The 123,862-nt window shown below is 48.6% G+C and overlaps 14 protein-coding genes and 1 long non-coding RNA gene across 29 annotated transcripts; 6 read left to right on the forward strand and 9 right to left on the reverse strand.

Annotated features, from left to right (window-relative positions):
- Positions 1-2,855: 2,855 nt before the first annotated feature.
- NR1I3 (nuclear receptor subfamily 1 group I member 3) lies at positions 2,856-7,564 on the forward strand. The gene is made up of 8 exons (XM_047784086.1): positions 2,856-2,992; positions 3,464-3,594; positions 5,038-5,207; positions 5,407-5,546; positions 5,786-5,931; positions 6,015-6,143; positions 6,329-6,449; positions 7,307-7,564. Exons 1-8 carry the CDS (start codon positions 2,886-2,888, stop codon positions 7,434-7,436), a joined length of 1,074 nt encoding a protein of 357 aa, XP_047640042.1. The 5' UTR covers positions 2,856-2,885; the 3' UTR covers positions 7,437-7,564.
- Positions 6,512-15,004, reverse strand: TOMM40L (translocase of outer mitochondrial membrane 40 like). Of its 3 annotated transcripts, XM_047784083.1 has the most exons (11): positions 14,758-14,999; positions 11,044-11,170; positions 10,574-10,824; positions 10,215-10,282; positions 9,828-9,920; positions 9,459-9,560; positions 9,205-9,310; positions 8,902-9,024; positions 8,721-8,797; positions 8,436-8,538; positions 6,512-8,297 (listed from the first exon to the last, which is right to left on the reverse strand). In XM_047784083.1, the coding sequence occupies exons 3-11, from the start codon at positions 10,686-10,688 to the stop codon at positions 8,158-8,160; spliced, it is 927 nt and encodes a 308-aa protein (XP_047640039.1). In that variant the 5' UTR covers positions 10,689-10,824; positions 11,044-11,170; positions 14,758-14,999; the 3' UTR covers positions 6,512-8,157. The 3 variants fall into 3 exon arrangements, with proteins under 3 accessions (XP_047640039.1, XP_047640040.1, XP_047640038.1); XM_047784084.1 differs by lacking the exon at positions 10,215-10,282 and having other exon boundaries at positions 10,574-10,724; positions 14,758-15,004; XM_047784082.1 differs by lacking the exons at positions 10,215-10,282; positions 11,044-11,170; positions 14,758-14,999 and adding an exon at positions 10,971-11,037.
- On the forward strand, positions 13,500-14,985 carry APOA2 (apolipoprotein A2). The gene is made up of 3 exons (XM_047784085.1): positions 13,500-13,569; positions 13,858-13,990; positions 14,751-14,985. Exons 1-3 carry the CDS (start codon positions 13,518-13,520, stop codon positions 14,866-14,868), a joined length of 303 nt encoding a protein of 100 aa, XP_047640041.1. The 5' UTR covers positions 13,500-13,517; the 3' UTR covers positions 14,869-14,985.
- Positions 15,005-18,254: 3,250 nt separating the features above from the next.
- Positions 18,255-22,234, reverse strand: FCER1G (Fc epsilon receptor Ig). The gene is made up of 5 exons (XM_047784088.1): positions 22,063-22,234; positions 19,447-19,538; positions 19,249-19,284; positions 18,775-18,795; positions 18,255-18,613 (listed from the first exon to the last, which is right to left on the reverse strand). Exons 1-5 carry the CDS (start codon positions 22,109-22,111, stop codon positions 18,551-18,553), a joined length of 261 nt encoding a protein of 86 aa, XP_047640044.1. The 5' UTR covers positions 22,112-22,234; the 3' UTR covers positions 18,255-18,550.
- Positions 22,235-22,746: 512 nt separating this feature from the next.
- NDUFS2 (NADH:ubiquinone oxidoreductase core subunit S2) lies at positions 22,747-33,340 on the reverse strand. Its single transcript, XM_047784087.1, has 14 exons — positions 33,021-33,340; positions 32,122-32,228; positions 28,861-29,051; positions 26,942-27,062; positions 26,643-26,755; positions 26,320-26,394; positions 26,064-26,141; positions 25,847-25,932; positions 25,526-25,645; positions 24,270-24,399; positions 23,624-23,719; positions 23,364-23,447; positions 23,175-23,232; positions 22,747-22,976 (listed from the first exon to the last, which is right to left on the reverse strand). The coding sequence occupies exons 1-14, from the start codon at positions 33,113-33,115 to the stop codon at positions 22,939-22,941; spliced, it is 1,392 nt and encodes a 463-aa protein (XP_047640043.1). The 5' UTR covers positions 33,116-33,340; the 3' UTR covers positions 22,747-22,938.
- A 3,177-nt stretch (positions 33,341-36,517) lies between these two features.
- On the forward strand, positions 36,518-45,330 carry ADAMTS4 (ADAM metallopeptidase with thrombospondin type 1 motif 4). The gene is made up of 9 exons (XM_047784090.1): positions 36,518-37,595; positions 38,714-39,037; positions 39,287-39,419; positions 39,979-40,149; positions 41,466-41,752; positions 41,859-42,045; positions 42,293-42,468; positions 43,408-43,583; positions 44,089-45,330. The coding sequence occupies exons 1-9, from the start codon at positions 36,858-36,860 to the stop codon at positions 44,513-44,515; spliced, it is 2,619 nt and encodes an 872-aa protein (XP_047640046.1). The 5' UTR covers positions 36,518-36,857; the 3' UTR covers positions 44,516-45,330.
- An 8,047-nt stretch (positions 45,331-53,377) lies between these two features.
- Positions 53,378-55,288, reverse strand: LOC125129430 (uncharacterized). Its single transcript, XR_007135474.1, has 2 exons — positions 55,149-55,288; positions 53,378-54,157 (listed from the first exon to the last, which is right to left on the reverse strand). It is a non-coding gene; the product is annotated as an uncharacterized LOC125129430 (long non-coding RNA).
- On the forward strand, positions 55,252-60,324 carry B4GALT3 (beta-1,4-galactosyltransferase 3). The gene is made up of 7 exons (XM_047784097.1): positions 55,252-55,391; positions 55,745-56,019; positions 56,568-56,803; positions 57,681-57,871; positions 57,986-58,108; positions 59,296-59,400; positions 59,535-60,324. Exons 2-7 carry the CDS (start codon positions 55,758-55,760, stop codon positions 59,806-59,808), a joined length of 1,191 nt encoding a protein of 396 aa, XP_047640053.1. The 5' UTR covers positions 55,252-55,391; positions 55,745-55,757; the 3' UTR covers positions 59,809-60,324.
- Positions 60,325-60,420: 96 nt separating this feature from the next.
- Positions 60,421-64,847, reverse strand: PPOX (protoporphyrinogen oxidase). 5 transcript variants are annotated; one of them, XM_047784093.1, is made up of 13 exons: positions 64,279-64,847; positions 63,743-63,837; positions 63,476-63,610; positions 63,225-63,340; positions 62,904-63,036; positions 62,485-62,629; positions 62,185-62,375; positions 61,648-61,708; positions 61,345-61,463; positions 61,157-61,267; positions 60,907-61,056; positions 60,719-60,761; positions 60,421-60,639 (listed from the first exon to the last, which is right to left on the reverse strand). In XM_047784093.1, exons 2-13 carry the CDS (start codon positions 63,827-63,829, stop codon positions 60,497-60,499), a joined length of 1,434 nt encoding a protein of 477 aa, XP_047640049.1. In that variant the 5' UTR covers positions 63,830-63,837; positions 64,279-64,847; the 3' UTR covers positions 60,421-60,496. The 5 variants fall into 5 exon arrangements, with proteins under 5 accessions (XP_047640049.1, XP_047640050.1, XP_047640048.1 ...); XM_047784094.1 differs by lacking the exon at positions 64,279-64,847 and adding an exon at positions 64,137-64,262; XM_047784092.1 differs by lacking the exon at positions 64,279-64,847 and adding an exon at positions 64,006-64,262.
- A 160-nt stretch (positions 64,848-65,007) lies between these two features.
- USP21 (ubiquitin specific peptidase 21) lies at positions 65,008-71,163 on the reverse strand. The gene is made up of 13 exons (XM_047784091.1): positions 70,963-71,163; positions 69,520-70,140; positions 68,664-68,723; positions 68,399-68,519; positions 68,078-68,189; positions 67,736-67,891; positions 67,169-67,233; positions 66,814-66,917; positions 66,547-66,633; positions 66,173-66,251; positions 65,836-65,943; positions 65,616-65,730; positions 65,008-65,383 (listed from the first exon to the last, which is right to left on the reverse strand). The coding sequence occupies exons 2-13, from the start codon at positions 70,117-70,119 to the stop codon at positions 65,293-65,295; spliced, it is 1,698 nt and encodes a 565-aa protein (XP_047640047.1). The 5' UTR covers positions 70,120-70,140; positions 70,963-71,163; the 3' UTR covers positions 65,008-65,292.
- A 1,064-nt stretch (positions 71,164-72,227) lies between these two features.
- On the reverse strand, positions 72,228-86,765 carry UFC1 (ubiquitin-fold modifier conjugating enzyme 1). Of its 3 annotated transcripts, XM_047784109.1 has the most exons (8): positions 86,544-86,765; positions 78,467-78,563; positions 77,197-77,319; positions 73,879-73,946; positions 73,571-73,634; positions 73,209-73,285; positions 72,870-72,960; positions 72,228-72,663 (listed from the first exon to the last, which is right to left on the reverse strand). In XM_047784109.1, exons 3-8 carry the CDS (start codon positions 77,317-77,319, stop codon positions 72,583-72,585), a joined length of 504 nt encoding a protein of 167 aa, XP_047640065.1. In that variant the 5' UTR covers positions 78,467-78,563; positions 86,544-86,765; the 3' UTR covers positions 72,228-72,582. The 3 variants fall into 3 exon arrangements, with proteins under 3 accessions (XP_047640065.1, XP_047640064.1, XP_047640066.1); XM_047784108.1 differs by lacking the exon at positions 78,467-78,563 and having other exon boundaries at positions 86,544-86,761; XM_047784110.1 differs by lacking the exons at positions 78,467-78,563; positions 86,544-86,765 and adding an exon at positions 77,481-77,502.
- A 425-nt stretch (positions 86,766-87,190) lies between these two features.
- DEDD (death effector domain containing) lies at positions 87,191-99,207 on the forward strand. 4 transcript variants are annotated; one of them, XM_047784104.1, is made up of 6 exons: positions 87,191-87,314; positions 89,065-89,097; positions 95,882-96,270; positions 96,471-96,578; positions 96,890-97,036; positions 97,631-99,207. In XM_047784104.1, exons 3-6 carry the CDS (start codon positions 95,946-95,948, stop codon positions 98,005-98,007), a joined length of 957 nt encoding a protein of 318 aa, XP_047640060.1. In that variant the 5' UTR covers positions 87,191-87,314; positions 89,065-89,097; positions 95,882-95,945; the 3' UTR covers positions 98,008-99,207. The 4 variants fall into 4 exon arrangements, with proteins under 4 accessions (XP_047640060.1, XP_047640059.1, XP_047640062.1 ...); XM_047784105.1 differs by lacking the exon at positions 87,191-87,314 and adding an exon at positions 87,418-87,474; XM_047784103.1 differs by lacking the exon at positions 89,065-89,097 and having other exon boundaries at positions 87,192-87,314.
- On the reverse strand, positions 99,112-102,263 carry NIT1 (nitrilase 1). Of its 4 annotated transcripts, none has more exons than XM_047784101.1 (7): positions 102,160-102,263; positions 101,492-101,590; positions 100,981-101,235; positions 100,768-100,871; positions 100,414-100,547; positions 100,119-100,244; positions 99,112-99,653 (listed from the first exon to the last, which is right to left on the reverse strand). In XM_047784101.1, exons 3-7 carry the CDS (start codon positions 101,223-101,225, stop codon positions 99,387-99,389), a joined length of 876 nt encoding a protein of 291 aa, XP_047640057.1. In that variant the 5' UTR covers positions 101,226-101,235; positions 101,492-101,590; positions 102,160-102,263; the 3' UTR covers positions 99,112-99,386. The 4 variants fall into 4 exon arrangements, with proteins under 4 accessions (XP_047640057.1, XP_047640055.1, XP_047640058.1 ...); XM_047784099.1 differs by having other exon boundaries at positions 102,191-102,249; XM_047784102.1 differs by having other exon boundaries at positions 102,026-102,184.
- A 39-nt stretch (positions 102,264-102,302) lies between these two features.
- Positions 102,303-117,871, forward strand: PFDN2 (prefoldin subunit 2). The gene is made up of 4 exons (XM_047784111.1): positions 102,303-102,425; positions 116,341-116,429; positions 116,544-116,667; positions 117,568-117,871. The coding sequence occupies exons 1-4, from the start codon at positions 102,351-102,353 to the stop codon at positions 117,742-117,744; spliced, it is 465 nt and encodes a 154-aa protein (XP_047640067.1). The 5' UTR covers positions 102,303-102,350; the 3' UTR covers positions 117,745-117,871.
- A 198-nt stretch (positions 117,872-118,069) lies between these two features.
- KLHDC9 (kelch domain containing 9) lies at positions 118,070-120,272 on the reverse strand. The gene is made up of 4 exons (XM_047784107.1): positions 119,640-120,272; positions 119,177-119,336; positions 118,889-119,087; positions 118,070-118,352 (listed from the first exon to the last, which is right to left on the reverse strand). The coding sequence occupies exons 1-4, from the start codon at positions 120,158-120,160 to the stop codon at positions 118,186-118,188; spliced, it is 1,047 nt and encodes a 348-aa protein (XP_047640063.1). The 5' UTR covers positions 120,161-120,272; the 3' UTR covers positions 118,070-118,185.
- Between the last annotated feature and the right edge of the window lie 3,590 nt (positions 120,273-123,862).

Genomic DNA, 123,862 nt, shown 5'->3' on the forward strand with positions numbered 1-123,862 from the left:
TAACCCACTAAGCAAGGGCAGGGACAAACCCACAACCTCGTGGTTCCTAGTTGGATTTGTTAACCACTGAGCCATGACGGGAACACCTGCAGTTGGGTTTTTAACTCAACCTTAGAGCAATATTAATTATAATTTAACTATTAGCTGAAGAAGTAGATGACATGACAGGAAAAAAGAAAAGAAAAATATTTATTCTAGTGAGAGAACACTGTGTAAGTGTGAGAAAGCTAGCACCCAGGGAGATGTGCAGTGAGAAAGACCTTTCAAATGGAAAGACTGAGATTTGGACCTTATTCCACTGTGTGAGGAATCAGATTTATCCAACATAGATTTTATCCAACATATTACCCATCCCTAAAATATCCAAATAGTTTTTGAAATTACTTCCTCTGGGAGTTCCCATTGTGGCGCAGTGGTTAACGAATCCGACTAGGAACCATGAGGTTGCGGGTCCGATCCCTGCCCTTGCTCAGTGGGTTAACGATCCGGTGTTGCCATGAGCTGTGGTGTAGGTCGCAGATGCGGCTCGGATCCCACGTTGCTGTGGCTCTGGCGTAGGCCGGCGGCTACAGCTCCAATTCGACCCCTAGCCTAGGAAACTCCATATGCCGCGGGAGCGGCCCAAGAAATAGCAAAAAGACAAAAGACAAAAAAAAAAGAAATTACTTTTTCTGTTCACAGATATTAGGAGAGACATTCTTCAATGTCTGTGGAGCACCAGACAACCCCAGTGAAGACTTCTACTTCTGATTCTTAAACTTATACATTAGAAGTCCTTCATCTTGGCTCCATACAGGACCAGGCACATAATTTGCAGGGCCCACTGTAAAATGAAAATGCAGAACCCCTTGTTCAAAAATCAAATCACTAAGAATTTCAGGACGGCAGCATTAAACCAAGCCTGAGACCCCTCTGACCACAAAGCCTGTGTGACTGCCCAGAGCACACCCCCATGAATCCAGCCCTGGTGCAGCAGCCCCCAGATCAATCCCAAATTCCTCTAATTTATTAGAGGTCCATTCTTTTTTGTTTTGTTTTCTGCTTTTTAGGGCTGCGAATGTGGCATATGGAGGTTCCCAGGCTAGGGGTCGAATCAGAGCTACAGCTGCCAGCCTATGCCATAGCCAACACTGGATCCAAGCCCCATCTGCAATCTACACCACAGCTCATGGCAACCCTGGATTCTTAACCCAATGAGTGAGGCCAGGGATTGAACCTGCATCCTCATGGATGCTAGTGAGATTCACTAGCCGCTGAGCCTCGACAGGAACTCCCTAGAGGTCCATTCTTATTTAATCCTCAACCCTCCCTCGTTGGAAAGTGGGACCTCTTCTCTTTTTTTTTCTTTTTCTTTTTCCTGGATGAATAATGCTTTCTTTTCTATTTTTCTCTACAAACATTTAGAATTTATTTTTGGGGAGTTCCCGTCATGGCTCAGCAGAAATGAATCCAACCAGGAACCATGAGGTTGTGGGTTCCATCCCTGGCCTCACTCAGTGGGTTAAGGATCCGGCGTTGCGGTGAGCTGTGGGGTAGGTCGAAGATGTGGCTCAGGCCTGGTGTTGCTGTGGCTGTGGCATACACTGGCAGCTGTATCTCTGATTGGACCCCTAGCCTGGGAACCTCCATATGCCACAGGTGCAGCCCTAAAAAGCCAAAACAAACAAACAAAAAGTATTTTGGAGGGGAGATTGCAAATTTTATTTATTTTTTAAAATAATTTTTATTATAGTTGATTTACAATGTTCTGTCAGTTTCTGCTGTACAGCAAAGTGACCCAGTTATACATTTATATACATTCTTTTTTCACATTATCCTTCATCATGTTCCATTGAAAGTGATTAGATATAGTTCCCTGTGCTATACTCTTCTAGCTCTTTGCATAAGACCTTAATTAGATCCCAGTCTCTCTCTCTCTGTCTCCCTCTCTCGTCTTTTTAGGGCCACACCTGCGGCATATGAAGGTTCCCAGGCTAGGGGTCAAATAGGAGCTATAGCTGCCGGCCTACACCACAGCCACAGCCATAGCAATGCCAGATCTGAGCCGAGTCTGGGACCTACACCTCAGCTCATGGCAACGAAGGATCTTTAACCCACTGAGCAAGGCCAGGAGTCGAACCCACATCCTCAAAGATACTAGTTAGGTTTGTTACCTCTAGGCACCATGGGAATTCCCTAGACCACAGTCTCTTTTGAAGAACTTTCCTTTGGGAGGCCTGTACACTTATTATGCCTATTCTTTTACTGTTGACATACTGTGTGTGAAAAAGCTCTCTCACCCTCTCTCCTCCCAGCTTGTCCAGAATCCATGCACAGAGGAGGCTGCAGACCTAGCCTGAAGCTCGGCAGTAGGGTTCTGATAAGCAGAGCTTCTAATAAGTCACGAGGTCCTGGCTTATCAGGTTCCCTCCCCAGGTGCCAGCCACCAGCACTGTGGGCATGCTGGGAACACCTCCCACCCAAGCCTTTGCCCTGGGTCCAGAGTCTGAGTCCTATCTAGGCACTCACTGAAAACAGCTGAAGGCCACAGAGGTAGAAGTTCCTTGTTTTCCAGGTACTAAAGGCTATAATCCCTAACTTTAAATACTAAATGCTCCTAAGATCAAAGGGAAAACAGGGTTACAGTGGGAGTACGTGGAGAGGAATCTAGCACCAGATTCTGTGGCCTGCAGGTGACGTGCTGCCTAAGAGGAACAGGTAGGAAATCTTTGGGGGCCCAGAGACTAATACCAATTAGGTGCAGATAACACAGGGGGTCAGGCCCAGAGCAGGTTTGGGAAGAGGATCTGTAGAAGCAGGAGAAGAAGGTCAAGGGTGGCCCAGAGCTGACTGCTAACTCCTATCACATTCAGGGGCCTGTGACCACCATCCCAACACCTGAAGCCATGGCCAGCGGGGAAGATGAGCCAAGGAACTGTGCTGTGTGCGGGGACCGAGCCACAGGCTATCACTTCCATGCCTTGACTTGTGAGGGCTGCAAGGGCTTCTTCAGGTGAGAACTTCCTCACCAACATAAACAGCCTCCCAAACTGCCTGCCAGGCAGCCTTCATGCCTTGGCATCTGCCTGAACTTGTCCAGCTGCCTCGCTCCTGCAACCTGGAGCCTAACTACCCTAGGGCTAGCAAGCTACCCATTGCCAACTGCAACACTGTATATAAAGGTAACAAAATAACAGAGGGAAGGCCAAGTGCTGGTTCTATGGATGCAACCCCTTAGTCATGTGTACTCTCTCTACAAAGCACCAGCTAGTACAGCATCAGCCAGGCTTTCCTGAATGACTCTGTGCCCCCCGTGGAAATGCTTGAGATGCACTGTATCCTCTCCACTCCTAGGGACCCTGGGGCACAGCTCAGATTAGCCCATGTCACCACCGATTCTTTTAGACCATGTCATTTCAGCCCTTCACATACCCAACCTTACTTGCTGCCTTCTCCGACCCTCACAACGTCTCTGTCCTCACAGGCGAACAGTCAACAAAAGCACCAGTCTCACCTGTCCCTTTGCTGGAAGCTGTAAGGTCAATAAGGCCCAGAGGCGCCACTGCCCAGCCTGCAGGTTGCAGAAGTGCCTAGATGCTGGCATGAAGAAAGACAGTGAGTTGTTCCCTTACCATCTCGAGGAACCTCTATGTCTCTCCACTGGCTATGCTTTGCCCTTGTTCCTGTAGTGTCTTCTCCACACAGTGGGCAGAGTAAGCTTTTTGAAATAAGTCAATATCACCATTCTGCTCAAAACCTCCAAGGGTTCCTCATCTCTCTTATGGTCCATGATCTCACGGTCTAGCTCCTCCAAATCACCTCTCAGACTTTACTTCCTACCCTTCGCCCTGCTCAGTGCATCCCAGCTACACTGACTTCAATGCCGCTCTCAGACACTCCAAGCATACGCTCCTTGGCACTGTTGTAACTTACACTTGTACTTACTGTCACCTCTACCCGAGTGCTCTTCCGCTAGATATTTATCAGGCTTGCTTTTTCTCTTCTGTCTCTCAAGTGCCTGTCACTTAGTAGGTTCTTGATAATTGTTGAATTATTTAATGTTTCTTCTCTGGGCCAGATAATTAGGCTCTGCCCCCAAAAGATAATGCAACTTGTAATCAACTCAAGTGACCATAGTCAACTTGCCCGAGTCCACTCAGCTGAAAAGGTGTAGTCAGGATTCACCAGATCCTTGCTTTCTCCACAACATCACATTATTTTTCTTCTTTTCTTTTATTTATAGTGATTTTTTTTCTTTTTTTCTTTTTCTTTTCTTTTTTTTTTTTTTTTTGCTTTTTATGGCCACACCTGAGGCATATGGAAGTTCCCAGGCTTGGGATTGAATTAGAGCTGCAGCTGCTGGCCTACACCACAGCCACAGCAACGCCAGATCCTTAACCCACTGAGCGAGGCCAGGGATTGAACCTGCATCCTCAGGGCTACCAGTCAGGTTTGCAACCCACTGAGTCACAGTGGGAACTCCCTATATTACTTTTCAATATGAAGCAGTGGAAAGGAAACCGTGGCAGTCAAAACATCTTTAATTCAGTTTATATCAATAAGTATTCTGTGACTCTGGACCTGTCCCTGAAATGTCAGCCTGTTTACATTTCTGAAAAATATGGATAATAACACCTGCCCTCTCTACTCATAGGCAGGCTGGTTTCATTCAGTGAGATTTAACCTCAGAACCTCTGAAATTATAAGGTGTACCTTACGCAAACATAAGGTGATGTTTTTGGTATCAAGAGCCCTCCCACTTCAGTGTTCCCCCAGAAGCCAAACATCTCCTTACACTTTACTCTCTACCCTTCCTTTCCTTCCCACAGTGCACCATTTCCTGCTGCAGTACCTCACAGGTTGGGGAAAGCGGACAGGAGCTCCCTACCACCTGGAGGCTCTGGGACTTCAAGCAGGCCTCAGGAGCCCTCAGGAACTCTCCTCCCTCCCCGTGTCCTTCATTGTGCAGAGCATCCGAGGGCCCTGGACTATGGGATGACAGAAAAAGGTGCTCTCTGCTGGTCTCAATAACTTTGTCACATCTCTCCCTGGGCACAGTGATCCTATCAGCAGAAGTCCTGGCATTGCGGCGATCAAGACAGGTTCAGCGCCGGGCACAGCAAGCATCACTGCAGCTGAGTAAGGAGCAGAAGACGTTAGTCCAAATACTCCTGGGGGCCCATACCCGCCATATGGGCACTATGTTTGATCAGTTTGTGCAGTTCAGGGTAAGCACTTACAGGATTCCAGCTGGGCTGTGACCTAAGGGAGAGGGCTTCGTGCCATGCACCAATCAGAGGACAGGACTTCTCCAGAACCCCAGCTGAGGCAGACTCCTCAGCCCAGAACCCTACCAATATAAAGCTGAAGAGACCTAAAGGAGATCCACAGGTCCCAGGTCTCTCACTCAGGCTCTGATCTCTGCAGCCTCCAGCTCATCTGTTCATCCATCACCAGCACTTGCCTCCCCTGGTGCCTGAACTGTCTCTGCTCATGCATTTTGCGGACATCAACACTTTCATGATACAGCAAATTATCAAGTTCACCAAGGATCTGCCCCTCTTCCGGTATGTGACCTCCTCTTACTTTTCAGGATGAACACACTCCAGTAAATTTTAACCCATCCCACCCCACCCCCTCACACACCCATGAAGTCACTACCCAAACGAACCCATCCATCCCTCAGCCCTTCCAAGCACCAGGTCTTGAATTCCCAACTTTAAGTGTCTCAATCAGAATCGGGAGTTCCTCTCCCTCTCTGAAGTTCTGGCTAGAGTCTGAAGTGCTGGCTTCCTGCTCCCCGTAGGTCCCTGCCCATGGAGGACCAGATCTCCCTTCTCAAGGGAGCAGCTGTAGAAATCTGTCAAATCGTACTCAATACCACTTTCTGTCTGCAAACACAAAAATTCCTCTGTGGGCCTCTTCGCTACACAATAGAAGATGGAGCACATGGTGAGATGGTGCTACAACAGTAGAGGGCAGGCATCCCTTTGGTATGGTATGTGACGAGGTGACCTGAAGGCTCCTAAGCCTATTATCTCCCACAGTGGGGTTCCAGGAAGAGTTTTTGGAGTTGCTCTTTGGCTTCCATAAGACACTTCGGCGACTGCAGCTCCAGGAGCCTGAGTATGTGCTCATGGCTGCTGTGGCCCTCTTCTCTCCTGGTGAGCATCCCTCAAAGCCCAGAAGCTTTGGTTCCACCACCTCTGCCCAAGCTCCCAGCTTTCTGAATCCATCCATCCAGGACGTTTAGTCTTCAAACTTGTGGAATGGGTCTATCCCAGCCTTGCCCCCCGCCCCCCAGAGCACTAGGCAAGCTACCTGAAACTCCCCACCTTGTCCTCTCCAACTCCCTATCTGGCAGACCGGCCTGGGGTAACCCAGTGGAAGGAGATTGATCAGTTGCAAGAGGAGATGGCACTGACTCTGCAGAGCTACATCAAAGGGCAGCAGCCAAGTCTCCGGGACAGGTACAGTGGGACTAGGGGCGTGGAGGCTCCACCAAGACAGGAAGGGGTTAAGGGGACACAACTCAGGACGAGTGCTTTTATTGTCCTTTCTTTTGGGAAACCAAGGCCCCCACCCCCTTGGGGGGGAGGTTTGTAGACCCCCAATATCCAAATTGCTCCTACTTCTATTTCATCTCACTTTTTCCAGATTTTTTTATTCAGTAGAGATGCAAAGTAGTAGCTCACAGGCTCTGAATAATAGCATTCCTGAGATTGATGACATCCATCACCTCACCAGTCCAGACTAAAGCAGCTTTTCGAGAGTCTTATTCACTCTCTTTCCTTGGCCCTTCCCCTCCTCTCCATTGGTCCAATTCCTTTCATTCTTCATTCCCCTTGAAGTTAGGGTCATTCAGTTTCAGGGCCAAAGCCAGTCTCTGGTTCAACGGTCCATGATCTATCCAGGCTCTGAGGTACGCTCCACTTCTGTCCTTGCTTATTTCTCAATGAGCCAGTTTGGCCAGAAGAGGGATGCAGTATACAATAGAACACACTCATCTTCTAGAACCTGCTCTAGGCCAGACCCTCAGATTCCATACAGTTGAAGATCTGGCCAAGTCTGGGGCTTTTTCCACACTTGACCCTCAGCGCTTTGGGTTCAAGGAAAATGGCATGGTGAGAGAAGTCTATGTCAGATAGTGGCTCCTTTGGGAACCTTTGGAACTTTTGATGCATTTGTCATACCACAGCATATTTTCCCTAGTGTTCAGACCTAGCTTTACTGACAGGCAGTTCAGGGGATCAGGGCCTCAGGAAAAGACTCTCGGCTGCCTTATTTCCCTCCTCTTTCCCTGGTGACCCCAGTACTTCTTCCAAAGGTTTCTCTATGCAAAGCTGCTGGGCCTATTGGCTGAGCTCCGAAGCATTAACAAAGAATACTGGTACCAAATCCAGAACATCCAGGGACTGTCCACCATGATGCCGCTGCTCCAGGAGATCTGCAGCTGAGGCCCGGTTTGCCTCCTTCCCCAGCCCACCTGCACACGATGGACTGTGTACGGCATCCAGGGGAAAGTGCTGGGAGCCGTCAAAAGGGAGCCCACTGGTTGCAATGAAAGATTAAAGCAATAACTGCCTCTTCATGCGGTAACGGGGAGAATAAGGGGTGGCCGTGGGGATAAAGTTGTTCTCTGGAAGCACGGAAGATGGGGAAAGAGGAAGCCTCAGGGCTAAGAGGTAAAGAAGCTCCTTCTGGGAATAGGTGGCCCTACTTTCTGAGGTCAAAGATTTAGCCCTTCAGCCCTTCTTTCCCAGCCTTGGGAAACCCCGGAATGGAAAACAGGATGGGGAGCTAATCCCATGCAGATTTTTCTGCTCTGAAGAGGAAGAGGCTAGGAGCTTTAATCCTTAGGGAAATGAAGGAGGAGGGAGTGAGGGGAGAAAAATTCAGCCAGACATACCCCTTAATCCTTCTCCCTTAGTTCAGAGCCACAAGAGCATGGGAAGATGACACTGGGGCTGATGGCAGAGTGGGAGCCTGAAGCCACTGCCTCAGCAGCTGCTCCTGTGGCAGCTCCAGTTCTGAGGAGGGCATGGTCCTGTCCCCACTCTGCTCCTGGGACCTAGAGGTCACCCAGCAAGGTGAGCTCTGGAGACGGGCCTAGTCTCTGGCCCTAGGGCACCTGACTCAGAGGTTCCAGCTGCTGTAGGGGCTGGCTCTGGGACAACCTCAGCCCACAGTGATGCTGAAGCCACAATGGAATCTGTTGCGCCAGTGATTAAGGAAGGCTCCGAGGGCTAGGGTGACGGGCAGGGGGGGCATCTTCTTCTCCAGCACAGCACCCACACACCAGTTACTATCCACCAAGCCTGTTGGGAAAGAGAATATACACTAGGTTATTTAATAGGTCTTGGAGAAAGGGATCTGCTGAAGTGAGGCAGAGTTTCCATCCAACTGCCGACCCCCAGTCCCTTAGCACCCCTGGATGTCATCTGAATAACCCTTACCTCTAAACACCATGTTGGCCTGGGGCAAAGTCAGGTGGTAACCAAAGGAGAAGGTTGTGTCTTGTAGCCTTGTGTTTGCCTCAAACTCTACTCCAACTTGAACCTGAGAACCACAGGCAAGGAGGGGAGAGGAATCTGTCTGAGTGAAGACTAGAGGAGTCCTGACAGGGCATCAGCAAGAATGAAGGCACTCATGAAATGCTTGTGCAGTGTGGGCAGGATGAACAGAAGGTCAGCAGGTCCAGAGGGACTTGCTGGGGTGGGAGATGGGATCAGTAGACTCACCTGTTCATTTGCCCTGTGGTAATAACTTGCATGGGCCCCACCTGATCCCACGTTCAATGTAGCTACCCAGTGTCCAGCTGTAAAAACCAAGGTACAAGAGAAAAGGAGCATTACTGTAGTAGAACACAGGCCAGGAACCCCAGCCGAGTCCTCCCCATCACTATTCCTCCTCACCCCATACCCGAGTACTTCCCAGCCAGTGTCAAGATGGCCCCTTCTTCTCCTGGCCTCCGGTGATAAACTAGCTCTCCTCCCAGCACCAGCCGATGAGTGAGGCTCTGCAGGAAGTGAGCGACCATGATCACTGTGGGGAGACATGGAGTCAGTCATAGAGGAAAGCCTACTCCCTCACCTCCAGCAGCCCCCACCCCAGCCTGCCCAAGAAGTTTCTTTACTAATCCCTGAATCAACAACGAAGAGGCACAGCCAACATTATTAGCAAATGGGCAGCCAAGACAAAAAGAACCCTGTGCCAATTCCTCACCCGATTCCCCAATCAGGTCAGGATTTCCTAAGGTCAGAGTGGCTGTGTAGTCATCTCCCCGATACTCGCCATCAAACTGCCATGTCAGGAACTTGGCCTGCTGAGTCTGGGTAGGGAGAGCAAGAAGTAAAATCGCCCTCCCTCTTTATAATCACTCGTGCTGCTTCTCCTCCCCCTGGAGCCCCCAGAGCAGGACACTCCTGGAGGAGAAGGAGGAAATGCTTCAGTGGATGGAAGCAGGAACCATGGGTCACCTGGAAGACAGCCTTGGCTCGGAGCCGCTCTGCCAAGAGAAGCAGGACCTGGGCGTTGAGGCTGCCACTGCTGTCCATATCCCCTACCACAGTGGGGAACACCTGTTGAAAAGTGTCCACAGTTAGGAATGAACTGGGTGGCACCAACTCCGACTAAAGCCAAATGTAGGATTTCTTTAACAGTGCCCAGCGCCCCCTAGTGGAGCCACAGAGACATCACAGAAATGTTTTCCTACCCTCTCCCATTCAGGAGAAACACAGAGGAGGTGCCCTACCTATTCTTCCCCAGAACACACACATTTCCTCCTCCTCTACACCTGGGTCCCAACTGGGCTTTTCGGGGATAACCCAGGTGTGTGGAGCCCTCACCTCAGTGGGGCTAAGTTGCCAGTCCCCTGCATAGGCCGCATGGAGGTGATAGCCGGGCAAACCCAGAGCACTCATATGCACAGTGTGAGCCACCTGAAGAAAGAAAAGTCAATGGAAGAGAGAACATTCCTGCTCCATTTCAATCCCCCATCCCACCCTTCATCTTCTCCCCATCCAGCGGGTCTTTTAAGAAACCCATACATTCCAACATATGCAGTGGGTCATCAGATTAAAAGCAACAAGTCCCACAGGCAAAGGAAGTAGAGCCCCCATATCCTCCCTCTTTTGTCCCATATAGCCTGCCTAAAACTGGGGTACAAAGGAAAGAAGAGGGTCCAGGGACAGGAAGGGAGGAGTAGTAAGGAGGGGCCAGAGAAGTGGGAGCACCTGGAAATGGCTGCTCAGAACCTTGTTGACAACGAGCTTCACTCCCTCCATCTGTGCTGGGAATACATCTGAAGGGAGTGGAGGGGAGGGAGGGAAGGGAAGGAATAAGCACAGACAAGGAACCTCCAACCCACGAAGTAGTCTCCCCTTTCAATCCCATAGAAAGTGATTTGGAGGAATTGACCTCCTTTCAAGTGCTGCAACAGGAAATGCTCCCCTCCATTGGGGCATCTGATCCTCCCTGAGGCTGCATACCCCAGCTGTGACATCCTCTTTTCTGCTCCCATCACTGGACACCCAGCATTTCCCTCCCCTTCTCTGCCTCTTCAACCTGAGGCATCCAAATGCCAAGTTCTCACCTTTGCATAGCCGGTGCAACTCATCGAAGCTCCCAGGGTTGGGGAGAGGTTCCTCTCGACGGGGGCTCCGGCGGGGCAAAGCGCCCATCGGTGCCAGGCCCAATGTGTTCCCCATTTCAGTCCAGAGGAGAGGGGAGGGGCCGGGGTTCGCCTGGGAAAGGACGCTATTGCTCCCGCTACCCACCACGGGCCCCACCCCCCATTATCTGGCTCCCTAATCCCAGAAACTTCCACATGGTCCGACGCTAGACCTGGAACAAGAAGAGTAGGTGGGAGAAGGCACTGGTGGGGAGTTTGAACCCCAAGCACACTCACATCCCATTTTTAATTCCTCACCCCACCTGTCACCCCTGTACCCTCCCCCCGCTCTAATTCTTGCCTCCACCACAGAGCTCACCCAGTTTCCTAGTCTTCCTACTCTTCATTCCCAGGCCCCAAGGCGAGGCTTGCGGTGGAGCAATAACCCTTACCGTCTCAGACCTTCATGCTGCCCCTTTCCCCCCGACACACCCCGGTCATCTTGATGGGGGCAGCCATCTTGAGTGATGGCATAACTGCGGCTTCACGCTGCATTCCCAGCGTGGTCATGGGCGCCATCTTGGAACCGGGCGAAAAAAAAAAAAAAGATTTCCTAACCCTCCCTATACTGGGCTCCGCCCAATCTATTAAAAAAAAAAAACAAAACTGCCTGGCTGCTGACCATAAGCCAATGGGAGAAGAGGAAACAAAGGAAAGACAGACCTCACATTCAGAAAGCTCCAACCCCGGCACTGCAGAGACAGGCGGAGCTTGATTGGTGGCTTCTTAGACTTACTCAAGTAGATGGCCTTAGATCGCCCTGCCTCTCCAAGGTCGGAAAGAACCTCTGAGCATGCAAGACACTAGAGGGAGCATCTTGGAGCTTGAGCCACTGAAGATCCCTGCACCATCTAACCTGAAGACACGTTTTGTGAAGTATGGCTGGGGGAACCAGTGTGAAAACTTTTTTGAACATTGCTTCATGTAACTCCCAGGCGCCCCCACTACATACACCCCCAGAACCCCTGGGGACTCTTCCTCAAAGTCCTTCATAGCGCACAGTACACCTTCAGATGACTTCGAGTCACAAATACAGCTCTCCCTAGGAAAATGGACCCACACTTCCCTCCCTGGAGGTCCACGCCTCTCAAAGTTCACCTCTCGGTAGAATGGAAATGGCTGTGAGAGTTTGGGGTAGAGGAGCATGGGATGCAGCCTTAGCTCTGTTCCCTGAAAGAACTGGCCCTCCCCTGAGTCCCTAGGCAGAGCCGGCAAATAAAATTTGGCATGTGGACTCCTGCCCTCAAATGCACTCCACTCCAAAGCCAGGGACAAGTCAATGGAGTGCCCTTCAAGTACTAACTGCTCAGAGTTCCCGTAGTGGCTCAGTGGTTAACGAATCCGACTAGGAACTGTGAGGTTGCCGGTTCAATCCCTGGCCTTGCTCAGTGGGTTAAGGATCTGGTGTTGCTGTGAGCTGTGGTGTAGGTTGCAGAAGCAGCAGGGGTCCCACATTGCTGTGGATCCCACGTTGCTACGGCTCTGGTGTAGGCCGGTGGCTACAGCTCTGATTAGACCCCTAGCCTGGGAGCTTCCACATGCCGCAGGAGCGGCCCTAGAAAAGGCAAAAAGAAAAAAAAAAGTTCTGAGTGCTCCACAGGAGAATAGTTGAAAGTGGAATAAAATCTCTTGGGCTCCTGTTGCCTCCCTCACTATCTCTTACATTACCACTCCCATCTCTCAGGAATGTTCTACATACACGTCTGAGGGCAAAAGGCTGAAAGATACAAATGCTTCTGATATCTGTTGAGCTGATTTCACCCAAAAGCCATAGGCCTGGGGAATGCACCTCTGCCCTCCCTCACAATCAGTCCAGGGATTAGGGCCGGGGACCTTGGTCAGGATACTATGGCCCCTGCTGGCTCATACTGACTGACCACCGCCTAGAACTGATAAGGGGATCCAATGCCCAGAGACCTTCAACCTTTATCCTTGGTAGAAGCCTCTCATTCACTTTTCCTCCAGAACACGCCAATTCAGGGGCAGGGAAGAGGCTGCTTTCTGAATTTGTTTTATTGGGGGTGGGCTGTGCTCTCTGATCAGCTCTCAGGAAGGTCATTCTGGGCTCTGTTTTCTCCCCTTCTCATTCATTACACATTAACTCAAAAAGGGACAGAGTCAATCATACCTGCCCTCTGAACCTAACCCTTCTTCCCCTAACCTACATTCCCCTCACTCCTGCCCCTGATTTCATGTCCTTTCTTCTGTTCCCCAATAACCTCTCCGCCAAGTTGCAGTGAAGGGAGGTAGGCTTGGGAGATGATATCTACCCATGAAGGGACAAAGATGGCAAGGGCTATGGGCTTGATATGTCAGAGTTTTCTAGGAAAAAACAAAAACAAAAGCAAAAACAGAAATCCTGCTTCCTAAAGCATTCAAATCCAAGGACTATTGGCCCCAGGCCCCAGAGGCATGAATCTTGAATAGACCTAAAGTGTATCCCTTTGACACCCACTTTGGCCTCCACTCCTGCCTCCCACCCCTTCATCCTGAGTCCCCCATGTTCTTATCCTCTCCTCCCCCATGTTTCCAATTTGTTTACTCCAATATAGTTCTTGCCTCACTGGGCCCCTCCAAAGTCCTTGTTACCTGAGAGGGGGGTGGGGAAGCAGACAGATATATAGCTCCTCCCCAGCCAGGCCAGGCACATTCGGCAAGGACAGCGACACTGACAGGTACCGTAAGGGAGCAAGAGGTGTGGGCAGCATCCAAAGAGGACCGGGATTTAATTGTGGAAAGGGAGGGAATCAGGTTGGTGTGGACATCTAGGCAAGGTGGTCCCTGGGGAGGGGCTGAAGTCAATTCAGCTTCATGATCCTCCCCTGTGCCCAACTGTTCGCAGGCCACTTTTCCCACCATTAACACCATGAAGCTGCTTGCCATAGCTGTGCTGCTCTTCACTATCTGTAGCCTTGAAGGTGAGTGTGCTATGGAGAGGGATCCCAAGGAGGAAAAAAACTGCTTGGGTCCTAGCTGTCCATCTGTCTGTGAGCCTATGCCCAGGTCAGACAACTGAAGCGCTTACAAGGAAAATCATGCCCTCTCTAAAGCCCATAAAGCCCATCCAAAGACCTGGAGCTAGATACCTGTTTGGGGAGGGGGCTGAGAGCTGGGGCTGAATACTGGCAGAGACGTGGGCCTCATAGTTGGGGACCCAGCTGACAAGACGTGTGTTTGTGTGTGTGCGTATTTCTATGTACACGCAGGGGCTTTGGTTCGGAGACAGGCAGAGGAGCCGTGTCTGCAGAGCCTGGTCTCTCAGTACCTCCAGACCGTGACTGACTATGGCAAGGACCTGATAGAGAAGGCCAAGGGCTCAGAACTTCAAACTCAGGCCAAGTAAGTCTCAGCAAAAGGGGTTCAAGGACCAGGGACTGGGGAGAGAAAGAGGGGAAGCTCCAAGGTCCCACAGAAGATTGAGCTCAGGGATGGGGGTTAGGGAGGATGAGGTTTAAATTAGAAAGAAAATTCCAGAGTTCTCATTGTGGCACAGTGGAAACAAATCCAACTAGGAACCATCAGGTTGTAGGTTTGATCTCTAGCCTTGCTCAGTGCGCTAAGGATCCAGCGTTGCCTTGAGCTGTGGTATAGTTCACATTCTTGGCTCGGATCTGGTGTAGCCCGGTGGCTTCAACTCTGATTAGACCCCTAGCCTGGGAACCTCCATATGCCTTGGGTGCAGCCCTAAAAGGACAAAAGAGAAAGAAAGAAAGAAAGAAAGAAAGAAAGAAAGAAAGAAAGAAAGAAAGAAAGAAAGAAAGAAAGAAAGAAAGAAAGAAAGAAAGAGGGAGGGAGGGAGGGAGGAGGGAGGGAAGGAAGGAAGGAAGGAAGGAAGGAAAGAAAGGAAGGGAAAGAAAATTCCCTCATCTCCCCCTAAATCCAATGGACCTTTTGGACAGAGAGGGGCAGCATGAACTGGGCTTTGAATTTCCATCTCTAGAGTCTGTTCCTCTGCCTGGTAGAGGGCTTGCCTCTCCTCCTAAGAGCTTTGCCATGCCAGGAGAGACCAGGCACTAGAATTTGGTCACTTGGGTCTCACCCCCCACCAAGAAGGCCCCTGCCAGTCCCTCACACTAACTCTAATGTCTCACATATCCAGGACTTACTTTGAGAAGACACAGGAGCAGCTGACACCCTTGGTCAAGAAGGCTGGAACTGATATCTTTAACTTCTTGAGCAGTTTCATTGGCCTCAAAACTCAGCCTACTGCCCAGTGAGGTGTCCAGACCACTGTCTTCCATCCCCAGCTGGCTCCTGGAACATCCGCTGGAAAGACCTAGAGCTCCTCTCCCTACCCACTCCTTGTTTTCTACAATAAATATTGAAAGAGTCAAGTTGTGGGCCTGGAATGTTTGAGAGACTAGGAAAACTGGGGGTAGTGCGGAGGAATAGGAGGAAGAATAAAAAGAAATCTTCTTTTTTTTTTTTTTTTTGTCTTTTTAGGGTGGCATCTGCAGCATATGGAGGTTTCCAGGTCCCCAGCTCAGATCAGACCTGTAGCTGCCAGCCTATGCCACAGCCACAGCAATACCACATCTGAGCCAAGTCTATGACCTACACTACAGCTCAGGGCAAGACTGGATCCTTAACCCACTGAGCAAGGCAAGGGATCTAACCTGCATCCTCATAGATGCTAGTCAAATTCATTTCTGCTGAGCCATCACGGGAACTCCAAGAGAAATCTGCTTCTAACAGGAGAGGGATTTTGTTGCAAAGGGGTGGAGAAAAGGTTGAAGAGATAAATGCTGGAAATGACAGGGTGAGGGTGCTTGTGAATCTTCTTCAAACCCAAGAAATCTTCCTACAGGCCTGGGAAAGGCCCTGCAGGAGAGATTAAAGAGCCTTGGACATGGAAAGGCATGAAAGATTCATGAACTAAATCCCTAGATGCCTGGAGGTCATGGGAAATGAGGGCACCCTTCAGAATTTCCTCTATCACACTATGAAGAGGAGAAAGCATCCCCAAAATGAGCCCAGAGGTGTCACCCAAGGCCCCTCCCTTCCCTTCTGAGCCAGGGGAGCACAGTGCTTCCCTCACGTCCTGCAGTAAAAGGCCTGGGTTCACTTCTATCCCTGAAGGTGCTCTAATTCTTCCATTTGAAATTTCTCAGCTAGACCCCCTGCCTGGGAAACACACATTCTCAGCCTCTTTCCCTCTATTATCTGGGTGCAGTTCACAGAACCGGCCTGTTCTGGTAGTCATCTTAGAACCTGGAACTAGTAGACATAATAGCCAGTTAAAGGCCTGACAGGAGTTCCCATCATGGCTCAGCAGAAATGAATCTGACTAGTATTCATGAGAATGTGGGTTCCATCCCTGGCCTCACCCAATGGGTTGGGGAACCGGCATTGCCATGAGCTGAGGTATAGGCCGAGGACACTGCTTGTAACAGGCGTTGCTGTGGCTATAATATAGGCCAGCAGCTGCAGTTCTGATTCGACTCCTAGCCTGGAAACTTCCATATGCTGCAGGTGTGGCCCTAAAAAGCAAAAAATGAAAAATAAATAAATAAAAGGCCTGACAGATCGCCAATTTGGTAGACATGAGAGACTTGGGAAATTCTGGTAGCTGTGATACCTGGATTGAATCAAAATAGAATGGGAGGAGTTCTCGTTGTGGCGCAGCGGAAACGAATCGACTAGGAACCATGAGGTTGCGGGATCGATCCCTGGCCTTGCTCAGTGGGTTAAGGATCTGGCATTGCTGTGAGTTGTGGTGTAGGTCACAGACATGGCTTGGATCTGGCGTTGCTGTGGCTATGGTGTAGGCCGGCAGCAACAGCTCTGATTAGACCCCTAGCCTGGGAACCTCTATATGCTGTGAGTACAGCCCTAAAAAGACAAAATAAAAGTAAAAAAATAAAAAATAGGAGTTCCCGACATGGCGCAGTGGTTAATGAATCCGACTAGGAACCATGAGGTTGCGGGTTCAGTCCCTGCCCTTGCTCAGTGGTGTAGGTTGCAGAAACGGCTCAGATCCCGCATTGCTGTGGCTCCGGCGTAGGCCAGTGGCTACAGCTCCGATTGGACTCCTAGCCTGGGAACTCCATATGCCATGGGAGTGGCCCAAGAAATATCAAAAAGACAAAAAAAAAAATCGTAAAATAAAATAAAAAATAGAATGAGAATCAGTCTGGATTGATGCAGGAGACTCTCAATCCCCAAATGGGAAAATGGACATTTTCCAATAAAAGCTCATTTCCACTTAACCTTTAAAATAGTTACATCCCTTCCCTGACTCATACCTCATAACTCATCGGAAATCGCCTTTTCCCTAGAATCAGAGATGACTCCAATTTCTTCTGTATATTAATCAATCTCTTCAGCCTGGCCTTCAAGACCCTTACCACTTAGATTATTTTCTTCCCCTTTCTTTCTTGGTATCTTTTTTTTATTTCTCATGTGGCAAAACGTGCAGGGACAGAGGTGATCTTGGGCAGGTTAATTAACTTCAAAGAGCCTGAATTTCCTCACCGGCTTAGTTAGTGGATCAAGTGGTACAACAGGCTGGAAAATACACTAAAAAGTACAAGTCACCATGCAGTGCCAATTTTTGCCCAGTATGGGGGGATGCTAGGGGTAAGCCTGGAGACTCTTGGCACATTCAGACAGGGCTGCTGGATCAGAGATATGACGGGCGGCATCAGATGGGATTCAAATACGTCCAAGGAATTGTGCCTAGAAACAGGACAGACACAGACAAGGGCGGTTCCTTCACCCCCCACCCATGCACTCAGAGGAGCTGGCCTCCCATCTGGACCTGATTTGTTCCCTTTGCCTTACTTACCTCCAGCTCTGACCTGGCCCTCTGAGGTCCCTCTTGCCCCAGAATCCACTGAAAACACTGTTCCCATAAGTCTTTCCATTAGGAGCGTTATGCAAGTTTTTGTCAAAACATCCTTTCCACAAGTTTGGCTTTTCAGCTATGCTAATGCCCATATGCACGTATGTTGTGTAAGCTGTGCTCACGCTGCTCCATAAGCCCACTCTGATCTAGACTGGTGACTATTTTGTTGCTGCCAGAAACCCAACCTTGTTTTAGCTTGTCAGACAGGCATCCAAGCTGGGTGTGGAAATCATTCCTTGGGTTTGAATGTCTCTAAATGTGGCTAGATTCTCAACACATCACTCCCTGCATCACCTCCATGCTAGAGAACTTGTTCTCAACCTTCTCCCAGTCAGTTAGCATTCATTCTTCAATCAAGCAAGACAGCCCTGAAGTATTAGACTATGAGTTCTGGAAGGTCAGGAACTGAGTTTGTCTTACTCAAAATATCTTCAGTATCCAGCCTAGGCTAGTAGAAGCTGAAAAAAATGTATTTTTTTTTTTTTTTTTAAGGGCCATACCCAGGGCATATGGAAGTTCCCAAGCTAGGGATCTGAGCCGTAGCTGATGGCCTACGCCACAGCTACAGTAACGCCAGATCTGAGCCATGTCTGAGAACTACAGCACAGCTCATGGCAATGCTGGATCCTTAACCCACTGAGCGAGGCCAGGGATCAAACCTGCGTTTTCACGGATACTAACTAGTTGGGTTCATTACCGCTGAGCCACAACAAGAACTCCTGAATAAAGATAGGTTGAATGAATGAATGAACAGAGTCCAGTCTGTGGCGGCTTTATTGATGGTAGTCCCTTCCCATTGTTTAGAGGGAGTTGGGGATGGGGAAGATTTAGAAGGTTCCATAAGGGGGTGAGACAAGAATACAAACATTAATGAAGAGCATCTGAGGACTTTGACAGGGAGGAGGAACCACTGGTGCCTATTAATGGGGGCATAGCATCATTACAGGGACAGGGTCAGCTGGCATTAGTGGCAGGGAGGCATATGTGGTGCCAAACACGGGGACTAAGAGGAAAGTGGAAGAAGGAAGTGACAAAGGGCATCTGTTCTAAATTTACTGTGGTGGTTTCTCATGCTTCAGGGTCTCATAAGTCTCCTGGTTCCGGGTGCTTAGGCCCTGGAGGTAGAGGTCACGATAGTCAGGAATTTGGGCCCATCACAGGTCCTCCTATCCACCCCCACAGGCCCTACCCCTGCCAGAGGTCACTCAAAAGGCCACCATCTTCTGCTGACTTCCAGGGACTAGAGGTGGGGGGATGAGGAGACAAGTTCACTTACCGTGTAAATGCCGTCTGATTTCTGCAGAGACAGAAATGGCAAGGTATTAGAGACCCACACCTCCTCCAGGGCCCCTCAGCATCTTCTTCCCCATGCAGGGAGGTATCTGGCCAGGAGTGGCTAGCCCCCTTGGGCTAGAGGGCACTCACATGGATACTCTGGAGCATGGATGCACATTTGCTCACATGGCCACAAACACTTGTATACACACAACATACAACTCGCTCACATATTCACTGTCACTCTTCACTAGACTCTGCCTCGTCACCTGCTGAATGTTTTACTTGTGACTTGGCTAGGTGGCAGAGTGGATAGGATGAGGTAGGAGGGGGATTCTGAAGCTTATACAGGCCAGCACCAGAGTCACATGCCCGCCCACACCAGACCCCCCCAGATGGCTCAGACTTCAAGGCTAAAGTTCCAGAAGGGCTCAGAGTCTGAAAAATTGACACCCAGTTGAGGAAGGGTCCATACCTCATAGCTGTCTATAGCTGCCTTTCGCACCTGGAGCTGGAGTAGGGAAAGGTCATTAGCAAAGATGAGGTTAGTGGTCCATCCACCCTCCCTCCCAACTTTGTAGGGGAAACCTGTTATTTCCTCTCCTTGAGGCCATGCTGCCACCACCTTCCCACTTCTCCTTTCAGCCCTCACCCCACCCTGCCCCAACCTTACCTTGAGTCGACAGTAGAGGAGGGTGAGGACAATGCCATATAGAAAGAGGATCGCATCCAGGATATAGCAGAGCTGAGGTTCTCCCAGGGCCGCTGAGGGGATAGAGGGTACTCATGGGGTCAGGGGCAGCAGGGAAGATCTGGTGCTTAGAGGAGAGAAGGAAAGGGCTCTCGGAGGTAGGACGGGACCTGGAGGGGAACCCTCCACGGGAAGAAACTTCATCTTCCTCTCTGGAGTCCTATTTCTGTCACTTCTCCCTCAGCCTAAGATAGTAGGGGTAGGACAGGACATATGAAGGGTTCTGTTGGAATGGTACTTAGAGGTATTGAGAGTTGACCTCCTCCTCAGCCCCCGACTCTCTCTTTTCAGCACAGTGGGTTCCTCAGGCACAATTGAGTACTCCATTGCCCTCAAGGGACCCATTTAAGTTCACTGGGCTAAGACCAAAACCTCAACCCGGGGAGGGGGGAACAGTGACAAATTTCAGCAAAGAAACCACAGGGGTGTCTCTGCTAAGTCCTGTGACCTGTGGCTGAGGGCTGGACAGGAAGGATGTGAGCTAAGAAAGGGGGGAAGGCAATCGCTCTATTATTGGTCATCTAGTTTTTGCCACATTACTTTCTATCCCCTCATAAGACACTTAAATATGTAAAAATAAGGTGCCTACTTTCCTTGGCCTTATGTATACTGACGGCTCTGCACACAAGGCCGAGTGAGCGAGCTTAGCCCAGGCTCAAGGGAATGAGCCCAAGCTACATGGATTCCAGCTCTGTGTACTCTGCCCTTTTACTTACTCACTGTGGGCCACTGAGAGAGGAAGTTTTGTGCAACTAAAAAAAACCCAATGAAGTCTGGCTTCCAGCCTCTATCTGCTCCGACGCCTATCAGAAGTTCTCACAGGAATGTGGTATCAGTATAGCAGATTTTATTCCGTGACGTTCTTTCACACACGTTATTACCTAAATCTCAAAACAACCCTGTGAGGGAAACATCACCTCCATTTTGTAGATGACAAAACCGAGGCTCAGAAAAGCTAAGTAACTCCTTTGGGCCGCAGAGTTAAGTGACAGAGCTGGAAATCAAATCCAGGTTTTCTGCTTTCAGAGTCTGTACCCTCTCTTTCATGCCTCAGAGGCCCTGCTCTCTCATCTCATGGCAGCGGGCTGGCCGCTCACTTAGTCCTTCCCTCCACCTTCACCGCTGGGCTGGTGGAAGTCCATCCCAGTCAGTCTCTTTTCATTTCCTCACTTTCCCTTAAGTTTCACTAATTCTTCCTCCCTAGACCCCAGCTGCAACTATCCCTCTTCAAAACACAGACACAACAACGTAAATCAACGGTACTTTGATAAATTTTTTTGAGTCAAACAGAAAAAAAAAAAAAAATTGAAGTTTAAAAACAAAAACAAAAAACACATACACACAGACAACCCAGAGAGTAAGAAGTGAGAGTTCAGAGAATGACTGGAGCCTCAGAGCTGCAGAGAACTTCCATTTCTGCCTCAAGTTCTCAGCCGATGCTCAGCTCTCTAGAACTGGGCATTATGCTGCCCACCCACCCTCTTACCAGCTGTTGACAAAATGGTGTCTTTGTGATGACCCATAGAAATAGCAATCACAAAAAAAAGAAAGAAACAACAGTCACTTTTGACTATTCTTGCCCCGCTCAACACAAGGACAGGGCCCTGCCTTCCTAAAGGGGGCTTTGTAAAAATTACTTAACTGGAGTTCCCGTCGTGGCGCAGTGATTAACGAATCTGACTAGGAACCATGAGGTTGTGGGTTCGATCGCTGGCCTCGCTCAGTGGGTTAAGGATCCAGTGTTGCTGTGAGCTGTGGTGTAGGTTGCAGACGTGGCTCGGATCCCGCGTTGCTGTGGCTCTGGCATAGGCCAGCGGCTACAGCTCCTATTCAACCCCCAGCCTGGGAACCTCCATATGCCTCGGGAGCCGCCCAAGAAATGGCAAAAAGACAAAAAAAAAAAAAAAAAAAGAAAGAAAAGAAAAATTACTTAACCAGCTGGAGATCAGCTCCCAATGGACAGACCAAAGACACCCCACAGAAAATGCTAATCATGGGAAATGGAGTTTTCCTCCAGACCAACTTTTCTTTTCTTTTTTTGTCTTTTTCTAGGGCCACACCCATGGCATATGGAGGTTCTCAGGCTAGGGGTCCAATCGGAGCTGTAGCCGCCGGCCTACGCCACAGCCACAGCAACGTGCGATCTGAGCCACATCTGCGACCTATACCACAGCTCATGGCAACGCTGGATCCTTAACCCACTGAGGGAGGCCAGGGATCGAACCCGCAACCTCATGGTTCCCAGTCAGATTCATTAATCACTGAGCCACAATGGGAACTCCCCAGACCAGCTTTTCATGTCATACAACCACTCCCCTCCTCTGCCAAACTGAAGCCTTAGGCTTATATCAGTCCTGAAAGAAAAAGGGACAAGAAAGGAGAGAGAACAACGATTCCAATTTCAGTTCCCTCAGGGTCTCTGTGCCCGTCTTCCCAGTGCCAGCCTTCCTCTATATGTCCCTGCCTCGGCCCTCAGACTCAAGCCCTTGATTCCCACCCCCAGAGCTCAGCTCACTCTCCCTCACCAAACCCTCTCACCTGCTTGTTCAACCAAAAGGAGTAAGAGCAAGACCACTGCTGGAATCATCTTGGGCAGGGACTGAGGGGCCGAGAGCCAGGAATCGCACACACTGACAGCACTCTGCAGCTGTGCTCTGTGAGTGGTTCCCTGACCACAGAGTTCCCCCCTTCCTGCCACGCCTTCCTCCGAGCTCTGGCCCCTTCCCCTTCCTGCATTAGAGATCGGGCGGCTCCCGGAAGGGCCAGCCAAGAGAGCTAGATCTGGGCTCTTATGCCTCTGTCCTTCAGCGACCAAGCCCCTGCTACCACAGAAAGGGACTCCCGTGATCAGGAAAGGCTATCTAAACCCGCCATCTCACTCCAGCCCTGCGCAGAGATAGAGCTGTAACCAACTGCCCCTCGAGATTCCCTAAGGCCCCGTGATAGTCCCTTTCTCCCCCACCTGAAACTCTGTACCCTGTCCTGACCCAAGGAATTTACCAATTAGTGTGGGGAGCACGGCTTAGGCAGTGAGGAAGTGAGGGGAAAAGAGGAAATGGGGAATGGAGAAGTGGAAAAGACAAGAGTCAGAAAAGGGGGTGGAGATAAACAGGAAAAACTGCTAAGCACTGAGTCTAATGGAGAAATGGAGGGTTAACAAACACTCATAAATTTCCCATCAAAGTCAAAGACAATAAGATACTAAGAAAGACAGAGCAGAAGTTTGGGCATGGGGCCAGAAGATGGCTAATTTATTATAATTTCTCCTTTTCCAGTACATGCACAGAAAGCCTAATAGCTAAGCATTTATGTACATGGATACACACATACATACACAGTCCCATCCACTTCCAACGACAGACAAGCTCCGCAGATGGAGTGTGTAGGTGGGGAGAGCCAATGCTGCTCCCCTGCTCACCGATCTACTTCTCCAAACACAATATCTTGGGTACCTGAGGGGTCAGGGGAGGAGGAAAAAAAAGTGATGTTACCAAGGATCTAGAACTCATTACTGTGCCCAGGACACTGAGGATTTGAGTCTATGCCCATAGTCTTAGCAATGCTGTACAGGAAGCATTCAGTTCCTGCCCCCAGTCGGAGTCCCAAACTCCTTTGCCCAGAACGCCTCTACTACACAACAGGCCTTGTACCTATGATGGCAACGACGTCCGCCAACATGTGTCCCTTAGACATCTTGTCCAAACCAGCCTAGAAAGATTTAAGACAGCAATAACGTTAGGCAAGATTAGCAGGGTGGGAGGAGAAAGAACGAAAGGTCATAAAAATCTCAACCAAGGTCATTTAATTACTGGATTCATATCGTTGGGACTGGTTCTTACCAAGTGAGCAAAACCAGGAGCTTTGATCTTGCATCGATAAGGGCGGCTGCTGCCATCAGACACCAGGTACACCCCAAACTCTCCCTGTCCAAGGAAGAAGGTTGGTTGCCTCCATTAACAGGAAGAACATTTTTCTCTGCCAACAAAACCTCTATTCACCCTCATGTCCTCTCTCTCAAAGATGAACAAGCATTTATTTGAACATCTACCTTCGGTCACCTACTCCACGTACTGTCTTTTCCTTCCCCTCTTCTCCTCACCTTAGGAGCCTCAATGGCAGTGTATGTGGCCCCTGGAGGTACTTGGTAGCCCTCAGTATACAACTTAAAGTGATGAATCAGTGACTCCATAGAAGTCTGGAAAGAAGAAAAAGGGAGCATCAATAAACCAGATTCAAACTACAGCAGGGAGTTCCTGTCATGGCTCAGCGGAAACGAATCCAACTAGGAACCATGAGGTTGCAGGTTTGATCTCTGCCCTCGCTCAGTGGGTTAAGGATCCAGCGTTACCATGAGCTGTGGTGTAGGCTGCAGACGAGGCTTGGATCCAGTCTTGCTGTGGCTGTGGCTGTGGCCGGCAGCTGTGGCTCCGAACAGACCCCTAGCCTGGGAACCTTCATATGCCACGGGTGTGGCCCTAAAAAGCTAACAAACAGACAAACAAAGAAACTGTACAGCAGGTCTTCCCACACCGAAAATCATCTCTACCTCCCATGGAAACAAAATTCTCAAATATAAGTCAGAGAGCAGAGAAGATATGAAAAGAGAGAAGGCTATGGGAGGTTAAGAATCTTATACAGTGAATTCTTTAAAAAAGAAAAACTGCAAAGTAGGACTTAATCCAAAGATATCTTCCCCAGATGCTGCCCTCTTTGCAAAACCTCTTTTCTCCCTTCCTATAGCCAACCTTCATCTCTGCGCGTTTAGGTGGAGACACTTTGGCATCATCAACCTTGATCTCCCCGGGAGGCATCTTGTTCAGACACTGTGAGATGATTCGAAGGGACTGGCGCATTTCCTCCACCCGACACAGGTACCTGATGTAGATAAGACAGACTCAGAGCAAGGGAAGAGCAGTAAGGAGTCCCCTTGTGGCTCAGCAGGTTAAGGATCTGGTGTTGTCATTGCTGTGGCTCAGGTCGCTGCCATGGTGTAGGTGTGATCCCTGGCTGGGAAACTTCCACGTGCCACTGAGGAGGCCAAAAAGAAAAAGGGGAAAAAAAGAGAAGAGCAGTAAGAGGATCAGATATAAGGCTGGGAGGATGCCTTTGGCTGAACTCAATAGTGCCAGGTAACTTTCCTTGTTCTCTTCTCCTGTTACATGTCTGCTTGGCCTGATCACCCACATAAAACCTAGTGTTCTAATTCTAGTACTAGGCCCTTCCCCAAATCTCCTAGTTTTCTCAAACCATGTCCTGTAGTATTTCCCTCTTGAATTATCCTCTCAAACATCTTTTGGAGTATAGAACAGAAGAGTCAAAATGACTCAAAAAGAAAACAGCTTCAGGATTCCCGTTGTGGAGCAGCAGAAACGAATCCAAATAGTATCCAGGAGCACGCAGGTTCGATCCCTGGCCTCACTCAGTGGGTTCAGGATCCCATGCTGCTGTGAGCTGTGGTGTAGGTTGCAGACTTGGCTTGGATCCTGTGTTGCTGTGGCTGTAGCAGAGGCCAGCAGCTGCAGCTCCAATTCCTAGCATGGGAACTTCCATATGCTATAGGTGTGGCCCTAAAAAGCAAACCAAAAAAAAAAAAAAAAAAGAGGGAAGAAGAAGGAAGAAAACAGTTGCAAATTTTACTTGGGGTCAGTAAGGAGGAATGGAATTTTAAGCTTAGAATCTAGTGGAAAAGAGCACTGGATCAGGAGGATTTGAGTCTCAAGCATTACTAATAGAGTAATTCCAAGCTAATCTTTAACTCTTATGCTTCAGCTCTCTCAGCTACAAGATGCAGTCAAAACTAGTTCCATCTAAGACATAAGGAAAATGTAAGGGTAAAATAAGATGTTGCATATGTGACAGTGCTTTGAAAAGCAACCTAGTTTAACACACACGAGAGCCCCAATAGATACTGGAAAATATGAGAAAGAAGAAAGTAGACAAGAGAAAAGTTAGATAGGGGAGACTAACTGGACAACGAGCTAAGAAAGGATCTGGGCCTCACCTATCATAGCAGTCACCTCGAGAGCCAATAGGAACATCAAACTCCACCTGGTCATAAACGTCATAGGGCTGGGTCTTCCGCAGGTCCCACTGGATGCCTGAACCCCGGAGCATCACCCCACTGTAGAGTATAATGGGACCAAGAGTCACTTTCCACAAACCAAGAGAGGAGCATGCTCTCTTCCTTAGTCTCCCCTCCCTCCCTCCCTCACACTCTGGGCATGGGATACAAACTTGGCATGGCAAGGAAGGCCACACCAGAAGCCAAGGTGTTAAGCTGGAATCCACCCATCCCTAAGGACAGAAGTCTTATTCCTCCCACCTAAAACCATAGTTAAGTGCGTCTTCCGCTGTGACAACCCCAATGTCGACTGTCCGATTTCGCCAGATCCTATTGTTGGTCAGCATCTGTTGATCAAGAAAGCTGGTGTGTGAACACTCTTCAAAACACTTTTCAAACACTTCTCTCTTTCTTCACAACTGGGGAATAAAACCCTTCTTGGAGGAAAAGAGGGAGTTTTCCCACTCCCTGCCCTTACCTCCTCCAACTCATCAATCCGAAAAGAGAAGTTCTTAGAAAACTCATAAATGTCATCCAGAAGCCCAAGGGGTAGGTCCTAGAAGACAAATGGAGGATGGATAGTGAGTTCAGCTCAGCCTCCACCAAGGAGAGCCAACTCAGCCTCCCCTCAGGGCTTCAGGGTCAGCATTTTCATTGGCCAGGGCTGCCCTCCAGTGGCCATAGAGGATATAGGCATTGGCTGGAAGCTAAGGGAGGCAGGGGAGCCTGCTCACCTGGTGCACGCCTCCTGGACGGATGTAAGCAGCATGCATGCGAGCTCCGGACACTCGCTCATAGAACTCGAACATCTAGATGGGAAACACTGAGAATCAGTGACAAAGTCCTGGGCCCCTAAGTCCAACAACATGGTGGTCTACTCCCCCACCCCTCGCCTTCTTATGCCCAACCAACCGCTCATGACACAGGACTCCTTAAGAATATAAGCCAGGTTAAGTATACCTTCTCCCCATAAGTGTTCTCCCTATGTTCTCCTTTTACTCTTTCCCTCATACCTTCTCTATCTCCTTTACCTCCTTCCCTTTCCTCCTTCTCATACCTTCTCCCTTTCTTCAAACATCCAGAAGAAAGGTGTCATGGCCCCGATATCCAGGGCATGTGTGGTCACAGCCATGATGTGGTTCAAAAGTCGTGTGATTTCTCCAAAGAGCACTGCAGCAGGTGAAGACAAGAAGAGAAGGATATGGGAGCCAAGGATCCAGGCTGACAGAGTCATTCTGGGCAGAGCCTAAGGTCTGTTTACTAAGCTCAGGTTCAAAGCTCCTAAGACGGGGGCAGTTGGGAGAGGCACTGCGCTGTACTCACAGTAGGCCACGAGAAGAAGAGGATGGGGCATACCTCGGATCCACTGTGCCCGAGGAGGAGGCTGGATGTTGAGCAACTTCTCCACCGCCAGTGAATAGGCCTGTTCGTTACACATCATGGACACATAGTCTAGCCGGTCAAAGTATGGAAGGGCCTGGGCAGAGAAAGGACTCTGGATCACATCTAACAGACTCAGGAACCCTCAGTCTGGCTGCAAGAAGAACTGTTCTCAGTGGGCATCAGAGATCAGAGCTGCATAAGCCTTCCCAGACTCAGGAGCCTTAGCAAGGATGAAACAATGTAGGGGTAAGGGTGGGGGAACCCTGATTTGTCACATCTGCCAATTTCCATGGTGAAAATACTCCCACCAGTTTCTGTTTTAAACTACCAACATTACATAACTCAACACAGAACTGAGCAGAGTAGTACACCATTATACAGTATATCCCCTATACAGATATGATAAAAGTAAATAATACCTCAAAAGCATAGCAAAGAAAAATGTAGTAAAATAATGAAGCCATGGATTTTAATTTTTAATATATAAAATTTTAAAATATCTGGTTTTTAATATGTATTACATTGCAAGCTAATGCAATTTAAGAGCGGCTGTGTTTCACAACTGGCTCACAAAATTCCTGAAAATTTAACAGTCTGTCTTGACAGCCAGTATGAGCTGTCTCCAGCACACCCAATGCCAACTAAGCCTTCTGGGCCAAGCGACGCCCCTGTCAAAGAACGCCTCTCTGAGATATTGATGGAGAAAAGTAATCAGTCCTAGGAGGATATTAAGAAATAGCACCAAGACGGATGGGGTTTGTTTCTGTGGGAACAGTCAGGTAGAAACAGTTCTTCCCCGGAATACCAAGAAAGCTAAGTCCCAGCTGTCTGCTGAAGCAGCTTCGGCTTCCAGGAAGGAGGTGGGGCTAAGATGCCTCTATTTGGGACAGCCAGTTCTTGTCCTGATGTCACTGTGACGTGGGATAATGCTACGATGGTTAACTCCAGGGACTCCAAGAGTCACCACCATCGCCTGGAATCTCTGGGGAAATCACATTCTAGTCACTGGGTTCTAAGTCCTAAGCCCATCATCCTCTGTTATCAAGACCTTTCTTCATGACAGTAAGAAAAAAACTCCAGATCCAATTTCTGCAAATCTGACCCTTACTACTTGGGTCAAGGAGTTCTCCCAATAACGGCAAACTCTGTCACGAACTCCCTCCCGGTCATTCTGACTCACTGAGTATTTCGAAAACAACCTTAGACAGCTGGAAGATACCAGAATCAGTTCTTAATCCTAAGGAGCTGACGTTTCCCCCACTTTCCCTGACCCCAGGGACATCAGCTTTGACGTGCTAGTATGATATAAGAGCAGGGAAACTGAGGCACTAGAGTAAGGGTAAAAGGGCCAGCCAAAAGTCAGCCAGAGAAAAGCTGGGAGTGTAGCTGTGGATCCAAAACATTTCTTTTTTTCTTTCTTTCTTTTTTGTTGCTATCTTAGGGCTGCAGTGACGGCATTTGGAGGTTCCCAGGCTAGGGGTCCAATCAGAGCTGTAGCCGCCAGCCTACACCACAGCCACAGCAACTCGGGATGCAAGCCGTATCTTCGACCTATACCACAGCTCATGGCAACGTCAGATCCGTAACCCACTAAGCAAGGCCAGGGATCGAACCTGTATCCTCATGGATCCTAGTCAGGTTTGTTAACCCCTGAGCCATGAAGGGAACACCTTCAAAGCATTTTGTTGGATAAACCAAACCTGGATGACTTAAGTCAAGCATCCCTTGCCACATCCCTTCATCCTCCCAACCAAAACTATCGTTATAACCTTGGTTTATACAACTCCCCCTCAACACCCTCCTCCCCTGAGGTTTTGGGTCAGCAAATTGGCAAAGTCCCAGGCTAAAGTATCCCCAGGTCCTGTCGATAGGCCCTTGTTCACCCTCCACACCTGCAGATAGGTCTTGTATTCAATGAGCTTCTCAGTGCCTCGGTGCAGCAGCCCAATGTGAGGATCGCACTTCCGCACCATCTCCCCACTCAGTTCCATCACTAGCCGCAGGACTCCATGGGCTGCTGGGTGCTGGGGCCCAAAGTTCAGGGTCAGGTTCGACACCAATGTGTCCTTTGGAGGGTCCACATCTGAGAGAAGTGGGAAATAGTTGGGCCAATAGTAATTCCCTTGAGATCCCCCAAGAGACAACAAGAAGTCAGCATTTCCATATAAACATTCCATCTCACCATTCCATACTCTGACAATTTCCTAATCTTTTTTTTTTTTTTTTTTAATTTTAAGGACTGCACTGTGGCATAAAGAAGTTCCCAGGGTAGGGGTTGAATCAGAGCTGCAGCTGAGGCCTACACCACAGCCATAGCAACACCAAATCTGAGCCTCATCTGTGAACTACACCGCAGCTTGCAGCAATGCCAGATCCTTAACCCACTAAACAAGGCCAGAGATCAAACTCATATCATCATGGCTACTAGTCAGGCTCTTAACACACTGAGCCAAAAGGGGAAATCCCCAATTCCTTAATCTTTAACATAACCAGGAAGAAGACCATTAGATGGGAAAAAGGGGAGGGAGATCTAAACTTTCTTTTTTTCTTTTTCTTTTCTTTTCTTTCTTTCTTTCTTTCTTTTTTTTTTTTTTTTTTTGCTTTTTAGGGCCGCATTGGCAGCATATGGAGATTCCCACGCTAGGGGTTGAATCAGAGCTACAGCTGCCGGCCTGCACCGCAGCCACAGCAACACCAGATCCACAGTTCACGGGGATACCAGATACTTAACCCACTGAGCAAGGCCAGGGAACAAACCCTCATCCTCAAGGATCCTAGTCAGGCTCATTAACCACTGAGCCACAACGGGAACTCCGGATCTAAACTTTCTGATGAGAGAAACCAGCAATCTCACCCTCTCCATGTCTCCCAAAATACTTTTAAATATATATACATATATATCAGTCCCTAATATATGCACTACTCTAAGCATTTATTTTAATTAATTTTCTCAAAAACCATATGAGTAGTTGATTCTATCATTATCCTCGTCTTACTAGAGAACTTGAGGCCAGAAAGGATACATGAATTCTCACAGAGTTAGTTAGGTGGCAGAGCCATAATTTAACTTGGCCTGGTCAGCTCCAGACTCCACACCCTTAACCACTAAAATACACTGCTCTCCAGATCTATTTGATGAATGACCAACTGATCAGAAAATGTATACTTAATTCTTACTGTTGCTCAATGACAGTTTTTACCCTTAAGAGGCTTACAATTTAATTTGGGAAATAAGCACATGTGAGAACTAGCAAAACATGAAATTTACAAGTTGCCAAGTAAGTTTAACCCTTAAGTACTTAAAGGAAGGAAAGAACACTGTGAAAACCTCATGGACACAAGATCTGAGTTGTTAAATACAGGGAATGATTCAGACAGGCAGAGAGAAGAGGCATCCCAGGCTATGGAATGAACACAGGTCAAATCTTAGAAACAAGGAAGTAAGTATCTGTGGAACTCTTATCTGCCAAGAGACAGATTAGTGTTGGCAGGCAGTAGGGGGTAGTGGTTCAATTATCAGTATTTTTATTAACGACACTTACGGAAGACTTAGCAACAGGCCCGTCACTACACTAAGTGGTTTATGTTACTAGCATCTCATTCAATCCTTACAATAATGCTATATAGTAGGTGCCTTATTCATTGGTAAATGGACTCTCAAACCAGAGTCTACCTTTGCAACCAAAATTCTCCTCCACAATCTTTGGAGTCAGACCTGTGTACAAATCCACTTATGTCACTGATCACGTTTTAATCTCCCTACACCATCATTTCCTCAAAATTGGGATAATGTTTGTATCACTCTCATAGAGTTGTTGTAAAGACTAAATAAACAAAAACACTTAGCATATGGTAACTACTAAGCTGTTGTTACAGTTAAATTTTTGAAAGGTAACTGGAAGTGCCTTTGAAGGTTTTTGAACAAAAGAATGAATGCCATGGTAAAATGATGCTTGGGGAAGATGAAGGCAATGACATTGTATAGGATAGTTGGAGGGAGACAAGATCAGTGGCAGGAACACAGCAAAGAGACTCCTAAAATAATCACAGTCTAATACAAAACAAATCTGAACAAGAAAGAAAGGGAGATAACCAGATGTATAATGTTATTAAAGAATTTGCAAAAAAAAAAAAGAATTTGCATGGTTTGGTGACTTACTGGACATAGATATAGAGGGCAAAAGAGAAGAAAGAGCCAAAGATAGATGATTAAAAAGTTTCAATCCTGAAGGATTAGGAGAATGGGGGAGTCACTGATCAAAATTTTAAATCAGGAGTTCCCGTCGTCGTGGCGCAGTGGTTAACGAATCCGACTAGGAACCATGAGGTTGCGGGTTCGGTCCCTGCCCTTGCTCAGTGGGTTAACGATCCGGCGTTGCCGTGAGCTGTGGTGTAGGTTGCAGACGCGGCTCGGATCCTGCGTTGCTGTGGCTCTGGCGTAGGCCGGAGGCTACAGCTCCAATGAGACCCCTAGCCTGGGAACCTCCATATGCCGCAGGAGCGGCCCAAGAAATAGCAAAAAGACCCCCCCCAAAAAAAAATTTTTTAAATCACAGGAGTTCCTGTTGTGGCTCAGAGTGTTAAAAACCCAACATGGTGTCCATGAGGATGCAGGTTCAATCCCTGGCCTCCCTCCTTGGGTTAAGGATCCAGCATTGCCACAAGCTGCTGAAACCCGCAGCATAGGTCGCAGATGCATCTTGGATCCTGTGTTGCTGTGGCTGCAGCTGACTCGAACCCTAGCCCAGGAACTTCCATATAAGGAAAAAAAAAATCATGAGGAAGAGCTAGTTTTGATGGGGAAAAATGTATTGTATTCCGTCGGGTTCCATTTGGGTGCCAGTGGGAAAGTCACCTTGTCTAGAGGGAGGTGTCTAGGGGAGACTGAACCTCTGGAAAAAGGTGAAGCTAAAGATACAGATTTGGTAGGAACCTTCAGGGGTTTGATGGGACCTATTTGTTCTTTTCTCCTGAAATGTCATATTTGACAAATAACTTCTATTATCACTATTACCATGTTTGCTGAGTTGCGAGGTTAAAGAAGTAAAAAGGACTGGGGCTAAAATTTGCCTAAAACAGAGCTCAAAAGCACTTACGCGTCAGCTTGGGGACAGAGAGGGGTATAGGTTGAGACTGTGGCTCTGGGCACTTACCATTCCAAGGTGGAGGTTTCCAGTGGGCTGTTTCCTTAGTGGGGTACATGACAGCTCCCCCAAACTGCTCTGCCCATTCCACATCTGGCTGCCATTGCCGAGCCCCTCTGGGGAGGTAATAACAGATCCTAGACAAAGGGCCTGACAGGTGCTTGGTTCCTCTGTTCCCATCACTTTCAAGTGGGCCCAGGGAAGGGTGTCTTGGATTCTTCAATGCCAAGTCACTGGCAAAGAGTTATGTAGCTTTGGCAGAGCAAGCTGGAACTCCAGAGATTCCACTCTTACTAAAAACTTATTCCCAGAATCACTTCACCCATCATCCCTGTGCATGCAAAGTTAGGGTTCCCAGCTCCTTTAAATTCTGGCCATATTCATATTCCCATCCTGGTAAATACGGTGTTTATTCAAGGTCAATCAAAGAGTAGGAATAGAAAGGGGGGTTGGGCATGCTGGCTCCTTGGCTCTGTTCAAGTATGGTGAGAGTGATGCACTGGTGCCAACCCGCGGTTCTTGGTTTATGCTACTCCTTTAAGACCATCAGAGGTGCTTTCCTCTTCTTCCACAGCGCCTAAGGAGCCTTCTTACCAGTTGCAGCCCACCCCTGATGGGGTCTGCGAAAAGCAGTAGCACAAAAAGGGGAGAGTGACATTATCACTAACGCTGAAGGGCAGAGTCTCCCTCCAACTGATTTCACCCCTAGCAGACGGAGCTCAAGACTCTCTTTCCTCCCTCTGACAGAACAGGTGCCGCTGGATCCTGGAGCCCGAGAGAGCAGGCCTGGGCGAAGGGTCACGGGCCTGGGTCATTCTTTCCTAAGGGGTCACAGGGTCCGCGGAGTCCCCAGACTCGGGGAACCCTAGCCCTAGGGACGGCGTATCGAGGGCTTCCCTTGGTCTCACCTGCTAGGCTGAATCGGCAGTCGGGCCCCAGCCCCGGGCCGCAGCACTTGGGCCGCGACGCCCCGGAGGCTGCACAGTGCTCTGAGCGCCGCCATCTTGCCCCGCCACAGACTGCGGGAAGGAGAACCGGGCGGAAGTGCTTCGCGCGCGCCTCCTTGTGGGCTTCTCGCCCATTCGCACAACGCAGCGGCCCTCTTGGAAGCTGGCGGGGTCGCAGGACAGCCAACCTGAGGACATCCGGGTTCTGCACCTGGGCTTCATTTTCGCCTAAATATCCATGGCTGAGGACGATGCTTTCCACCTCTCCTGACTGGCCCTTCTAAGTTCCAGCCGCGGGCTATAGCTCCCTCTATGCTCCTTCGCCAATCTGTCTGCGCGCCTCGGAAAGTGCCCTGCTTCCCTCCCGGGGCTGGGCACACACTCTCTTCCCCTCTCCCCTCCTGGGCTGCCTAGCTGCTGTAGCCCTACCCTTCTGGGGTTGCTCCAGGCTTTGCCAATTCCCTCCCTAGCCCCGAATCCAAAGGACTCGGAGCAGAAAAAGCCAGCCAATTTCCAGATGGCCTAAATGGGTTAGGGGAAAGGGGCTCCAGTAGGGCTGGGCGGGTCTGAGAGCTCTGGCCAAACCAAAATGAAAAAAGAGTAGGACGCCAAGGCCACTAGCATTGGAATGGGCTGCTGGAGTGTGTAGGAGCCACCTCACCCCAGCTGAGGAGGGGAGGTCCCTTATGGGTGATCCTGACATCTGCAGGGCTTCCAGAAGCTCCAGAATTACAGACCCAGGAAGTGCCCTTAGCGATGCCTCATACCTGACTTCTATCCCAGTCAGACTCTTTTACCTCACATCTTTCTGACTCAGTCTCAGTCCTGGCCAAGAGCATAGAAAAGTAGTACCACCAGCAGTCTGATCCCAATTCTATGTGGAAGAGACAAAGAAGAGTTTTCCAACTTTGGAGCAGGTTCCTGTTCTTTCTGCTTCCAAAGCCAGCTCCGACTGGGCCACCCATTGAGTTCTGCACATCCCTCCCACTTGGGGCCTGGAAAGAGGCCTTCCCGAGATCTCCCCGAGACAGCGTCCCTGGGCCACAGCCCACCAGCAGTGCAGCAGTGTAGCAGGGTGAGGCAGACAGGCCAGGAGAATGGCAGAGACAGGGAATTCTTAGCTACACGGAAAGGGGAAAGCCAGACTTCCAGCCTGGGAGTTGACCTAATGGGAACTGTACCAAAGGGTGGGGCCATATCCCTGGCTGTGAGAACTGACTGGGACCTGGGCAGACTGGCAGACCCCATAGAGCCAGGCAGAGGCTCTGCGTCTCTGCCTCCCTCATTCCCCACCCTCTCCCTGGGCCTTCTTTCCCTGTATAGCTGAAACAATGAATGTGGTGATCGTGAGAGAGGACAATGTGGGGGACTGCATTTATTTGCCCTAATCCAGCCTAGAAGTCAGGGTAGACTCTGGGCTGCTCGGCCCTGGGGGCAACTGGAGTTGGAACTAGGGTGAGGGATCCTGGCGGGGTGGGGGGGAGCTGCCTAGGACACTGCATCTTTTGTGCCTGTTCCCTGCTGCCAATACCCCCCACACACACTGCTGCTATGACTCTAAGGCCCTTTGTCTCTCACTGCTTAGTCACCCCCTTTGTCCTCATTTCAGATCGGGGGGGGGGGGGTGGTGGAAAGGGGCAGTAAGAGTCCTCTGGTGATAGCTCCTCTTGCCCCTGCCCCTTCTGGTCTCCCATCCTTTGTCTGACTCCTACAGCACCAACCCCCTCCACTGAGGACCAAGGTCAGGGCACATAGCAGGTCAAGAAGTGGATCTGGCAGTCAGAAAGGGGTGGGTGATACAGGAATTGATGGGCACCAGGGCAGGTATTAGAGACTTGAACAGGAAGGGAGTAGATAAGGAAGTATTCTGGCGGATGTGATGTGGTAGACAGGAGGTGACAAGGCAGAGAGTGAATAGAGGAATGGGGGCAGGGGCAGGTGGTCCACCTCTGGGAAAGGAAAGTGCTGAGTATACTCTCCTTCCTGGGGATATCCTGGGGAAAGGAGTGGCCATAGCATGGGGTGAGCGGAAATTGCCCCTACTTCTGAACCCTTTGCTTCCTTGCCTTGAGAGTCCAGCCCCAAGACTTCTTTGCTGAGTTCTCTCTAGTCCAGAACCGACAGAATCAATTTACTTCCTTTCCTTAACATCACCTCTTCCTCCTCAAGCACTCTCTCCATCCCAGGCATGGGGTTCCTATTTCTCTCAGTACCGTAAAATTCCTGTGTACACAGTGCTGCATCCACCCTCTCCCTGTCCCATGGGGAATGAGAAGTAAAAGATTACTAGATATTCCAGGAACCACTGGGTTCTTAGGACAAGGTGGGGCCCAAAGGGGGAACCAAGTGGGGATTCCCTCTGATGGATTGGCACAGGGTACATCTGGGTTCCTGAGAGAGCAAGTCTTTCCTGTGCTGGGGGTTGGCTGACTTGAGGCTGAGGGAGGGCTTAGGGCAGTTGGGAGTGGGTAGGAGCAGGGCCAAGAGCCTGGGGGAAGCTACTGGGAGCTGGGCCAGAGAAATGGGGAGTCAGGAAGTGGGGAGGGGGAGCCCTGGGGGGAATGAAGGCGGAATGGCTGTTTGGGCTTGGGAGGGGGCGGGGAGGGGAGTGGTAACTCAGGAAGGGGGAGCCTGAGGGAGAGAAGAAACATTAGAGAAGAGGAGGTGCCACCCTGGATCTTCCTTCTATAAAAGGAAAAGTTGTTAACCCCTCCCGCCTTGTTCTCTGCTGGCTCTATGTGTCCATTCTAAACAGACTCATTCTGGGAGTTCCCTTCGTGGCTCAGTGGTTAACGAACCCGACTAGGATCCATGAGGATGCGGGTTCGAACACTGACATCTCTCAGAGTGTTAGAGATCTGGCTGTAGGTCTGATTCGACCCCTTAGCCTGGGAACTTCCATAGGACGGCTCTAAAAGAAAAAAGAAAAAAAAAAAAAAGACTCATTCTACCTTCTGGGCAGTTCACTCCCTGATCACTGTCTCCTTGCTCACCCTTCTCCCTGCCTCTGTCCTGTCCTCTTGATGCTTCCTCGTTCCCCACCTTCTATCCCTGGCAGCTCACTCAGTTCCCTCAGCCTTGGAAACCAGCCTCTAGGGGCAGAGGGCATCATGAGGGATCCTTGAGAAAAGGGAGGCTGTGGGAGGCAGTGGGAGCAAGAATTCTCCTGGGACCATGATCCTTTCTTTGCGTGTTGGCCAGGCCCTTTCCCTGACTTCCTACCCCTCCTGGGGCTCTGTCCCACCAAAGAGAGACAGCCGAGAGACTGTGGGGTTTGGGAAAAGGCTATGTCATCAGCTGGCCCAGTGCCCATGATCCATCCGGCTGGGTAAGTTCCACTTTTTAAAAAAAAAAAAAAAACTAGGATATTTGGGAAGCAATGAGACACAGGACTCCTGGCTGAATGGCTTATAGCTCAGCCAATCAATCGTAGCGGCTCGGGATGCTTAAAAGAGCTGGCGCGGAGAGAGGCTGGGAAGAACCCACAGGGAGATTCACAGACACATAGACACGGGAGAGAGAGGAGGAGAGAGACAGAGACAAAGGCACGGCGGAAGGAGGCAGAGAGAGGGCAGGCACAGAAGCGAAGCCAGACCGAGTCTGAGAGAGTGCAGAGGCAGAGACTAGAGAAGCTGCAGAAACAGGCAGGGAGAGACAAAGATCCCGGAGAGGAGAGTGTGGGAGGAGAGTTTGGAGGAACCAGACCACCAGGCACCTCTCCTAAGCCTAAGGGCCAAGTTTTCTCCATCTTCTCCGAAGGTCCCCAGCCCCTCTGAAAACTCTGCCACTGACCTTGGCATGAGTCCGAGCCCCCAGGCTGCAGAGAGAAGCTTTCCAAAGCCGGGGCGGGGAGGACTTGGTGCCCAGACGGCCTCAGTCCCTCCCAGCTGCAGCACCAGTGCCATGTCCCGGACGGACTCGCATCCCGGGAGGGGCTTGGCGGGGTGCTGGCTGTGGGGAAGCCAGCCCCGCCTGCTGCTCCCCACTGTGCCCATCTCCAGGCTGCTGCGGCTGCTTCTGCTACTTCTGGCCTCCCTCCTGCCCTCAGCCTGGCCGGCCAGCCCCCTCCCCCGGGAGGAGGAGATCGTGTTTCCAGAGAAGCTCAATGGCAGCGTCTTTCCTGGTTTGGGCGCCCCTGCCAGGTTGTTGTACCGCTTGCCAGCCTTTGGGGAGGTGCTACTACTAGAACTGGAGCAGGACCCCGGCGTGCGGGTCGAGGGGCTGACGGTGCAATACCTGGGCCAGGCGCCTGAGCTGCTGGGCGGGGCAGAGCCGGGTACCTACCTCACCGGCACCATCAACGGAGATCCGGAGTCTGTGGCATCTCTTCACTGGGACGGGGGATCTCTGTTAGGGGTGCTGCAGTATCGGGGGACCGAACTCCACATCCAGCCCCTGGAAGGAGGCACCCCTAACTCTGCCGGGGGGCCTGGCGCTCACATTCTACGCCGGAAGAGTCCTGCCAGCGGCCAGGGTCCCATGTGCAACGTCAAGGCTCCTTCTGGGAACCTCAGCTCCAGCCCCCGAAGGGCCAAGGTAGGCAGCCCTGGAGTCTGTGTCCTGCAGTGTCCTCCTGCCATGTCTGTCCTACTGACCCCTATTCACTTTCTCTCCACCCCCTTCCACTTCTGGCCATACTGCTGCTTCCCTCCCTTCTGCCTGCCTCTTCTTTTTCCACTAGCCTCCTTTCCTGGGAAGATTTTGGATTTTCCCTGCCCTAACCCTTCTGGCCAGACTGCCGCTGATCCCAAGGGGTGGGGTTCCCAGAGGTAGGTCAGAAACTCTATGGTGGGAATGACTGCTCCCTCTCCCCACCCCGCCCCTGCCTGGCCATGGCATCCTACTGGCACAGTCCCCAACAATGAGGCCCGCCTAACAGCTCCTTGGCCTTGACTCTTTTCTGGGCCCCAAATTTGATTTTCGCCCGCACCATAAGCTAAAGGAGTGAGGGTTGAAGCCCAAGGGATTGGTCTCTGGCTTCTGACACTGCCTTCAAAGTTGTTCTGGCAAACTGCAAACTAGGGCAAAAGTGGACATGGGAGAAAAGGCATCCTGAACCCCCTCCTGGTCAGTCCCCTTCCTACACCGTGGACTGGCTGCAAGGCTGCCCGAGGCTCCATCCTTTCCTCCCTCCCACCCCCAGTCTCCCCCCTTCTTCCCTTCCTTCCTCCCTCCCTCTCTAGCTTTAATCCAGACCAGACGCTCCCTCCACACCCGCCACGCTGAGATCTGGCCCTGGCCCTAGCTGCTGACTGAATTGTTCCTCCAACCACACAGGGCAGACACGTTGCAGCCCAGCCCTCTAGCCCCAGTCCTGCAGGCCCCAGCCACACTCAGGCCTGGGGGACCCCAAAGTCCCTCCCAGAGGCAGTCCCAGCTGCTTTTCACCTCTGGGGCCCACACGGCCCTGGGACGTGGCATCCCTGTCCCCTCCCCTTCTCAGAACCCACAGATGCTTTCTCAGAGTTACCAGCAAAGCTCTGGGATTTGGAGTGGAGGGGAAGGCCCAACTAAGACCCATCAGTAATCCCATGGGATATGTGTGGCCCAGCTGGCTCTGCTGAGTTCCAGACCCAGGAAGTAAGGGAGGGGAGAAGTGATCCATGGGTCTGGGAGGCTACTTCAGAATCCTCCTCCCCTTTTTTCCTCTCCAGCGCTTTGCTTCACTGAGTAGATTTGTGGAGACCCTGGTGGTGGCAGATGACAAGATGGTGGCATTTCACGGGGCAGGGCTAAAGCGCTACCTGCTGACAGTTATGGCAGCAGCGGCCAAGGCCTTCAAGCATCCAAGCATCCGCAACCCTGTCAACCTGGTGGTGACTCGGCTAGTGATTCTGGGCCCAGGTGAGGAAGGGCCCCAAGTAGGGCCCAGTGCCGCCCAGACCCTGCGCAGCTTCTGTGCCTGGCAGCGAGGACTCAACACCCCCAAGGACTCGGACCCTGAGCACTTTGACACAGCCATTCTGTTTACTCGTCAGGTGAGGCCTCACTCAGCACCTCAGGCCATGCACTACACCGCTCTGGGAAGCACCACTGCATAGACTGTGATGCCAGTGGTGCTCCCGAAATTGTTCAACATGGTACCTGGCCCCGGCCACACTGCCAGTACTGTCTGGGCCCTGACAGTGCTGGCTATGCAGTGCCCAGGTCCCCACTAATCTGGATCTCAGCCCAGTGGACCTTGGTGTCTTGGTTCCTCATGTATTGTCTATGATCCCTCTCCACAGGACCTGTGTGGGGTCTCTACTTGTGACACTCTGGGCATGGCTGACGTGGGTACTGTATGTGACCCAGCTCGGAGCTGTGCTATCGTGGAGGATGATGGGCTCCAATCAGCCTTCACTGCTGCTCATGAACTGGGTAAGGTGGGCATGGTGGGGTCATGGGGCGCCTGTGATGGGTGAAAGAGGTGTCAGGGTGTGAGGTGAGAGGGCAGTGAGCTCACCAGGGTGCAAATGGAAGTCACGAGGCATTTGTTTCCTTCTCCCCAGGCCAAAGCTGGGGCCATTGATTACCCTTTTCTGCTCTGGATGCAGATAAACGTTTAGATTTTTCTATTAAATGAGATAGTGTTTGGGAATCTACTGTGAACTCTGTGTGTTTGGAGGGGACTGGCACGATATTGAAGGAGATTATTCACAAGAGTCAGTGGTAGAAGATAGAATCAGGATTGGGAGCCTTGGCTCTAAGGAAAAGTGGGCAGGGAGGGGCCCTGAGTGTCTTACAGGGGGAGGGGAGACAGAGCAATGGGGACTTTGTATTGAGGAGCTCTCAGAGCGCCAGAAAAGGGTTGGGGGGCAGAGTGGCTAGGGAATAGATCTGACCATCCATAGCTGAACTAGATTCATGATGGCTCCGCAGCCCCTTGAGGGCATAGGGATTGGACCCTTAGATCCTAACAGGGACTCTGCTCCCACAGGCCATGTCTTCAACATGCTCCATGACAACTCAAAGCCCTGTGTTGGTCTGAATGGGCCTGGGGGCACCTCTCGCCATGTCATGGCTCCTGTAATGGCTCATGTGGATCCTGAAGAGCCCTGGTCCCCCTGCAGTGCCCGCTTCATCACTGACTTCCTGGACAATGGCTATGGTAAGCAGATGGCACTCCCCTTACCCTGTGCAGGGCTCAGTTCCTGCTCCCATAGTACTTTCTCTTCTGCTGCATTCTGCATGGGCCAAATTTACTCCCTCCAGTGTGCCTCCTCTGCAGTGTGGGACAGGGTGAGAAATGCTACTGTCTTTGTGTGGTTCCGACTTTCTCTCAGAATAAATAGCACAGCTCCAGGAGGCAAGTTTTGGCTCAACAGGATTAGAACTGACTTCTAAGGGCCAGAACTGTCCAACACTGGAATGGGCTAGCTGTGAAGGAGGTGACTGTCTTGTCACCTGGGCTGTGCAGGCCCAGCAGATGACTACCACTGGGCAGGGTTGTTGATGAGAAGCTGACTCAAGAATTCTGTAGTTGGTTAGAATAGGTAGGAAGATCTAGTGCTTTGAGTTCCTATCCTGATCGTGTTCTTCAGATATGTGTAGGTGTTTGTGAGTAAGCTGCTTCCTTTCTGTGTAGCTGATCTATAAAATAGGCAGTATTTTATAGTAACATTAACCACCTCACAGGTGTTGGTCATGATTAAAAGAGATACAATTGGTCAAGCATTTAGTCCGTGCTCATCACAATATAAGCTTCCAGGAGTTCCTCCTGTGGCACAACAGGTTATGCACCCGACTAATAGCCATGAGGATACAGGTTCCATCCCTGGCCTCACTCAGTGTGTTAAAGATCCGGCATTGTCGTGAGCTGTGGTGAAGGTCACAGACTGTCTCAAATCTGGCCGTGGCTGTGGCTATGGCACAGGCCAGCAGCTGCAGCTCCAATTCAACCCCTAGTCTGGGAACTTCATATGCTACAGGTGCAGCCCTAAAAAGACAAACAAAACAACAACAACAAAAAAAAACTAATAAATTGTAGCTGTTATTTTATTTATTTGTTTGTTTATTTGTTTGTTTTGTTTTGTTTTTGTCCTTTATTTTAGGGCCAAACCCGAGGCATATGGAGGTTCCCAGGCTAGGGGTCAAATCGGAGAGGCAGCTGCCAGCCTACACCACAGCCACAGCAACGCCAGATCCCAGCCGCTTCTGTGACCTACAACCACAACTCCCAGCAACGCAGATCTCCAACTCACTGGGCAAGGCCAAGGATCAAACCCCCATCCTCATGGATGCTAGTCAGATTTGTTTCCACTGAGCCATGACAGGAACTACCAGTAGCTGCTATATAAAGTTTCTTCAAGTCCTATGCTTTGGAATTTAGAATCTAGGAGGCCCTGGGAGCCCAAGCTTTCAGCTGATGATCAGCTGGCACCTTTTCAACCTATTGCTGACTTCATACCCCTACTTCCTTCCCAGGGCACTGTCTCTTAGACAAGCCAGAGGCTCCCCTGCATCTGCCTGTGACTTTCCCTGGCAAGGACTATGATGCTGACCGCCAGTGCCAGCTGACCTTTGGGCCTGACTCACGTCATTGTCCACAGCTGCCGCCACCCTGTGCTGCCCTCTGGTGCTCTGGCCATCTCAATGGCCACGCCATGTGCCAGACCAAGCATTCACCCTGGGCCGATGGTACCCCCTGTGGGCCCTCACAGGCCTGTATGGGTGGTCGCTGCCTCCATGTGGACCAGCTCCAGGATTTCAATGTGAGATCCCAGGGCAGGGATGGGGAAGAGGGCCTGGGGGACTGGGGACTGGCCCTGAGCCCAAGAAAGTATATTTATCCCACTTTTCCGTTCTGTCCTTCTACAGATCCCACAGGCTGGTGGCTGGGGTCCCTGGGGGTCATGGGGTGACTGCTCTCGGAGCTGTGGGGGTGGTGTCCAGTTCTCTTCCCGGGACTGCACTCGGCCCATCCCCCGGAATGGTGGCAAGTACTGTGAGGGCCGCCGCACCCGCTTCCGTTCCTGCAACACTCAAGACTGCCCAACTGGCTCAGGTGAGGAGTGGGAGCCCTTGGGATGGATCAGTAGAATAGAAAGGATTGTCCCTTGAGTTCAGAGACCAAGGAGGGTTGAGTTTCCCTGCTGTTGAGAGAAGCGACTTTACCCTCAGGAAAGTGACAGGCCAAGTCTGTGAGGGAGAGAGAGGCCTGGCCATCTGGAGGTCTGAGAGGCTAGCTGGAGGGGCTGGTGGGGCAGCGTAAAGAGAGAGGGCCTCTCTGACTGTTCATTTTAACCCTACAGCATTGACCTTCCGTGAAGAGCAGTGTGCTGCCTACAACCACCGCACCGATCTCTTCAAGAACTTCCCGGGGCCCATGGACTGGGTGCCTCGCTACACGGGTGTGGCCCCCCGGGACCAGTGCAAACTCACTTGCCAGGCCCGGGCACTCGGCTACTATTATGTGCTGGAGCCACGGGTGAGGACCAGGATGCCCCCCCCAGGCCCTGTCTAGGCTCACATGCTCCCCAATAGGCCCTTTCCTCTCTGATGGCAAAGTTCCAAAACAGCACCATGGCTGGCATTCCCACAGCCATGCCCAGGGGTCCATTCAGACAGCTCTGTCCATAGTTATTTGGGAAACCAGCCCTGGGCTCCGGATAAGTTGCCAATGAGGCAACAACTCTAGCCTGTCCCATTTCCCTTGTTTTCTTTTCTTCTCTCCCCATCTTCCAGTACTCCGTTTTGTGAGAATGGAAGCACACACAGTCTTTGGGCATATCTTTTGACCCCCTTCCCAGGGGCTCCTCTGTCAAATTACAGAAGTGGCCTCACTGAGCTCATGGCTGGCCAGTCCCTCACTGAATAGGCCTCTGGAATCTGTGATGTCCCTGCACACCACTGCCCCACTGCCATCTCTGTGACAGGGCCCTAGGTTGAGGCTGAAGAAGGAAGAACAAGCCTAGCAGTCTGTTCTCCCTGCCCCCATTCTGGGGAGAATTCCTAAAGGTTGGCTGCCCTCTAGCGTCCATCTTGGTCAGTGCTACCAAGTATTACAAAGGTTTAGGGCTTGGTATCCGGAACTGAGAGCTGCTTGGCAGCTGTGTAACCTTTGGGCAAGCTCCCGACCTTTCTAAACCTTAGTGTTCCATCGCTATAGACCTCAAATAATGGTTATGAGACTTATATAGCACTTAACACAGTGCCTAATTCATAGTGAGTGCTCTGAAAATGATGGCTTGATTATCATGATTATCATCCTTTATAGTGGCTGGGGTTCCCACCACACTCCATCCATATCCCCTCCCTCGCCCAACTTTCCCGGCATCCCCTCCCTGCTGGGTTATGGGCCTTGTTTGGCTTACCAGTTCCTTTTGACTCAGGAAGATCATTTCATCACTCCTTTTCTTCTCCTCAGGTGGTTGATGGGACTCCCTGTTCCCCAGACAGCTCCTCAGTCTGTGTCCAGGGCCGCTGTATCCATGCTGGCTGTGACCGCGTCATTGGCTCCAAAAAGAAGTTTGACAAGTGCATGGTGTGCGGTGGGGATGGTTCTAGCTGCAGCAAGCAGTCTGGCTCCTTTAAAAAATTCAGGTTCATTCACTATTTTTTTTTCCTCCTCCCACCCTCCTGGACACTATTCTGGGCCCTGGGGATACAGAGGTGAACTCAACGCTGTTTCTCCTCTCAAAGAGCTTACTTACAGTCAAGTGGAGGAGACAGACAAGTAAGCAGTTACAGCAGTGTCCCTTTTCAGAGGTATCAGCCTGGGCTGCTGTGAGAGTCCCTGTGGGCATCAGGGAAGGCTTCCCTAGGAAGTGACCTCCTTCCTGGAGGAAGAGTAGGATTTGGACAGGTACCAATGAGGCAGGGCTTAGAAGGGCGCCCCAATAAAGGGGCAGGAGTGTAAATTAGGTCCAGAGAGAAGAGGAAGAAGGACACATTTACATGCAGCTCAGAGCCAGGCTGGACAACTCACATAGGTCCGGGGAGGCAAGCATTTGCATACACGTACACACATGCAATTATGCAAACACAGCTCAGAAAGGCTGAGAGGATTCAGGAAGATGCTGAGTTCTCCTCCACTCCTTCCACACAGGTACGGATACAACGATGTGGTCACCATCCCGGCGGGGGCTACCCACATCCTAGTGCGCCAGCAGGGGACCCAGGGTCCCCGGAGCCTCTACCTGGCCCTGAAGCTCCCAGATGGCTCCTACGCCCTCAATGGTGAATACACACTGATCCCCTCCGCCACAGACGTCGTACTGCCGGGGGCAGTCAGCCTGCGCTACAGCGGGGCCACGGCAGCCTCTGAGACGCTGTCAGGTCACGGGCCCCTGGCGCAGCCCTTAACGCTGCAGGTCCTAGTGGCTGGCAACCCCCAGAACACACGCCTCCGATACAGCTTCTTCGTGCCCCGACCAGCTCCTTCAACACCACGTTCCACTCCCCAGGACTGGCTACAGCGCAAGGCACAGATTCTGGAGATCCTTCGGCGGCGCTCCTGGGCGGGCAGGAAATAACCTCATCATCCCGGCTGCCCTTTCTGGGCACCCGGGCCTCGGACTTAGCAGAGGGAGAATGAGGGGCTCTGCGGCTCCCTCAGGCCAAGATGCAATGGCGAGGGGCTGGGAGGGCGAGTTCTGCCCCTCCTCTCTGCCTTAATGTGCAGGCTGGCCCTGCCCTGGTTTCCTGCCCTGGATGGCAGTGATGGGTGGTGGATGGAAGGGGCTGGGAGGCAGTCCCCTACCTAAACTGCCCCCTCTGCCCTGCGGGTCACAGGAGGGAGGGGGAAGGCAGGGTGGGTCCCGGTTGTATTTATTTGGTATTTATTCACTTTTATTTAGCACCAGGGAAGGGGATAAGGGCTAGGGTCCTGGAGTACCTGTCTCCCTGCTCTCATAGCCCTCACCCTGGCTAGAAATCCAGGGTGGTGGTGATAGTGTGTGTTTGTGTGTGAGAAAATGTGTGTGTATGTGTGTGTGTGTGTGTGTGTGTGTGTGTGTGTGTGTGTGTGTGTGTGTGTGTGTGTGAGGTTCATCCTGCCCGGCTTTCCTCTCCCTAAATTTTATCTTTTGGGAAAGAAAGAGTCAAGGGTAGGATGGGCCTTCAGGGAGTAAGGGATTATCATATTTTTTAAAATATAAATTCTGCTATTTATGTGCTCCTTTTGGAGTCGGACTGATGTGGGTTGCACCCTGGCTCCACATCTCTGAACATTAGTTTCCTCATTTGACAATAATAATACCTCCCTTGGAACTTTGTTGTAACGATTAAATAATGTAAATAAAGAACTAGCAATAATGCCTAGCACTTGGTAAGTGCTCAACAAATGTCAGCTGCTATCAGTTATTGTTCTGTCTACCTCCACTGTCCATGGAGGCTGCAGTGCACTTGAAGGTGAAGATCTGCATCAGTGGTGCTTTCCTCTACCCCCAGGCTCCATTCCTTTGGTTGGCAGAATCCTAGTCTGGATTCCGAAGGACTATCAGAGACAGGACAATTCTTTCTCTGATCTCTGGAGGCTCCCAACCTCATGGAGACATAATAAACATGTGGCTACAAGAACAACTGACAAGCACACGAAGGTTAAAGATAATAAGAACAGGATTTCCCATCGTGGTGCAGCAGAAATGAATCTGACTAGGAACCATGAGGTTGTGGGTTCGATCCCTGGCCTCACTCAGTGGGTTAAGGATCTGGCATGCGGTGGCTATGACGTAGGCCAGCGGCTACAGCTCTCATTAGACACCCAGGCTGGGAACCTCCATATGCCGTGGGTACGGCCCTAAAAAGACAAAAAAAATAATAATAAGAAGAACAGCCACATCAATATAAACAAGTGCTTAGTAATGAGAGTGCTAGTTGCAGGGGTTCAGGGAGAACTGTTACAAAAAGAGCATGGGGGTGGGAGTTGATGGGCTTGAATCTGAGTTGGGGTTCAGCATCTTACTAGCTGTTAGTGTTTGGTAAGTCATCAATGCTGAGCCTTAGGTGGCTTGTGTGTAAGAAGGCTAAAAACACCTGTTCACAGGGTTGTTCTGAATAAATGTTACAATATTTTCAAAATAGTGAAGGATGCACCCATGTGAGAGATTACCTTTATGACTACAGAGTGACTGGTGCGAGATCCCCAGAATCAACCAGTGTAAACCCAGTAGACTTCTCTGAAGATAAGAAGTTAGAATGGAATTTATCTTTTTTTTTTTTTTTTTTTTTGCTATTTCTTTGGGCCGCTCTCGGGGCATATGGAGGTTCCCAGGCTAGGGGTCAAATCGGAGCTGTAGCCACTGGCCTACGCCAGAGCCACAGCAACGCGGGATCCGAGCCGCGTCTGCAACCTACACCACAGCTCACGGCAACGCCGGATCGTTAACCCACTGAGCAAGGGCAGGGATCGAACCCCCAACCTCATGGCTCCTAGTCGGATTCGTTAACCTCTGCGCCACGATGGGAACTCCTAGAATGGAATTTAATAAGAGGAGTAGGAGTAGGGGATAGTCAGGAAGACAAAAAGAAGGCATGGAGAAGGAGCTGAGATGAGAGGGAGGCCAGTTGTTCAGTGGTGGCAGAGTATCTGAAGGGCAGTAGGGTACTAGAAACAGTTCTGCTTTTCCTTCTGAGCAGGTGGGTGACTTTGCTTAAGAAAGAACTTGGGCACTCCTGTGTTGTTATGGAGGGAATATGGTTGGAAAAGGGTGACAGGTGGACCCTGTTAGAATTTGGAGTCTTGGAGTTCCCATCTTGGCTCAGTGGTTAACGAATCCCACTAGGAACCATGAGGTTAAGGGTTCGATCCGTGGTCTTGCTCAGTGGTTTAAGGATCTGATCTGGCGTTGTTGTGGCTGTGGCGTAGGCCGGCAGCTACAGCTCCGATTAGACCCCTAGTCTGGGAAACTCCATATGCTATGGGCAGCCCTAAAAATACATTTAAAAAAAAAAGAGGATTTGGAGTCTTGAGTGGCAGGAACAGTACTGTTAGGGATTGGGAAAGGGCTGAATGTGGAGGTGAGGGAGGAATTATTGGCAAAGATGACCCTAAGATGGAAATAGAAGAGGGAGAAATGGCAGAATTAGGGTGTTTCACTCTGCCACAGTAGCCTCTAGCTGGGTTCCCAAACACTGCTTGGCATATAGTGCTGGGACTAGGGGGTTAAAGCAAACCATAGAGGTTGCAGCCATGGTGGTTGTCTGCATTATGCTCCCTAGGGCTGGGCTTTGCTGCCCATGTTCTGTATCAGGCAGTACCTTACACAGTGCCCTGGAGTGGTGTACCACAGTGCCTTGGTGGTGTAACACCAAGCATGGCACTTACTCCTTTGGCAGCACTGGGAACAGGGCAGCCTCTTACTCTGCTCAGCCTCTTCTCTTCCGTATGCATGGCCCCTACTGCTGTACTTGGGCTCTGGCCCTTCCTCTTGTTCTCCTGCTAAGCAGGCTGGAAGAAGGAGAAACAGAAAAGGGGGACAAGACCAGAGTGATCTTCAGCTGTTTCATCTAATTAGCAAAATTGGACCATCAATAACGTGTTTGTAAACCTTAATGCTATGAGTTATTGGTACAATAAACAAAGTTCTGTGCTAAGTCGATGTGAGGTAAAACACAAGTAAGATATAACTAAAGATGCTCACTGCAATCTGGGGGAAGCTTTTGTACTATACCTCCAATACAAAGAGAAAGAATGGAGTTCCCGTCATGGCACAGCAGAAACAAATCCGACTAGGAGCCATGAGGTTGCAGGTTCCATCCCTGGCCTTGCTCAAGTGGGTTGCAGATCCGGTGTTGCCTGAGCTGTGGTGTAGGTCGCAGACTCAGCTCAGATCTGGCATTGCTGTGGCTGTGGCATAGGCTGGCAGCTGTAGCTCTGATTGGACCCCTAGCCTTGGAACCTCCATATGCCACAGGTGCAGCCCTAAAAAGACAAAAGACAAAAAAATAAAATTAAAAAAAAAAAACACAGAGAAAGAATGGATGGTACAAAGAATGGTATGATAAAGGCAAACTGAACTGCAGAGACAGATATCTGAGTCTAATAGGTTATGAGGGTTAAGGAAGGTGAGTCTTGGGCTAGGCCATGAAGAACAGGTAGTCGCAATAGCCCTTCTTACATTTCTTCAGTGCTCATGGTAATTCACACTTTGTAAGTCACTTTCTTTCTTTTCTTTTCTTTCTTTCTTTTTTTTTTTGTCTCTTTAGGGCCACACCCACGGCATATGGAGGTTCCCAGGCTAGGGGTCTAGTCGGAGCCATAGCTGCCGGCCTACACCAGAGCTACAGCCATGCCAGATCCAAGCTGCGTTTGCAACCTACACCACAGCTCACAGCAATGCTGGGTCCTCAACCCACTGAGCGAGACCAGGGATTGAACCCACAACCTCATGGTTCCCAGTCAGATTCGTTAACCACTGAACCATGATGGGAACTCCTGTAAGTCACTTTCATATGTATTATTTTAAGAGAAACCCCTTACTTACTGAGTAGGGTCCTGACTGCCATGAAGTTTTTCCTATAAAGGTACTGAGATTTGAGGCCACAGTGTGGTAGGTGGGTGTGTGATGGTGTATGGTGAAAGAGGAGAGAAAGCTACTCCTCACAGAGAAGTAATGGGCAACTTGGAGTTCCCTGGTGGCTCAGTGGGTTAAGGATCCAGCATTGTCACTGTGCTGTGGCTCAGGTCACTGCTATTACACGGGTTCCATCCCTGGCCCAGGAATTTATGCATGCCCTAGGCATGGCCCAAGGGGTGGGGGAGTGATGAGCAAGGCCTCACCCCTTTCTGGAAGTTCCTGCCCATACCACCCCTCTCAGACCTGACCTATAGACCACCTACTATATGATGTCAAGGGTCCAACAATTCTTGCTATAGATGTGAGGGGTGCATACCTCCCCCTAAGAGCCCAAAGGTGCTCCGAATCCTCAGTCTGCTGCTTATTGCCTTCATGGGCCTGAGCTGGGGTGTAAGTAAATAAGCAGGAGGAGAAACAGGAATGATAGGAAGGAAGAAGGCACAGAGACAATTCAAGTGTCTGGTCCTTAAGGGGAAAAGAAAGAATGATGATGAGCTGAAGAAAAAAGAGCTGGTGACTGCTGAGGGCCAGATACCTGCAGAAGTTCAAGCAGAGATGGGCAATCATTTTATGGGATGACAAGTGTGCCTGTATGTTTGAGGTGGGGGAGGAGGTTGAAGCAATAACTGTGAATTGCGCCAATTTCTCTAAGATCTTTCTGTTCCTGAGATTCTCTGCTTCTGTGGAGAGAGCAGAGGAAATCTGGGCATTTATTCAACCACTACTTTTGTTGAGGGGAGGGGGAGAGCCAGGCTTTCTGGGGGTGCTGTGGAATGAGCTACTCATTTACACTTCTACTCTATCTCTAGCCCCAGTTCTTTATCATCCATATAGTATTACAGATTTTGTTTTCTAAAATACCAGATTGAGGAGTTCCCATAATGGCGCAGTGGAAACAAATCTGCCTAGGAACGATGAGGTTGTAGGTTCGATCCCTGGCCTTGCTCAAGTGGGTTGCAGATCCGGTGTTGCCTGAGCTGTGGTGTAGTTCGCAGATGCGGCTCTGATCTGATGTTGCTGTGGTTGTGGCGTAGGCTGGCAGCTATAGCTCCGATTAGACCCCTAGCGTGGGAACCTCCACATGCCACAGGTGTAGCCCTAGAAGGACAAAAGACATAATAAAATATAAAATAAAATAAAATACCAGATTGACAGTAAGTGGCAAAACCAGCATCTCACTGGTCAGGCTTGTGGGGGAGGAAGGAGGAAGAAAGTGGAATTTAATGTGTCAACATTTTATTAGCTAAGAGGATCCTTCTGAACCAATTGCCTTCCTCATTATTGACTGTTGCTAGGGGGAAGCCAAAATCTTTGGCAGCAAGAGTAACCTGCTGGGAGTTCCCGGCGTGGCTCAGCGAAAATGAATCTGACTAGTACCCATGAGGATGCAGGTTTGATTCCTGGCCTTGCTCAGTGGGTTAAGGATCCACCATTGACATGAGCTGTGTTGTAGATCTCAGACTCGGCTCAGATCTGGCATTGCTGTGGCTGTGGCACCTCCATAAGCTGGGGGTGTGGCCCTAAAAAGAAAAAGAGTAACCAGCTGATAGTGGGAGAGAGGTGGGAGGGAAACCACCAGTTCTAAAAATGCTCAGAGAGAGGTAGGTGAGGGGGACGGGGAGCTTCAACACTGAACAACTTCCTCAGACAGAACCTTACATGGGGACAGACCCAGAGTACTTAAGTAGCTTTAGGAAGGAAAGGGAGGGGTGGAAGTAGATTTAAGGCATCCCTCACAATCTCTGAACAACCAGGAACAGGCCCTACAAACCCTGGAATAAACTGCTACACAAACAGTGACGCACATTGACACACACATGTCCAACTCCATAGAGATACGTTAGCACATTCGCTTCATGATGTAGATGCAAATTAGCATTGAGAAGCTGAACATATGAGAATTGGGGCCTGAAAATGGGTCAGAGGACATATTTTAATTGACCTAATTTCCCAATGAAAATGAATTGTTCATCCTGTTTATTTGTCCACTAAATAAGCCATTTGGTTATCAACTGGAATCAAATCATGCGCTCACAGCATCTGGAAAGGACACAGATTTCTGGAGCCAGACTGAATCTAAGCTTTGCAAGAGCCAAGATGCAATGACACAGATTTTTGGAGTCAGACTGAATCTAACTAAGCCAAGATGCAATTAAATTACTTGATCTCTGTGAGCCTCAGTTTCTTTATCTGTAAAATGGGTATATTACTTATGGAGAGGTTGTCAGAACTTAAGAATATAATGATGTAAATGCTTGGCCTTGTGTCTGGCTTATAGTAAGTCTCAATAATACATGCTGCTTCTTTTCCTCTCAAACCTCTTCCTTTCTCTGTCCACTTTCCACTCCTGTTTTAGCATGAGAAAATAACTATACCAAGGAACTTTCTAGGTGATATGTATGATGGGCTATTTTGTAGAATTTGTACTGAAATTTCTAGGTTCTATTCAGAGGATAATAAAAGGGAAGACATGGCCCCTGTCCTCAGAGAGTTCACAATCTGGTGTCTGAGACAGTCAAGTAAGACGAAAATTCCAGACCTGTATGATAGGTGTAAGGATAGAGAAGGGGCATAGAATACGGGGTCACAGAGTTGTTACTGGAGGAAGTGTCTGCCTCCTCTTCTAGGAGTGAGCTGTAAGGGCTCCTGGAGAGTAGGGTAGAGGTGGAAGAAGAAAGAATTTCTGCTTGCCAGGGCAGCTCCGTGACTGTTCTCTGTTATGCAAAATCAAAGTAAAGTGAAGTAAAGTGAACAGACTTGAAGCTGATGGATAATACTGAAAGGAGCTGAGTAAAGTTGGAAGGGGTAGTTTTGGGGAGAAACTACCATCTTGGTGGAAAATGTTGACTGGGAGAAGATTTTAAAGCTATTGAGCTGTTCATTAAAATGTGCTCCTGCTCTACTCTCTCCTCCCCGCTGCCTCCCATATTTCCTTGAGAAACTAAGAAGAGATTTAAATTAGTTCAAATTAGTTTTTATGGCTGGATTGGGTTTCTTCTATTACATTGCGTGTCATGACTGGGCCTCCAGGGCCCCCAGGATTTATTCATAATATAGAAAGACAGGATGTTGTGGTGGAAACCAGCACATTTAGAATTTAAGGTTTCAGAAATGCAGCAGTTCTTGGTGATGACTAAAGCCCAGGGTGTGGCCAGGGTGATAGGAGTGGAGATAAAGTTTCTTGAAATCCGTGAGCTTACAAATGAACATAGGGGAGTTATCAGAAGATAGTAGACAGAGACAAAGGGATGGAAGGTGAAGGTCAGTTTTACAAGAATGGAACACCATGGAGGAGCAGAGGTTCAGAGGAAAGATCTTCTAGGAGAACCACATTTCTTTTTCTTTTCTTTTCTGTTCTTTTGTTTTTTTTTTGTTTTTTGTTTTTTTTTTTTTGCTTTTTAGGGCCGCACCCACAGCAAACGGAGGTTCCCAGGTTCCCAGCTGCTGGCCTATGCCAGAGCCACAGCAACACCAGAACTGAGCCCAGTCTGCGACCTACACCACGGCTCATGGCGATGTCGCAAAGCCGGTTCCTTAACCCACTGAGCAAGGCCAGGGATCGAATCTGCAGCCTCATGGTTCCTAGTTGGATTTGTCTCTGCTGTGCCATGACAGGAAATCCATCCACATTTCAATTATCTGTATAAGTCTGTCTTTTCCACTACACCGTGAGATCCTTAATAATGATAATAATAATAATAATAATAATAAATCAAGGCTTTTCTTGGCTCCTACTCTGTGCTCAAAATTCAGTTGAATTGAGTATCTGCTGTCTGCTGGCCCTTTTCCCCCAGTTTTCACTAATTATCACAAAAACCCTTAAGATGGGTTCACTGTACAGATCAAACCCAGGGAGTGTACTGCTCAACATCACAAAGCCAGTGGGTTCAAAGCTGCCATTGTACTCAAACCCAGTATTATCTGCTTTTGAGTCTCCACAATATCTCAAACTCATTAAGTCCAAAGTTTAATTTGTCATCACTACCATTTCCTCTGAATGTGCCTCTTCTAAGTTTTGCTTCTCATTAAATGTTGTCACTATCTACTCAGTGGTCCACATTAGATTTTTGGGAGTCATCTTGGAACATCTTTAGAACATCCTAAAGTTCTCATTCTAGCACTCTCTGTTTAGAGGGCTTTAATGCCAACCTCTTACCCTCAGGATAAAACCCAGTCTCTTTTAATATGGTTTATGAAGTCTTTCATTATCCAGCACCTATTTACCTCTTCAGTCTCGTGGCTCATCATTCCCCTCACTCCATTCTTTAGTCTTACCGATTCATTTTTTAATTTTCCCAGCTCCCTAATTTCTTTCTCATTTCCAGACTTTTGCACTATGGTTTCCTCTATCTAGAACACTATTCATCTGTCAAAAGAAAGTTTTCAGAAAAGGGTAAAATTATGGCTTTCCCCTGTTAAAGAAAAAATTATTCTGACACTTGTTAAAATGGTAAGGAGAACTTTATTCAGGACTCTTGCAATAGGTGCCAAGACTATCTCAATCAAAGAGAGACTGAATTCAACTCCAATACATTAAGGGCAAGTGGATATTTATAGCCAAGGAGCAGAATGAATCAGTGGATGGAAAAATACATCAAGGGTAGGGAGATTCTTACTAAACCCACTTAGAATTCTTGCTAAAGGCAGGTCAGGATGATCACAAAGTCAAGGGTGAGGAGATTCTTGCTAAACTGACTTAGTAAGATTCTTGCTACAAATGGCTATAGGCCTAAGGATGAGGTCTGTTGGAAAAGAGGGCTCAGAGGAGCCTAAGTTTGATCAGGGAGAGAGCTTTTCAATCCACATGTAAAAACGAACACCTGTTAAAGATTTTATTTAACTCATGAGGAAACTAGCAGATGTTATAACTGCTGCAAATGAACCTCTATCAGACAGGACAGAATTTGCATGTGTACCTACACAGTTACAAAACAGCTGCATGGAAACAAAATCTTACAAAGCAGAAGGATGTGCTATAAACCAGTCAGTCCTTCAGGTCTCCCATTAGCCATCACTTCTTCTGGGAAATCTTTCCCAAACCTCAACTTGTGAATGAGGTGCAACTTCTGGACTATCACATTTATCACACAATACTGATTACACTCCCCCCCCCACACACACAGACACACAAGACCATGAGATTTTTGAGGCAGACACTGAGATATTCAAGTTTCCTCAGTGTGAACATCTTCTTCTCAGGAGCACAGTATGCTAAGGGAGTAGTAGAAAACACAAGATAAACATTATTGCTTATCAGTGGAGCGTGCATTTTAGTCTAATACATGGGGAAATATTTTTACATTAAAGCAGACGAGGCCCTTCCATTCACACTCGATATTTCCTTGTTTTATTAACCACTTCTATTTCAAGGCCTGCGGGACATCTTGGGGATACAAAAATGCGCCAGAGCACAGCAGTCTGCAACATTGTATCCTGAGAGAGAAACAATTTTGACAGTAAGCGGCAGTACGTTGCGGAGGAAGACACACTGGGAAAGGTGTTCAGTCCAGCAAGGGGGAATAGGTCTTCGGGTGTATCACCCTGTCGGTCAGTCTCGGCCCGAGGAAGGTTCTGGTTTGACCTGATGTTTTAACAAGTCTGAGGGGTAGAAAACAGAACTCCACTAGGAGTCGGTCGGGTGGGGATAAGTGCCCGCGTTCCTATGGGGTCGAGCCCTTGGCGAGCCTCATTCCGGCCGCGCTGTCCACAGACCCAGCGATCCGCCCGCCTGGGCGGCTCCACCCGAGGCCCCGCCCCGTGACGCGAGGTCCAGCCCCCGTAGCGCCCGCTTCCAAGATGGCTCCAGCGATTCTTGCCCGGCTGTCGGGGTGGCAGTGACGACGGGAAGCAGAAAGCCAGGTAGGTGGGCTGGGGGATGGTGGGGTGAGAGGCCCGAGAGAAAGCTTCGGGAGATTGGGAAGGTGAGAAGTTTTGGATAATGGCTGGAGACAATCTTGAGCAGGGAGGGAACCTGGGTGCAAGTGTGGACAGAGGCCGGTGGGCTCACATTGCAAGGTAGCGCAAACACAAGGGGAGGTTGGGGTGGGATGAGGGTGCTCCGAGAGAAGGCAACTGTAACCTTCCGTAGAGCACTGACCACGCCCCTCTCGGTGATCTAGCCCAGGTACCTCTGACAGGTTCTGCCCAGCCCTCCCTCTCCTTGTCTCATTTCACCCGTAATCCTGATCCCCACCCCCGCTAGGACCCGGTAAATGTAAGAGAAGGTAGAGGACGCCACCCCCATCCTACTCGCCGCCGCGCTCCGGGGTTGTTTGCTTGCAGCTCCCAGGTGGTCACGCTCTCTACACCTGCGGAGCTAGCTCCCAGAAACGTGGAGAACGGAAAGGAGCGAGTTTCCTCCGCCTCCCTGGGTTCTCTTGAGGCCATTCCACAGTCCTTGTTATAACTGCCTCACCCCCTAGTGAAAGTAATGTCTCCAATAGCTGCCCTGTCCCCACTCCTCAAACTGGTTGGTCCTGTTGGGATGGGGGATGGTTAAGTAAGGAGTGAATCTGACACACCATAGGGCTACCGCTGAAGAGGCCGCGAACCTAGCATCCCCTGCTCCTCCCCTTTTCTCTCCAACTACCTTCTCTCGCTTCCCCAGCTGGGAAACCGGCTTCACCCAGATCCTGATCTCTGCCGCTCTGCGGGTGGCTGGCTATCCTTGACCACTTCTGTTCCAGCTGGTCCCAAGATCGCTGTTGGAGTGCTGGATGGAGCCTTTCTCTGTCCTCTGTGATATTTCCAATTTTATATAATGCCTCACATCTCTGCTCCCCCGGGACCCCCTGGAGCCCCAATGATCCCGAAGAAGACCGCTTGAACCTAGGTGAGTCTATCTCTCCCCTCTCTAAATTGGAAGGGAGGTTCTCCAGAGTCTTCTGAAATGGCTTTGGGACACGAATGAGGTAAGCATTCTTGGGGGTGGGGACTGAGAGTTGGTGGTAGGAGTGGCTTGAGGAAGGGGTGGAGGAAAGTGAAACTGGGGCTGGAAGTAACAGGTGGTAGGGCTGCTGGTGGTTACATACTGTTTCTTTCCATACACTTGTGTGCTTCCTTCTGTGACTTTGTTTTTTGCCTCTTTTTCGTCTTTACCCCTGGCACCACCTTTATGCCTACCCGATGATTTCTCTGCTGGCTTGCTCTTTTCCTGCTTGCCCTGGAACTCTCCCCTCTCTCCAGACCTCAACCCAGGATGTTGCGGAGGCTGCTGGAGCGGCCCTGCACACTGGCCCTGCTTGTGGGCTCCCAGCTGGCTGTCATGATGTACCTGTCGCTGGGAGGCTTCCGAAGCCTCAGTGCCCTATTTGGCCGAGAGCAGGAGCCAACTTTTGACTATTCTCATCCCCACGATGTCTACAGTAACCTCAGTCACCTGCATGGGGCCCCTGTTGCCCCAGGGGGCCCTCCAGCACCTCAAGGTCTGCCCTACTGTCCAGAACGATCCCCTCTCTTAGGTGAGTGCAGAAGCAAGGCTGAAGCAAAGGGAGGACCAAGGTGTGGGGATGGGGAGGCTTGGACAGGCATAGGATGGCAGGAGTGGGTCCTGGAACAGGAGGATCATGTAATTGGAAGGTGGGATGAGGTGAGATAGAATGGACTCTGAATTTGGAGTTTCACCGGGGCTCTTGGGTTGAGCCACAGCTTTCCATTGCTTGCCTGTTTATGGGCTCTTCCTGCCTCGGGCTAGGATTGTTTCTTTTGTAGACAACCCCTGCCTGTTTAGCTAGTTAGTTGGAAGTCCTGTTCTCTCCATCCCCAAACTGTAAGTTTCCAACTTTGTGAGGCAGAAGAGAGTTATAGACCCCTGAAATAAGAAGGTAAAGTAGGTAAGGAGTCCTCACCTTCCAGATATTACAAAGCTGTCCCAGTGATGGGGAGCTCAAGGCTTTGTGAAACAATGTGAGTGAGCCCTTGGGGGAGCTGAGCCCCAGAATCCGACTGCCAGGGACAGACAGTTCTCCTTGTTACTTTAATCCCTGACCTTGCCATTTTTTCCCAACAGTGGGTCCCGTGTCCGTGTCCTTTAGCCCAGTGCCGTCGCTGGTAGAGATTATGGAGAGGAATCCCCGGGTGGAACCGGGGGGCCGGTACCGCCCTGCAGGGTGTGAGGCCCGGTCCCGAACAGCCATAATTGTGCCCCACCGTGCCCGAGAGCAGCACCTGCGCCTGCTGCTGTACCACCTGCACCCGTTCCTGCAGCGTCAGCAGCTTGCTTATGGCATCTATGTCATCCACCAGGTACCCCCAATTCCCACACCACCCTACCTTTCTTATAGGGAAGCCTCAAGTAAATTCCATTCCATTCTCATATAATGAAATAATTTTTAAAAGGCCAGCTTTCTTTTTTTTTCTCTTTTCTTTCTTTTTTTTTCTTTTTTTTTTTTTGCTTTTTAGGGCTACACCTGTGGCATATGGAAGTTCCCAGGCTAGGGGTTGAATTGCAGCTGCAGCTGCTGGCTTACACCACAACCACAGTAACACTGGATCTGAGCTGCGTCAGCAACCTACACCACAGCTCACGGCAATGCTGGATCCTTAACCCACTGAGCAAGGCCAGGGATTGAATCTGCATTGTCATGGGTCCTACTTGGGATCATTAAATACTGAGCCACGAAGGGAACTCCAAGAGAGTCAGGTTTTTGAATGTGGGAAAGGAGCTGGCACTCCTCTGCCAACATGTAGCTCCATACTTTTCCTTAAGGACTATAGGATTATAGGACTTTTCCTGTCCTATAATCTTCTGTGATCTTCCCTTTGTTGAATTTAGAATTGTCCAAATTTAGAGTTGGATAGCTTTGGGCTAAAATTCTAGTTCTGCCATATGTTCCACATGGAACCTGGAGCAAGATACCTAACCTCCTAAAATGAGGCAAAGAGTGATAACTAATATACCACCTGTTTCATGTTGTTGGTTGCCAGGATTACATGCTAAATAGTAGCATGTGTCAGGCACATACTGATGCTCAAGAAAATGTTTGTTGAATGAAAAAAACAAAGAAGTTATCTTTCTTGCCATTCTCCTTGTTCCACATCCCACTTTGATTTCCCTTTTCCCCTTTTATGCATCTTCCTGCTCCCTACAGACATAGTTTAATCCTCCTCCATTATCTTCCAGGCTGGAAATGGAACATTTAATAGGGCAAAGCTGCTGAATGTTGGGGTGCGGGAGGCCCTGCGTGATGAAGAATGGGACTGCCTGTTCTTGCATGATGTGGACCTACTGCCAGAGAATGACCACAACCTGTATGTGTGTGACCCCCGAGGACCCCGACATGTTGCTGTTGCCATGAACAAGTTTGGATACAGGTAGAAGGCATGAGAGGGTACTGGAAGCAGGGAATCCCACTATCTAGTGGAAGAAAAGAGAACCAGGGGGATAGTGGGAAGACTTGTGGAATCCAAAGATCTTTCTCTCTCCAGCCTCCCGTACCCCCAGTACTTTGGAGGGGTCTCGGCGCTCACTCCTGACCAGTACCTGAAGATGAATGGCTTCCCCAATGAATACTGGGGCTGGGGTGGTGAGGATGATGACATTGCTACCAGGTCAGACTTCCTCCCTTACCCCAGCCTGGATCTGTCCTCTGAGACTTCCCCTAGCCATAGCCCTCTGACACTGACCTTTAGCTGCCTGGTCCTGCACTGTGCCTATTCCTCTCGCTTAGTCTTTTCAGTCCACCCAGGTCAGGCTTTGCATGCTGCTTCCCATTCTGTTATCTTTAAGTCTCCTCCATCTGATTAGTTATGGTCCTGGGAGAGAAGAAAAAAATCAATAAGCTCTAGTATCATGGGATTCCAGAGCTGGAAAGGGGCCTAAAGAGTTAGTCCTGCCTCTGCTAGGGTTACATCCAAACCACTTCCTGTGGGGCTGGGAGAGGAGCGGCTCTGCTCCACATAGCCCACAGACACTTGAAAAGAAAGAACGAACAAAAAGGCCTGTGCCATTGGCATGGTGTCAACTCATTTTTCGCATGTGAAACATTTTGACCTTCAGCCTCAGCTGACCCAGTTTCCTATCTGTGGTGTAACTGTTTGGGCTTGATGTGCTGGACCCATTGCCTCTCCTTTCCCTTTGTCCACTGGGATGACTTCTCTATGAATTCTTGTCCTCTGTATGTACGTAAAGCACCCAGCAGTTTCTAAATGTATGTGTTCTTTCAGTATCTTCCCAGACCACCTTCATGTCTTGCTTCTGTGTGTCAGACTTGGAGTTTCTTTCTTTCCAGGTCCTGATTACTTGGTTCCACCTTTCCTAACAGTGATGGTGGAGGGTTGGGGGGATGAGACAGAGGAGTTGAGGCAGCTCAGCCACCAATCTAAATAATTGCTGAGCTTGGGTCTGTGCCTCCCAGTCTTGGCCTATCCTTTTGACAAAAAGACTCCTCTCCCTGTCCTTTCCAGACAGCAAGGGCAGCTTCTGGAAGCCATTTAGGAAATAATGGTGGGAAGTACAAACCTACCTCTGCTAATTGTTTAAAGGCCCCATGGTGCCTGGCACTAGGCCCTGAGGATTTGGATACATCCAGCTTTTACATTCTCTTCATCCATTTACTTCTTTCTGTTTGACTTTCCCCTTTCAGTATTGGGCACTTTTTTGCTTGGCTAGGAATAGCTATTCTTTGTGTATAGAAACATGCAATTCCTTCCTTGCTGGCCTTAGCTCTTCTTGCTCAGCTATCAGCATCTTTCTTCTGCTCTGGATCCTTCAAGGTGCCCCCTCACTTTTCCCATAGGGTACGCCTCGCTGGGATGAAGATCTCTCGCCCCCCCACATCTGTGGGACACTATAAGATGGTGAAGCACCGAGGAGATAAGGGCAACGAGGAAAATCCCCACAGGTAGGAAGGGAGGAACCGCCTGGGAATTGTTACTGGATCCTCAGGGTTCCTCACCCGAGCCAGACAGCTCCTAAAGGTTCCTAGATTCCTGGCTGTTCCTTTCTGGGTCTTAGTCTGCAATCTCTAACCCTCAGATTTGACCTCCTGGTCCGTACTCAGAATTCCTGGACACAAGATGGGATGAACTCACTGACATACCGATTGCTGGCTCGAGAGCTGGGCCCTCTCTATACGAACATCACAGCAGACATTGGAACTGACCCTCGGGGTCCCCGGACTCCCACTGGTCCCCGTTACCCACCTGGCTCCTCCCAGGCTTTCCGTCAAGAGATGCTGCAGCGCCGGCCCCCAGCCAGGCCTGGCCCTCTGCCTACTGCCAACCACACAGCTCCCCACGGTTCACAATGACTCCTCTTTAATCATGAAAGTGTATCTTGCCCACCTTAATCACGAAACCGAATCAGAGGGGTTGTATTCTCCCCACCCTCAGCTCCTCACTGCTTTTAGAGGGATGTGGGGGGACTAACTCCAGTACTGTGCTGGGGGCAGGGGCCTCTCCTCACTGCTGGACTGGAGCTGGGCTCCTCTAGCCCTAGGGGTCCCCCTTTCTTGGGTCACCTGCCAGGGCTTATGACTGTGAATCCTTGATGTCATGATTTTATGTGACGACTCCTGGGAGTCCCCTGCCCATAGGCAGGAGCAGGGCTGGACCCCAAATCCCTTCCTCTTCCATGGAGAGAAGAGCGATCTGGCTTCTCCCGGGACCTCTGTGAATATTTATTCTATTTATGGTTCCCAGGAAGTGTGTTTGAAGGAAGCCCCTCCTTGGGTATTTCATCCAGTGCTGGAGTAGCTCCCTCTTCTGGACCTGGCTCAGGGGCCTGGGATTTTGATATATTTTCTAATAAAGGACTTTGTCTCGCCTCTGCTCCTGCTTTCTGCATCCCAGGCACCCTTTGCCTGTCTCTGTTCACCTCTCCCCACCTTATACCCATAGGTGACAGAACAGCCAGACCAAGCCACGCTGCAGCAACTTTAATTTTTGCAGGTGAGAGAATCCCTGCCAGCTGGGGCAGGAAGAGGTGGAAATTGAGGATCAAATATTCGACTCTGTGCCCAGGACCCGGGCTGCTGCCTGGCGCCCACTCTCTATGCAGTCATTGACAGCAACCCCCTCATAGGAGGCTCCAGCCAGAGTCAAGGGCAGCTTCTGAGCAGCCAGGTATTGGGTAGCTGACTCTGGAAGGAAAAGATATATGTTATAGCTGGGGGGTCTATTTCCATGGTTCTCCTCAGCCCAGCTGCTTTCCCAACTTACGCAGTTTTTGCCAGTGGCCTAATGTATACTGGGGGATACAGTTCTGGGGAGAGAAGAGGGGATGGATACAGGGAGAAGATTATTATCAATGTCCCAGGCCTGGGTAGACAATGACATATACACCAGTCCCTGTCTCCAAGGCCTTCAGTGGATAGCTGAGAAATGCTTACCTTATGTTACCAACTCACCTTGTGTAGATGGACCAAGCAGTGACTTGGTGGCTCCTTTAAACCTAACTGTGTGGCAACTGCTTTCTCTGCCTCCTGTTGGAACAGCTCCTGGGATAAGACACAGCTTCTGGCTTCTAGTGTCTGTAACCAGGAACCTCCCAGCATCACCTAAGGAAGGAATATGGCACTGACCAGCCTGGCCTTACCTACGATGGGGCACAGAGGAGCCCTTTGGAAATGCCCACTAAGCAAAGCTGCCTTCTCTCACAGTCACTCTGAGGCCAGAGGGGCTTCCATCCTGCTCAGGGAAAGCAACTGAGTCATACACGATTCCCAGGATGACTGGGTCTTCTGAGGATGGCACCAAATGCCCAAATCCCTGAGGAAAAGGAAGAGTGTGGGTCAGGAGGGAAGGATTCCAGTTGAGACTCTGTCTCCCCTTCCTCTGTGTCACACCTGGACAGGCAGACGAGCTCCTTGGTACTGCAGGTTCACCACAGCCACAGACACAGCATTGATGGTACTCAGGGCATGAGCCAGAGGTGCAGCCTCAGGAGGGAGCAGCTTGCTGAGCACTGGAGGAGAGCAGGCAGAGGCCTGCCTCAGGAGGCCTTCACACGACAATTTCATCAACCCTCCTTGGGATGAGATTCCCACAGGATGACCAGTTCGGGGGCATGGTACGGTCCTGCTGGCCCAGGAGCAAGCTGCAGTTTGCCTCACCATGGTTGGAGAAGGGGAGGGCGCCTACCCCATTACCTGAAGCTGGAACAGCACTAATAATGTGGTCAGCCTCCAGGCTGCTGTCCCCTAGAGACACCTGAGAGGATATGAAAACATTTAAAAGACAGAGATCATGGGAATGTCGCCTGTTTCCCAGGAACCCAAGTGGCAGGACAGAGACTGGGTGCTGACCCAGGATAAAGAACCGACTAAGTAGCACAAAAATCATCCCCTTATTACTCCAGGAAGTGGCCCAGACAGGCCAGTGGGCCACTTTGGAATGTCTAGTGGAGCTGGGTGACTCTTTTCCCTAGCTGTGAGTCACTTATATATAAGCACTACTTCCATCCGCAGATTTGGATCATGTGGGTCTTGAACAAAGGTCCACAGATAAGGCCTAAGAACATGGGGTATCCCATATTTAAATGGCTTCTAAGGCAGGAAAACAGAGTAACTGGAAAATAGCTTCTAAGGCAGGAAAACAAGGAGTAACTCCAGTCCTGCCAGCTAAAGCATTTAGATGGAGATGGAGACTAACTTACAGGTTCATTACACTTGAGGGAGCTCTCCTACCTTCCAGCACCCTTCTGCCTGGAGGCTGAGCCCAGAGACTGGCTGGCCTCTGAGAACACTGACACCCCTACTAGTCAGGTGGGCATTAAGGGCTTGGGGCAATGTCTCCAGTCCTCCACGGAGTGACCACTGGCTCCAGCGTTCAGCCCGAGCCTGACGAATAAGTGCTGAGTCTGGCTGTGGACTCCGTCCTGCAGAGGAAGAAGCAGAGAAGAATCATTAAAATTGCACCCTGTGCCTCCAGTCCCTCATTCTGGCAGTCCTTAATATCGTCAACCCTTGAACAAGCACTGCCCTTACCTGCCCCCATCAGCAGCCCCAGTAATATGGAACGATGGGTTTGTTCAGCCTGGAAGAGGCTGGGAAAGCAGGACCTGATGCTGAGCTCGCGACTGTTGCCTGCAAACACTCCACGGCAGAGACTGTCCATGGCTAGAGACGCCACCTTAAGGGTGAGACTGGGATTGAGAGGCCAAGGAATAAGCTGTACTAATTTCCACTGCCCTGCCTGGTAGGGACTGGGGGCGGGGCGGGGTTTAGTTGGAAAGCAGTCATGGTGTAACAGAAGGATGGAAACACCGAGTTTTTGGGTCTTCGAGGCCTGAAGAGAAGAAGTCAATTTCAGATGATACAAAAAAGGCTCTAGGTGGTAGGTCTGAGTACAGGAATCCAAGGCTGGTTTAGGAGAAAAGGAATTGGGGGCTTCTGGGTGGTGTTACCTCAGGACCAAGGCGACGCTGGGCAAAACTGTGCACACTCTCATCAGGGTCTTTGCCCCGAGGCGTGGTCAACTCCCTCAGCCCAGCCCAAAACAGAGGTTTGGAGAAGGGAGGTGAACGGCAGAATAGCCCCCTGCATGGAGAAGCCATAGTGAAAAGCAAGCTCTGATTTACCACCCCAGCTCCAGAAGGTCATTTCCATTCCTTTGGTCCCTTTAGCTGGGAGGGCTGACAGACTGGGAGGTGAGGAAATGGATGAGATGTGAGGTTTGGGGGGGGGGGCAAAGTAGAAGGAGGGCAGTAAGGAGGTGGTAGTGTTACCTGAAGCCAGAGGGCAGGGGGTGCAGGGCACCATTTACATACAGGAACCTGTTTTTGGAAGCTGGATGGTCTCCCCGGACAGGTAACACTTCTGAGTCCAAACCAAGCTCAGAAACCTGCTCTCCACATGAACCCAAGAAGAGAAGAAACTAGGGAAATGACTGACCACCAAAGCTACTTCCTTCCCTTGACACTCCCCTCTAGTGAAGGCCCCTCCGCAGCCTCTCCTAGGCGTTCCACAAGCCGCTCACCATGAGCAGGGTCCGGGCTCCCAGGGCTCCAGCAGGCCGAATCCCTCGAGGTCCAAGTTCAAAAACAGCACCATCTGGCCCTCGTATTGAGCGGATCCAGCCGCCTAGGCGCTCGCTGCCCTCCACCAAGACCACCTGGGGACAAATCAGAAACACACTGCAGCGAGGTAAAGGATCAGGAGGCGAAAGGGGCAGCGCATTACCTCGTGCTGGAAATGGGAGAGGAATATTAAAGGAAGCTCCCTCCGGGTCGGTGGAGGCACTCACCTTGGGGGGACAAGGGGCCCGGCTCAGATGGTAACTGGCGGCCAGGCCACTGATGCCTCCACCCAGCACGACCACGGTCCGGCCCATGGGGAAGCCTAGGGTAGAGGAGGCGATATGAACAGGCTGACCAGAAGCACCCTGTTCTCCAGACACCCTGCGGGTTCCGCATTCCATCCTCGGTCGTTCATTGCTTTAGGGGAAACTAAGGGCTTGGGGATGGGGTGGTGGAACTGTGAGGTCCCCGCCCTGGGCCTCGGACTCACCCACGAGAGGGACAAGAAAAATGAGGGGAGGAGGAGGTAGAGGTCTCAAGACATCACCCAGACGGCTCCGCGGGGAAGTGGATAAGGGCCACACCCACGCTATCTGCCAGCACAGAGCTGGGGGAACCTACTGGCCGCCAGGGCTAAGAGGCGCGTTTTCTCTCCCACCCCTCGCTAGGCCTAGTGTTTTCAGTCCGCGGCCTCCGCCCCCAAGATTTTCGGCCTCTCCGACTCTCCGTCCACACTATTCTCGCGGCACGATCCTAACCTTACCTTTCCTGCTCCCGGATTGGTGGGTTCTGGAAGGCCCCGGATCACATTCACCAATGAAAACACTGAACCGGCAGCACCTCCTCCTCCCTCAGAGGCGGCGGGGCAACCCTTGTAGAAGGCTGGGAAGCTGGAGGTTAACTGGTTCGGTGCCAGGTTGGAGAGAGCGGCCATATTCGGTACTGCCCTCCCCTCAGGGCTGGAGCGGCAAGAGCAGAATCCTGGTTAACATTCCCCAGCTCAAGTTTGCCAGGTCCAGCTAGGGTTGGAACCCTGGAGGGAGGTCCCCATGAGTCTTGGTTGTAGGGAGAGTAGACAGGGACACTGGAGGCTGGTCCTCCGGGAGGTGGCTCCATAAACAGCTCCTTGATGTTAGCAACAACCTGGGCCTACGGGAGCTAGGGCGCCCCGGCAACGTACCGTGTTTGTCAACAGGGGTCCTTGGGTGCTTTGCTCTCGCGGGGCAGGCCCCTACGCCGGCAAACCCCGTCGATCCAGTGCCTGCACTCTGTATACAGGCCTCCCTGCAGCCTTCATTTCCTCCCAATGTAAACCTTCACTGCTTTGGCAAACTTGGGCATCAACGCGTCCCGATCCTGCATCCCCATCCCCACCCTCAGCCTCACGGCTCCGAGCGCCCCCCATCGTTTAGAAAGGGAACTGAGTGCCAGGAAAACTACCCATTCGGCCCAGTTCTATATCTCCACTCGCTAAGCACAAATACAAAGAACATCATTTTTTTTCTTAATAAATTTATTCACAAAAAAGTGAGACTGCAGAGGGTGTGGGGACTGTACACGGGCAGGGCCTAGAGAGCTCTGTACATGGGGCTGGGAGACAAGGGAGCCTCCAGGTGGAAGGGTACTTTTTAATAAAAAAAATAATAGGAGGTACAACCACCCCCTCCCCCCTCCCCGATTAAAAAGACACAAAAATAGACGTCTCTGAGGTAAATGGGGAGCCTGGGGCTTAAGGGTGTTGAAAGGATTTCACAGGTGCCAGGGATTAAAGGGGAGGTCACAGGCACCGGGGTGGCTCCTGCATCAGTTGGTAGAACAGCACGTAGCCCTCACTGGATGCCACCTGGTTTTCACTGACAGGGGAGACACTAGGAAGAAGGAAGATGGGGAAGGAGGTGTGATCTTTCCTGTATAGACCCTCCTCCCCACAAGATCAACATCACAGCATCCAGGTGGTGCTTAGGAAAGACACTGCCCCCACCCCCCCAAGCCCACATCTCCTTTCAGTAGGCACTGTCTCCTGGGGCTTCTTCATACTGGGGAAAGGTGTCAAGGCTGCAGCAGGAATGGGGCAGGAGTTGAATAGGAGGCTGTTCTCACCGAGAGTCATTGTAGACATGCCAACCAGTCTGGCACCGGCACAGGGCTGTGTAGTGGCCATAGTGGACGCTGCCCGAGTGGTTGCAAAGGGCATACAGCTGATATATGGGGCTTCCTTCAGGGTTAGAGATGACCAAATTCTATAGTTAGAGTTGTGCCCTGCTCCCATTCTCTCCCTCCCCTTCATGGAACTCCTCAGGACCCTCCTTCCCAGACTCACCGGCTTTGTCACTGGCAAAGTCCCCTAGGCTCAGTCGCTGCAGTGGGAAGTCTACACCTACTGAACTTTTCTTAATGGAGCCTCGGGAGGCAGAAAATCGATTAAGATCTAAGTTCTGGTTAAGGAGAATTTGGGAGGCAGAGGGCCTCTGAGGGGGCTGGGGAACTGAATGTTGTCTACTCCCCTCCCTGAACACACACTGGGAGCACAGGAGGGAAAGATGGAGTGGCAGCCTTTTCCTAAGGCAAACCGAATCCCCAAATGTCCAGCCTCTGCAAACTTGGAGAATGAGGAAAAAGAATGAATGGGAGAAATAAGAATTTGAAGATTAGGATACGGAGCACGAGGATTCGGGGGAATCTTTGTACTGTCAACTTTTTAGTACTTCGTGTTTTCTGCCGACATCGGTCACACACCTGAATAAATGTCAAATAATGTTATAAGGTTAATGTGCTCCTCACCTCAGTTGGCTTTTCCAATACTCTGACTCACACATAAATTTACTGTGCTCCCTATTACTTCTGTGTCCTCTGGGCCACTGCCCTTTGCCCTGACAGATCAGGACATATCTGAAAAACACTCCTATGCAAATCTTTACATATAAGTGTTACTCCTCATACTAAGGCATCATGCAACCCCTTTTACCCACATGGAGCCTCCCCCGCCTCCGGTATCCCACCCTTACTATATCCCTTGTGAACCTCCACATACTGGGGCATTCTCCGATTCTAGCTCTTCTTCCTTGGTGAAAAGGCTGAAACAATCCCGCAGAGACACCTTGCCCCCAGCAAATCCTTTCTGGGGGGAAAGGGGAGTGAAGGGTCAGCATGTTCTGAATTTCCTTTTCCAACTCTTCTCAATTAACCCAAGCTTCGATTCTTCTCCAGAGACACATGGTTCCCTCCCACACTGGGGGTGGGTAGGGTTGGGTCACAGAACCCATGTCCCATCCACCCCCGGAATCCTCTGGAATCCCACCTTGGGGATGGGCAGGGACAGGTCACAAAAAACCTCGAAGGTCGTGGAGCGATACCCACAGGCCTGGCACTTGAGACAACTTTTCAACTGGCCCACAAACAGGTCTAGATAGAAGCAAAGGGGCAGGAGAAAAAGTCACTGTGGGATGCCCGAGATGCTTCCTGGCATTCCCATCGCTTCCCACCCCTTTGCCTGACCCTTCTTTCCCACCGCCAACTCTCCTCACAAACCCCCTCTTAACTTTTCCACATTTTCATCATCTTATTCCCAGACCCCTCGACGGTCTTGATTTTTTTCTGCCAAGTCTTCACCCCCACACATGAATTTTCCCCCGTCACTTTGTCTTGTTCCATACCCACAATCTTGCTGTCCTCTCGCTCCAGGTAACGCTTCCACATTAGGTTGGCTCGGTCATCATCACTACCACAGATCAAGGGAAGTGGGGAGCACCCATGAGACAGCAGGAACACTGGGCACCCCCAACACCACTGAAATGATCCACGGAGCCCTGTACCCCACCCATACCCCAGCTCCTTCTCAAAATTTCAAGGAAGAGTCAAACGAGTAACGTTTCAGAGAACTTTTCGGGGAAATCCACGTGAGAGGAAAAGAAAGGAACACAGACAAGGGAAGAACATGCCGTCTTCCTCCACCTGGCTTCAAACCCCTATGTACCTTGTAAATTAATTATCCCCTCCTCCGTCAATCTGGTAACAGCCACAGCACTATCTTCTGCCTCCATCTGTGCTCCTCAGTCTCCCTCCTCCTCCTGCCTTCTTCCTACTTCTGCACTGCTTCTCAAATCAAATTCTACGCTAAGCATTTCCTTGGACTCTACATCCTCAATCCTGACTAGCTCGCTTCCGCGAAGGATGAATGCTGTTAATAAACTACGGGCAAGAGAAAGGGGGCACGACCTTACCTTAACTCAGGTTCTTCCAGCAGCGCCCCTCCTCGGCGGGGTGGGGAGGGAGCTGGACTACTGGCCAGGATTGGTGGAGCCCGGCGGCCTCGTCGGTTGATTTCTAGGTGTAGCCGCTCCATGAGGAGCTTCAGAAACTCTTGGGCATCCTGCTGGCTGCAGCCAGACAAAGAGCATGGGCAACTGACCCCTGCCCAGTCCACAGTCACTAACCCGTGCCCAGACATCTGACCCCACTTCCTAGATAGAGCTCAAGGCTCAGAATGATGCTGCCAGGGCCCCTGCTTGGCCCTACCCCCAGACATGGGCTGAGAGAAATCCCATACCCTCCAGTTCTCCCACCTGTATCCAGAGAAGGAGGGAACGTATTTCTGGAAGACAGCTCGGAATCGAGTAGGATTCACAGCTTCACAGGAGTCAGGGTGCCACAGGGCACCAATCACATCTGCAAAGGCTATTAGGGTGGGAGTGGGGAAGGGAAACAAAGGTTAACGACTGGAAGAGGGTAGCAAGAGGGTGGAAAACAACTCTAGGAAAGCAGGCACTGTGAAAAAGACAAAACTGCTGGCTTTCAGGGTTGGGGCCACCAACACTGGCAGATGGACCTACAATGGGTTGGGAAAAAAAGGATTTGAAAGGAGGAAGCAGGAGTTGTTGCCCCACCTTCAGTAAGCTCTTGGGCTCGGCCCCCTCCAGGAACCTCTTGCCGGAAGTCCCTTCGCAGACAGAAGTCCCGAAGAGGCCGAGTGCTGCTCAAACACTGTAGCACAGCATTCAGGAAGCACTGGAGAGCAGCAGAGACATTGCCATTATCTCTCCAAACCAGTGCCTAGGAAACCCTGGGAGAACTTCAGTGCCCTCCTTCCCCATGCCTGTCCCCAGTACCAGTTCACATTCCTATTAGGAAGGACAGGAGAATGGCTCTCACCGTGTTCCCCAGATTTCGGAGACCAACATGACCAGAGCCCAGAAGCAACGTGTGATGAGCCTGGAAGGTCAGAGATCAGTCAGCAGGTTCCCATACATCCCACCTGGCACTTTAATCCTTTTGACAGCATGCTGTCCACTGCCTCCCCCACCCCATCCTTCACCCCCAAACGCTACACTCTTTCCCTCACTGGGTATTGGGGTCTCCCTACCTCACTGGCCATGAGCAGTAAGCCCATCACAGCTGAGTGTACCACAGACTCAGCCATGGCTGTCCCACCTGTTGCCCACTTACTCCTCTGCCCAGCTAGCCGGCGATGCAGCTCCTGGGGCAACTCCCCAAGCACTGGCATGGTTGCCCAGCTGCTCCCCACCCCCACCTTGCTACCCCCAAGGCCCCCTCCTGCACCCGTGGCCCCTTCCTGCACCCTCTCCTGAAGGCTCCAACTGCACTCAGCCTAGCTCACTCAGCTCGGGAAATGGGCAACCACATTAGCTAAGATGTTCTGAACCCGCCCCTCTTCAGCTCCAGAGATTAATTAGACTTAGGTAGCATCCTAGGAGAGAAGGTACAGAAAGGGGAAGTAAGGGCCTGGGGACCCAAAGAATTCCAAATGGTTGAGTTAATTCCTTGGGGAATGAAATGGCACACCCTGCTGGAGAGTCACAGACAACCCTGAAAAGGGTCTATGAGGCTCGAGGGCACTTAAGTAAGGGAGAGTCCAAACTGCTGTAACAAAGGGTTAAAAAAATGAACCTGGGGAAAAAGGGGGAAAGAAAAGCCACATGATGGCAAGAAAGCTGGAAGCATGAAGGAACATGAGCATGGAAGGCCATGTGTGCTGGCAAGTCCTCACCATCTTGTCATCGGAGTAGAATGGCTCAGAGGGCCGGGCAGATATCACGTGGAAGGAACCATGGGAAGTAGGGGGCTCTGTCCGTATGCTGAGCAAGGTGGGTGGCCCAGGAAAGCCCCCGAGGCGGCGGAGAGAGGTGCTGCGTCTCAAAGTGGGTGGCTCAGGCCGGAGAGCCAAGCGGCTCAGTGCAGCCCCTAGCTCTCCGGTGCCACGGTGCCCTCCCAAGGCAATCCCCATTGGACGCAAGTCCCCACTGCTCACAGACTTGGAACGGGCTAGGTTGGTCCTGGATGGGAGAGGCAGAGCCACAGTTGGGGGTGGTGAGCCAGGCAAGGGAACTCCATGATCTGCCCGAAGTGGGCCTCTGGGACGAGGGCCTGAGGTTCGTCCCCGTCCCAGCTCCAGTTTCTTGAGACGTTCCTCAGGGGGACCTGGCCTGGGAGGCAGAGGTCTTAACATGGGATTCGGCCCAGGGGCTGGGTTTCGGCGCTCCTTGCTTCGGGCCCTGGGAGCAAATGGTAGCTTGGATCCCACTCGGGGCTGGACATTAAGAGGTGGCTCTCGGGTCCGTCCCAGGCGGTGCTCAGAAGCCTGGGGCATTGTGGACACCACAGGCTGGACCTGGGAGGAGAAGAGAGGGTCAGCATTTGAAAAGGGAGGAAGGAGGGAACCTAGTCTACCATACCAGCTTCTACATACATGGAGGTCAGGAACCATGTCCATCATATCAAGCATTGTATCCCCAATACCTAGCATAGTGTTTGGCATAAAGTAAATACTTAACATGCACTGAGTAAATGAACGAATGAATGAATATAGCAAGCCAGGGCTTTGACTCTTTCCACATTCCTCACTCTCTTCCTGCAGGATATGAGAGAGCCAACAACAGATAGTTCCTATCTCTGCTGTCTTCATAATCTAAATACTCATGAGGGTCCCGCATTCCTAGCTAGTCAAGTGGGATGCGCCCTGGGTCACTTGGGACCTCTGGTCAAAGAGGGGTGTGGATGCAAGTATAAGAGCCCAAAGGACTGCATTCCATCCTCAGATTCCAGCCCCTCCAGGCTGCAAACGAAGCAGACTAAAAGAGTGACTTGTCAATCACTCCCTCCCCCACCTCTGAGCTCCAAAGTGGTATTGGGGCTCAGGGGTAGCGGCGAGGAGGGAGGACGAACAACTCCCTGACCTCTAATCTCTGCACCTCTCCCACCACAGCCAGCATCAACCGGGTCCGCCCCCCTCGAGGGCAGAAAGGCCAAGGCTGCTGATTGGCTACGGGGTCCAACGGCGTATTCTCCAAGATCCACGGATGCTGGTCCCGCCAGCCCAGTTCTCCCAGGCCTGCAGGGCCCTCTGCGGCTCTGCCTTTGTAGAGGGCGATCTCCCAGGTCTGGGAGCAGTCTTCCCTCGGCAACCCCCACGCCATAATGTCCCGGACCGTACCTGTCCCCGGGTAAGACGGCGGGGGAGGCCAGCCGGGGCCAGGCCCCAGCTCAGGGCCACCCCCTACTACCCGCGTGCAGCACCCCCACGGGCCTGGCTGCAGCTTTAGCCGCAGCTGTTGCCCAGGTCTCTCCCGCCGCAGGGGCCGCCGCCATCTTTCTTGGTCCCGCCCGGGCACCGGCCGCCGGCTTCACTGTCTCTCAGAGCGCTTGCGCACCCACACTCAGAACCCACCCACCTCCTTCCTCGGCGCTTGCGTGAACCCGCCCCCTCGGCTCCGCCACCGACACCATGGAAACACAGCCAACTTTAGGACTCCTGGGTTCCCAGCTCAGCCCCAAATTGCATTTATTTATGTATTTATTTATGTATTTATTTATTTATTTTTGCTTTTTTAGGGCGGCACTGGGGCATATGGAGGTTCCCAGGCTAAGGGCTGAATCAGAGCTGTAGCTGCTGGCCTATGCCACAGCCACATCAGATCTCAGCCGTGTCTTCGACCTACACCTCAGCTCACAGCAACGCGGGATACTTAACCCACTGAGGGAAGGCAGGGATCAACTTGCATCCTCATGGATGCTAGTAAGATTTGTTTCTGCTGAGCCAGGAGGGAAGTCCCCAAGTTGTCTTTAAACAATTGCTCCAAAGCAGCTCTCTAGAGTCCAGGAGTTCCCATCGTGGTGCATCAGAAACGAATCCGACTAGGAACCATGAGGTTGTGGGTTCAATCCCTGGCCTTGCTCAGTGGGTTAAGGATCTGGCGTTGCAGTGAGCTGTGATGTAGGTCACAGACGCGTCTCGGATCCTGAGTTGCTATGGCTGTGGTGTAGGCCGGAGGCTACAGCTCCGATTAGACCCCTAGCCTGGGAACCTCCATATGCTGCTGGAGCGGCCCTAGGAAAGGCAAAAAGACAAAAAAAAAAAAAAAAGTACAGAATCCTATTCCCCATCATGTGGCCCTAATACAAGTCTGTCCACTGACCAGTGGAGAAGTATCCACACAGGGATGAGAAGATCCCTGGAAGTTGGGGAATGCTGCCTTGGCAAACGCAGTCCTCAGCCATCCTGTAGGCTTCCTGCTAAAGGACAAGAGCAGATCTCAGCAGCAGGGAGAGCAGTCAGGATTTACTTTTATTCCCTAGCTTCAGACCAGAGCATCCTCCATTTTCCCTTCCCTCTGAAACAAGTATAGTTGTACATGTGCCTGCTGACCCTTAGCCTGCTGACCCTCTATTAACAGCCACCAGTTAGAGAACCACAGCCACTGAAGGAAGCAGCTTTTATTGATGAATTACCACCCCAAACCAAAAAGACTATGTACCCACTTTCAGTCACCACCTATCCCTCCAGGATTTTAAATTTTTCCACCTGGGAAAGGGATATTAGTTGCCCTTTGGTTTTTCAAGGCCCTAGTTTTTCCTCTTCCTGTGTAACCCAATTCAGAAATTCGGTAACAATACTGTACTTTTTTTTTCAGCAGTGTCTGCTGCAGCTTCTCAATAACAATTATAGGTGAAGGGGTATGGGGGAAGCAGTTACATGAGTAAAAGAATGATGCACAGGAAAACAGGAATATAACCTATCAAAGGTCCCTCTGTCCTGCCTCAGTGGCTCGGTACTTCATTGGTTGCATTTCTCTTTATGCTGTATCACTCCCTTCTGAATCAGATCAGGGATTTCCACTGCCAGCCATGGGCCCAGCTGCAATAAAAAAGATAGCTGTTAGATAACTACCAACCAGGCAATGCCTCTTATTCCCTCAGAAGCTACTTCCTAGAGATATTCTATGAGAACATGCCCAAAGGAAAACACTGTTTATTTGTTGCTTATTCTCAGTTACTTTTATACCGCTCAGGACCAAACCCCTTCCCTCACTGTATACCAAATACCAAATACTTCACACTTACCCCCAGAGCCATGAGATGAGCCAGTCCAAACTTAGGCACGTTCCTGGCCCACAAAGGCTTAAAGTGATCCGTTAGGCATATTTTGCCACCCCTATGAGAGGGACAAGATGAAGAAGGTATTGACATGCAAGTTGTACCATAAAGCACAGCAGACTCTTGGAAGCACAGGAAGACTACTGGTGATCAGAATTGAGAACATGGTCAGCTACGTGCTTTCCCCAGGCTTGGCAGATAGAGACCTGGAGCTCCTCTAGGCCAGAAGTCCCTGGGAAAATCCTGCCTCCCAGGGTCTTCCCCAAGGCCTTCTTAGACCTTTTTTGATCTCCTATTCAGTCCTACCTGTACATCTTTGCTGTTTTTCCATCTAGTTCAGGGACTGCAATTTCTGGAGCAGTAGTGGGGTATGTAATGGGAATCTGGAAGAATTATAAAGCTTTAGTAAAACAGAATCAGAATAGAAAGGAACTACTCTAATCAGGTATACATATTTCATGGTTGAGCTAACTCCTCAAGCAGCAGGAACACACCAGGATTCTGGACATGGAGTTGAGTTGCTATAACCCATGCTTGCTTCAAACTTCAGATTTTCCCTCCTATTTTAAAAGTTTTCTTTGTTCCCTCCAAGAAAGGTTAGCATGTTAACAATCACTTAATCCCTCCCGTTTTACCAACCTCCTTTATTCCCACTCCATCATACTCACGTCAAACTCGATGTCAAACTCATATTTGAGGAGGTCATGGATATACCAGCATTTTCCAAACCACCTGTAACAAAGAACAAACCTTCTCAGTCCAACTTCCCCATTTCTCTAACACTCAAATGACATCTTCCTGTCTTAGGTGACCAGACTGGGAGACTCGTGGGATGAGATTTGGGGAACTCTGAGGTTGTGAGAGTAGAGATTGAATGGAAAGGGGCAGGAAAGGCCTGGTGGTGGGCTTTGGGACACCAAAATGCTCAAGCTATGTGAGATCCCCACCTCCACACCTCCCAAGAGGGTCCGCCTACCGAGTCCCTTCCTTGTTGGACTCCAGTCGGAACCAATCATTGTCCGCGTTCTTGTTGTTCTCCACATACTAAAAGCAGAGAATGAGGTCTTTGATGGGGGAGTTAGAGCCAAGAGCAGATCCCCTTCCCTCAAAAGAAAAGTGTGTGATTAATTCCTCTCAAGACATTTACCCAATTTTTCTGACATAAAGCTGAAGATAAAGCTATACTGGTTAGTAAAGGACTTTCCCAGAGCAGAGAATAGAATTCTTGGGTTCCATTAAATTTATGATAAACACTTTTTTTTTTGGTCTTTTTAGGGCCTCACCCGCAGCATATGGAGGTTCCCAGGCTAGGGGTTGAATTGGAGCTGCAGCTGCAGGCCTACACCAGAGCCACAGCAATGCCAGATCCTTAACTCACTGAGCAAGGACAGGGATTGAACCTGCAATCTCATGGTTTCTAGACGGATTGTTTCTGCTGCGCCACGACAGGAACTCCAAATTTATGATAAACACTCTATGATATTGCCCAGGTACTCTTCTCACTTCTTCTTCTTTTTCTTTTTCTTTTTTTTTTTTTGCTATTTAAGGCCATGGCATATGAAGTTCCCAGACTAGGGGTCTAATTGGCTGTGGCCTATGCCACAGCCACAGCAATGCCAGATCTGAGCCACGTCTGTGATCTACACCACAGCTCACAGCAATGCCAGATCCTTAACCCACTGAGCGAGGCCAGGGATTTAACCCTCAACTTCATGGTTCCTAGTCAGATTGTTTCTGCTGTGCCATGAAGGGAACTCCTCTTTTCTCACTTCTAACAGTGTCTGCCCTCAGCCCACATGTCATTTTATGGTACCTTCATTCCCTGGAGGACCTCACATAATCCTGGTTTTGACCAGCGCACACATGCTGATGACTTCTAAATCTTTATCCTTAATCCAGACCTTTTCTCAGGGCTTCATACTTCATCATCTAACTGTATATTGAAATTTCTACTTTCATTTCACAAGTACCTCAAACTTGGCATCTCCCCCAGTTCTTCAGATTCATTTCTCCTGCATCCATCTCAGGTGGCAGTATTAGCAGCCAGTCACCCAAGCCAAAAACCTGGGAATCATCCTTGACCCTCCCTCTCCTTTACTCTATAAACCAATCCTTTATAATGTCCTGCTGATTTTACCTTTTTTTTTTTAGTCTTTTTTTTTTTTTTTTTTAGGGCCTCACCCAAGGCATATGGAGGTTCCCAGACTAGGAGTTTAATCAGAGCTGTCACTGCTGGCCTACACCAGAGCCACTGCAACACGGGACCTGAGCCACATCTGCAACTTACACCACAGCTCATGGCAATGCCAGATCCTGAACCTGCTGAGCAAGGCCAGAGATCAAACCCTCATCCTCATGGATGCTAGTTGGGTTCCTTAACCACTGAGCCATGACAGGAACTCCTGATTTTACCTTCTCAATATTCTTCAGTCTACCTCTCCTCTCTATCTTCACCTTAACTGCCAAGTTTAGATTATGTTTTTTTGTGTTTTTTTTTGTCTTTTTGCCTTTTCTAGGGCCATTCCCACAGCATATGGGAGTTCCCAGGCTAGGGGTCTAATCTGAGCTGTAGCTGCTGGTTTACGCCACAGCCACAGCAACAAGGGATCAGAGCCATGTCTGCAACCTACACCACAGCTCATGGCAACGCTGGATCCTTAACCCACTGAGCAAGGCCAGGGATCAAACCTGCAACCTCATGGTTCCTAGTCGGATTCGTTAACCACTGCAACTCGATGGGAACTCCTAGATCATCTTTCTTTTGCCTGGATTAATGACAGCGTCCTGTCTTCAATCTTATCCCAGTCGATTGTATTTTCCTCAATATCACCATTTTAATCCTCTGCTTAATATCCTTTAAAAGTATCCCAGTGCCTCCAAGATAAAATTCAAGTGCTTAAACCTATTTGTCAAGCCTCATCTACCACTCCCTACCATGTTTGATACTCTAGCAACTCTGAACTACTTGTGTTTCTTCATACATACCACAGTGTTTCTAGCTTCTATGCCTTTGCTCATGCCTTTGTTCCTTTTGCCTTGAATGTTCTTCTCTTACCTTCATGTTTTATTAGGCTAATTTATATTTACCCCTTAAGTCTCAGCTAAAGCAGTGCCTCTTCAATGAAGCCTTTCCTGATTAGGGACTAGGTATCTCACTTCCTGCTTCAAAATATCCTAGCAGGAGTTTGGTCTGGCACAGCAAGTTATTGATCCGTTGTTGTCACTGCAGCGGCCTGAATTACTGCTGTAGCACAGGTTCGAACCCTGGCCTGGGAACTTCCACAGACCATGGGAGCAGAAACACAAACAAACCAAAAACACAAAAAAACCCACAGTCAAAATATCCTAGTGGCGTTCCCATCACGGCTCAGCAGTAATGAACCCCACTAAGATCCATGAGGACGATGGTTCGATCCCTGGCCCTGCTCAGTGGGTTAAGGATCTGCATTGCCATGAACTGTGGTGTAGGTTGCGCATGTGGCTTGGATTCTGCATTGCTGTGGCTGCATTCCTGTGGCCAGCAGCTATAGCTCCCATTAGACCCCTAGCCTGGGAACTTCCATATGCCACAGGTGCAGCCCTAAAAGACAAAAAAAAAAAAAAAAAAAATCCTAGCAATTTCTCAGACTCCTCCCTTTCTCCACAATGTATTATAATGTGTTATAACGACATGTTTCTGTCTACCTCGGTAGGTTCCACTTTATTTGGCTTTGGATGCCCTTCCTAGGTAAGAGATGTACAATAAATGTCTTTTTAGTGAGTGAATACATGCAGCAGGAAAGCTGTCTAAAGGAAGTCAAACTTTCCTCTTCCACAGAAGGGAGGTTAGTTGGGAAGATAGCCCCTCCCTAACTGTGAGCTCAGCTCCTCAACTCCCTACAATTAATACCTACTTGAATTTTTAGTTCTAACGTGTATTTCTCCCTCAGGACAAGTGGGAGCAGAGAGACGCAAAACGGGATTTAGGGCTCCAGTAATGCCTTTTGACCACCTCCCCTACATCCAGGAGAACCACCTGGAGCCAGGAGGACACGTCATCTTCCAGGGCGGCTTATCCCTAAAATAACTGCTGCTTTCAGCCAGACAGCCTGGCCCCCACCCTGGCTCCTAACTTGAGTCTCTTCTGCTTTCTCCTCATCGCGCCTCCCCACGTCACGCAGCCCCAAAGTCGCCCAATATCTATAAATTCAGAATTAAACTTTAAAACCGGAAGTGGCTTCCACACGGAACCTATTTCTAGGGACCCCTGGTTACCCGTAACCCTTTTGCAATAGGCAGCAGAAGCACAACTGACCCGGATTAGAGACTGATATTCCTCCTTGAGTCTCTGCACCCACAACTCCCGATCTCGAGGTCCGGCGTTGGTCTTCAGCACCGGGATCTCAGAGACCACACGCCGGGTGGCCTCGTCCGCCATCTTGAGCCAGGGCGCAAAAGAAACGGAAGTGACATTAACCTGTAGTTTACATTCCGGGCGACTCCATCTTTACTATGGGAAGATGGGGCGTTGGGCTGCCTTAAAGCTGCTAATGTGATATTTATTTTCTAGTAACGAAGACAAATTTGTCACCTAGTTACCTGCTTGTGAGTGCAACAAGAAGCAAAGAACGGAAACGAGTTGTTCCGTCCTGAATATGGCACCTATTATTAAATCGCAGATTGCCAGAAAGGGTGACTTCTGCTCATGCTCAGAGACGTAATCTCAGAAAACCTTTCCGGACAATTCCCAAACTTGAAGAGTTGTTAGAATTTCAGGCGTTCTAGGCACTATTCCGTGTGCTGTCGTCCTAAAATGCGCGGTTTATATGTTTGGGCTTGGAATAAACAGTCTCAACTTCCACGGAGTCCGACTGAGGTAGCAGGGGACTAATGCAGTCAGACATTAGGAGGGTATTATTAAACTCCTGAGAATTATTGGAAACCACAGAGAATCAGTCCTGGCCCTGAAGAGTTAACACAATCGAATTAGAGATTTCTTTGTCTTTTTTTTTAAAGGCTGCACCCGTGGCATGTGGAGGTTCCTAGGCTAGGCGTTGAATCGGAGCTGTGGCTGCCGGCCTAAGCTACAGCCATAGCAGCGCTGGATCCCAGCAGTTTCTGCGACCTACACCACAGCTCACAGCAACGCCAGATCCTTAACCCACTGAGCGATGCCAGGGGTCGAATGCTCATCCTCATGCATCCTAGTCAGGTTCCTTAACTGCCGAGCCACGAAGGGAACTCCCTGGCCTGAGAACTGCATGCTGTGGGTGTGGAAAAAAAAAAAAATAAGATTACTGATTCTTAGTAAAATTATAGAACAGTTATTAAAGAGTATTTTATGGGAGTTCCCTGGTGACTCAAGGGGTCAAAAATATGGCATTATCACCTCTGTGGCTCTGGTTACTGCTGTGGTGTGGATTCGATCCCTAGCTCAGGAACTTCCACATGCCATGGGTGAGGCCAAAACCAGAATTGCTGATGTTAGAAACTGTCATTGTAAAGTTCATAAACTGCTTTTTAAAAAAGAAAAAATAAAAAAGAGTATTTTACAAATGAAAAAGCAGTGATCCCCATATACCTACAGTGGTTCACCAAGATGTGATTCAGTCTCTCAAGGCTCTTCCTTGCCTCTGGGCCTTTAGCAGGTATCCTCGCAGTCTAGGATATTCCTCCCTTTCTCTGGAAGAAGGGTAGCTCCTTCAGGTCCTTTGGGTCTCAGCTTCCTTATCACCTCCTCAAAGAGAGGCTTTCATTCATTTTTCTGTCACAGAATTGTCCTTTTCCTTCATAACTCCTATCTCAATTTAAAATGATGTATTCATGCAGAGTTCCCATCGTGGCACAGCGGAATCCAAATAGGAACCGTGAGGTTTCAGGTTCCATCCCTGGCCCCGCTCAGAGGGTTAAGGATCTGGTGCTGCCATGAGCTATGGTGTAGGTCACAGACGCAGCTCAGATCTGGTGTTGCTGTGGCTGTGGCATAGGCTGGTGGCTACAGCCCCGATTAGACCTGGGAACCTCCATATACTGAGGGTGTGGCCCTAAGAAGACAAAAAGACAAAAAAAAAAAAGATGTTTTTGTGGAGTTCCCATTGTGGCTCAGTGGTAACAAACCCGACTAGTAACCATGGGGATGCAAGTTTGATCCTTGGCCTTGCTCAGTGGGTTAAGGATCTGGTGTTGCTATGACCTGTGGTGTAGGTTGCAGACACGCTGGGATCTGGCATTGCTGTGGCTGTGGCATAGGCCGGCAGTGGTAGCTCTGATTCAACCCCTAGACTGGGAACTTCCATCTGCTGCAGTTGTGGCCCCTAAAAAAAAAAAAAAAAAAAAGACATACTTGCTTTTTCTTTCCTTACTGTGTCTCTACCTAGGTAAACAGTGAACTCCATGAAGACATGGACTATGTCTGTTTTGTTCACCTCTGTGTATCCTATCCTATATGCCTATCACAATACCTGACATTAATAAATGCTTAACATGTATTTATTAAATAAATGACAGAATGACTTTCCTTGCCAGTGTTACTAGATTAACATACTAGGAGAACATCAGAGATAGTATATCTTGTTTTCAGTAAAACAAGTTTCCTATTATACAATTATAGATGTATTAAATTCATTTGGGTAATAAATAAATTTAAAAAAAACCAACAAGTTTCCTGATATGTTCTTTGAAAAAGATAGTGAATTGGCAGAGTTCCTGCTGTGGCACAGCGAGTTAAGGATCTGGCATTGTCTCTGTGGTGATGTGGATCTCATCCCCAGCCTGGTGTAGTGGGTTAAGGATCTGACATGGCCACAGCTGCCACTCAGGTTGCAGCTGCAACTCAGATTCAATCCCTAGCCCAGGGAATTTCCATAGGCCAAAGGTGTGGCCAAAAAAAAAAAAAAAAAAAAAAAAGAGCGAGCGAGAGATAGTAAATTGGCTAGAATACAGAACATCTTTATTTGATTGAACAACCAACTAAAGAGAATTAGTTCTCTAATTAGCTGGGAGGTAGTGGGTAAGACAGGGCTGTTTTTGGTTATGGTCTGCCTGTAGGATAACCAACTTGAAAAAAGTCATCCCCATGGGGGCAGCAGAGAACATTAACAAAGAACCACCTGAATTCCTTAAAACCTAGTAAAAATTGCTATATATAAGTATTTATCTGATACTTATACAATGAGCTAGGCCCTGTGTTGACACTTCACATATATTATTTAATGTGACCCTTTTAAAAAAATGACCTAGGAGGTGGATGTTATTTCATATTTGCCCCTTTTACACATGAGAAGAGAAGTTCAGTGAAGTTAAAGAACTTGCCCAAAGTCATATTAGTGAAAGTGACAGCTGGCAAAGGAACAGGTTAAGGAGAATTTTGGACAGTAGATCATTAGGATTCAGTGACTAATTATAATCCTTACTCTGCTTTTCAGAAGCCAGGAGACACCAGAATTCTAGCTAAGGGCTTATAGCTAGGTTTGAAGTACAACTGAAATTAGGAGCTAGAATGATGCCTGGGTGAAAATAAGTAACTGGAGTAGCTTGGAGTTAATGGGAACCAGGAACTAGAGAGGACTGTCAGGTCAGCAAGTCACTGTAGGATAAAGTTCAAAAGTAAAGCCCGGTCAGGGACACAGGGATAAGTGTGGGCCTGGAAGAGTCAAAAGAATACTTGTAACAATGGACTGCTAATGGGGTATAGAATTCTTTTTTTTTACTATTTCATTTTTCAAAGTTTTATTGAAGTATAGTTGATTTGGGTATGAAATTCTTTAAGGGAATGCCTGGTATAAATAAGATTTTGGAGTTCCTGCTGTGGTGTGGTAGGTTAACGATACAGTTTGTCAATGTGGCGTTACTGGTTTGATCCCCAGCCCAGTGCAGTGGGTTAAGGATTGGCATTGCCACAGCTGTCACAGATGTAGCTTGGATTTGATCCCTAGCCAGGAAACTTCCATATGCTGGGGTGTGCAGCTGAAAAAGGAAAAAAAAAAAAAAAAGACTTTATTTCTGGCAGAGCTGGGGAACAACTTGGTCTGGGACAAGCAGTCTTAATAGAGTATACAGATCAAGAAAGATAAGAGATCTACTATAACTTGAATTGCTAGTACCACTGACTTGGAAAAAAAATTGTTTAGTAGGAATGTAGTAGGTACGTGAAGAGCTGACATTTAGCTACGATGTTTTGATCCAGAGAGGGGAAAAAAAGGATGAATAAATGGGGGTTACAAAGAGGTTTTTCTAAGTATAGAAAAAAAGGCTTTTCTAATCACTGAAATTTACAGTGCACCAAGAATTAGGTGAAGGAGTATGTGAAAGGTAGCTGAAGAATATCAGTTCTCAAGTTTCTGGGTAAAGCAAGGAGAAGGTGAAAAATAACATCAAGCAAGAAATGAAGTTTTTGCTTTAACAACAGAGATGATGTATATAGTTTAAGCTAAAGGGGAACAGATGTTTAAGCTACAACTAACAAAAAATCTTAAGTGCTTGAAATATTTTTTCCCAGTGTTGGACATGAAAGTACCCTCCTCTACATACTTCCTTGATTTAGTGAGTATTTACTCCATTTCACCTCAGGAAATTTTTTTTTTTTAATTTTCTTTTTTAGGGCTGCATTTGCAGCATATGGAAGTTCCTGCCAGCCTACACAACCACAGCAACACCAGATCTGAGCTACATCTGTGACCTATGCTGAAACTTGCAGCAGCACCGGATCCTTACCCTGCTGAGCTAGGCCAGGGGTGGAACCCACATCCTCATTGGACCTGATGAGCCACAACGTTAACTCCCACTTAGCATTCTTTATTGTCATTATGATCTCTTCGGCACCTATTATACCTCAAGGCTTCATGCTGTAGAGTGAATTTCCAGGGCCCCCAAACAGAAAACACTCCTGCAAATGCAGTCGTGAATGGACTAACTTAGGAACAGCTAGCCAGGTAATTGTCCCAAAGTCCGAAATTTGTAGTGTTTAGTTAAGGTTTGGACACAAGGAAAAGGATTAAGACTTATAGAGAAAGAGGGATTACTTTGAAGGTTTAATGAAGAAAAATCCCAGCCCTTCACCCTTCCTTTAACAGCTTTCCATTCTGAGCAAAGAGGACAATCTTTTTTCCCTAGGCTGCAATGAGCAGATAGGACATCATACTATCCATTAGAGAAGGCAGTCCTCAACATGGACTTTCCTTTTTAATCCTTTAGATGGGGTTAAGTTTGGAAGAGAGATGGAAAGGAATTACTACCATGACACCAAGATTGCTAGGTGTCAAACCACTTCTGGATATGGGTAAGGAGAGACCATGATTCTATTTTAAGCAGTGCCTGGAACTTCTACTGTAGCACAGTGGGTAAGGATCCAGTATTGTCACAGCAGCAGCTCAGGTCAGTGCTGTGGCATGGGTTTGATCCCTGACCCAAGGAACTTCCACATGCCATGGCCTTGGCTTAAAAAAAAAGTAGTGCCTATGCCTGCCTCTTTGTGGGCTTATGTGGGTGGAGAACAACCCCTTTCCATACATCACAGCTAGCTACTGTCTTGATGACACTTCCTCAAAGGAAACTTAGAGAAATCTGTAAAGCAAATGAAGATATAGGGAGGTTTTTAAAAAGGAACTGAAGTTCCAGAATGGGGAAGGATGGCGGGGGGGTAGACATTTTTGGCTTTTTCTTTCTTTCTTTTTTTGGTTATTCCCATGACATGTGTAAGTTCCACAGAAACTGAACCTGAGCCACAGCAGTGACAATGTTTTGTTTTTTCTTTTTTGGTTGCCCCATGGCATCTGGAGTTCCTGGGCCAGGGATCAGATCTGAGCTGCAGTTCCAGCTGCAGCAACACCAGTTCCTTAACTTACTGTCCTGGTCCTCCAGAGATTCCGCAGAACCTGTTTTACCGCAGTGGGGACTCCAACAACGTATTTTTGGCTTTTTCATTTTCTGGCTGCATTTGAGGCATATGGAAGTTCCCGACCCAGGAACTGAATCTGAGCCATGACCTATGCTGCAGCTGTGGCAATGTAGGATAGTTAGCCCACTGTGCTGGGGATCAAACCTGCATCTCAGCAATGACCAGAACCACAGCAGAGATGATGCCAGATTTTTTTTTTTTTTTTTGGCTTTTTAGGGGCCCACCCTCAGCATATGGAGGATCCTAGGCTAGGAGTCCAATATGAGCTGTAGCCGCCGGCCTACACCATAGCCACAGCAACACAGGGTCAGAGCCACATCTGTGACCTACACCACAGCTCACAGCAATGCAGGATCCTTAACCCACTGAGCAAGGCCAGGGATTGAACCCAAGTCCTCATGGATGCTCATCGGGTTTGCTAACCACTGAGCCAGACATGATGAGAACTCCAAAACAAGTTTTTCTTGATGGCAGCTTAAGGGCCATAACAATGAATGGAAGAGATAGCATTCTTGAGTGTGGAAACTAAGTGGTGCCAAAACTGGCTGGTGTTGACTGCAAGACCCACTGAAAGTCGGGGACTGGTAGTCATGACATGTAAGGATGGAATGGCATGGGGGGCTGAATTCCATATGATACCTGTGGGATGGTTCAAGACCTGGATTTGACCTTTATGCCAAGTTTCCAGGAAACCTGGGTCTGGAGCTTTTAACCTTTCCTTAACTGCCTCTCTGGGGACATCTGACAGTTTTAATAATGTCTATCCTCTTGAAATACTCTCTTCCCTTTGATTCCATGACAATTATCATCCAGGTGTTTGGGTTTTTTTTCATTGTTGTTTTGTTTTTTTGTTTTTAATGGCTGCACCTGTGGCATACGGAAGTTCCCAGGCTAGGGGTTGAACTGGAGCTGCAGCTGCACGGCTACATCGCAGCCATAGCAACACAGGATCTTCGACCTGCACTGGAACTTTGCAGCAATGCCAGATCCTTAACCCACTGAGTGAAGCTAGGGATTGAACCCACATCCTCATGGACACTATGTCTGATTCTTAGCTCAATGAGCCACAATGGAAACACCACATTGTTTTTCTTTCCTCTATTTTTTGGCTGCCCCATGGCATATGGAGTTCCTGGGCCAGGGATCAGATCCAAGCCACGGTTGCAACTTATGCCACAGAGTATCCCTTAACCCGCTGTGCCAGGCCGAGGATCAAACCTGCATCGTGGTGCTGCAGACACCCTGCTAATCCAATTGCACCACAGTGGGAACTCCTTAGTGGGTTTTTTTTGTTTGTTTTTGTTTTTAGTCTTTTTGCCATTTCTTGGTCCGCTCCTGCGGCATATGGAGGTTTCCAGGCTAAGGGTCAAATCAGAGCTGCAGCCCCCGGCCTACACCAAAGCCACAGCAATGCAGGAGCCGAGCTTTGTCTGTAACCTACATCACAGCTCATGGCAATGCCGGATCCTTAATCCACTGAGCGAGGCCAGGGATCAAACCCGCAACCTCATGGTTCCTCATTGGATTTGTTAACCACTGAGCCATGACGGGAACTCCTCTTTAGTGTTTTTTTCCTCCTCAATGGCTGTTCCTTTTCAAGGATTCCCAATGGCTCTTCTACTTGCGACTTAAATGTTAGAATTCACCAAGGCACTCTTAGCCCTCTGTTCTCTGGGAACTTATCCAAATCTACAGCTTCAACTACCACTGAAATGGTCATTATTCAGAATTTCTGGCCCATATATAACTGGAGTTTTAAAAAGTAGTTTTCGTTTTCCTTTTACTAAAGTATAGTTGATTTACAATGTTGTGCCAATTTCTGCTGTACAGCAGTGACTCAGTCATACTTTCTCTCTTTTTTTTTTTGTCTTTTTGCCTTTTCTAGGGCTGCCTCCCTTGGCATATGGAGGGTCCCAGGCTAGGGATCTAATTGGAGCTGTAGCTGCTGGCCTACACCAGGGCCACAGCAACATGGGATCCGAGCCGCATCTGCGACCTACATCACAGCTCACGGCAATGCCAGATCCTTAACCCCCTGAGCAAGGCCAGGGATTGAACCCGCAACCTCATGGTTCCTAGCCGGATTCGTTAATCACTGAGCCACAACGGGAACTCCACTTTCTCCTTTTTTTATATTATTTTCCATCATGGTCTATCCCAGGAGACTGGCTATAGCTCCATGTGCTATACACCAGGGCCTTGTTCTCTATCAAAAAGTAGTTTTCTGGGAGTTCCCGTTGTGGCTCAGTGGGTTATGAACCATACTAGTATTCATGAGGATGCGGGTCTGATCCCTGGCCTCGATCAGAGGGTTAAGGATCTGGCATTGCCGTGAGCTGTGGTGTAGGTCACAGATTCGCCTCAGATCTGGCGTGACTGTGGCTGTGGCTGGTAGCGCTGATTCAACTTCTAGCCTGGGAACTTCCATAAGCCAAAGGTGTGGCCCTAAAAAGGAGAAAAAAAAAAAAGATAGTATTCTATAAAAGTAATAAATGTACACACACACAACGGTAAACACGTGAGGTAACTGATGTGTTAGCTTATTGTAATAGTTATTTTGTGATACATATGTATATCAAAACACATTGTACACCTTAAGCTCACACAATGTTATATGTCAATTACATCTCAATAAAGCTGGAAAAAAATAACTTATGTACCCAATAAAACAAATTCAAACAGTAAAGATGGATTTAAAGTAAAAAGTATGTTTCATCCCTCCCAGGCCCACTCTTCAAGATTAATTTTTTAATGTTTGTGTAAATATGCCATTTGCATTCTTCTACACTTGCCTTTTTCCACTTAATTTTCTCCTGTTTTAGATTTGTATATTCCATTTAGACATCTCCATCTGGCTATCCCACAGGTAACTAAAACTCCCTTTCTTTGGAATTCCCTCTCATGCTATATCCTACTGCTAGCCTCTTTTTACAGTCAACACCTGGAAAAATGTGTTATACATTGTGCCTTTCCAGTTACTCAGTTTACTTCAATCTTGTTTTTACCCCACCGCATTTCTGAAACAGCTTTCTCCAAAATTACTAAGTGACTTAGTTGTTGCAAAATCCAATGGACACATTTTAGTCCACATCTTACCTGATCTGTTATGTTTAACACTGACCAGTTTCCTTGATACTTTGCTCCTGGTTTCTTCTTTCTCTTCTATTTGTTCCTTCTCAGTCTTTTCGGCTCCTTTCCCTCATCTCATCTCTTAAATGCAGCTATTCTTCTTTCTAGGCCATCTTATCCACTTCCATGACTTCAACAACCTTCTATATTCACATGCTGGGGCGCACCCCCCACTCCCCACGTTCCTTTCGGGTTCCCACCCACATTATCTAGTGTTCCATTGTCCAATGGATTTCCCACAGGCACCTAAAACTCATGACCCCCCCCCCCCAAATTCTATTTCAAATGGCACCATTATTCTCCAGTTATTAAAGTCGGAACACTGGGAAATATCTTGGATTCCTCCCTCAGCTTCACACCCATTTCCGATAAATTTTTTTCCCATCTACACGCCCCCTTGCTAGGACAGACCACTACAGTCTCTTAGTTGGATAAAATCTTTCCAATTATTCTTGCTCCAATTTCATCCCCTCTTATCCATTCTCCCCGCTGCAAGCAATGATCTTTCCAAAACGCAAATATATTTGTTCACACCTCTGCTAAGATTCTTCGAAATCTATCCATTTCCCATAGGGTAAAATAAACTAATTGACAAGACCTCGAATAAAGTGGCCCCTCCCAACCTCACAGTCTATTACCTCTCTTTTGACCGTGTCAGGCTGCTGGCAGCTCCAGAAGGTACCTGGCACCCCACCCTCAATTGAACAGTCAGGACTGAGCTCAGGCAGCACTTCCTTCTGAGTGCTCAGAAGGCAAAGGCTCAAAAAGTGAAATCCGAGAAGGCATTTGAGCAGCGCTTTCGGTTCCGGACTCAAGTTTACGGAACGTCCGGGTTACCAGGAAGCTCAGAGCAAAGGTCAAATCCAGATCAAGGGAACCTTCCCCCAAGTTCGCAGGGCAGTCCGACCCCCGTAATATTCCGCCCTTTTGCGTCATGGCTGCCAGTCGCAGTCTTTCAGTTGGTCTTGAAGTCGACACCAGCCAGCTCTGGCCCCACCAACGTTTCCACACTCAAGAATGCAACCCTCTCTCACGCGTTACTACGGCCCCCGAAGCTGCCTCGAAGAAAAACTTGCGTTGCCAGGTTGCCCCAAAGCAAGATGGCTGCCAATCTCTATTCTCCGCTACCAAAGTGAAGCTGTCCACTCCCCGTTTAATGCCGCTGCCAGGCTGCCCTCACCTAGCATGGCTACTTCGGCTCATGCCTCGCTATGGTCTCGAAGCCGTCACTAACCGGCCAGGTTCCGGGAGGCGCTGTTCAGGATGCAGCCACCCCCGCCCGCCTCTCCCCTCCCCCACGCCCGCGGGCGGCGGCGGCGGCGGCTGGAGCCCGGATGCGGCGCCGTGAGACAGGCCCGGGAGAGCGGCGCGGATGGATCCAACATGGCGGCGCCGAGCCTGAGCCGAGAGTGAGGCGGCGGGGCGGCCGGGGTGGGGAGGGGGAGTCGAGCGGGACGGGGCGGGGCCGGGCGGGGCCGCAAAGGGCTTGGGGAAGGAAAGTGGAGGGGGAGGCGGTGGCGACGTCCAGCCTGAGAACCTCAGGAGAGGGAGGTGACGGGACGCTGCAAGGTGGGGGAGGGGAGCGGCCGAGGGGGGCGTGCGGGGGAGGTGGCAACTGTGGGAGAGGGCAGGGTCGAGGCGGAGGAGTTGGGCAGGGGAGGGGCGTAAACAAGGGCCGAGACTGGGCCAGGCTAGGGGTATTAGGGAGGCCGAGGTGGGGAGTGGGGCAGTGATCCCGCCGAGCTGAGGGGGTGGGAGTGGGAGGGAGAGGCTGAGGGTGTGAAGGGGAAGGGGGCTTGTGGCATGTGGTTGGAAAAAGGACTGGACTCTTGCGAGGGGCGTTGTGGAGAGCTAGGAAAAGGTGAGGATTGGATTTAAGACGTCTGGGGGGAGGTTCTGAAAGTGTTAAATTGGAGGTGGGAGGGGGAAGGGCCTAGGGGAGAATTTGGGTGGAAGAGGAGAGAACGGAGGTTAGGGCAATGGAGAGTGTGTCGGTGTGACGAGGGAATGGAGAAAGTGAGAGACGAGGAAAGTTTAGGAGGAAGGGGACTAGGATGGGAGATAGGACAGTGGAGCTGCACGGGCGATAGAGGTTCGGGGTTTCCCTTTCCCTTGTGGAAAGAAGAGAGCAGAGTTAAGCAGCATCAGTTGAAGCCAATTCTAATTGCCAGGCCTTTGGCTTTTTACTAGAGTGGGAAGGGCAGAAGGGAATGGTCATGTGAGTTTGGAGATTTGGGGTTGGATGAGGGTTCAACTGGATTTGCTTTCCAAAAGCTCCCTAGCTTACTGCTGCCTTGTTTTTCCTGGTTACAAAAAAAAGGGAAAATGGGGAGGCTGGTACCATTTGAGCGTGGAAGGAGTAAAGGATTTTTCTAGTTTTAATAAGCAATGCCAGAATAGGGAAACAGCCACACTATGTTGGAGCTCTCTATGCTAAAGTAGAGGTTCTGCAAGTCTGAGAAGGGAACAGAAAACACAGGACTGCATTTAGACAGCCATGCTAATTAAATGAGTGCTATAGTTTACAGACCCTTCTTTTGCTGTTTAAAGTTCTAGGAGGGAGGGTCGATATCCATATATAAAAAATAGTCCCTGAAGAAATGTAAATGTTTGAGTGGATGCCATCCCAGTGGATATTTTGTTTTCACTGTGTGCTAGGTAAAGGGAAGAGTGAAGTTAGACTTTGGAGGATAATTCCGGACTCATAAAGGAAGTGATGGAAACAAAGTGCCTCCTTTGGCTGTAACCACTTTCCTCCTTGTTCTTCCTAAAGATGAGAGTCAGTGTTAATAGGTGGGTCTCATAAGGAATTGAGGAGTCAGGCGATGTATCAGAGGATAATTTGTTTTCCCACAAGTTGTTGAATTTGGGACCTTTCTTGCTCTAAGCCACTGAGGTTGGAAATTCTCCAGAGTTGGTATTGTTTTGTGAATTGGGTAGTGGAAGGTTAGGGAAGCCTGGGGACTTTGTTGGGAGTGAATTCTCTCATTAAGCTTGAAGTGGATCATTTCAATCAAATGGCTTTAGGCTTGTCTTTCAATATTTGCAACTGAGGTTTACTCTTTGGGCCTTTGAGTTTCAAAATAAAGCTTGAAAATTGACTCTTGCCCCCCCCCCCCATTTGTTTTGTTTTGCTGCTGGCTTTGAACCTTGTGCTAGGAAGAGACCTGGGAAATTAAGTTTCTTGCAGAGGTAAGTCTGGAAGTTTTATTGTTTCAAAAAAGGAAGGAAATGGAAATGGCATTTTGGGAATTGAGCCTAGAAATGGGGTCGATGCCAGGGAAAATGGGTTTTCACCCACCCAGCCTAGTGCATGAGATCTGTTGCAGTCATTGTCCCTTTGGGTAACTGGAGATTTATAGTAAGGAAAGGAGAGCAGAAATTATGTGTTTTGGAGCAAGCCTCCAGCTTTGTTTTATTATTATCTAGTTGTCTTGGTCAGCTCTCAGAGAAACTTTTTTAAACATATAGAACATTGTACTCTAGTACAATGTCTACTAAATGTTGCCCTTGGAGGGTTGCTAAGGCATCTGCCATGGGAAGGCTTTTCCTCTGGCTTATTTTTTTTTCTACTTGTTCTGGAATCTTCATTTTGGAAAAATACTGTATAATTATGACCTTTAGGTATGTGGTTACATTTTCTTGGTCCTACTAGCCAGAAAGCTTTTTATGTAGTCTTGGCCATCTTTAAGGTTTTCCATGTCCTTTACATTTCAGGTTTTAAGACATCACTCTTTTTTAGTTCTTCCACATGACTTTCCTGCTCTAAGGGCTCCTGAGAGAGTCACATACCTCTAGTTCTGTTGGGATGAAACTAGACTAGACTATTCTCCCTTTTTTTGGGCTGCATCCACAGCATGCAGAAGTTCCTGGGCCAGGGATCAAACCCGTGCCACAACAGTGATCCCAGCCACTGCAGTGACAGTGCTGGATCCTTAACCCACTGTGCCACAAGAGAACTCCTAGGCTGTTATTTTCATTTCAAGACATCACTCTTTTTAATTTCTTCCGTGACTTCTAAAGGCTTCTGAGAGAATCAAGTTCCCAAAAAATAAAGACCTCATCCCTGGTTGGGATGACTAGAGTTTGCTTTGAAGTAGAAACTTAATAGATAACGATTAATCAACAGAAAGCTAAGTGTATTTGGTTTAAGGGGAAGGTGGCTATGTTCTTTTAGTGCAGAGTTGGATAGATTCTTGGAACCCCTGTCTGGATTGCTGAGTGAGTGAACTCATCATCCTAGATGATAATTAAGTGGGGAGGGCTGCCTATTAGCCTGCATGCCAGCCTCTTGACATTTCTCCTAAGGACAAACATGGCCTTGGGAAACAACTACTTCTACATTTTGCCTCATTGCATAAGCAGTTAAAGTCTGATCAGCAGCCTAACAAGGAAGGGTCTGCTATTGGTCTGGTTTTGGGACTTTAAAGGTGACCGCAAGGGTTAAGTGCAGGATCCTTTCTGTCTGTCTTGCAGAGGGTGGCATTTCTCAAATCTTCATAGAAATCTAGACTGAACTAGGTCAAATCAGACCTCCTGGGATGGGACAGAAGGGAATGTAGCCCTATCACCTGCTGTTCACCTAAATGGCAACAGCAGGTGATAGAGAAGCCAAGTGTGGGATGGTTTAACTTAGTTAAGTTAAATGAGTCTTTGTCTGGCTTTTCTTCAGAAATATTGTTTGATTGGTTTGGGGTGGAGGGACCACATGACTTCTCCAGATAGAGGGTGGAAAATGAAATGTTTCTTCTTTTGCCCCTTCATTGTGCTCCATCTAGACTAGGATTTCTTATCCTTAGCATTATTGACATTTTGGGCCAGCTAATTCTTTGTTGTGGGAGGCTGTCTTGTGTATCATAGGATATTTAGCAGCATTGGTTGCATTTACTCACTGCCCACCAGTGGCACCCTCCCTTACCACCCCTTCCCTCCCCACCACAAGGCATGACAGTCTAAAACGACTCCAGATATTGCTAAATGCCCCCTGGAGGGAAAAATCATCACTTGCTGAGAACCACTGACCTAGAAGCTCTGATAATTCTGTCACTTTGATCCAGCCTAGGATCTACAACTTAAAGGTGGCTGTTTTTACCTCAAGTCTTGGGAGTTAACCCTTAGGTTTGAGGCCTATTACGGAATTGCATCCATTGGTACATAATTAGGACTATAGTACTTTCCTGTATTCTGCTTCATTTTCCAGTGACCAGGTATATGGGGACAGTATTTCCTAAATTCATGGGGTTTTTAGTCAGGACACTTTAAATTAGGGTGCTCTGGAGCAACCTGTTCTGATTGGCTGAATGTGAAACCTGCCCATCTGGTTTTTTTTGTTTTTTTTGGGGGGGGGGATCCTCATAATAAACAGCTGGCCAAGGGGAACAGGTGGGATAGGGAACATGGATAAGTTGGAGGGGCTCTAAGAGGGCTCAGTTTTCTCATGTTGCTGCTATGAGCAAGAGGTTATTTTCCCTCAGTCCCTTCTATTTGTACCCAATGACTGTAGCAGGTGAAACAAGAGAACAGAGAAGGAAAACCAGTCAATAGTTGAATAGCTGTTTTCCCAGTTGTGTCCCATGCTTTGGGTGGGGTATCTGGGCTCTCATAACCAGATATGGGCTATATTTCCTGTGCACATATCTGAAACCATGTTATGGGGCTAGGTGATTCTAGGATGGACCTCCCATACAGTTTTCTTAAAGGTATGAGTCTCTCTGTGCCTCCGTTTAGGATTAAAAGAGAGGACCAAGTCCTACTTGCTCTTCAGTTTTCTGAGTCCCCAACAGCATCATTTTATTCTTAAACTAGCCTCAATTTCTTGGAGTAGAAAATTGACAGAACTGCGTGGCACATAAACAAGGAGAGTTGAGTAGGGTGCTTTGTGTATGGATAGTTTCACAGTAGCCATACTACCTAGAGTGGCTAGTTAGAGTGTATGAATGGTACCTGAGTCGCTTGTACTTTTAATGGGTCCTCTCACTCTTATATATATATATATATATATATATATATATATATATATATATATATAGTCAACACCAATCTTGTTTGTTTGTTTTGTTTTGTCTTTTGTCCTTTTAGGGCCACACCTGCGGCATATGGAGGTTCCCAGGCTAGGGGTCTAATCGCAGGTGTAGCTGGTGGCCTACGCCAGAGCTACAGCAACGCCAGATCCGAGCCACGTCTGCGACCTCCACCACAGCTCATGGCAACGCCAGATCCTTAACCCACTGAGCAAGGCCAGGGATCCAACCTGCAACCTCTGGTTCCTAGTCAGATTCGTTTCCACTGCGCCACAACGGGAACTCCCTTATGTGTTTTTTTTTAACTGGTATTGCTTGTGGTGATCTCATGGAGATTCAGTACAGTTCAACAACAGGTTGCTCCTACTACATGCCAGCCTCCATCCAGTGCTAGGCACTAGAGATATAAAGATGAATATGACCTAATCTCTTTACATGAGCCACTTAAAATCTAATAGGATAATACACAAATAATTTTAGTACGCTTTTTAAATGTTTTAAGGGAAATATAGACAGTGTTCCATAGGCGTACAGAAGAGGACTTATCCCAGCATGGGGGTGTAGAGAATGAATTTGAAGATGGCATCTGAGCTGATTCTTAAAGGATGAGTAGGAGTTAGCCATCTGAAAAAGGGTGGTGATGGGGGATGTGGAAGAGAAGGGAGAGGGGCATTAAGGCAGAGGGAATAGTCTGAAGAAAGTTGCAGAGAAATGAACTGCATGATGTATGTGAACTACAAACAAACCGATAATGTTAGAGAATAAAAAGTTATGAGGTGGGCAAAGCAGGCAAAACCTGTTCTTGGAAGGCTGGTGTGTTGTGTAAGGAGTTTGGAGTGTTCTCATAGGTAAGGAGGGAACTCTAGGTAGGTCTTAAGCTGAAAAATGGTGTAGTCATTTCGAGGCCAGGGATTGAACCTGTGCCTCAGCAGTAGCCAGAGCCATGGCAGTGTAAATGCTGGATTCTTAACCTGCTGAGCCACCAGTGAACTCCACTTATGCATTTTAGGTAGTTAATTCAGCTGGATGTGGGGGATGGATTTAAGCAGGTTAAGATTGGTGGTAGGGAGAACCCTTAAAGAGTAATCCTGGTAAGAAGGAGTTCCCTTCATGGCACAGAGGAAGCAAATCCGACTAGGAACCATGAGGTTGCAGGTTTGATCCCTAGCCTCGCTCAGTGGGTTAAGGATCTGGCATTGCCATGAACTGTGGTGTAGGTTACAGATGAGGCTTGGATCTGATGTGGCTGTGGTGTAGGTCGGCAGCAACAACTTCAATTAGACCCCTAGCCTGGGAACCTGCATATGCCATGACTGTGGCCCTAAAAAGCAAAAAAAAAAAAAAAGTAATCCTGGTGAGAGATTATTGGGACTTGAACCAGGCTGGTGGTAGTAGAAGTGGAAAGGTGAGGTAGATTTAAGAAATATGTAGGAGTAGCATCAACAGGAATTTTAATTGGGAGTTCTCATTGTGGCTCAGTGGGTTAAGAACCTGACATAGTATCTGTGAGGATGTTGGTTCAATCCCTGGTCTCGCTCAGTGGGTTAAGGATCTAGTGTTGCCACAAGCTGTGGCATAGGCCACAGGTGTGATTCGGATCCAGCATTGCTGTGGCTGTGCTGTAGGCCAGCTGCTGCAGCTCCAATTCAGCTCCTACCCCAGGAGCTTTCATGTGCCGCAGGTGTGGCCGTAAAAAGAAAAAAAAAAAGCCCAGGAATTTATAATTGATTGGGTGATTGGAGCTTGTGGTCAGAAGGTGGAGCAGTATTGGGAGGTACTCTCTGGTGGGGCAGTAAATATGGAGTGGCTGGAGTGGAGGTGAAGGTTTTTGGACTTCAGGATTGGTTATTGGCTGGGTCACTGACATTGCTTAAGGTGATGGGGGAAATTGTGACTCAAATGCCAAAATAATATAATATAAGATTATGATTGATCATTGACAGGGGATTGGTAAATGACAATCGTGAGGAAAGGTTAGAAGATGGCATATCCAAATGGTGTGTGAATATCAGGGGAGTAGAGATGGCATAGGAGAATTACAAGAATGTTCAACATAGGAGCTTAGTAATGTTTGTTGATTTAAATCCATGAGCTTTGGTGGATATTTGATGAACTTTCTGAGCAGTTATTCCTCTGGACTTGATTGTAGGAAAAATGAGGGTATGTTTTTGGTGGGATGAATCTGTGCTGCAGAGGCCAAAGGACGCTTATCTCATTGAAATTGCCTAATCATTTAGAGGAGGTTTAGAGTGATTTCACATGCATTTTCTCGTAGGATTCTTAACAATTCTGAGTAATTTCTTTCAATCCCTGTTTCGCAGATGGAGGCAATGAGACTTTTGAGCTGACTTGCCTAAGGTTACACAGCTACACAGTTTGTTAGTTGAAGGCAGAATTGAAGCTTGTTCTAACCCCAAAGACTTTCAGTTTTCCTGCTTTCAGTCCCCAAGTTCATCTGATGGAGCTTCTATATTAGAATTAAGAGTGAATTCTTGGGGAGTTCCCGTCGTGGCGCAGTGGTTAACGAATCCGACTAGGAACCATGAGGTTGCGGGTTCGATCCCTGCCCTTGCTCAGTGGGTTAAGGATCCGGCGTTGCTGTGAGCTGTGGTGTAGGTTGCAGACGCAGCTCAGATCCCGCGTTGCTGTGGCTCTGGCATAGGCCGGTGGCTACAGCTCTGATTCGGCCCCTAGCCCGGGAACCTCCATATGCTGCGGGAGCGGCCCAAGAAATAGCTAAAAAAAAAAAAAAAGGGTGAATTCTCTACTTTCCAATTTCGCCTATATTTAAGAGATGGGGAGTTCTCTTTGTGGCTCAGTGGGTTAAGGACCTTATGTTGTCTCTGTGAGGGTGCAGGTTTGATCCCTGGCCTGCTCATTAGGTTAAGGATCTGGCATTGCTGCAAGCTGCAGCATAGGCGGCAGATGCGACTGGGATCTGGCATTGCTGTGGCTGTGGTGTAGGCCCGAAACTGCAGCTCCGATTTGACCCCTAGCTTGGGAACTTCCTTACACCATGGGTACGGCCACAAAGAAGGGAAAAAATAAAATTAAAAGAGATGGCTTGGGGTTTCCCTTGTGGCTCAGAGGTAACAAACTCAACTAGTATCCATGAGGATAGGGATTTGATCCCTGGCCTCACTCAGTGGGTTAAGGATCTGGTGTTGCTGTGAGCTGTGGTGTCGGTCACAGACGTGGCTTGGATTCCACGTTGTTGTGGCTGTGGTGTAGGCTGGCAGCTGCAGCTTTGTCAGCCCCTAGCTCCATATGCCATGGGTGAGGCCCCAAAAAGACAAAAAAAAAAAAAAAGGAGAGAGAGATGGCTTTGATTGGGTGCTGTCAGGGAGCACATAGGGACCAAAAGCAGTATTTTGGAGGCCAGAGGAACAATCAGGGTAACATTTAAAAGCAACTTCTGCTGAATACGGAGCACTAAGATTGCAATGAACAGTCTCACTTAGTGGAAGTGACTCTTTCTCTAGTAGGATCTGGACTTAGGGCAGCATCTGTTGGATATGTTGAGTTCTAGGCTTTATTTTTTATTTACTTTTTTGTCTTTTTGCCTTTTCTAGGGCCGTTCCTTCGGCATATGGAGGTTCCCGGGCTAGGGGTCTAATCAGAGCTGTAGCTGCCAGCCTACGCCAGAACCACAGCAATGCCAGATCCGAGCCGTGTCTGTGACCTACACCACAGCTCACGGCAATGCTGGATGCTTAACCCACTGAGCAAGGGCAGGGATTCAACCTGCAACCTCATGGTTCCTAGTTGGATTCGTTAGCCACTGAGCCATGAAGGGAACTCCTAGGCTTTATTTTTTAATAAACACTTTGTAGAAGTTAATAAACACTAAAGCATTACATTGTGCCAGGCATGGGTTAGGCTCTGGGAACAACAGGAATGGATAAGACTAGTTCCCGATATTAAATGGCTCACAGGTTCTCTCCTTGTCCTTACAGTATAGTGGGGATTGTGGCTGCTGAGCAGGGATTCTGGAAAGCTTTGTGCACCTGAGCCCCCAGCATGGCGGGCCTAAAGCGGCGGGCAAGCCAGGTGTGGCCAGAAGAGCACGGTGAGCAGGAGCATGGGCTGTACAGCCTGCACCGCATGTTTGACATCGTGGGCACCCATCTGACACACAGAGATGTGCGAGTTCTTTCCTTCCTCTTTGTTGATGTCATTGATGACCACGAACGTGGCCTCATCCGAAATGGACGTGACTTCTTATTGGCGCTGGAGCGCCAGGGCCGCTGTGATGAGAGTAACTTTCGCCAGGTGCTGCAGCTGCTGCGCATCATCACTCGCCATGACCTGCTGCCCTACGTCACCCTCAAGAGGAGACGGGCTGGTGAGGGTGCACTGGGGGCTGGGGACACTCGAATCAGGGAAGAGTTGTGGGAGGCCAGGAGTGAACAGCATAGTCCAAGCAGGAGGAGGTACTGACCCTGGGGATTACCAAGGAGAATAAGTTATGAGGCCCACTGGAGAGTTGGACTAGGAGAAAGGAAGGGTGTATCTTTTTCTGAGTGAGCCTCTCTCTCCCTATAGTGTGTCCTGATCTCGTAGACAAGTATCTGGAGGAGACATCAGTTCGCTATGTGACACCCAGAACCCTCAGTGATCCAGAACCGAGGCCTCCCCACCCCCCTAAAACAGGTGAGCAGATAGTAATTCCCCCTAATTTCCATCATCAACAAGGAAGACACTGGACCCATCATTTTTTCAGCTTTGCCAGCCTAAATGAAAGGACACTGTCCCCTCCCCCCACATCTGGCCCCATAAAAATCAGATGGGGGTGTTAATGCTTCACTAGTCCTTTAATTATTCCCACATGTCTACCTTTCAGGTAATATTATTGATACTCCTTTAAGTGCTAAGTTGAAACGATTCTTTCTTCATTCCAAGTGAAGTGTTTGAATTTCTGCTTTTACCCTACTAAGTCTTCTCCCTTTTTACCCTCTGGTCAGTGCCTCCCCACTATCCTGTGGTGTGCTGCCCCACTTCGGGCCCTCAGATGTGTAGCAAGCGGCCAGCTCGAGGGAGAGCCACACTTGGGAGCCAGCGAAAACGCCGGAAGTCAGTGACACCAGATCCCAAGGAAAAGCAGACATGTGGTAAGGAAGTTCAAGGATTCCAGAGGTGGAGTGAACTTGAGGGGAAATACAGAGAACTGCCAGGATGCTGGGCAGTGTTTATGCTATTCAGTGCAAGGCTTGCTTTGCTTGCAGTTGCAAAGTGAGGTTGAGTGGTATAGTCTCTGGGAGGAGAATTCCTCTATCTTTGTGGCAGAGTATATTTCAATTTTTTCTAGGTAATACTAGATGAAAGGGATGCCATTATGACATCCTTATTGTAGGATGACCCAAATCATGATAGGGTATTAAAGTGAACTTCTGTGTTTGTTAATTAGGAAAATATCTTCTAGAATCAGGTGCTACTTGTGAGTGATGGAAATAATCTGGGCATGGCCCATTTAAGGGAACCTCTCTGAGTTAAGGCAAGGATTTCAGAGGTACATAAAAAAGAACTAGTCCTCATTGTGAGTCAGCTATACTAAAAAAAAAAGAACTAGTCCTGGGGAGAGGTAGAGAAGCTGTCAGTTGGTGTTCCCAACTTTGCTACTCTGCTGTTCTTTTCCACCTTTCAAACTTGGGTGTAAACTCAGCCCTTCACTGCAACCTCTTCTCTCTCTCTTCTCTTCCCCACAGACATCAGGCTGCGAGTTCGGGCTGAATACTGCCAGCATGAGACTGCTCTACAGGGGAATGTCTTCTCTAACAAGCAGGACCCACTTGAGCGCCAGTTTGAGCGCTTTAACCAGGCCAACACCATCCTCAAGTCCCGGGACCTGGGCTCCATCATCTGTGACATCAAGTTCTCTGAGCTCACCTACCTCGACGCATTCTGGCGCGACTACATCAATGGCTCGTTACTAGAGGCACTTAAAGGTGTCTTCATCACAGACTCCCTCAAGCAGGCTGTGGGCCATGAAGCCATCAAGCTGCTGGTGAATGTGGATGAGGAGGACTATGAGCTGGGCCGACAAAAACTCCTGAGGAACTTGATGCTGCAAGCATTGCCCTGACCTTTTCCCCCCTCTCACTTCTTTGGGGACTTCTCACCACCCACCTCTGGAGCTTACATACTGTTCTGGGGTTTGTTCTCTACCCTTTCAACCAATCACACCCCTGCCTTTTTTTTTTTTTTTTTTTAAAGGAAAAGACGAAAAATGGAAGTGGTGTTCCCCACCCCTCCCTGCACCCATGTGCCTGGGCTTCCCCTTTGTTTCCCTTTTCCACTTACCCCCTCATGTGTGTCTCTACAGCCACCTTGCCACTGAGCCGTAAGACAAATGTATAGGGAGAAGCAAAGTCTATAGCACATAGTCTTTGTAAGGGATTGAAGTGATCTCTGCTTTTGGGTGCACTGAGGGGTTATCAGTACTCCTGGCTTTATGAGGGCTCTTAAATTTTGTCTGAAAAAACCAAAGGGCTGTGAGTAGGGAGCTGTGTGGAAGGTGGGACTCTGGAGTGTATTTTGGAAATTAATCACCACCCTCTCCCAAATTATAGAATTTTTAAAAAACAAGCTGTGGCCCTTTCCACTCTCTCCTGGCCTCTGGTGCTGCTCCTTTCTGCCTTGTTTCCTCCATTCCATGGCTTAAAACCTTTGCCTGGTATGGCTCCTTCCTTTTCCCTCTTTGTCAAACCCTCTTCAAAGGAGTAATAGGTAAGAGGACTAGGTCAGCCCTACAGTCACCCTCCCAACTGTGGTGTGTGTGTGTACACACATACATAGGATGGATGAAGAGGTTGCTGGGTTAAAATACACTCCCCCTGAAAAGGGGAAGGGGGAGTGTGACATTTTCTTTCCATGTTCAAGTGAAAATAAATAATGTACCCTGCAGCCCTTTTCCCCTTTGCTTTCTTCTGGCTTGGGCAAAGGGCATCACAGGTGAAAGTGAAGTGATTCAGTATCAATTCCTTTCTTCTTTTTCCTTCCCCATCCTTTACCCCCACACCCACTCCCAAGCTTGGGAGCATGGGGCTGGGAGATGCACTGAGTGTCGCACTTTTATTTAGGTAGGAAGGCATGCTGAATGAGCCAGGAGGCCTAGAACTGGAGCCCAGTGCAACTGGTACAACACCCCCTCCCCTTTCAGCTTCAAAAAGGGATGTCCAGACACAGACTTTGTGATTATTATATTTTTTTCAATGCCAGTGCTGCTCAGCCCTCAGCGTAACTTCAGTTTTCATGAAATAAACAGTGACTATATAAAATTCTACCTTTCTGAAACTGAAATCTGAGCTTAGGTGAAAGTTTCTTCTTTCCCAAGGAGCTGAGCCTGTGTTTCATCAAGAGAGACAGGTTCTCCAAGTGAGGGGAGCTGCGCCTGGGTCCTGCCTACAAGTCACAGCAACACCAGCTCACAATAGGGGTCTCAACTGACAGAAGTCAGAAGTCTTAAGACAGTGGGTGACCCAGACTGCCATAGAGATCAGGCCTGCGGTGCTGGAACACAGGCAGGTGTTGGCGCAACTGTCGCAGATAATTGAGGTCAATTCGGGCAAGGCAGAGGCCTGGTCCTTCAGAGCAGCGGGCCACCACCGTTCCCCAGGGATCTACCACCATGCTATGGCCATAACTTGCTCTCTTCTCATGGTGGCGTCCACACTGTGCTGCCGCCACTACATAGCACTGAGTTTCAATGGCTCGGGCCCGCAGCAACACCTGGGGGGATGAGGAGACAGGCGTTCACTTAAGTACTTGTAGCAGCTCGTGGAGAAGTGATAGACCATGGATATTACAGGCCAGTCTACCCGCTGTGACCATTCCGATTATTGCCTGTGAATGATTTACTATGTTAACTATTCTGAGAGGCAGCAATCTGGGGAGGAGGAGATCTTTTAACTGGTAGAGCCAAAGAAGAATGAGGTTAAGAGGAGGCCCTTGGGAGTTCCTGTTGTGGTTCAGTGGAAATGAATCTGACTAGCATCCATGAGGATGCAGGTTGGATCCCTGGCCTCCCTCAGTGGGTTAAGGATCTGGCGTTGGCATGAGCTGTGGTGTAGGTCGCTTGGATCCTGAGTTGATGTGGTGTAGGCTGGTGGCTACAGCTCTGATAAGACCCCTTGCCTGGGAACCTCCATATGCTTTGGGTGCAGCTCTTAATGTTCTGAAGAGGTGTCCTCTTACCTCCCAGTGGGCTGGGCCTGTAACAGATCCAAAAGCTGAAGGGTAGGTAAGTATTTCTGCTCCAGCCTGAACCAATGCCAGAGAGAGTTCAGGGAACCGCATGTCATAGCAGATAGCTAGACCAATCTGGAATGAAAAACAGCCTATTTAGCTCCCCTGCCCTGTTTGTCACAGCATCTGGTCATTCCCCCCTCTTCCCCACTCCCTGTCTCTCAATCCTCTATTACTACTTCAAAGTATTCCTATTCCCCTCCCTCTTGTTTCTCTCCCACCCTCACCCTTTCACAAATCCCACCTTGCCTGCTGGTGTGCTGACTGGAGGCTCAAGACTGGGCCCAGGTATGGTAGAGTTGCTTTCACGCATAGGCCCCTGCCCTGGAATCTCAACATCACACAGATGCGTCTTCCTGTAAGTGGCCACTACTGACCCTAGAGTAAGAAGAAGTAAGAGTACTCAGTGCTGGTGCTCTAGAAGACCAGCTTGGTTCCTCTCCTCCTAAGGAGAAGAGAGCTTATAGGCTAGGAACAGAGGTACAAATGCCCTTAAAACCCTTGCCCAAGGGAACAGTTGAGAAACAAAATTCTGGAGAATCTTAGCTTAGGTAGAAGAGCCTGAGAAGAGGCAGGCTAAAGAGTTACGAGGTCTCACCCTTGTTGTTCAGAATCACATGACAATTGTAGATTTTCTGAGTCTGCTCCCAGTCTTGGCCACGCTCATGGAAACCACCCAAGGACAGCCAGAGTCCACATTCCCTGAGGGGGAGGGGACACTGACAACTCTTCTCAAGTCTCTACCATCATATCTGGCAATCCCAACATTACCCGAAAGGAAACTACCTCTCCCTCCCCCTTTCCCTGATACCTGGCAAGCTGGGTATATTCTCCCAAAAGTTTCCCACCCAGTGGCTCAGACAGGCGTAGCGTCTCTTCAGGGTCCCTTCCAATGAAGTCAAATGCCTCAGGCAGGAAAGCCAGGCAAGCGCCCAGTCTGGCAGCCTCTCGAACCAGCTCAGCACATGTTTTAAAGTTCTGCTGCTTGTCCGGTGTGGATGTTACCTGGCACACAGCCACGAGGGGCAATTCCCAGGAAGAAGAGGAAATAGCCATGGATCTGGGTCTGTGAATGGCACAGGCAAGACTCAGATTTCCTAGAGTGAGGAAGCCCGAGTTTAATGATAAGGGTCTTAAAGGGGGAGGCAGGAAAGCTAGACTTCCCTTTAAACCTGCTCTTACAAGGCACAATGATCCATGCAATAAGGACCCACTGATCAAATGTTCTGTGAGTGGCTGGCACTCCAATGTTTCCCAACATCTATTCATTTATCGAGCATCTACTATGTGCCAGGCACTGAGGACACAACAAAACATGTTACCTGGGCTGAGCACAAAGTATTGAGAGTCGAAGTATCCGGAGCCGAGGACCCAAAAGAAGGGACAGGAGCTGGTGAGGAGGCCTGATGATGAAGCCCAGCCTGAAGAAGGTGAGAAATCAGGACACCAACCCCACCCTCAAGCAATACATTTCTAAGATCCTTTGGTTTCTCTCTTCATACTGTGAGGCTGAATCTGGGCACCACCGGTAAAAACCCCTAAGTCTTCAAGACACTCGTTAACTATGGTTAATCACGGCTACCGGAAGAGAGCACAAAGTGGGAAAATCGAGGAAAGGGCTCTGCGCAGCATTCGAATATCTCGACTTCCAGTGATCTCACATTAAACTGAAGCCCTTTTCCTCAGCCAAACGTTTCCGCAGTTCAAAAGTCATCCTCGAGATATTTCCTTGATTTTTCCAGCCTCTCTTATTGACTGTGAACCTGCACAGTTTTACTGACTCAAAGCATATTTCCCCCCTTCCACCAGAATCTCTGAGAAGTTCACCCTACCCCACCCCGCCGCCCTTGCCTCACCACCCGCTGTGTGGGCAGGGGGCACTGGCACCCAGATCCCAACCCGCGCCCCGCTCTCCAGTTAACCCATCTGGAGACTCTCTCAGGGGCAGCGTCTCTGTTGCACAAGATAAAGCACCACAGGTGTAATTCACCGCGGCGGGCGGGCTAGGTAGCAGGTCCTACATGAAGGCACGGCCAAAACTATTAACAGGATCCGAACCGAACAGGGGCCTGGAAAAAGAGGCGCCTGGCCCCGGGGGCGAGTGGGCGGTAACTCCGAGACCGGACGTGACGCAAGGCGGGGGCCGAGCTGCGCAGGCCGGAAGCTCAGCAGGCGGTGAAGATGGCGGAGAGCAGCAGTCGCGCCGGCAAGAGCAGCGGGAGCGGCGCGGGGAAGGGGGCGGTGTCAGCCGAGCAGGTGAGGAGCTGGGAACGCGAAGGAGGGCAACCCGGCCGGGTCCGGAGTCGATGCGAGAAGAGGGGAGAAGCCTATGGTTGGTGTACGCCTTTACTATAGTCGCACATTTGCGTGGCCACCCAGAGAGGGGAAGGTCCTTGTAGAAGGTAGCCGAGCCCTTGGGGAGAGATAGGCGGATTGGTAGGTGAAAGCCACGCCCCCTTGGGGGTGTTGGGTGAGCCGAGGGGTGGGAGGGAGGAAGCTCTGGGGAAGCAGGATCTGGGAGGTTGCACAGGTCTGAGGGAAGAAGGGTGGTCACTTTCCCCACTTGGCCTCCGCACTCTCAAACAGGCTATGGGTGAGCAAGGCCAGTTCATAAGGAATCCCAGGGAATTAGTCAACGGGTTGATTGTGTAGTCTGTTACGTGACCCTGAAACCACGTTTAAAACCGTCGTCACTCCGCAGAGCCACGTGACTCACATACGCGAATAGTCTAGTGTTCCATACTATTTTGATTCGGGAGTCATTATTGGACTGAATTTTTTTAGAGACCAGAAATCCTTTACTAATCCGAGCTTACATTTCCCCAGTGCCTAGCATCCGGAAACGATTGAAAAATAATCAGAAAGCCCTTTGTTGCTTGGGAATCATGATTTGCTAATAGTGGATCTAGTGTTTACTTGGAGTGGGAAGAAATCTGCGTAACAGAAAGGAAAACGTAGTTAAAACAACAGCTCTTTTGGTTATAGGTTCATTTATCAGTTATTTGTTAAACAGTTACTGTAGCAGAGGTATCTGCATAAAGATTTTAAAAATTGACCCGTGCAATCAGAGTTCATAGTCTGGAGGGGAAAATGCTAGTATGAGGTAGAAGAGACATATACAGCCCTATGGGATTTGGGGGAAGGGGGAAGAGAAAATTTCTCTTAGGGGGAAAAAGGCAAGGGAGAAGGAACCTAATACTTTTTGAGGGTCTGCCGTGTATTAGACATTCTGCTGGGTATGGGGAAACATAAATGAAATACGGCCTTATAACCTTGTTTTCAGGTTAGCTCACAGACTCATTTGCGAAAAGAAACCAAACATTAAGCTTTACAGTGTGCTTCACAGGGCTTTTTCTTCTTTTTTTAAATTACAGTCGATTTACAATGTTTTGCCAGTTTCTGCTGCACAGCAAAGTGACTCAGTGGTACCTATAGGTACATTCTTTTTAAAAATATTATTTTCCATCATGGTCTATCCCAGGAGATTGCATATATCCATTCTAAATGTAACAGTTTGCATATACTAACCCCAAGCTGCCAGTCTATCCCACTCCCTCCCCTCTCCCCCTTGGCAACCACAGGTCTGTTCTCTGTGTCCTCACGGGGCCTTCTGCTAGAGGAGGGACCCCTAACTAACTAAGCAGGAGGTTGAGATTGGGGATTGGGTGGTAAAGGGAAGTGTGGAAAAGTGGGGTGGCTAAGAGTGTAAGGAGTGCAATGGGTTCAGACAGATCTGTGTTTGAATTACATTTCTACCTTTCACTGTTACTTTCAGATTAGAGAATTATGAGTTTATGGATAGTGGACAAAGCCATGGTTGTGGAGGAAATCCTCTAGAGTTTGCACAGAAAGTGAACAAAGAAGTAGAATAAGAGTGAAATCAATAGTTAAGTGATGGTAGAGAAAAAGAAACTCTCAAAAGAGACTGAAGAATTTTGATAATTGAGTTCTGAGGCCATTCCTTGCTTAACATTCTCTGACCTTTGTGTTCCAGAGAGAACACTGGGTAAAAAAAATATTATAATTATCACTGCTGCAAATTTGAGCCACATAGGCAAGATGGAAGCAAATAACACATCAAACTAGGCACTTGTTTTGTCTTCTGTTATTTAATTACTGCTATTTGAAGTAGCTGTATTATTGTCAGGATGAGTTTCAGACTTAGTTAACTTACTCAGAGTCAGTAACTGGGAGAGCAGGGCTTTTAAATGCAGAACTTGTGAATTAGACAGGCCTATTTTTTCTATTTGTACCATGATCATATTAGAGATGTTTGAGCTGAGCCTGAAGGATTGGATAGATTTGAACAGGTGGCAGTAGAAATAGAATATAGAGAATCAAGTAAGGAGGGGAGATCTGGGAAAGCATAGATTGAGATAGAGTGCAGTGACTGATTTGTTTTGCTAAATCATGAGTCAGAAAGATGTCCTTAAAACAAGCTGAGTCATTGCATGACAAAGAATTTAGGACTTTTTAACATAAGCAGTGAGGGTGTCATAGAATGATACATGTTATACTGTTGAATTTTTTTTTTTTTTGTCTGTTTGTTTGCCTTTTAGGGCTGCACCCTTGGCATATGGAAGTTCCCAGGCTAGGGGTCAAATTGGAGTTAAAGCTGTTGGTCCTACACCACAGCCACAGCCATGTCAATGCTTGGTCCCCAACCTGCTGAACAAGGGCAGGGATGGAACCCATATCCTCATGTATATTAGTCAGATTTGTTTCCACTGCACCACAGCAGGAACTACTGATTTTTTTCTTATTATGTAAAATAATACACATTAATGTAGAAAACACAAGAAAAATTACAAAATAAGAAATAAATTATCCATGATCCTACTATCCAGAAATAACTATCCTTACCATTTTTTTTAATCCCTTTTTTATTTTTTTTAATTTTATTTTTTTTTTATTTTTTGTCTTTTTAGCTATTTCTTGGGCCGCTCCCGCAGCATATGGAGGTTCCCAGGCTAGGGGTTGAATCGGAGCTGTAGCCACCGGCCTACGCCAGAGCCACAGCAACGCAGGATCCGAGCCATGTCTGCAACCTACACCACAGCTCACAGCAACGCAGGATCCTTAACCCACTGAGCAAGGGCAGGGACTGAACCTGCAACCTCATGGTTCCTAGTCGGATTCGTTAACCACTGCGCCACAACGGGAATTCCTATCCTTACCATTTTTGAATGTATCTTTTTTTTTTTTTTTTCTTCCCATTTTTGGCTGCCCTGAAGCACATGGAACTCCCGGGCCAGGGATCAGATCTGAGCCCCAGTCTAGACCTCAGCTGAAGCTGTGGCAGTGCTGGATCCTTAACCCACTGCACCACCAGGGAACACCCCTCCTTATGTTTTTGTGTATGTGTGAATAGATGGAAGGAGATGGCATGTGTGTATTACAAATTTACATATTTAATTTTATAAAATTAGTATTATACAGTATGTGCTGTGTTGTTATATGCTTTTTCCCCCCTTTGGCCATGCCAAAAACAAGAAAAACCAAAAAAGTATATCATGAATATTTTTGTGTCATCCAAGTGCTAGAAGAATTAAATTAGCAGTGGTGTGAAAGATGGATTTGGAGAGTCCAAAAATGGGAGATCATTTAGATTATTGCCATATTTCAGACAAGATATGAGCCGAGTCTGCAACCTTCACTACAGCTCACAGCAATGCTGGATCCTTAACCCACTGAGCAAAGCCAGGGATTGAACCCACAACCTCATGGTTCCTAGCTGGAGTTGTTTCTCCTGCATCACAAGATGGGAACTCCTCCTTCTTCTAACTTGGAAATGTGGATCTAGAATCCTGAGGAGGCCTGGATTTATAGACAGGTACAATAAAGGCAATTGAAACCACAGAAGTAGCTATGAATACCAGTTGAAACTGTATAGGTAATAAAGGGAGAAGTCCTATGATTATAATCTTAGATCCAGTCTCTATTGTAGGGATGAGAGGAATCCTTTTAGGAAGGAGAAAGGGGGTTGAGAGAGGTAGAATCAGAGAACTGAAGGGTGCTGGATACTAAAGGAGAGTAGAGGGCCTGCATTGTAATGAGCATTTGACATATCATCCTGGTTAAGTTCTCATTGTTACCTTATGGCGTGGTTCCCAACCTGCTTTGATTTTGACCCTAGGAGACATTTGGCAATGCTTTTAGCCATTTGTACTTCTGACAAGTAGAGGGAGCTGCTAGAAGGGTAGAAGCCTGGTGGGATGTTGCTAAACATCCTACAGTGCACAGGACAGCCCCCATTAACAAAGAATTATCTGGCCCCAAATATCATACTGATGTTGGGAAACCCTGCCTTATGGTATATTAGTTCCATTTTATGAGGAAAATGAGGAAAAAAGATGACTTTGTCATGTAAAAGTAAATGGCAAAACTAGGATTCTAATCCAGGTCATACTCAAAAGTTTTGGGCTCTTACCATGTTACTTAGTTAAAGGAAGAGAGTTTTAAGAAGCAGATTGAAGATTAAGAAAAGGTCTTTGGTTATGCAGTTAGGTAGGAGGCCGTTCATGATCTCTGAGAGGATAGTTTAATAAGTAATAATAGTTGGAGTTCCTGTCATGGCTCAGTGGAAATGAATCTGAATAGCATCCATGAGGACACAGGTTCCACCCCGACCTCGCTCAGTGGGTTAAGGATTGGGCGTTGCCATGAGCTGTTGTGTAGGTCAAAGACATGGCTGTATCCTGTGTTGCTGTGGTTGTGGTGGTGGCATAGGCAGGCAGCTACAGCTCTGATTCGACCCCTAGCCTGGGAACCTCCATATACCTTGGGTGTGGCCCTAAAAAGACAAAACAAAACAAAACAAAACCCCGTAATAACAGTTGAATAACTTAGTATATACAGAAGGCAATTTAAAGTGGATTGAGAGTGAATGGGGGGTGAGGAAATAGAGGCAGTGAGTATAGACTAGTCCTAAAAAAAGGTGAAGAAAAGGGTGAAAACCATCATTTGATGGAGAAGTAAGATCAAAGAAGTTTCTAGAATTGAGTATATTTGTCAGAAAAGGGAGCACTGAACTGAAAAGAAGATATTTAGTGCAGTTATGATAGCCCAGGAAATACTTTTCCAGATGCCTCCAGTCATAATTCTCTACCTCGTCTATTCTTCCATTGAACCGAATAAGAGTGATTATCACGTGGATAAGAAGACCAAAGGACATTTGGGGTATAAATGTAATGATTGTAGATTTTCCCCAAAGTTATCAAAACTATATGGTATCAGTTAAAAAAGAAAGAAAACATAAAAATAAATCAAATAGAAATAATTTTACTTTTATAAGAGACTATTATGTGACAAGCCAGGAATAAACACAAATAGAAAACAGATTCTGGAGTTCCCGTCGTGGCGCAGCGGTTAACGAATCCGACTAGGAACCATGAAGTTGCGGGTTCGATCCCTGCCCCTGCTCAGTGGGTTAAGGATCCGGCGTTGCTGTGAGCTGTGGTGTAGGTTGCAGACGCGGCTCGGATCCTGCGTTGCTGTGGCTCTGGCATAGGCCAGTGGCTACAGCTCCGATTGGACCCCTAGCCTGGGAACCTCCATATGCCACAGGAGTGGCCCCCCAAAATAGCAAAAAGACAAAAAAAAAAAAAAAAGAAAACAGATTCTTAGACAAACTCAAGTGAAAGTAGCAGTTCTACCATTCATGTGTTATTTTATTCACCTCCCCAGCCCTAATAATAAAATAAAATGGTATTTTATTTATTCCACCAGTCCTGGTTTCCTGATCTATAAATTGAAGGTGCATGTCTTAAAATGTTTTTTGGGAACTCCTGTTGCGGCTCAATAATGAACCTGACTAGTATCCATGAGGATGCAAGTTTGATCCCTGGCCTTGCTTAGTGGGTTAAGGATCTGGCGTTGCCGTGAGCTATGGTGTAGGTTGAAGACACAGCTTGGATCCTGTGTGTTGCTGTGGCTGTGGCTGTGGCTGTGGCTGTGGCTGTGGCTGGCAGCTGCAGCTCCAGTTCCACCCCTAGCCTGGGAACTTCTATATGCCACAGGTGCTGCTGTGAAAAGGAAAAAAAAATTTTTTTTTTTTGTTGTTGTTTATTTTAGAATTAAATGAAGTAGAGAGTCTGGCACAGTACCTGGCACATAGTAGTGTTCCTTTACTGTGCAAACTGTGAAGGAAAGCAGGCCATTGTAGGGCTGTGAAAGAAATAGGGTTTTTTTTTTCTTTTTTGTCTTTTTTTTAGGTTCACTCCTTCGGCATATGGGGGTTCGCAGGCTAGGGGTCGAATTGGCGCTGTAGCCGCTGACCTACACCACAGCCGCAGCAACTCGGGATCTGAGCCGTGTCTGCGACCTACACCACAACTCACAGCAACGCTGGATCCTTAACCCACTGAGCAAGGCCAGGGATCGAACCTGCAACCTCATGGTTCCTAGTCAGATTTGTTAACCACTGCGTCACGACGGGAACTCCAGGAAATAGGTATTTTAAAAGATGTTGCATTTGCATATTTAACTTTTTTTTTTTTCCTTTTGCCATTTCTTGGGCTGCTCCTTCGGCATATGGAGGTTCCCAGGCTAGGGATCAAATCAGAGCTGTAGCCACCGGCCTACGCCAGAGCCACAGCAACGTGGGATCCGAGCCATGTCTGCGACCTACACCACAGCTCACGGCAAAAACGGATCCTTAAGCTGCTGAGCAAGGCCAGGGAACGAACCCACAACCTCATGGTTCCTAGTTGGATTTGTTAACCACTGAGCCACGACGGGAACTCCTGCATATTTAACATTTTTAAAGAAGATGATAAAGATTAGAAGTTAGGCTGCGTGGTGGAAAATAAAGAACACAATATGGGAGTTCTCTCGTGGTGCAGCTGCTTAAGGATCTGCATTGTCACTGCAATGGCTCAGGTCGTTAGTGTGCTAGGGTTTGATCCCTGGCCTGGAACTTCTACTTGCCATGTGTGCAGTCAAAAAAGGAACATGAGGAGTTCCCCGGGCGCAGCGGTTAATGAATCCGACTAGGAACCATGAGGTTGCAGGTTCGGTCCCTGCCCTTGCTCAGTGGGTTAAGGATCCGGCGTTGCCGTGAGCGTGGTGTAGGTTGCAGACGTGGCTCAGATCCCGCGTTGCTGAGGCTCTGACGTAGGCCGGTGGCTACAGCTCCGATTGGACCCCTAGCCTGGGAACCTCCATATGCCTTGGGAGCGGCCCAAGAAATGGCAAAAAGACCAAAAAAAAAAAAAAGGAACATGATATGTGAAAATAGAAAAGGTTTTCTATCAAAAAATGTAAGGAATTGGTATGTGAGCACATAGAAGGAGTTAACATGGGAGTAGGGGATGGCAAGAACTGCTTCCTAGAAGAATCTGAGTTGAAATTAGAGTTAGGCAGAGAAAAATAGAACGAGAGAGGTTTGGGTAAGTGTAAGTGGTTCTACTCAGCAAAAGTGCTAAGTGTAAAATGTGGGAGAAGGACTGACTGGGAGGAGTCAGCAGGGACTAGGTCTTTTTTTTTTTTTTTTTTTTTGCTTTTTAGGACCACACCCATGGCTTTTGGAAGTTCCTAGGCCAGGGCTGGAATTGGAGCTGTAGCTGCTGGCCTACGCCACAGCCATAGCAATGAAGGATCAGAGCTGTGTCTGCAACCTATACCACAGCTCATGGCAATGCCAGGTCACTAAACCACGGAATGAGGCCAGGGATCGAACCCACATCCTCATGGTTACTAGTTGGGTTCATTTCCACTGTGTCACAATGGGGGCTCCAGGACTAGGTCTTTATAGGACATTTTTCTGCTGTCTTCGGGAGTTTGGATTTTATCTCATGAGCAGTGGGAACACTGAAGGTTTAGGCATAAGAACAATATGGTTAGATTTAAATTTTAGGTAACTTGTGCTGAAGTGTGGCGAATGAAGGAGGCAAATCTGGAGGCAAGTGTGGAACTCAGCTAGAAAGCTCTAGTAGTACTGGTGAGAGAGGATAGTAGATGGATTTGAGATATTTAGTAGATAGATATGATTTAGAGATAAATTGGATGTGGATACTGAGTCAAGGATGATTCCAAGTTTTCTAGAATTAAGATCTCTCTTCCTACTTTAGTGGCCCAAGTTCAGTCCCTCATCTGGGAACTGAGATCAAGAATTATTAACAAAGATAATATAAGCTGCCGTTAGGCTCTAGAGAAATAGGGACAGTCAAGCACTGTAAAGTCATCTGGTCATCCTGGAGAGCTTTATAGCAACATGCAATAGAAGCTATAAAAATGTTAATACCTTTTTGACTCATTAATGTCACTTTGGGGAATATAATTCAATATAATTCAAGAAAGATGTCTATAAATTTTTTGTACTGTTTGTCCAGATTTTCTTTTTAATTTTTTTTGACGGCAGCATGCAGTGGCTTGATGTGGGATCTCAGTTTCCAAACCAGGGATTGAACCTACGCTACAGCAGTGAAAGTGCTAAGACCTAACCACTAGACCACCAGGGAATTCCCTGTCCAGATATTTAAAATCAGTGCTATGTATTACAGAAAAATTGGAAACAACCTAAATGTCCCAACAACAGAATAGTTTTTAAAAATATTTTAATAGTGTGTAAATGCTGTATTGCCTTTGAAAATAAAACTGTGGTCTGCGGCTGAATAGATAAAATGTCTCACACACATAAGACTATTATTCACCCATAAAAAAGAAGGAAAATCCTGCATTTTGTGATGAAATGAATGATCTCTGAGGGCATTATATTAAGTAAAAATAAGTCAGAGAAAGATCAATAGTGTATGATTTCACTTTTGTGTGGAATCAAAACCCCCCCCAAAACCTGAACTCATAGAAACAGAGTAGATTGGTGGTTGCTTGGAGGGGGAAGTGGGGAATGAGTGAAGGTGGTCGGAGGGTACAAACTTGGATTTATAAGTTGAATAAGTTCTGGGGATCTAATGTACAGCATGGTGACTGTGTTAACAATATTGTATGGTATACTTGAAAGTTGCTAAGAGAATGGATCTTAGAAGTTCTCATCACAAAGAGTAACTACAGGATGATGGATGTGTTAAATAATGTTGTTATGGTAATCCTTTCACTATATATATTTATATATATATGTCATGATGTGTACCTTAAACTTACACAATACTTTATGTCAGTTATATTTTAATAAAACTGGGACCCAAAAGAAGAAGACCCTGTCCTGTGTAAAATTATTGCTAATTATGAGAATGTAAAGATCTCTGTATAGTTGTAGGACTTACAGTTACTTTAGGATATTTTTTTGTTTTGGTTTGGTTTTTGGCCATGCCCACGCCATGTGAAATTTCCCCAGCCAGGGATCAAACCTGCGCCACAGAAGCTGCTGCAGTGACAACACCGGATCTTTGAACCGCTGCGCCACAGAGAAGTCCAAATAGTTGGCATTTTATTGAATTATTTTTCAGTAGGGATGTTTATCCATAAGATGATTCAATAGGGTTGAGAGAGTGACCAGTGACCTGGCCATTCCTGCTCATGCCAGTCAGCTTTAGAAGAATAAGGAATAATGGAAAGGAAATTTAGGTCAAGCCATAGGGGAGAAGACCATTTGGAAAGTTGTATTTTAGGAGGAAGAATATGGGAATAAAACATAGCATCTCTGTCTTCATTACCTGGCAGACCCCAGAGATGGCAAGTTAATATCAGCTTATTTTGCATTTAGCTAACAGTTTTCAGTAAGCTGCTAAGAGATTTCATTTCTTTCAAGTGCATCAGTGGCTGAAATTTTCCATTGTAACTGTTGGATAACTAATGCACTTAAATAGGATAAGTTTGGTATTTGATTAAAACTATAAACTAGACCAGTGGAAATAGGGGTTCTTAATTTGCAAGAGTGAAGAAAAGTTGGAATTTAAAAAATTCACTTTACCTTTATATAAATATTTATATAAACAAACCAATATTTGTTTAAAATTGGTTGTTGTGGGGGGGACGGAGTGAGATGGACGGGGAGTTTGGGTTTAGTAATGCAAACTATTGCATTTGGAGTGGATAAGCAATGAGATCCTGCTGTATAGCACAGGAAACTATATATAGTCACTTGTGATGGAACATGATAGAGGATAATGTGAGAAAAAGAGTGTGTATATATTTCTCACATTATCCTCCATCATATTCCATCACAAATGATGGTGTATATATATATATATATGGTGTGTGTATATGGTGTGTGTGTATGTGTGTGTGTATATATATATTTATATATATACACACACACATATATGACTGGGTCATTTTGCTGTACAGCAGAAACTGACAGAACATTGTAAATCAACTATAATAGAAAAAAATAAAAGTCTTAAAAAATAAAAAAATAGAATTGGTTGTTGAAAAGTAGATTCTTACTATTTACTAAGGAAAATAAGTTTAGGTCTAAAATTTTTTTTTTTGTCTTTTTGCCTTTTCTAGGGCCGCTTCCCATGGCATCTGGAGGTTTCCAGGCTAGGGGTCGAATTGGAGCTGTTGCTGCCAGCCACAGCCACAGCCACAGCCACAGCAACACAGGATCTGAGCCGAGTCTGCAACCTACACCACAGCTCACGGCAATGCTGGATCTTTAACCCACTGAGCAAGGCCAGGGATCGAACCTGCAACCTCATGGTTCCTAGTCGGATTCGTCAACCACTACAACTCGATGGGAACTCCTAGGTCTAAAAATTTTTAAACATTAAGCTGATCTTATTGATGAATGTTATATACAACATACAGAGAAGAGTGGGTCATTTGGGTGCTAGGAGAACATCTGGAATCTAGTTGTGGAATTTTCTTAGGTAAGAGTATTTTGTATCTGTAACATTGGCAATGGAGAAAATGCTGATTTTTTTTTCTTTTCCTTTTTTGGCCCTACCTGTGGGATATGAAAGTTCCTGGGCCAGGGACTGAATCTGAGCCACAGCTGCAACCTACACCACAGCTGTGGCAGCGCCAGATCCTTAACCCACTTCGCTACAGCAGGAACTCCAGAAATGCTAATTATAATGGTATAGTTTTAATGTAGGCAGTGGAGGTGACGAAAAAACAGCTTGCAGATGAGTGAGATTCCAAAGCATTTGCTGAAATGAGTGGATGAAGTGATTGAGATGAAAGGTTGATAGATGGAAGAAGAAAGCAAATTGCTGGAATGACAGCTTCCTAGTCAAATTTATTCCTTCATTTATTGGGCAGTAGAAGGGATGTAGGGGTAGTACAAGACAGCCATTATATTATATTAGCCGTATATGAACCTTGCAGAGAGAGAGCTAGAGCTAAGAAATCCTAGTAAAGATGAGGTGGTCAGTTAGCAATGGCAATGGGACTGGAAATGATGCAAATGGGAGTGAGATTTGACAGCGGTTTGAATGAATGGATCCACTGCTCTTAGCTGACCAGGAGGGTCTAAGGGGGCACTTCTGTGTTTGGAAAGAAGGCCATGATGGTAACTAATGCACTTTGCTGCTTACAAAGCCATTTTACACTAATTCATTCACTTGATAGAACAACCCTATGGAGTGGTTATCATCTGTATTTCACTGGTGAGAAAACTAAGGCTCAGAGAGATTAACCCCGTGGTTCTCAGTTCTGGCTACACATCAGAATTTTGTGGGAGATCTTTTTGTCTCTTTAGGGCCACACCTGTGGCGTATGGAAGCTCCCAGACTAGGGGTTGAATTGGAGCTGCAGCTGCTGGCCTGTGCCATAGCCACAGCAATGCTAGATCCAAGTCTGGTTTGCAACCTACACCACAGCTCACAGCAACTCTGGATCTTTAACCCACTGAGTGAGGCCAGGGTTCGAACCCTCGTCCTCCTGGATACGAGTTGGATTTGTTACCACTGAGCCACAACGGGAACTCCTGTGGGAGATCTTTTTTGAAATACTGAGGCCTGGTCCTCACCCACAGTGATTGTGCAGATTGTTTTGAGGCTCCACTATTCATGTTTTAAAAATGCTCCCCTGATTATTCTAACATGTAGCCAGGGTTGAATGAATAAATGCCTATCAGTGTCCATAAAGCCAGTATGTGGCAGAGACAAAATGTGAAATCTGATCTTTTGTCTTTCATCTAATATTTCTTTCCAAATGCAGTCATCAGAGCCTTGTGCTGGAAGTGATGGTGGTGATGGTATTAGTGCGAAGTTTCATTTTCACACAGAATTTTTTTTTGGGGGGGGGCACATGTGCAGTGCAGCATATGGAAGTTCCCAGGCTAGGGGTTGAATTGGAACTGCAGCTGCCAGCCTATGCCACAGCCACAGCCACAACAATGCCAGAGCCTTAACTCACTATGGGAGGCCAGGGATCGAACCTGAGTCCTCAGGGATACTAGTTGGATTCACTACCACTGAACCACAACAGGAACTCCGATTTTCATACTGTTTTAATTTTCTGCCAAGTTTCTGAGGAACAACAAATGGTGGTAATTATTTCTCTGGGCCTTTATATACCTTGTTTTTGTGCCTCTTTTGTACCACTCCCCCCCCCCCAAACCAGTTTCTCATCTGCCAGGCTTCAGAGAACCTGTATCAGGTAGGGTTTAGAGGCTACAGAAATGGACTGTAGGAGTTCCAGTTGTGGCTCATGGGTAACGAATCTGACTAGTATCCATGAGGATGCGTGTTTGATCCCTGGCCTTGCTCAGTGGGTTAAGGATCTGGCGTTGCAGTGTAGGTTGCAGACTCAGCTTGGATTTGGAGGCATTTCTGTGGCTGTGGCATAGGCTGGCAGCTGCAGCTCTGATTAGTCCCCTAGCCTGGGAACTTCCATATGTTGCAGGTGTGGCCCTAAAAAGCAAAAAGAAAAGAAAAAGAAATGGACTCTAGGCAACTTTTTTTTTTTTTTTTAAAGGAGTGTTTTAGAAGGATGGTGGTAGGTCACAGGATTGAACGCAATGAAAAGAAAGGTTAAAAACTAAGCCACACAAAGTTCAAGCTCTAAGGCAATTGGAGTTTCTGTTATGACTCAGCGGAAATGAATCTGACTAGCATCCATGATGATACAGGTTTGATCCCTGGCTTTGCTCAGTGGGTTAAGGATCTGTTGTTGCCATGAGCTGTGGTGTAGGTCTCAGATGCGGCTCGGATCTGACATTGCTGTGGCTGTGGTGTAGGCCTGTGGCTATAGACTCCTAGCCTGGGAACCTCCATAATGCCGCAGGTGGGGCCCTAAAAAGACAAAAGACTAAATAAGTAAATAGAAGAACTAGGGCAGCTTTGCGGATTTCAGAAATAGGAATGGAGGATCATCTCTATAAGACAACTATAGGTATCAGGTGTCTTAGCCCCAGCTGTCTTCTGTACCTGTTTGTCCCTAACCAAAATTCAGTTCCTGTAGAGAGACTTCAGTATAGAATAGGTCACTTCTCCTGTGGTCAGGGAGCAAGGATCCTGAATTAAGGAGGGGCAGGCAGTTCCCCAGTGACAGGGATGCTGGGCAGACCCAAAGAAGAATTAACTCATTACAAAGCCTTTTCTTTTTGGGGGGTCCCCGCCCAAGGTATGTGGAGTTTCTGGGTCAGGGATTGCACTTAAGCCACAGCAGCAGTCCAAGCTGCAGTGACAAGTGCTGGATCTTTAACCTGCTGTGCTACTCTTTTTTTTTTTTATTAAACGAAGCCTTTTTTAATTTTATGGGCTGTACCTGTGGCGTATGGCTTTCTTTTTTTTGCTGCTCCAAGGCACATGGAGTTCCTGGGCCAGGGATCAAATCCAAGTCCCAGTTTCACCTACCTGAAGCTCTGTAGCTGTGGCAATGCTTAATCCTCTGACCCACTGTGCAGGGCCAGGGATTGAACCTGTGTCCTGGTGCTGCAAAGATGCTGCAGATCCCATTGTGCCACAGTGGGAACTCCATACAATCCTTTTCTGACAGCCGTCTTTACCTGCAAGTCTTGGCTTATCTGTAGGTTCTCCAGTATCTCTTCAATCCATTTCGATATAGCAAATGCCTGTTTCTCACCAAACTGTAAACTGCAAGATGGCATAGCAAATATCTCACCCGAGTAGGCTTGAAGTGTTGGGTGAATGGAATTCCAGACAGATTTAAGTTAAAAATTGCAAACTGTGTTCTACTCGTTTGACAAGGTAGGTGCTTAGTACATGTTTTTTTGTAAAGCTTGCCATCACATGTTACATACTGACCTATTGCCCTTTCCACTGTCCCCTCTCTCGCCTTTATCTCTTTCTCACCTTTTTAGGTAATTGCTGGCTTCAACCGCCTTCGGCAGGAACAGCGGGGCCTGGCATCCAAAGCAGCTGAGCTGGAGATGGAGTTGAATGAGCACAGGTGAGGAAGCTGGGAGAAGCAAACAACCGGAGAGTTGGATGGGCCATTTTGTAAGAGAGGGTTGTGGCAGAGTGAGACTGAATCCTCAGATCTTGCCTTGTCCTCCTACCTCAGCCTAGTGATCGATACTCTGAAGGAGGTAGATGAAACCCGAAAATGCTACCGCATGGTTGGAGGGGTGCTGGTAGAGCGGACTGTCAAAGAAGTGCTGCCTGCCTTGGAGAACAACAAGGAGCAGGTGAGCAAGAATCCCTGAATAGACACCCTGGGCAACAAAGGGGTAAGGAAGGGGATGCCAGGGATTTAGGGAACATGGGGGAGGAAAGTCTGGGTAGGAACTCATAATGAAGAGAGTATAAATAGGCTATTACAGTTTGGGGGGGTGGAGGGATGCTCTGGGGGTGTGGGATGGAAATCCTATAAAACTGGATTGTGATGATCATTGTACAACTATAAATGTAATAAATTCATTGAGTAATAATAATAAAAAAAGAAAAAACAATAGGCTGTTAGCCTGTGCTCATTATGCTATGCCAAGTCTTAACTCCTTAGACAAAGGAGTTGCTGAGTAGGGGGAGGGGATGTAGTCAGAGTGGTGTTTCTCACAGTTTAGTCCATGGATTCCTGCATCCAAATCACCTACAGGACTAATGTAAAATGCAGCTTCCGAGTTTGGGGTTTCTGTTGTGGTTCAGTAGGTTAAGAACCCAGTTAGTATCTGTGAGGATGCGGGTTTGATCCCTGGCCTTGCTCAGGGGATTAAGGACCGGTGTTGCTGCAAGCTGTGGCATAGGCGGCAGATGTGGCTTGGATCTGGCGTTGCTGTGGCTGTGGTATGGGCCGGCAGCTGCAGCTCGCAACTCTGGTTTGACCCCTAGCCTGGCAACTTCCATATGCTGTGGGTGAGGCCATGGCGGGGGGGAAATAGCAGCCCAGGTGATTCTTACGTACATTAAAGTTTATAAACCATTGTTTTTAAGAAAGGAATACTTTTAGTGTCTGGGCTCTACTAGTAATACTTGGTTAAAGGTGAGATTAGAGGTGTCACCTCTCCTTCACTTCCCCCAACCATAGTCCATAACAGAAGAGGGAATGGAGTCCTGAAATCCTTATATAATCCCTGTTGTTTACCCTCTAGATACAGAAGATCATCGAGACACTGACACAGCAGCTTCAGGCAAAGGGAAAAGAACTAAATGAATTCCGGGAAAAGCACAACATTCGTCTCATGGGGGAAGATGAGAAGCCAACATCCAAGGAAAACTCAGAAGGGGCTGGAGCTAAGGCCAGCTCAGCTGGAGTGTTGGTCTCCTAGGGACCAAGGCCTTTGCAGTTTTTCTACCCTGATTCCCACTTCTTCTAATTTCTCTTTATTATTATTATTATTTTCTCTGCTATTGTAATATTTTTTTGTTAATTAAATGTTTTGGTCAGAATGCTTACCTCTCACCTGAAGCTTTCTCCCAATATTAGGGGCAGAATTTGCATGGGACAGATAAGCATATGACTTGTGGTTTTGGTTCTAGCAGGTTAATGGCTCACAGTATCAGATTAGGTCCCATATTTTATCCTTTCCCTTGCAAATAAAATGCATCTCCTTATTTACTGCCCTCCTCCCAAAAAAGATTCAGAGACAAATGTTGACTCTCAGGTTGAAATTTAATAAGCATTTCGAATGAGGCAGATAGCTCTGGTGATAATGCTTTATGAGTTTGCAACAAAACAGAGGGTTGGCAGTGTGTCTTGGTACTATTCTTTAGACAAAAAGGTCCAGAATGCAAACCTGTGCACTAGCTGTCTGGCCATCCTCACCAAAACCCCCAACCAGGTAGAGCTGATCGTTCCAAAGGCAGGTCCGATGGCCCACGCGTTTTAGCCCATGGTCTGCACAGGGGAAGTGGAACCATAGAGAAGGAGACGTGCCTGTTGGATAAGGGCAGAGGGTAGTTATTAAGGCAATAGCGCTTTAGCCCTCATGGGGCTTTTGACAAGACCAAAGCCTTGGTTATTTTTCTCCTTACTTGATTTGCAAGCCTCTTCAAAATTTGATATTCTGGGAGTTCCCTTGTGGCTCAGTGGTTAACAAATCCGACTAGGAACCATGAGGTTGAGGGTTCGATCCCTAGCCTTGCTCAGGGGGTTAAGGATCCAGCATTGCCGTGAGCTGTGGTGTAGGTGGCAGACGCAGCTCAGATCCTGTGTTGCTGTGGCTCTGACGTAGGCTGGCAGCTCCTGCTCCGATGAGACCCCTAGCCTGGGAACCTCCATATGCCGCGAGTGTAGCCCTAGAAAAGACCAAAAAAAAAAAAAATTTTTTTTAAATTCTGTGTGTTCCTTTAACTTGTCGACTAATTCTTCCGCCTTCCTACCCCGTCACTCTTTCCTCTTTCTTTTTGTAGCCTTCAGGTTCTCCTGTCTTCCCACCTTTCCCCCTTCTCAACCATTAAGCTAGCTCTCACGGGTATCATAGATGTAGAGGTCATTGCAGATGGTGTCTCTGGCTCTGGTCAGAGTTTCTCCACCAAACAGCACAGCAAAGGGCCCAACCACAGAACATGAGTGATGCCGTAGTCCTCGAGGCCCCTGCCTGGACCCCTGCCCCCTGCTCACGAGCCTTGCAAGCTGTTCCATCAAACAGGGTGCAACGGGTGGTTCCTCCTTGGAGAGAGAAGGGACAGTTTGGAGGAATTTGAGCGTCACAATTTTTGTCTCCTTCCACCGGTAGCAAGATGTGAGTAGATAAATACCTTAATCTTTCCATGGCTCCAACGCCCTACTACTTCTGGTTCAGCTGAGTTGCAACCCCCAAAGAGCAATAGCTGGTGACCTGGGTGGGGCCCAGGACTTCGCAGGAGGGCAGCACAGTGACCAGAGCGTGAGACTGTGTGGCAGCCTTCTTCCTTATAGCTGTGGATATGCAGAAATTCAAGCCTGAGCTGGGTCTTCTGAAAAATGTAAATGCTGTACTGCCTTCTTCCCACCTCCCTTGCCGAGAATAGAAAGGAGACACGCGACAGTGCGGTAGTTCGGTTGAGAGGCGGGGGGGGGGGGGGGGGGTGGTAATAGTGATAAAAGTTCAGGGTCTTAGACTTGGAGAATTCCCGGGGAAGGAGGGGCTAGGGTGAGGATGTAGATAAACTGCCTGCAAATTTGTTTTTCCAGAGTATAGATGAAGGGAGGATGGAAGGTTTGGGGCAAGGGGTGTCATACCAATAGGTGCGGGCGCCAGGATCCAGCCTTAGCGTGTAGATGCTTCCATAGCGGCGCTGAGTGCGGGTCCCTCCCTCCCTGCCTGCCACCCTCAGCTCTCGGTCGGAGAGGCTGGTACAGGTGTGACTACTGAGGCCGGCAGGGGGGCGGTTGCCGGGGGCGGCATTCCACACCTCCCACACACCCTGCTCTGTGTCCAGAGCGGCCACTGTGGCCAGGCGGCGCGACCCGTCCCAGCCGCCCACCACACAAAGCCAGCGCCCGCCCACCGGTGCAGCGTCATGATGGCTGCGCCTCGGTCCGCCCGGGGCTCGCACCTGCACCGCCTGACCCCTAGCAGGGTCGAAGACCACCGTATCACTGCTCGGCTCTCTTGCTCCCCCGGCTAGGAGACCCCCCACCAGATAGAACCGTCCCCGCAGTTCGGTGCATGAATGGAAGGCCCGCGCCAGCAGCGGGTCCCGCGCCACTGGCCGCCAAGTCCAGCCCGAGCCCCCTGCCCCACCCCCTACCCCCGCCATGGGCCCGGGGAGGTTGGGCTGCTGGGCCCGCTGTCCCACGCCCCTACATGGGAGTCCAAGCTTCCCTGAAACCGCTCCTACCGGAAGCCCGGATCCCCACCTCAAGCCACCAGCTTTTTTCCACCGTCGCCCAGCAACCACGGCGGTGGCTGCAGCGCGACCGCTGCAAACTGAAGGTCGGAAAGCACCGGTTACCGTGGAAACAGGAGACCTAGGTAGCCACAGGAATCAGATTCTGTTGTCACCATGGCTACGGGAGCTGTGTGAGGTCAATAAAATCTTGAAAAATTGTTAAACTCAGAAAATCAGAGGGCAATCTGTTCCTCAGAAGGACTCCTATTATCTAAACTGCGAATTCACTTGTGATTATGATGTTTGAGGTGCAGGTGTTGTTCCGCAGGGGGTGAACGTCCTTTTGACGTTTTTCTAATTCATATTGACGTCCCCGGGGGGTGAGGTAGGAACAGGAAACTAAAGTCAGAGTAAGAAGTGGACTAAGCACTGACCTGAGAGTCAGGAAACTTGGGTTCTGGTTCCAACTATATCCTTATTCCTCAAGTAATTGTTTTTCTCCAGGCCTCTTTTTCTCATTTATAAAATGTGCTGTCGGGGAGTTCTCTAGTGGCTCAGCGGGTTAAGGAGCCGGCGTTGTCACTGCTGTGGCTCAGATTGCTGCTGTGGCGCGGGTTGGGTCCCTGGCCCAGGAATTCCTCCCAGCCGTCGGCCCCAAATATGCTATTGGGTTTTTCCTTAGGAGTCTTCCACTGCGCGGTAAAGGCTTGAAGGTCCTGATTGACTGGGTGGGACAGTCCTTTCCTCTCTGGCCACTAGGGGGTAGTAGAACTCAGTCTCTCAGGGCACATTGTGTTTGTGTGTGTTGGGGAGGGAGATTGGATTGGGGGGAAATACCTCAGGCATACTTGAGCCTTGGAGAACTTTTCAGTATTGAGTCAAAGGAAAAGTAATTCCTTATTTCATCTTGTCTCATAGGTTCACACAGCACAAGGATACAGGTACTGTAGCATCTGGAACTCAGAATTAAGGACAGGGAGTTTCTCCTGATAAGATCCAGGGCAGAAGCTGCCCAGCCTTAAAAGCTGGTTGTGGATGATGTGGGGGAGGAGTGAGAAAACCATACTCCTGCCCCTCCCTAGCATCTTCCTTTTTTTTCAGCCAGGTTCCTGAACTGCTTCTTAACTCTGTCCTTCCAAGACCCTGTGAAGAATGAAGAGGCCCAGATCCAAGCTGGCTAATATTAGCTATAGATGAAAATGCAGACAGATTTCTGCTCCCAACAGAAACAGGACGGTGTTCCCCAGGGCTGGGCTGTTAATGGGAGTGATGACTGCTGACTTTGTTGTTGTTGTTGTTGAGTTGTATGAGCTGTTTGTATATTTTGGAAATTAAGCCCTTGTCGGTCACATCATTTGCAAATATTTTCTCCCAATCTGTAGGTGTTTTTGTTTTGTTTATAGTTTCCTGTGACTACTTAATTTTGCCTTGGGTTTCTATACAGCAACCTGATCCTCAGCATGCCTAAGAAACTGAGGCCATGGAGAGTGGCTAGGGCTGCTGTGGAGATGGACATGTAACTCAGGGATCTGACAGCACAGCTGGGCTCTTTCTGCTCCTGATCTTAACTCCTGGTCCTTAGAGAAAACAGCCTGAGGAGGGTGTGGATAGTAAGGCCCAGTTAGAGAGACTGGAAGGTACCAGGACCTGTTCCTCACCTATACCTTTTATTTTTTTTTTTTTGGTCTTTTTGCTATTTCTTGGGCCGCTCCCGTGGCATATGGAGGTTCCCAGGCTACGGGTCAAATCGGAGCTGTAGCTGCCAGCCTACGCCAGAGCCACAGCAACGTGGGATCCGAGCTGCGTCTGCAACCTACACCACAGCGCACGGCAACGCCGGATCGTTAACCCACTGAGCAAGGGCAGGGACCGAACCTGCAACCTCATGGTTCCTAGTCGGATTTGTTAACCACTGCACCACCACGGGAACTCCCCCCTCACCTATACCTTAAAGCTGTGACTCAATAGTAGCTTTCAAAGTCTCTGCCCACCCAACTATAGCATCTTCAATTTCCTGGGCCTGACAAAGAGCATCTTCAATTTTCCAGATCATGGTAACAAATCACTAACTTTTTTTTTTTTTGTCTTTTTAGGGCCACTCCCATGGCATATGGAGGTTCCCAGGCTAGGGGTCCAGTTGGAGCTGCAGCCTCTGGCCTGCACCAGAGCCACAGCAACTGGGGATCCGAACCACATCTGCAACCTACACCACAGTTCAGGGCAATGCAGGATCCTTAACCCACTGAGCAAGGCCAGGGATGGAAGCTGAGTCCTCATGGATAGTAGTTGGATTCATTAACCACTGAGCCACGACCGGGAACTCCCACAAATCCCTAACTTCTAATATCCTTGGCTGAAATCTGAAAGCCAGTCTTTTCCCTAGGGCTCCTGACTGGCTGACCTCCCAACAGCTGGATTCAGATCTGTCACACTCCTACCATTTAGGCAAGGAGCTGCCTGGAGGGGTAGTGTCATTTTGCTTAAATTGTATTGGCCTATATGCCCATTTTAGGCTCTTGCTTTTGCTTAAGTCTTTGGCTGTTCTGCCAGACTCATTTTCTGCCTCTCTGGGAGAGAACAGGAAACTCCCCACCCCAGGGGCCTTTCCAGCTCTTCTCTTCCAGCTTTGTTTTCCTTCTCCTCCGAGCTTCAACTCTGACTCTGAGTCCTTAGCAGTTAGCATCTCACTTGGACATGGAGCCTGAATGTCACATACTCCTTGGCTATATCCCCTCCCTGCCTCCTTAGTTCTGCACCTCCTCTAGTTCCATGTAGTAACTAGAGGTGTCTATCCATTGCTGCCCCAGACACCTAAAGGGAGGATGCCTACCTCCCCTGGTTAGTCTGAATCAAGCTGTATTTGGAAAGAGGCAGAAACTGGGGGAAGGGAGGGAAGAGGAAAAGGGGAAAGAGAAAAGAGAGAGAGAAAGAAAGAAAAGCCAATTTGCACTTGTCTGACACATACTTGACTTGACACCCCAGGGAGGCATCTAAAGTGGTCTATGACGACCCTGTAAATGACAGAAAACTGAAAGGATGTTAAGATAAAGTGAAGAAGAATTGTGGGAGATAGGGAGATAGAGCAACAAGGGCTCCTCCTTCTCTGGACCTGCGTTCACTTAGTAATAATGTCCAGGGACAGCCTCTGTCCAGGAGTGGGGGTGGGGCAGACAATCCTGAAAGTCTCAGAATCTTGACGTGATCCTACGAATTTGGTGTCCTTGGTTAGCTGTTTTTGGTGAGCAAGGATCCCTACAGCTCAGCTTCCTTGTCTTTTTTTTTTTAGGTCTGCACCTGCGGCATAGGGAAGTTCCGGGGCTAGGAGTTGAACCAGAGCTGCAGCACAGGGGCATGCTGGCCTACATCACAGCCACAACAATGTAGGATATGAGCTGCATCTGTGACCTACACTGCAACTTATGGCAACGCCAGATTCTTAACCACCGAGTGAGGCCAGGGATCAGACATGAATCCTCATGGATACTGGTCAGGTTCTTAACCTACTGAGCCACAATAGGAAATCCATCAGCTTCCTAGTCTTAGATGTCTGCCCCAGCCCCAAATCTACACCCCCTTGTTTCAAACCTTCACAAAACTCTTAATCAATTTTCTCCTTCCCTTAATCCCATC

Source organism: Phacochoerus africanus, chromosome 6 (assembly GCF_016906955.1).
Source record: "Phacochoerus africanus isolate WHEZ1 chromosome 6, ROS_Pafr_v1, whole genome shotgun sequence".
Classification (NCBI taxonomy): Eukaryota; Metazoa; Chordata; class Mammalia; order Artiodactyla; family Suidae; genus Phacochoerus; species Phacochoerus africanus.

What these genes read in the sequence shown, in the direction of transcription:
- PPOX (XM_047784093.1), bottom strand. Translation starts at nt 63,829, where the DNA reads ATGGGCCGGACCGTGGTCGTGCTGGGTGGAGGCATCAGTGGCCTGGCC. An exon ending in AGCGTCGCCTTGGTCCTGAG is followed by an intron (nt 62,630 to 62,903) that starts GTAACACCACCC and finishes CTCACCCTTAAG; the next exon opens with GTGGCGTCTCTAGCCATGGA. An exon ending in GAGCTCGTCTGCCTGTCCAG is followed by an intron (nt 61,268 to 61,344) that starts GTGTGACACAGA and finishes CCTTTTCCTCAG; the next exon opens with GGATTTGGGCATTTGGTGCC.
- DEDD (XM_047784104.1), top strand. Translation starts at nt 95,946, where the DNA reads ATGGCGGGCCTAAAGCGGCGGGCAAGCCAGGTGTGGCCAGAAGAGCAC. An exon ending in CCTCAAGAGGAGACGGGCTG is followed by an intron (nt 96,271 to 96,470) that starts GTGAGGGTGCAC and finishes CTCTCCCTATAG; the next exon opens with TGTGTCCTGATCTCGTAGAC. An exon ending in TCCCCACCCCCCTAAAACAG is followed by an intron (nt 96,579 to 96,889) that starts GTGAGCAGATAG and finishes CCCTCTGGTCAG; the next exon opens with TGCCTCCCCACTATCCTGTG.
- ADAMTS4 (XM_047784090.1), top strand. Translation starts at nt 36,858, where the DNA reads ATGAGTCCGAGCCCCCAGGCTGCAGAGAGAAGCTTTCCAAAGCCGGGG. An exon ending in CCAGCCCCCGAAGGGCCAAG is followed by an intron (nt 37,596 to 38,713) that starts GTAGGCAGCCCT and finishes TTTCCTCTCCAG; the next exon opens with CGCTTTGCTTCACTGAGTAG. An exon ending in AGACTGCCCAACTGGCTCAG is followed by an intron (nt 42,046 to 42,292) that starts GTGAGGAGTGGG and finishes TTAACCCTACAG; the next exon opens with CATTGACCTTCCGTGAAGAG.
- USP21 (XM_047784091.1), bottom strand. Translation starts at nt 70,119, where the DNA reads ATGCCCCAGGCTTCTGAGCACCGCCTGGGACGGACCCGAGAGCCACCT. An exon ending in CTGGAAGAACCTGAGTTAAG is followed by an intron (nt 67,234 to 67,735) that starts GTAAGGTCGTGC and finishes GATCTGTGGTAG; the next exon opens with TGATGATGACCGAGCCAACC. An exon ending in AGAGGACAGCAAGATTGTGG is followed by an intron (nt 66,918 to 67,168) that starts GTATGGAACAAG and finishes GCTTCTATCTAG; the next exon opens with ACCTGTTTGTGGGCCAGTTG.
- APOA2 (XM_047784085.1), top strand. Translation starts at nt 13,518, where the DNA reads ATGAAGCTGCTTGCCATAGCTGTGCTGCTCTTCACTATCTGTAGCCTT. An exon ending in CACTATCTGTAGCCTTGAAG is followed by an intron (nt 13,570 to 13,857) that starts GTGAGTGTGCTA and finishes ATGTACACGCAG; the next exon opens with GGGCTTTGGTTCGGAGACAG. An exon ending in GAACTTCAAACTCAGGCCAA is followed by an intron (nt 13,991 to 14,750) that starts GTAAGTCTCAGC and finishes TCACATATCCAG; the next exon opens with GACTTACTTTGAGAAGACAC.
- UFC1 (XM_047784109.1), bottom strand. Translation starts at nt 77,319, where the DNA reads ATGGCGGACGAGGCCACCCGGCGTGTGGTCTCTGAGATCCCGGTGCTG. An exon ending in AGTTTGACATCGAGTTTGAC is followed by an intron (nt 73,286 to 73,570) that starts GTGAGTATGATG and finishes TAATTCTTCCAG; the next exon opens with ATTCCCATTACATACCCCAC. An exon ending in CTCATCTCATGGCTCTGGGG is followed by an intron (nt 72,664 to 72,869) that starts GTAAGTGTGAAG and finishes TTTTTATTGCAG; the next exon opens with CTGGGCCCATGGCTGGCAGT.
- NDUFS2 (XM_047784087.1), bottom strand. Translation starts at nt 33,115, where the DNA reads ATGGCGGCGCTCAGAGCACTGTGCAGCCTCCGGGGCGTCGCGGCCCAA. An exon ending in GAAACCTCCACCTTGGAATG is followed by an intron (nt 29,052 to 32,121) that starts GTAAGTGCCCAG and finishes CACTTCTCTCAG; the next exon opens with ATGTGGACCCTCCAAAGGAC. An exon ending in GTCCAGGAGGCGTGCACCAG is followed by an intron (nt 26,142 to 26,319) that starts GTGAGCAGGCTC and finishes TTTGTCTTCTAG; the next exon opens with GACCTACCCCTTGGGCTTCT.
- B4GALT3 (XM_047784097.1), top strand. Translation starts at nt 55,758, where the DNA reads ATGTTGCGGAGGCTGCTGGAGCGGCCCTGCACACTGGCCCTGCTTGTG. An exon ending in GCATCTATGTCATCCACCAG is followed by an intron (nt 56,804 to 57,680) that starts GTACCCCCAATT and finishes ATTATCTTCCAG; the next exon opens with GCTGGAAATGGAACATTTAA. An exon ending in ATGAACAAGTTTGGATACAG is followed by an intron (nt 57,872 to 57,985) that starts GTAGAAGGCATG and finishes TTCTCTCTCCAG; the next exon opens with CCTCCCGTACCCCCAGTACT.
- PFDN2 (XM_047784111.1), top strand. Translation starts at nt 102,351, where the DNA reads ATGGCGGAGAGCAGCAGTCGCGCCGGCAAGAGCAGCGGGAGCGGCGCG. An exon ending in GGGCGGTGTCAGCCGAGCAG is followed by an intron (nt 102,426 to 116,340) that starts GTGAGGAGCTGG and finishes TCACCTTTTTAG; the next exon opens with GTAATTGCTGGCTTCAACCG. An exon ending in ATGGAGTTGAATGAGCACAG is followed by an intron (nt 116,430 to 116,543) that starts GTGAGGAAGCTG and finishes CTCCTACCTCAG; the next exon opens with CCTAGTGATCGATACTCTGA.
- NIT1 (XM_047784099.1), bottom strand. An exon ending in ATACTTTGTGCTCAGCCCAG is followed by an intron (nt 101,236 to 101,491) that starts GTAACATGTTTT and finishes TGCCATTCACAG; the next exon opens with ACCCAGATCCATGGCTATTT. An exon ending in CAGGCCCAGCCCACTGGGAG is followed by an intron (nt 99,654 to 100,118) that starts GTAAGAGGACAC and finishes TCATCCCCCCAG; the next exon opens with GTGTTGCTGCGGGCCCGAGC.
- TOMM40L (XM_047784082.1), bottom strand. Translation starts at nt 10,998, where the DNA reads ATGAAGAGTAGGAAGACTAGGAAACTGG. An exon ending in TGACCTGATTGGGGAATCGG is followed by an intron (nt 9,025 to 9,204) that starts GTGAGGAATTGG and finishes GTCTCCCCACAG; the next exon opens with TGATCATGGTCGCTCACTTC. An exon ending in ACCACAGGGCAAATGAACAG is followed by an intron (nt 8,539 to 8,720) that starts GTGAGTCTACTG and finishes TGTGGTTCTCAG; the next exon opens with GTTCAAGTTGGAGTAGAGTT.
- NR1I3 (XM_047784086.1), top strand. Translation starts at nt 2,886, where the DNA reads ATGGCCAGCGGGGAAGATGAGCCAAGGAACTGTGCTGTGTGCGGGGAC. An exon ending in GGCTGCAAGGGCTTCTTCAG is followed by an intron (nt 2,993 to 3,463) that starts GTGAGAACTTCC and finishes CTGTCCTCACAG; the next exon opens with GCGAACAGTCAACAAAAGCA. An exon ending in TGTGGCCCTCTTCTCTCCTG is followed by an intron (nt 6,144 to 6,328) that starts GTGAGCATCCCT and finishes TGTCCTCTCCAA; the next exon opens with CTCCCTATCTGGCAGACCGG.
- KLHDC9 (XM_047784107.1), bottom strand. Translation starts at nt 120,160, where the DNA reads ATGGCGGGGGTAGGGGGTGGGGCAGGGGGCTCGGGCTGGACTTGGCGG. An exon ending in CCTGGCGCCCGCACCTATTG is followed by an intron (nt 119,337 to 119,639) that starts GTATGACACCCC and finishes GCATATCCACAG; the next exon opens with CTATAAGGAAGAAGGCTGCC. An exon ending in CCTCTACATCTATGATACCC is followed by an intron (nt 118,353 to 118,888) that starts GTGAGAGCTAGC and finishes CTTATCCAACAG; the next exon opens with GCACGTCTCCTTCTCTATGG.
- FCER1G (XM_047784088.1), bottom strand. Translation starts at nt 22,111, where the DNA reads ATGATTCCAGCAGTGGTCTTGCTCTTACTCCTTTTGGTTGAACAAGCA. An exon ending in TCCTCTACTGTCGACTCAAG is followed by an intron (nt 19,285 to 19,446) that starts GTAAGGTTGGGG and finishes TCCCTACTCCAG; the next exon opens with CTCCAGGTGCGAAAGGCAGC. An exon ending in CAGCTATAGACAGCTATGAG is followed by an intron (nt 18,796 to 19,248) that starts GTATGGACCCTT and finishes CTGTCTCTGCAG; the next exon opens with AAATCAGACGGCATTTACAC.